We start from the raw sequence: 125,243 nt of genomic DNA on the forward strand, positions 1-125,243 counted from the left end.
CCAAACCACCACAATCAGTGATGTTTTTGCAATTCAGGAGCAGTGTGTGATGGATAAAATACATTTCCTGATTTTTTTTTAAATCTCCCACTTTCCACTTTTATTATGTTGGCATGTGTGGTGGTTATAACTTGTCCCTAAAAGTACAAGCGTATCTGCCACATAACATTACTGGGGAAATAACACTGTGGGTATCAATTGCGACTCTGCAGACTGAAAGTGTGGTAATCTCATTTTGAAGAACACTTACACTTTCTGGAATCAGCATATTGTCATAGGGCATACAGAGTCCTACAAAGAATACAGTCACTAACTGCTGATTTAGTAGCCTACACCAGTGGTTCCCAACCTTTTGACTTCTGTGGACCCCCATTTTTCAGTATTGGAACCTAGGGATCCCCACTGAATCATTATTGGAATCTGGGGACCCCCCAGTGGGTCATCACTGGAAGCCGGGGACCCAGGCCTACACATTGATGATGATTTGAGTTGCAAAACAAAATACAAAAAATACAGAAAGAAGCATTCCATCATATACAGATAACACAGTTTATTTAATATGAAAACAACATTTTTAAAAACATTAAACTTAATAGGGAGGTTGGAGCTTTTATACATTCAATTAAAGCCACACATCGCCCATAGTATATTATGTTATGTCTGAGTCACCTGCACTGCTCCCACAAATCAATTTGAGAATACTAATTTCATTTTTAACTTTCAATTTCAAACTCCTTGACTTTTACAGTACGTTTTTAAATTTTTAAATTCTACATTTAGCCATTTTATTTATAAACGTTTTAATAATCTGTTAATGTTAGTTCATTTTCTAAGTAGTCACCGGCCCCTTGAGGAGGTCTCGCTGACCCCCAGAGGTCCCCAGACCACAGGTTGGGAACCACTGGCCTTCACATTTTCCTTGGACTTACAATAGCATCCGTAGGATGCAACAGAACTTTGAGGGGTTGTTTACCGTGCCTCGCTCCCAAGGTTACTCCGAACTATGGGCCAGATGTAGCAAAGGTTTTTACCCATTCTGTGTCTATGGAAAAAAGTTTTCGTACATATGGCCCTATATCTCTCAAGTGCTTCAACTTAAATATCTTTCTGACACACAATCGCACTTCATTGGCGTTCTCTAGAAATGTCACCAGGCTCACTCACAGGATTGGGGTCCAACAAGTAGTTCATGAAATAGTAAGGGACTGCATGAAGTCTAGACTCACCCACAGGTTTGTTGGCCATACAGTCACGACCCGACATGTTCACCTACTTGCTGTCCTTCTCCCAGAATACTAGGTTCTGTGTCGACAGCGTGTCCTCGCCCTTTGCCGTTGAAAGTGGATGGAGTCCGGACGGTCACACCGTGCCATTCTACCTTAGTACAGCACTGGGGTCGTATTTCCATCCTGAAGAGACACTTTCCACACAGAAAACACTCTGGCCCTCATTCGGACCTTGGCGGGCGGGGGAGGCCGCCCGCCAAAGTCCCGCCGTCAGGTTACCGTTCCGCGGTCGAAAGACCGCGGCGGTAATTCTGACTTTCCCGCTGGGCTGGCGGGCGGCCGCCCGCCAGCCCAGCGGGAAAGAGGCTTCCACGATGAAGCCGGCTCGGAATCGAGCCGGCGGAGTGGAAGCTGTGCGACGGGTGCAGTTGCACCCGTCGCGTATTTCACTGTCTGCGCAGCAGACAGTGAAATACATTTAGGGGCCCTCATACGGGGGCCCCTGCAGTGCCCATGCCAATGGCATGGGCACTGCAGGGGCCCCCAGGGGCCCCGCGACCCCCCCTACCGCCATCCGGGAACTGGATGGCGGTAGGGGGGGGTCGGAATCCCCTCGGCGGCGCAGCTAGCTGCGCCGCCTTGGAGGATTCCAATGGGCGGCGGTACACTGGCGGGAGCCCGCCAGTGTTGCCGGTCCGACCGCGGCTTTACCGCCGCGGTCGGAATGCCCATTGGAGCACCGCCGGCCTGTCGGCGGTGCTCCCGCGGTCCTCCAACCCGGCGGTCATGGACCGCCAGGGTTGGAATGACCACCTCTGTGTTGTGTAGAGCCTTGACTTCCTTAGACGCCGTTTTAATCTCCCTCAAACTGTCTCCCACACTCAACTCAACTCAACTGGCTGTTCACTCCAGAGATAAATGAGCCAGGCAGACATGCATTGCTAATAGTGCGGTATATTTTTTCGATGTTGTTCTACATTTAAAATAAATATGCAAAGTTAATTCACATTAATATCTGACATCATTTTTTATTATTTTTTACAGTTCAATAACATTTTTAAATGTTCACTGTACTTTACCATCGGGAGATGTGTCTAGCAAACAATCTTCCATGCAATTTAGTCATGCATTTGGTGCTGTGTGTCATGCTGATTATCAGTTATCATGCAGATTGTAAGCATTCTGTCATTCCAATTGGCCATGGCTTTGGCACAGTTTATCATAATGATTATCACATAGTTGTGCAATTTGTAAACAATCTGATATTCTCATCTGTCATACTTGTGGTACCGTTTATTGTACTGATTATAACATTCTTGTATGCACACATCGCTACCACAATATCAGAGTCTACAAGGTTGTTACTGTTCTTTCAGGACAAGAGCATGGGAATTTTTAGAGGCTGTCATTAATGTCAAACCTTTATTAAATCTCAACACAACCCATGATTTTGACAAATACCTTTAATGGGGCCCCCTATATAACAACCAAAAGGATATCTGTCAACATTGCTTGTAAGGGGTCAGTCTTGCAGACCCCACACCAAGACACAGCAAATATGGATTTGGTGGAGGGGTACCAGGTGGAAAGGATGACAGTCACCAGTTCAGACAGCAAATCAAATACAGTCTGTTGTTGCATGCAAGTAGGTGGAAATTGTGCAGAATCGGGTGGAGGACCATGCACTTTTTCTAAGACCCAACATCCTCATGAAGTGGCAGCCTGATCAGAGGGCAGATTCTCATGCCCAGATGTTCCCAGGCCCAATCAAGAGCCACTAGGATAGCCTGGGCTGTTCGTTTTTAATCTTATTCAGAATTTGAGCATGAAAGGCAGGGGCGAGAAGAAATACAACAGTCCTGTGCTCCACTTAAGCCAGAAAACATCTTCTGCTGAATGTTCTTATGGAAACTCAATGCACAAATTTCTTAACACTATGGGGGTTATTACAACTTTGGAGGAGGTGTTAATCTGTCCCAAAAGTGACGGTAAAGTGACGGATATACCACCAGCCGTATTACGAGTTCCATAGGATATAATGGACTCGTAATACGGCTGGTGGTATATCTGTCACTTTACTATCACTTTTGGGACGGATTAACACCTCCTCCAAAGTTGTAATAAGCTCCTATGTGTTCTCGACGACAGAAGAAAGATCTAACTAGGGATCTCCCCACTGTTGGATGATCCCTTGTGCCACATTGGGATGTAGACAATACTGAAGCTTAGCCAGACACCTGCACAATTCATCCATTGTGGCATTCTTGGACATTGATAGGTGGTTCGCAATTAGGAAAGTGCGCTGGCATGACTACTACCTCCACAGGCCCAGAGTCTCCCGACATAAGACTTAACATTACACTGCACCCTGCTTGTTAAAGAATGACTTGATGGGTGCGCTATATTTGAGAACCTGTATCAGCATCCCTTTGATGGATGGATGGCAGGAAGGGTTTCAGAGCCAGACAAATTACCTTCTACTCCAGCAGATTGATGTGGACTCACTCTTCGACAGAAACCAGAGTTCCTTGATCCTCCCTCATATTACCTCCGCAGCCCAGCTGGGACACGTCCATCCCCACATCTCCTCTGTGAGGCGAAGGGATAAAGGATGTACCTGGGCCAACTGCCTTCAAGCAGCCACCACTGAAAATCTTGAGCTGTGTTCTCAGACACCCGTATGGCATCTGACAGATTTTCTTCATGCTGGACTGAGTGGAACTTCAGATTCCACTGCCGAGCAAGCATGTGCCACCTGGCATATATAAAAAGGTAGATGGAAGAGGCAAAGAACCCTCCGGGCTGCTCTGACCATAATTTGATCCAGGACTGAGCCTGAAACACTGGGATCACAGACTGAAAGTCCTGGATTTATCGCAGTGAAGGGAAAGCTCTGAACTCCACTGCATGCAGGATTGCACCAGTGAATGGAAGCCACAGTGAAGGAGGCAGGTGGGACTTTAGCTTTTTAGTAGTGATCCCCAACAATGTCAAAGGTTCATTGTTGTCCGAATGTGGTCCATGAGTGACAATGGAAAGCTACCTTCAACAGCCAGTATGCAACATCTCGGAATACTGGTATCCCTTACCTCTGAAGATGGGCAGCAACCACGGCCATCACTTTCTTGAAAACCCGAGGGGTGCTGGCGAGACGGAGGGGAAGCATACTAAGCTGAAAATGCTCCTGGCCTACCATGAACCTCAGATTACAGTACTGTAGGATGGATCAGTGAAAATATGTGTCCTGCAGGTCCAAGGACAACATCCAGTCACCAGTGTCCAGAACATATAGGATCTGAGCCAGCATCAGCAGTTTGAATGTGTCCTTTCACAGGAAGGCATCTAGAGACCAAGGGCCAGATGCAGCAAAGGTCTTCACCCATTCTGTGTCTATGGGAAAAAGTGTTCGTACATATGGCCCCAAATGTTTAAGATATGTCTCAGGCTCTCCTTCCTTTTTGTGGAGGACGAAATAGTGAGAATGACAACCACCTCCTCTTTCCGATTCCAGCACCATCTTCATGGCACCTGTAGTTAGCAACAAGTACACCTCCTGTAACAAGAGAGAGAGGTGCTCGTCTAAAATTAATTCTGGAGGGAGGCAGGAAAAGGCAGGGCAGTGCCATTTTGAACAATCTGTAAGACCCATCTGTCGGATGTTATGGATTGCCAACCTGGCTGGAAGTGTTGGATCCTGCCTCTGTTTCATGGCTGTTGTAGCAGGGAAAGAGAAATTAGAAGACTGATGACCATGCTGGCCGGCACAATGCCTACTATACTTGTATCCACAGTCTCAAAAGGACTGGAGTGTCTCTGCTGTATCACTGATTGGGAATGATATCTCTGACTATTCGTCAGCCCTCTAGAATGACCTCTAAACTTTGGGAAATGATGCAGAAACTGTTTGGCATAGATCAACGGCTCCAGGAGTGCACTAAAGCACGCTAACTTAGAGTCTGTATTTTCATTGAAAAGTTGGGACCAATCAAAAGGCATATATATGAGGGAAGCCTGTACATTGCCTGAGAATCCTGTGGAACACCTCCATGCATGTCGATGAACAACAACTCTGGTCTCCCCAAACAATCCATAGTATCCAGACCTGCATGGATAACTTACTCAGTCATGTTGGTTAGAATGGATCATCTGGCCAAAGAGGTTGTAAGGTCTTTCTGAACTGCATGCAAGATCTCGCTGCCGTGTCCCACTTAGAATGTGTGCTACAGACCAGCAAACAAGCAGCATCTATTCATAGCAATGCTAGTCTGCTGAAAGAAAACATATGCTTTGGTAAAAGGATCAGTCCTCTGGGATTGTCTACCTGGAGGAGTTCCATTAAATGACTTAATGCTCACCTAATCGGCCAAGGCTGGAACAATAAGACTCTCTTAAGTCAGGTGCTTGGTGTGAAACACCAGGTGCTGGTCTCTGGTCTGTGAAGTCTGACCACAAGCCTATTCACCGGGGGGCAAGAAAAAGACTTCCAGCAAGCAGACATCACAGTTTCAGTGAGGGTATTGATAAAAGGAAGCAGGGACTCAGAAGTCTCTGGTCTAGACTGCAAAATCTCTGTTATAACTTTTGTTTTGGTCTCAAGTGCGGGTAGCTGAAATTCTAGTGCCTCTGCTGCCCTACGGGCCACCAGTGCAAATCAGGCATGGTCTTCCCCTGGTGGCCCTAGCATCAAACCAAGCTCTGCCTCAGGTGAGGTGTCAAACCCACTGGCAATCTGTAAATCAATAGATAAGGCTTCATCAGAATAGTGAGGTGGAAGCAAGCCATCACCATCTTCATCGTCAACATCTTTAGGTGCCCTTCTGGCATAGGGTCAGAGTCAGAACCGAAGTGATAATGAAGCCTATGTTGAAATACACAACATGGTTCGAGTCTGACCTTTTGTAATGTTGTAACCATCATTGTCCCTGGTGGGAATGATAGAGTTTCCAATCGGCAGAACCATGGGTCCAAGTGGAAGATGGACTCATTGGAATACTTCTTCTAGAATGAGCACTGCACGGCTGCTCATCTCTTGTGGTTTACTTGACTGTCCCTTCTTGTCTATGTTCTTTGTTTCATTGTACAGGTCCTTGCCACCTCAAACTGTGTGTGTAGTTTCTCATTCCAACCACCTGATCTGTTCCCTTCTGGTTATTTTGGGGGAAAGTTGCGTGGTGATTTCTTTTCTAAAGCTGGGTTAGAGTTTGTTCAATATTTTGCCACTTTGGTATGTGGCTTTGCCATAAAGAATGTACTTAGACTGGAGTATTCTACAAGCAGTCAGTTACTGCTGGCTACGGAGAAGTGATATTTGTAGTGGTGTCAACCTATAACTTGACAACACCAGCTGTAATGCTAAGGGGCATAAACCCTGTTTCACTAACCCGCATGGGCAGTGGCACTCATTCACTGAACACACAATAGCTTCTATCTCAACGCTATTATACTCATACTTGGCAAGCTTCCCTTACAAACCTCCTTGATATGCTATGAACCATAATCATTACAAATGACAGCAGAGTTTCATATCTTACGTAAACTGAACTAAGTTTTATTAAATGCATTCTGCTATCTATTCTGAAATATTTTTAAACTAATGTCTCAAACTCAGGTCCTCATAATGCACTTGAATGAAGAAAAACTCACACCATTTTGGGGATTTTTTTTCAACCAGCATATTACAATACCAATGAGGAAACAAATCCCAGAGCATTCCTTTTGGACATGCCCACTGTGTTACCTGAGCAAAAGGAAGGAGATCTGCTGCAGCGTTTGCAATGCATGTGGAATTTCAGGATGTAGGCAGGGCTGAAATTCCCTGGGCAGTTCAAAAAGCATATGGAGGCAAAACTTAAGGAGCATGCCCCCTGACATTAGAGCACCCACATTCCATTATGAGGATTGGGAGCCCTCACTCAAAAAGGAAGCATGACAACTGGCTACCAACCTCACCAGCTCTCCGCTGCCCTGCCAATAGTGCCAGTCTAAAACTCGGCAGAGACTCTGTCAAACACTAATGCAATGACTTCCTGATGATTCAGTGGGCAAACGGGGCAGAACCGGTTAATCCTACCAGAATACACTATGTACTGCGCACCATGAAGTGCGGTGTAACGTAGCTCGCAGGTACATAACAAATCACCTTATTGACTAAATATATTAAGACGTTGTGCTCATTTTTTCTAGTTTTGACTACCTGTACAGAAGGATGAGGCCTGTTATTGGTCAGTGCTGAGGTAAGTCTCTCACTTGTGTGGTTTACTTGAAGTTTTGTGCCCTGGATTCCCTTATCTGCTTCACTAGGTTGAGAGAGACCAATCTCAACATAAAGAGAGAAAGATGTCTGTTACCAAGTATGCTGTAGGTTGCTTGCTTAGCGTTATCTAACTCCATAAATGTGTGAAATGAACAGTGCTTGGATGGTTAGCCAAGGTCCATGGAAGCCAAGCAATCTGCTGTTTGACTTCAATGAGGAGGCAGCTTTGAAAGGAAAGAGGTTGAACTTGCTGGACAAGAGGCTATTTTGATGTGACAAAATGCAGGGAAGTGTAGAAAATTAAATAAATTAGCTTGAAGGCACTGTCTTAGAAAAGAAAGATAAAAATGCAATCTTAAATAAGATGCAAGTGACTGAACAATAGTACTGCAACCAAGCCACAGGTTAGTAAATGAATGCTTAGAAGCTACTCATGTCATTTGAGTCATATTCAGCCACTGAGAGCGTTTTAAGCACCATTGATTTATAGTCTGGGATTTGCAGTTTCACCATTTCCCACACAGCTAAAAACAAAGTGCAAATTGATGAACTAGCCACGCCTCACAATTGACATCTTGGGATTCTAAAATATTCCACCACAACACAAAGAGTAAACTGTCCAATGTAAACAATGCAAAGCAGACCATTTTACAAAACCACTGACGTCTTAAATTAAATGTATTGCATTGAACAGGGAGGACCTGGCCTGGCAGTTCGGGTGGACTGTTCTTATGGGGGACAGGGTCAAGATTGATTTGCATATGGCTGGGTCCAAACTAGAGTGGCATGGTAACCCTAGATCTGTGACTAGGGGGTGAGTGTTTGAAAAGTTTCAGAACTTCGTTTACCAACCTTTTGTGTTGCTAAAGTTGCCCTAAGTGGAAAGATTATGCCCAGAGGTGGGTCCGTGCTCGCTGCGCCACTGGATTCAAGCTAGCCTGGCTGGTGAAGGGTGATACCCTGAAACCGGTCCCAGGATGCTTGTTTCCGGTCCAGAGAGGACCTGGCCTGGCAGTTCGGGCTGGACTGTTCCCATGGGGAACAGGGTCAAGACTGATTTGAAAATGGCTGGGTCCAAATTGGGGTGGCATGGTGGGCAAAAGAACGATGGATTTAACCCAGATCTGTGATTGGGGGCTGAGTGTTTGAAAAGTTTCAGCACTTTGGGGGCAGGTGGTGACCACTGATATGTTGTTTTGGGTACAGGTTCTTATATTCATCATCAGGCACTGAACAGGAGCAAGGGAGAGAGGCTGAAAAGAAACAACAAATGGGAAAGACCAGGAAACAGTGACAGGAGACCAGCAAGTGTGATACAGAGGGACAATTGTAGGTTGGTGGAAGTACAAGGCATGGACTGTAGTCACAACTAGAAAGCCTTGGTATTCGGCAAGCCTGGGGTTCAACAATGTTTGTAGTAGGCTTCCTAGGAAAACTATGGGCAGCCGCAGTTTTGTATTAACAAAGCAGTACTTTGCACCACAGCTGAACTGTGCCCTACGCTGTCCTATAGTCAGACTCAAAACAAACTCATCTCCCATTCAGCAAAAGCAACCTCAAAGCCTCATCAAAAATACAACTGTAGTGCTCAGCGGGTCACAGTGCTTCCCTCGCTCACAGGCTACCCTGACCCTGACCATGCAGCGCTACCCCAGGAACCCTTTACACCTCTTTGCCCGCAGAAATAAAAATAAATCTACAGTTCTGCAAGTAGTGTAGATACTGGGACTTACTCAAACCGGAAATACGTTTTTCACATCTCTGTTCACCCCAGTGAGGGTGACTTCATTGTAAATCACTACCACCACTAATTTTTTGATTCTTTCATCCACTGCAAAGCAGAGATGCTTACAGGCAGTGGTAGTGGCATGAGGGGTTTACATCTGTAGGTGGACACTGGCTTCTCCACTACATCTTTCTCTGTTGCTGGGTGGTGGGTGCTGCCACTTTTGAGCCGGTTGTGATCCCTGGCTCTGTCCACGGCCACCCTTGGAAGAGAGGAGTGGGGTTAGGGCAGTATCTGTTACCTGTAGGCGGCCCTGGTTGATCTGGGATACCCTGATAATGTTCCTGGATGTGGGTTTTCAGTGGACGGGTGTTGCCCCTTATTAAGTAAAAGATGGAGGGGCAAGTGACCCTGCAGTACCCCTGGTACAACCTTTGCAACTCTTGCTAGAAAAGTTCATGAAAGCACCCGCTGGGTTCCACAAACCACTCACCAAGGGCGCTATGCTCCAATACTGGCTTCTGTTTTACAAACTTTTGTTTTCAAGTTTATGGTTTAAACCGATGAACCAGGACTCCAAAACCCATAATCCAATAGGCCGCGAAAAGAAAACCCCAAACTTGAGTACAATCTCCTTTCAGGCAATAACTTTACTGGCACCCTTAATCGAAAGATGAGTGATGTCACTTCTGATGCGTGATGTCACTTCTGCCCCCCACACACAATCTGAAGAATAAACGTCCAAGTGTCTTTGGGGGTTATTTGCTTGGCGTGAGGTATTCTGCTGGGTGTAGTTTCTTTCTATCATTCTGTGGCATTTCATTTTGCTGGTGTTGGTTTTAAAGCTGTCTGCGACAAAGGTGGCCACTTTCACCGGATAAAAATATTGGTTATGTGCTTACATTTTAAGATTCTGCAAAGCCCAGACGTGATACTTAAATATAACTTTACATATTATCGTCTGCAATCTATTTTAACAAGGCTTTTCTGATTTGCTTTACTTTAATTAGCAGCCAGGGCTCATTAAGACAGTTCCAAAACAGATCTTAAAGTGCTTTCTTCCTAAATGTACTATGTACTGTCATGGGGTAAAATACAAGGATTATGTAATATTCGTAACGTTGGTACAGGCTGGGACTCGAAACAAGACGGCCAGGTGGCAACACTATCTGCATTCCTTCGTGCGACTTCTTTGGCGCGATTGTGGAATTGCCCCTCTCGCCTCTAGCCCTTCGGCGCACCCTCCGCCCTCCCTCGGATAAACCAGGATCCGCGGAGTTTTACACTCAGAACTGCTCGAGCCTCGCGCCACCCGGGATCCCGCCGCAGCATGGGTAAGGGTAAGGGAGCGCCCGCTGACGAGGGCAGGACGCTCCTCGGCCATCTCTCGGGGTGCCCAGTTTTGCAAACTGTTGGTTTTACAACCGACCAGTCGGAGTTTGATGTTACTCATCTTCGCGAAATGATTCTTGTAAACATCCCTAGTGCACAAAAAGCTTGCACAGGGAGGTTGTATGCTTTATGTTATGGTTTTCTCTATAGAGCCGTGCAAGCCTCCCCCGGTGACGTCGCAGACCTAGCTCCAACGTTTCGGAGACAAAATAGCCCTCTGTTGCTAATGTTATCTGGCCGAAAACCGAAGAAGAAAGGCTGGTAGCGGTTGATGCAAACGGTTCCAGGCCCTGTCGGGGGGTTGCTTGCTTCAGTTGGCGATTGGTTTAAATCGAAACCCAAATAATCCGTTTCCCCGCCACTCTCGCCTTCCGAGGGTTTGCATTCAGGGCGGTGAATGGAAGCCGGGGCGCGCTGCGGTGCAGTTGCACCGGGTAGATCCGGGGCGCGGGGAGAGGCCTGTGCCCTGCCCGGGGCTCCCAAAGGTCCCCATCGAGATGAGTGTGCAGAGGTCGGGGGCATCAGCCCGGTTCTGAAGAGGAGTGTGTCTGTTGTGGGAGAGAAGGGGCAGGCAAGGAAGGGGTGCACAGAGTAAGGGGTACTGGACGATTTTCCAGTCTTTGATTCCATCCTGTGCATTTATTGGTAGTATATATATATATATTTTTTTTGTAATTTGTTTTATTTCTGTTTTATTCAGTATTCATGATTGTACCTCGAGTTTTAGCACCGGATTGTATGCTCCTAAGGGAAGTGTGCCCTCATCTTCTTCTGCCAGGGAGGGCTGGGAGGTGGGGCGCTGTGAGCCCCCCGCTTCAGCAGCTGCAGCGGGAGAGGGGTCCTATGTGAGCCTCTTCTGTCAGTAAGTGGCAGACAAAAGCTCATCAACGCCGGAATACAGCACAAGGAACAAGCTAGCACGAGCAAGGAGAAACGACAGCCTGGGAAACAGAACAGGGAACGAAACAAGGAATTTTGGAAGGAAAAGTGAAAAGAAGGAAGAATGGATGAATGAGGATTGATGAATGAGTGTGTGGATGAATGAGTGACTGATAGGCGGATGGGCAGGTGAAAGGATAGCAAAGTAAAGGGATGGGTTCATGGACAGGAGAGTGAATGGATAGGTAGATAGACAGGAAAGGATCTCAGAGCAGAGGGGTGGATGGATATCATAGGGACAGGTGAAAGGAGTCAGAGGAAAGGCGTTCGTGGATGAAAGCGCCTGGATACCTGGATGGGCAGTCCAAAGGATGGCGGAGTAAAGTGATGGAAAGATGAGTGGATGAAAAGATGAGTGAACAGATGGCAGGGTGGATGGAAATCTTCTGGGAGTGCTGTGAGGGGTGCACGGAGCTCCTGTATGGAGTGCTTTGAGGGTGCACGGAGCTCCTGTATGGAGTGCTTTGAGGGTGCACTGAGTTCATGGCGGGAGGAGTGATGGCTGCGGTGATCTGCTACTGTGTGGAGCATGAGATGGTGCTGTGAGCTCCTGCAGGGAGCATTCTCAGGATGCAGCACAGTCCCTGTAGGGGGCGCTATGAGGATGCAGTGACTTCCTGCAGGGTAGAGAGTGAGGATGCACCAAGAGGCAGAAACAAAACACAACTCTGGTCATCATGCGTGACACCAAACCTTTACCCACAGACACCCACCGAGGAGCGCGCTATCTTTCGGCAAATGCGCTTCAGCAGCGGTACGAAGCGATAAACAGATGCAACTGCAGTACAATGTAACAGCAACTAATCAATGGCAACAGCTGTAGTTACTTCACTCTTTCTCTGGTCCTGACTACATCAACAACTGGTTTCCAGCTTTACGCATGCTTATTCCGTGCCAGTGCGCCTCGAAGTGAGGCGGCACTTGAAGCTAGTAGACTTGTAGAGAGAGAAATAGAAGTGCAGAAGTGTGTTTGTGTGTTTTATTTTACTTTTGCATCTTTGCTATAACGCACCTTGTGGTGATTCTTCTTTGACTACTGCCACCTGCTGCACACCACCCGGAGAAGCGAGATGGCAGAGAATTTAGGAAACTATGGAAGTTTGTGTGACGCTGCTGGTGCCGGCTTACTGCTTGCGACTGCTGATGAGATGATGGAGGCTGGAGATACAGGTGTTTAAGTACCATGGGATTTGCGGAGTTAAGCCCTTGCTGTTTACATTTTAGTATAACTAGCAGGATATGAGATAGAATACTGGCAGTATCAATTCATTTTTCACCCTTCTGATGTCGTTACACTAAATGACAATAGCAAACAAACAATCTAAGATACCTAAAACATGCCTATATCAAGGTGGAACACTGATAGAAAAGTGTCCATTGCTTTTCAGGTCAAAAAGGTATGATTGCAAGTAAAATAAAGTGGTGGAACAATAATGCCGCAACAAATGCCATTGTGTGCCAGAAAATGTACGTTTTTATGCCGCAAAATTTGCCATCCTTGTCTCTCTGAAGACTGCAACATGGTGTACATACAGGCACGTACTGTCCGTGTACGTCCACAAGCAAGAAGGGAGGAGCGCGCGCGCTCTATTCGGGCTCCCATCTGCCTCCAGAGTTCCTGATACCTAAAGATACCTTTGTGAGCAAAGTCAGAAGCGGAGACTAGAAAGGATCCAGACGGGGAGATGGGCAGATAAATGGTCTTATTTGACACATTATCATTATTTAGCTATTCTCCCGTATGTGATGCAAGTTTAATGCAATAGAGAAGACCCAGCAGGTCCATCGAAGGAGCATGCATTGCAGACGATAGTAAATGGGAAGACAAGGTGGGGATTACAGGAGCAATTGGTGTATATAATACATAGATTGAACATAATACCATTGCGAAACCAGACATTATAGCTATGCACAAAAGCTAGGAAATAAAATTAAATAAACCAGTGCTCTGAGGTTGCTGAAATGCAACATGCTGCTCTATACAAAACCCAAAATAAATAAACTTTAAAAAAAATAGAAGTAAGCTAAGCGGGACATCTGTGCTGCAGTGTCCTTAACTAGGCATCCTAACACCCCAGTGAGCTGCCAGTTGCTGCATCTGTAAAGATGCTCTTGACTCATGATAAGCTACTGTTTAGTCCAGCGGTTACCAACCTGTGGTCCGCGGACCCCCTGGGGTCTGTGACACATTCCCAGGGGGTCCGCAAGCCTGGCCCGGGAGAAAGGCACTTCTCCAGCTGGGTCCTCTAACAGTAACACATGCGTGTTTTTATTTGTGCAGCAATGTAAAAGCCCTCAAAGTTCAGTGTACAACCAGAAGCTTTCCAAAGAACATAAAAGCGTCAAGATAACTCTGGTGATTAATGTACCTGCTGGAGCAAGATGGGAGTTTTGTCTAGTGGCAGTTCTGACTCATCTAAGGTAGCGCAGATGGTTAATATGCCTGCTGCAAAGAACAGTATTTTATGTGCATAGCACAGTGAGTTACTGCTTTTGTTACAGAGATTCTTTTGTTACTATGCAGTTTATAAATTACAATCATAACATAGCAGAGAGAGCTATGAACTGCCATCAAACCGCTGCATGCAAATTGCATGGCACAAATTAGAAAGTTTGTTTTTTCCAGTCTCTCATTATCCTTATGCTGCTAAAAAAAAGGGTTTGCTTTCGTAGAAATACATTCTTATTATTAAAGTCAACGCTAACCACTGTTATGTTCTGAAACCTGAGTTTGTGCTTTTCCAGAGCAAGCCCTCTTAGAAAATGCCTACCAGTGTTGATGACATGTAAATCCTGCACCTTGTAGTCCCCTGTAAAGGGCACCAACACCCTACAGTGGTATGAGAGGTGCGTTATAACAAATGAATTACATGTAACAGAAAGGCTATGGCGATGTGAGAGGCTCTTGTGGTTTTACTTCCATTCCCCACCACATTTATGTGAAAAAAGCTTTCTCAGATCTTATATACCTAAAAAATAAAAACAGAAATCGCCCGGGAGATGTAGAATCTGACCTGAGGGTTCAGCCTTCCTAAACAAAACCAAAAATTGAAAGCTTAGGTGCCAAGATGCAGCACCAACCTTCCCATTAAAATGAATAGATTTTTGCATATTTTTTCAATATAAAATAATTATATCATTATCAATTCGAGTATTTGTTTGGTCGTTTATGTATTTTGTGTGAATTACTGTTTTAATGTTTGAAATTTAAATTGTACAAGTTGCTTGGGGGTCCCCGGCTTTCAGTGGGGGTCCTCAGGAGTCAAATGTTGGGAACTACTGGTTTAGTCCATCCAGTTCCTGGGTCCCCCCCCTCATGTTTTAAAAACTATTATTGCATGACAAAATCTGCCCTAAGCGATTACAAGGGGGGTTTTCTTGGCATGGCGCGCTGCGTTACAGCATACCCGTTGGAGCGCTATTAACACCCTTCAGACCCCGTTGTGACGGGGATATGGCTGAGTGCAACGGCGGCGTTGGAGGGGTTTGCGGAGTCGGACTTGTTGGGCATTTCACTAGTAGGAGATGTGTGGAAGGGTGACGCACTGAAAACATTTCAGGAACTGCAGGCAGACTTTCAACTATCCCGAACGCAATTCTTCAGATACCTTTAACTTCGGCATGCCTTGGGAACGCACCTGTCGGCTGCAAGCCCTCTTCTGGAGTTCAGCCCACTCGAGGCCAAGTTACTCATGGGGAATATAGGAGGACAGGGAGTTTCCCAGGTCTATAAAATGTTAGTTAATAATGCACCGGGAGGCTTGGACTTGACAAGGGCAAAGTGGGAATCATAGGTGGGGGCCTTTGAAGAAAGAGAATGGATGGAGACGCTGATGGCGCCTAGGGTGCTGGCAGTGTCAGCAAGACTTTGCACAGAGCAATTTTACAATTTGCACAGAGCATATCTAATGCCTGCCAGGCTCTGCCGGGCTGGTCTTCGCCCCACTGCCCAGTGTCCCCATATGCAGGGGAACCAGCGGACTTTTTCCACATGGTGTGGTCATGTCCAGTAATGCAAGCTTACTGGGGTAAGGTAATCCATGAACTAAGTGTGGTGTTGGAGCTGCAGATGTCTGCCAAATTATTCTTGTTGGGGGTGATGGAGGGCATGGGGGGTCCTGGGCAAATTGTGCCCTCGTTGGTATGGCCCTGCTGGTCGCCAAAAGAGACATTGCCGCGGCCTGGAGCTCGCCCACCGGTCCGTCCCTCCAAAAATGGAGAAGGGGGGGGGGGGGGGGGTAGACTGGTGAGCAAATCAAGAAAAACTGGTGTATGAATCAAGGGGTTGTCCCTGGAACCATGAGAGGGTATGGGGTAGGTGGCTGGGGTTGTTGCCATAAGTAAGTGCTGGGGTTTCGACCCTTAATGTTGAGTCATGAAATGAAGTGATGTATGTCCCCTGAAATGCTTTAAATGCTTTATTGTCAATTGTCAACGATGCTTGGAGTTGGATCTTACCGTACTGTCTGTGCCAATTGTTCGGTGATTTTCATCTTAAAAATAATAACATTTGTTTATAAAAAAAAAAATCGGCCCTAAATTCTAGGAAAACATTAAAATCGGGTCATAACGTTGAGAAAACAATATACTTGTACAGAAATATACTGCACTGCTTTATTCATTAACTTTAGAAAACAAAACCAAAGTTAGGGACAAGTGAATAAATAAGGAAGTAATGGGTCACGCGGGGCTGTGACCCAGGACATAAGGCTAAGGTGTAATAAAAATAAGTGAGGGTGTTTGGTGCTGAAGCTTACACGAAACAAAAAAATACAGCAGTTGAGCCAACTCTGCTTTCTACTAGTGAAGATAAAATACGAAAACAATATTGCATAAGAACTACATTTGTAATGCACTCTTTTGTTGAAAGCAAATTAAAGCCTTTCCAAAATGAATGACTCTGTTATTAATCCCGTTATTAGTCCTCAGAGATTAATAACAGAGTATGAATGGTTTTGAAATAACATGGAGTCAAGCTGACTAATGCGTCCTCCAATGATCCCGCAGTACCCAATTTCTATACAGCCACATGGTGTGCTGCTCCTCTGAACAACAAATGACAACAATGTAAATTCATGCACTCATAAAGGCTCGCCCAGTAATTTCAAGTTTCATTTTTATTCTTGTTCACGGAACACCCACGGGCGTCCGCAGACATTTGTTTCAGGGAGAGGTGGTCCGCTGCGTGCTGGACTGTTTTTGGCAGGGGCCGCGGCTGTACTAGTGCAGGCAGCGTAACACTACAGCAGCCGTAATGTTATGCTACACTGTGCGCCTGCACACCAGGCTGTACCTAAATCCAGGGGGAGGGGGGAAAGCGCCACCACCCCCAGCGGATGCCCATGCTCAGACCGTTACAATAAGATCAGATAAAATGGCAATGAGCCCCATATGTGCTGAAGCTAAAACAAATTAGTTGCCCCAATGCCAGCACAATTCCATTGCCATCATCTGAAGAGGTTAATTGCTTTGTTGTGTGCGCCATAACCTCACCTGCGGTTGGCCTAAGACTTGCACCGCTCAATGCATATTATGTACCTGTCCACCAAGCAAGCTTGCACTGTACTTTGCCTTTGAAACCACCAGCATGATCTCTTCTGGTAAAGTAGCTCAATGGGTTGATGTCATGACTGCTATCTTAGCCTTTCACCTTTTGTAGTGCACTTCAATGTCTGCCAGAGAGTTTGTCATAAGAAACAGCTGTTGCTTAACACAGCACAAAGAAACTGCAGAGATCCACCTTGAAAGGATGGGGCTACATGTATTGGCTTCAGAATGCCTTTGGAAAGGATCATAATCTGCACATTTTTGTGGCAAAGCAGAAGTGTCCCCTCCTTGCTCCATAAGATCCCATTTGCATTAAAGGTACATGATGCAGCAGCAATGAGGCAGTGAGACAACCTGGGCCGGCTGGTGTGGGGAGATGCTGAAGACCCGCTGACTCAATGTCAGTGTAAGGCGTGATGGATGAATGAACCTGCACTGGCTTGGAATAACATGTTTAAGAGAATGAATACAGCCATTTAGATTTGATGGCTAAACTATTGCAGACACATTGGTTAGGGAACAGATTAACAGGTGGATTGTAACATGGAGGTCACAGATTAGTGTTTTTATGTAAAAGAGTGCAGTGGGTCCATAAACACGTCTTATATAAGTACCAAAAATATTGGTTTGTGTTGTGTGTTTTATTTATTTTTATATTGGGTGTTTTTTAAAATACCGACAGATACATTTGAAATAGAAAACACGGATCGACCGTCAATGCTCCAATCCACACAGGGCTTCAGCATGTCAAAACAACACCCTTTGGCAATTTGGGAAGTGAAATGTTCAGTGCAGCCTATTTGACTGATGGGCAGCTTATTTCCAGCTTTGCATTTTTTGATCTGCAAATGCTTCGACCCAGGGCATCACTCAGACCAAAGGAGTTACTGGTCCGAAGTGAAGGAGGTATTCACATGTGTATCCTCCTTTATGATTTCCTTTTTGTTTTTTAAGGCTCTGTTTCTCGGCGTGGTACATTAATAGGCAGGGAATGCAACATTTGGTGCATAATCTGTGCAGTTTTTAGGGGACTTGTAGGATGAATGCAGTTTTTTGTTTTTTTTTAATCTCCAATCCCACTTGTAGACGCAGATTTCCAGAGACCGTGTAGCATGTGCCATCTGCCGGTTCAATCGCAACCCAGTACACAGAGCTCATAGAAAAACAAAGAAGCACTGGCAAAGCCAATAGGTCTACCTAGTATATTGAGTCATGACTAAAATATTTTTTAAAAGTCTACTGAAATGGAACAAACAAACAAGGATTGCCTTCTATATACAAAACATCTATTAGATAAAAACGCAATGTCATGATTTTGTGTACTTTTGAGATGTAGAATAATCAATTATAAATTGCAGAGCAAGAGTTCCATATGAAGAACAGTGGTACATGAAACAGACAAATATTATGAGGCGAGGGAGGCATATTCTCAGGGCAGAGGCAAGCACACTCGGAGTATATTTTAAAGAAATGACAACAATAGGTATAAGCCAGAGGAGATGCCTAGCAAGGGCTAGAACAGAAAGACCTGCACCTTCTGATGGCTGTACGATCCAGGTAGTGGGCATCAGTGAGCCGCATCTTGGGCCGAGTAGCCTATGTTGGACAAGCCACATACACGTCATGCCAACCCTTCTCCCATACAATGTGCTGATGCAGATTAACCCCCCCCCTTCAGCCCCAGGTTTGTTCTGAACTCTGCTCTAGAGGGCTAAGCTTGGCTGTGCCTCAATACCTTTTTTCCCCGACCAATTGGGATTACCAAGAAGCAATTCGGTTTATGGTGTCCATTACAAGAGAAAATCAATTTTTCGTCCACCTTGATGAGGTCTGGACATAAAAACAAATCTGCGGGTGTGCAAATGCCGTGTTCCAAATGGTGGGAACCTGAGTGCGATTCCTAAACCCTTTGTCTAGAAAACCCACTGTACCTCCCACTTGAGAAACGCGAGCCTGGTGCAGAACTTGGATGCTTTATCCGATGACTCATGTGGACATGTTTCAACACAGAGGAAAATGGAAATGAAAGAAGAGGCATAATCAGCAGAAACCTCTTCACCTTTTGATTAGCATTAGGATGTCACTGAACCATGACGGGAGGAATTAAACTGCATCTGGGTTATGGAATTGTACAGAACTGGCAGCCGCAACCCTGTGCCAATCAAAATGTAATAGGATATATTTGCTGTTGAGCTTAAGTCGCACCTCTTCTAGATTTCGTGCTGTGCAGAACCACTCTTATTATCCTACCCATTTTATACTAGTTGAACAGGTCTCGCAACTTTTCAAAACTCCCAGTTCTATAGTGGGCGTGAAAGTGACCTCAAGTGCACTAAAGGTTTTGTGCAAGCTGTCAGCCCAGTCATTTGTCTGGTTGAACAGTGTGGACTGGTTACATGGCCTTGGAAAATTAGCATGCGTTCAAATAGGAAATTAGATTATTCTCATTACATCCCCCTCTGTTGGTTTGCAGAAGGAAAATTACCTAATTATTTATTCTTTCATGGATTAATACGAACTGGCAAAGCCAATAGGTCTTGCCTATGCAAGAACTATTGCCTTTGCCAATGTGTTTTAGCCATGTTGTTCACCAGCATGGCTGCTGTTTAGCATGGCTAAAGTTAGTGGCGTAGAGGAGAGTTGTGCGCAGTGTCGTAGAGTGGAATGGCAAAGAGTGGAGTAGAGTTTTGTGGAGTGGCTGAGAAGTGTATTGGAGTAGCATTAGTGTGGAGTCATATAGAGTGGTGTAAAATGGACTGGTTTAGAGAGCATTGGTGTAGAGTGTTGCAGGGTATAGTGGGGTAGTGTGCAGTTGCATTGAGTGCAGTGGCATTGAATTCAGCGACACACAATACAGTGTCCTAGAGTGCAGCAGCATAAATTAGAGTGCAATGATGTAGAGTTGAGTGATGCAAAGGGCAGTGGTGTAGAGTAGCGTGGCACAGAGCGCAGTGGCGTAGAGTACAGAGTAGAGTTGAGTGGCATAGAAAGTAGTGGCGTAGAGTGGTATAGAGTAGCCTAGTGCAGAGTCGAGTATAGTGCAGTAGAATGATGTAGGGTGTTATGACAGAGTGGAGCAGCGTAGAGCTGAATGGAGTAATGCAGAGTAGAGTGTAAGAGTGCAGTGATGTAGAGTGGAGTAGCGCGGTGTAGGGTACAGTAATGCAGAGTAGAGTGCAGTGACGTAGAGTGCATTAGCGTAGAGTGCAGTGGTTAAGAGAAGAGTGGCGTACTTTGAGCCCATAACGAGCCAAGCTTTCATGTGGCTTTTGACTTCTCCCTTGTCCTGCCCAGGATGTAGTGTTACAGCCAATGCTGCTGACTTTAGAATTGGCAAACCAGGTTCGATTCTCAGCATCAGCCCAACGTCTTGTGATTCTCGACAAATCACTTAATCTCCTTGTGCCTAAAAAAAAAAATCGAATGTGACCTTGCATAAGGTAACTGGTGTTTATGTAAAGCTCTTCAACATCTTGGGTCAAGTTCATGCTATATTAAAGCTGCAGAAAGAGGTTAAAACAAAACGTTAACATAAAAAGGAGAGACAAATAGGTACCCATTAAGTGGCTGATTTCCACACAATATGACCAGAAAACCTGGATAAATTGCGGCTTTCCTGCTTAAATTATTTAGGCTAATATTTTATTTCATCAAAACTACTTTTTCTTCATATTTGGTATGAAAGCACTTTCAAATACACGAGTTCAGAATACCAGCAGTAGACAAACCTATTGTGTCAATAGAGCATGATATTGGTCTATAATAATCTGGGCCTCCTACATGGTTCACATGACAACTGACTTGACTCTTGGTTCACAAATGGAACTGAAGCCAGTGATGGTATGGGGCCAGAAAAGGTTCTGAGTTTATGTTTAAATACTATCTTTTTTGCTAAGTACTTCAGAATGGTCTAATGTGACAAATTAATGTCAAAGCGTCCATGTGTTAAAGATATACATTTTGAATTTTGTTTGAGACTTTATCACATTTTACATGCTTTGTTGTATGATTTTCATGATAAACATGTTCGGGGCTCCAGCCTGTGCACAAGCTCTAAGGACCTAGCCAGACCCTTGGCTTGGCTCTGGCTTGGTTCTCCCTGTTAATGAGTTGGATCCCCCCACCTCTACATAAAGTCCTTATAGCAACTTTACAGGCTCTGACATTATGGTCAATGCATAACTGGAAAAAATCAACCTAACCAGCGTATCATACAACTGAAAAATATAAGTCACCAGTAGAACTCATATAGTGCAAGGCAAGGTTAACAATTAAAAAAAGAAATAAATCTTTTTTACTCCCACTTTAAAATGCTGCTATCGGCAAATCTCTCTCCAGTAGCTACGTAATAATACAACCTTGCAGGTGATTAAATGAACTGTACTTCTAAAGGCGTTCTCTCCTTCCATGTAGCTTCTGGTCCTTGGCCACTGCTGTGAACAACCAATCACGGCTCACCATGAGGTAAAGGGGCGGGGCGGCGCAGCACGTGGCGGGCGGGGGGAGACACACACAAAATCAATTGGGACAACATTACATAAAAAAAAAAACATAACTTACTGCGAGCCGCTGCGCCGCTCCGCTGGCTTCACTTGCAGGCACAGGCTTCCAGCCTGCCCTGCGGCCAATCCTAAAGCTGCTCTCATGTTGCTGGCAGCATGAAAGCAGCAATGGGAGTGGCTGGAGCTCCCTGGATTTGTGCTCCGAGGCAGAATGGGAGCCTCTGCCTGCTCTCTCCAACCTGGCAACACAATGCCGGGTAAAAGAGAGCTCAGTGCGCATGTGTGTTTGTCCGGCCCAAGACGGCCAGCCAAACACATGTGCATTGAGGGGAGTGCCCCTCCATCCCTATCATGCCCCATGGCCCCCCCCTTTTAACAATAAAATGATAATAAACATAGTTTATTATCGTTTTTATTGTTAAAGGTTTGCAGCTGCAGCCGTTGGGGGGCGACATTCCTCCGCCATAGCAGAAGAGCCACTATGTGAACAGCTATCAGTTGACACACTTTTTGGTCTGCTCAAAGCATCTTTTCCTTCCGTCAAAAGCTAGTCTTGCCTCCGCACGACAGCCTCTCCTGTGCCAAAGGTTCAGCCAACAATGGTTCAGCCTGTGTGGCCTTCTGTATTACGTCACTATCGCAAGAGCTCCCAGGAAAGAGTGCCTTCAGGGAAGCAAAATGTGGCGTGTGTGGGTCTAGTCAGGCCAGCTGTATGCACCTGTTTACACAATGGTGTACAAATAAAGGACATCTGAACGACAGGAAAAAAAAACCTTGCTGCACAGTGCATTTACTGAACATCCAGTTAAATTATGGGGCATGTTTATGCTTTTTAAATATGACGTTTGTAAAGATTTAGTTTTACCCAGTCGTTTAGATTGGGAATATATAGAAGTACTGGTACTCATTATACAGAGTACCTGTTTGGTCCTGAGAAGTGATGGTTCTGTCCTGTTAAATGCATTGCAGTAGTACAGAAAAGTGCAGGCACTCTCACTTTCAAATTCAAGAAGTGCAGGTACTCCGAACCGGACAATATCTGCCCATTTAAAGCACTGGTTTTACCCACTACTTTATTGTACATAAAAGACTGCATTAATTTCGAGGTCCCATGGCAAATCCGGCACTTTGCAACAGTATAACCATGTTCCTGTCAACGTACCCTCATTTTGCCAGTCTCACTCGTTCATCAGAAGGAATAAAATGCCTCTGTGACATTTAATGACTTTGCACGCTTTTCGAACTCATAGCACCCTCTAAAAACTGTTCCTTCTGCACTAGACTTGCTAGGATCACCCTTTTTAACGTCTGACGTCACGCTTCTTTTAAGGTAGGATATTGACAGCCGTGTACTTATTTGAGAGTCATGCTACTTTAATATCATACTTAAGATTATATGTGGGTTTAGCCACTTTGCTTTTTGTGTGAAAGAAATTATGGCCTTCATTATGACCCTGGCGGTCTTCAGACCACAAGGGCCGTGATGGTGGTCGGACCATCACCAATGTGGCGGTCCGGCAGCCACATTACAACTGTGGCGGTAGCACCACAGTCGGACCGCCAGCACTGCCACTTCTCCTCCACTGGAGGTGCTGGCGGTCCTGATGCATGTAAAGGCTGGCGGAGACAGTGTGCAAGGGCCTCCGTGGGGGGCCCTTGCACTGCCCACGCACTTGGCATGGGCAGTGCAGGTGCCCCCATGGCCAGCCCTGTTGCGCTTTTCACTGTCTGCAGAAAAGTTTGATGGGTGCAGGTGCACGCTACAAACTGCAACAATTTTGCCGGCTCACTTATGAGCCGGCGTCAATGTTGTGGGCTGTTTCCCGCTGACCCAGTGGGAGACTCTTAATAGGGGCATTGGGAAGGGGAACACACTGGCGGTAACCTGACTGCTGGAGTTTGGTGGGCAGCCTTTTCAGCCCGCAACACTCATAATTAGAGGCTGTCTGTGTATGTGTGTGTGTATGTGTGTGTGTGTGTGTGTGTGTATGTGTGTGTGTATATGTGTGTATGTATGTATGTATATATATATATATATATATATATATATATATATATATATATATATATCAAAACAAATCCCTTTCAGGGTTAGAGTGACGCATAAATTATGCAAAAAAGAGAATAGAGAACTCTGGGTAGTTCCCAAGTTTAGGTGGAGAGCAGCTCTAGTAAGGAGCACCCTGCAACACCAGCGACACTCTAGATTTGCTCACCTCAAATGTCTGTTTATCTAGCAAAGTATTTAAGCATTGGATCAGCACAGTGTTATCGCCGAGCTAGATAGTGACAAAGTCTTTTGCCATTTATACAGCAAAGTCTTTAAGCGTAGGTTTGACACAGTATCAACCTTGCCGAGCTGTAAAATGACAAAAGCCATTTACCACTCCAGGCACAGTATTACAGCTTTGGACTGATAAAATACCATCCAAGCCAACCTGAAATGAGTAAAAGCAACCCCTGACACGTGTTTCGCTCTCATTAGAGCTCATCAGAGAGGTTTAGCTTTGTCCAGACACAAGGGAGCACCCAGTATAAATCAAAACAAATCCCTTTCAGGGTTAGAGTGACGCATAAATTATGCAAAAAAGAGAATAGAGAACTCTGGGTAGTTCCCAAGTTTAGGTGGAGAGCAGCTCTAGTAAGGAGCACCCTGCAACACCAGCAACACTCTAGATTTGCTCACCTCAAATGTCTGTTTATCTAAAATACTTTGCTAGATAAACAGACATTTGAGGTGAGAAAATCTAGTGTCGCTGGTGTTGCAGGGTGCTCCTTACTAGAGCTGCTCTCCACCTAAACTTGGGAACTACCCAGAGTTCTCTATTCTCTTTTTTGCATAATTTATGCGTCACTCTAACCCTGAAAGGGATTTGTTTTGATTTATACTGGGTGCTCCCTTGTGTCTGGACAAAGCTAAACCTCTCTGATGAGCTCTAATGAGAGCGAAACACGTGTCAGGGGTTGCTTTTACTCATTTCAGGTTGGCTTGGATGGTATTTTATCAGTCCAAAGCTGTAATACTGTGCCTGGAGTGGTAAATGGCTTTTGTCATTTTACAGCTCGGCAAGGTTGATACTGTGTCAAACCTACGCTTAAAGACTTTGCTGTATAAATGGCAAAAGACTTTGTCACTATCTAGCTCGGCGTGGATAGCACTGTGCTGATCCAATGCTTAAATACTTTGCTAGATAAACAGACATTTGAGGTGAGCAAATCTAGAGTGTTGCTGGTGTTGCAGGGTGCTCCTTACTAGAGCTGCTCTCCACCTAAACTTGGGAACTACCCAGAGTTCTCTATTCTCTTTTTTGCATATATATATATATATATGACCCTCTTAAACTCCTAGCTTCACCCATATTTTTGAAGGAAGCAGTCGACAGGTATGCTATGGTAATATGTAGCATATTATATACCGTAAATCTGATTATATGAATAAATGTATTTGTTTTGACAAATGTTTAACCAAACTTAGAGTGCAAGGGTTTAAATTTGTTCAGCAAGGTAAAATTACACTTGTGAGATATTGAGGAGAGTTGCTACACACATCCTGCGAGGCTCTAAAAATGTTTTTCTTTTGTCACTTTTGCTATACTTTGGTAATAAGATCAAATTTGACATTTGCAGTGTAGTAGTTAGAGTGGGAATGCGTGTTTATTAGCACAGTTGCTTCAAATACAGAAAGGTTTGTTATTGGGCCGCTTTATTTTCACTTCCATGGCATAAATGATATATATACGGATGTGCAGAGTGTGATATTCTATTTTTGCCATTGTTGAGTGTGGGGAGGTGCCATGCCTCGCAAGAGGTGAAACCTCAAGTGAATCCATGATGTCCCTCCATCAATAATGGTAATGAATAACATATTATATTCTGTACATCTGCATATGGTTTATGCCAATGCATTTTTTCATGCATATTTGTTTAAGCAAAAGGTATTTAACAAGAAGCAGGGCGTAAAGGGTTACATTTGTGTAACACAGCAAGATAAAATCATACAGATGAGCTATCACGACTATTAGGAAAGTTGTTTCTTTATGTAAAATAATTGTTACATGCAGCATGTAAGGCATAAAAAGTGAATTTCTCTTGTTTAAATTTTAACTTGGTGCTGTAATAAGGTGTGAATGCATATTAATTAGCACAGTTGCTCCAAATAATGTGTTGAGCCACATTTGTTTCCACTATACTGGTAATATATACATTTAAGAAGGAAGAACTAGTATATAATATTTCCAATATACACATACATCCATAAGGGAGAGGGAGAGGAAAGGGTACATGAGGAGGAGAAGTGGAGAGGGAAGAGAGGGAAGACGTTTGACAATTCCACAAGATTATTAAAGAGGCAACACCGTGTAGAGAAAAAAAGTTTCCTTTTCCTAGTCCCCCATCTATTGCTAGCAATCACCAACAATAGGCATTTCAGAACATTCCTTTGTTTTATAATGCCTACTTGGCTTCTGAGACCTGTTGTGGCATCAGTCACTGGATGGCCCCTTCAGTGTCATTTTGATGCTTATCCAAGAGGGGTCTAGACCTTTCAGGAGGTCGACTAGTTCTGTAAGACTTGGGTCTCTTAATCGTTCATCCTTAGTTTTCTCTAAGGACAGATCTTCCCCAACTCGCGGTGTCTCATAATTGGGATTAGAACCTAAATTGTCAATTTCTTGGCTCCATAACTCTCTAATGTATTGTTGGGATCTGATCAGACCTTCCTACATGTAAGAATCTTTACAGAACCCTATTCCTTTGTAAGCATTCACAAAGCTTTAGGTGTAGAACACCTTCAAAAGCTGACTCCAGCCCTCTTACATAGGGTTTACTCCTGTGTAATATTACGCTGTTATGGGAACAAATGGTCTTACACCTACTATACTTATTGTGAATGCTTAGCGCTCACAAATTGCACGTTTCCACATCACGTTGATTGTCCAAATTAGGGGAGGTATGCCAGCAGCATAAAAAATGAACACTTAATAGAATATCCAACACTGTTCATACGATTGTAGTTAATATAACACACACATAGAATTGAACTGTATCTTGGTGCATAACAAATTGTATTGTTGCTCGACTCCTTGGTGCTTTTGTAAGCAATACCCTTGTAATAAAATGCAAAGTCTGGAAACTCAAAAATTAGACTTGCAAAGTGCAGGCAGATCTTTGATTGCAGCATATTTATCTGCTGAAACACAAATTTGATTAAAGAGATACAACATGGAATGTTGCAATAGAATTCAAATAGCTTTTGCCCTATTTTGTAAATGGGAATTATCCTAATGAACAAATTGGAGCACTTAGACCTTCTTTGTCAAATTGTTAATGATCTCTTTGTGGCACCCACTATGTTTGTCTATGGGAACGTATGCAAAAACATTGTTCATCCATTACAATGCCATTAAAACACTAAAACTGATGTAGCATTAACCAGTGTTATAGAGTGTGCTAGATTTTCATAGTAGCATGACAGGTTGTGCTGCTGGGAATCTGATGAAAAAGTTAAACTTTGCTTTTATTTTCTTCCCTCATCAGCCAAGTGTGCAACATGTGGTCCTGGTTACAAGACTCCCCTGGATGCCATGAAAGGTAGTGAGATGATTTATTATTTGTACTTTGAATTATGCCTTTTCAGCACATCATTAAATTCCTCACATTCAATACTGTGAACATAGTGTGTACACAAATGAAAAATCAAAAATTGCCTATGAACCCCAAACTGTGGAATGTCCTGATCCCCAACTCTGAGTTCAACCTAACTTTATCTGAATTGGGAAACTTCTTAAACAAATCTCTTCAATAAGTCATTTGAAGAATCCACCTCTATATGGTACTGAATATAAGTAAACAGTCTGCACCCATTCCTGCTAGACTTAACAACCCAGTGTCGACTGTATATTGTTTACTATACTCTGATTTACTAGCACTTTACAAAACACCTAAATAAATTGAAACCTGGTGAAATTCATTTTCTGGTTAAGTAAAGGACATTATGATTCTAATTATGTGAGCTAGGCAATTTAAAATGAAAGTAAAATGTTGCTCTGTAATTTGCCTAACAACAGTTTTTGCTTTGCATCGCGTTTGCACAAACCATTTGCTTTGCAAAAATAACAAAAATGGACAAAAATGTTACAAAAACATAACCAATGTTCTACAAAGCAAACCCCCTAATTGCACAGGGAAATTGATTGCTTCATAACCAAGCATTTTCTTAGAAAAAAAATCAACCAATTTTTGAAAAAACAATAACTGGATTCTTTGAAAAATATTCTTATTGTTACAAAGACAAATCTCTTTGTTGAACACAGAAATCAATCGGCTGACAACCACAATGATCCTTGAAAAAGATAATGACCCATGGAATTGTATCCATTTGCTAGAGAAAAATTAATCTTTTGAGATTCTCAAATTCCTATGTAGTTGAAAACCTCTCCTAATTTGCAAGAGGGTGAATCAGTCTGTGGCCTTTAGCACATTCAATATGATTATAAATGCTTACAGAGATTGCCCAGTTGAAGACTTTTTGTTAATCTTTTCATGGATGATTCCACATGTTCCTTTAGCCTCTCAAACATCTATTCTCCTAAATCATTCACACACTTTTGAAAGTACAGCAATTAATTTTTCAAAATTCAACTGCAAATGTTTGTTTGCTAGATGATTAATGTTAGATATGTAGTGAAGAGTTTTGTTTTTAATTTGTATTTGTAATTTTTTCTCATCTGTAATTTTCCATTCTTAAAATCAAAGGCATGTGAATATTTGAGAAGAATTACAAATGGAGGTAGGCTACCGTGATGTTGCCAGTGTGTGGGATGGAGGCAAATCATATCAATCATTAGTACAAAGAAAAAATAGGCATTTTTTGGAAATGCAGAGTATCATCACAGTACAATCAAACATGGGCCACAAAACAAGATGAGTTTTGCTTCTTCAGTGAGAAAGTTTCTTGCTCTGCAGAACTGTACTGAGTAAACTATTTTTGTTTTCATTTTATTGACTAATTTCTTTTATAGTGTATAATGTTTGTTATGAATGTTCACATGTTCTGAGCTAGGATACATATTTTTTTATAGAAGCACAAATAAATAGCAGTCCTCAAACTTGTGCCACTTGTATTGATTGCCGACTTCTTCTGTGCTATATTCTGACATTGAAGTTCAAGAGCAAATAGTGCAGATCATACAAGGTGGGGATTATGTGCTTTGAAGAAAACTAATTCCTCCATCCATTCAGCTAAGTTCTGTGCTAGCTGGGAAATCCTCATCACACCAAAGGTGAGCTTTCTTTTGAACTCTCATTTGAATTAACAGTTTCACTGCCTGTTTGTGCTTGAACATGCCTGGCACTTATTTTTTTTCTTTCTAAGCAGTGGTTTGGTACAAAACTCTAAGTTAGCCCTTACGGTCCTTTTGAACCTTAAGGTCAACGATCAATGGATATTTTTCCTACAATTTCTTTCTTTTGTAGCAGTGCCCATTATCATACTTTATGGCTCCGAACTGTTTCTTTGTTTGGCAGAACACCGATTAGCATGCCCTGTTTTTCCACCTAAGTTTATTTTTGTACCAATAGTTTTTTGATGGTGTATTTGCTATTTGTTCTCATTAGCTCCCCAGGAGGACCTGATCTATGTGACTTGCATCTATCGCAACACTGGCACCAACAAGCCAGACTATCTGTCCACAGTGGATGTGGACCCCAAATCTCCAACCTTCAGCCAGGTACGGGGCAACTTAACCAGGCCTTTCTCCGCAGCTTCCATGAAACAGTTGGTATATGGTTACCTAGCCACTTAATGAAGATTAAAACAAAACTCTACTGGTTGTTGATGGAATATTTTTAAACCTCTTAGAAGAGTTTTACATTTCTCTTGAAAAGGAGGAAATGTTTAAAAGGACAGCTTGAAATAGATTACGATATCAGCTATTACTTTTTCCCCGAGGGCTAGTAAATGGTTAATACCTAGAGATATCAAACTTGTTTCTCTTACTATCTGTAGCAGCACATCAATGGTTGTAATAATAGTGAATGTGTGTTACTGCAGATATTTGCCAAAATATTTCCAAAGTTATAATTTTCTGAAAGTTTTACTTCTCTAGCAAGGCCGTGCTTTTTTTCACTTGAAAATTATATTGACTTTTACATGATGTTTCAAATGTTTTAATTCAACATGTTGTTAGCATTCTTAATATTTGAAATAGTGCACCAATATTCGACAAATAATAAAATAGGCAAAATAAAAACATTTCACATTACGCTGTTTGGAGAGAATGCTACACATACATTCTGTTGAGTTAGAAAGGTTTTGCTAGTGGATTAAGATAAAAGCAAGTTAAATACTAGGCATCATCACAAAATTGAAGGTTTCTTTTGTTATAATTCTCTTTAGAGCAAGTACTTCTGCACATCTCCATTTATAAACCTTCTCAATTATGGTTTCCTCTAAAATCGATTGGCTGCTCCCATCTCCTCTGCAGGTGATGGGTATTTACTCTTCTGCATGTGAGAGGAATTAATTATATGGAAATTGTGAAATTTACTGTACGGGCCTAGACTTGGCCTTTCTGAGACATTTGTATGTTGAAAAATCTTTTGATTACCTGCACTTTGTTTCAGTAGGGTACTTTCATGCATTTCTAAGATGTAGTTCAGTATCACCCCTTTTGTCCCATAGATCATTCACCGCTTGCCAATGCCTAACATGCTCGATGAGCTCCACCATTTGGGCTGGAATGCGTGCAGTAGTTGCTATGGTGACCCCACCAAAAAGCGTGACCGCCTGGTTTTGCTCAGCCTGATCTCGTCACGAATTTACATCGTGGATGTGGGGACGGATCAGCGGGCTCCCAGACTGCACAAGGTATGCATGCTCCACCGGGATAAAAGTAGGCTTGGTTTGTGGAAGTGGGGACAGGAGAATGCATCAGAAAAAGATGGGTAATGTGTAGTGCCATGGGTGTACTGGGGAGCAAGATGTGATCAGAAGGGAAGGGTAAGAGGTAACATGGAATAGATGGAAGGAGGAGACAGAACATAAATTCTGTTGCAAGGGTAAAACGTTGATCTGTGTGTAGGTGTTACAGCAAGCAGGGAAATAGGTAGACTGGGTGGACCAAGTGTCCTTGTCTGAAAATAGGCAGACTAAAGTAGTTTGGAGGGCCCTTTCCTCATAGAAATGGCTGACTTGAAAGGCAAAGGGCTTTTTCTGATGAACATGTATTGGAGAATACTTGGACTGCTCTGCAATGGAGAGGCACTGCTATAGGCTGCTGGGGCCTTGAGGCAGTGAGGGGGCGACTTCTGACGGAAGCTTCCAGTATTTGGGTTTGTAGCACCTGCAGAGCCGTGCTGTTCAGCTACCGATGACGATCCTATCGTTGCTAGAGTCCTCTTAGCAATTATAAGGCATTCCTGGAGGAATTTTGCACCACTGGAGTCATTTAAGGGTGGATGGGGCACTGCTGAAGGGAAGCACCGTACCAAAGTTCTACAGTATTGTGGGGGGCCTGGACCTACTGGAGTCTTACATGATTAAGAGGGCACTGCTGTAGGAAGCTGACCCTACTGGAGTCCTTTAACACTAAGATAGCAGTGCTGAAGGAAGCTCACCCAGCCGCAGTTCCGTGGGATTAAGGGTACACTGCTGGAGGGAGCTTACCCTGTTGCAGTTTTATAATGTTTAGAGTGCGCAGCTGAATGAAGCTCTCCGTTCTAGAGTCCTAAAGGATTAAGCAGGCACTGCTGCAGAAAGCAACAAATTCTGGAGTGCTTCAGGAGTAGGAGGGCATAGGTGAAGGGAGTTCACAATGCTGGAGTCATTTCAACTCAAAACGATGCAGAATTGGGAAATACAACCTACACCAGAGTCGCTGTGCAATGAACATAATCTCGTTCCAAGGTGACTAATATGTTGGCAAATGTGAATAGCAAACCTAACAAAGATGCAGAAGCTTAAAATAGTAGAATTAAAGGAAGTTAGTAAATGGGACAAATATTGTACACAGCTGTTGAATATAGACACAAGATTTCAACACCCTTATGAATGTAGGATGATGTGGCATGTGTTGGATCCTGCTCATACATATACATTTTTGGATTGAGAAATACGGGGCCATATCTCCAGGTCAGTGCTAAATACCAGAGAGCATCAAAAAACTGTGGAGGAAAAATAGTTCTGTACTTCAGACTTCAACTAAATAGTTTTCAGAAGTATTCAAAACTTGTGTAACTGACAACAGAGTGCTGTCAGGAATCAGGAAAGCTGGACCTTCGGCACTCGTTTTTGTGCTTTAGATGGAGTGAGGAGCAGCTTGCCACTCGAGCAGAGGGATCTTGCTGGAATCTAAGCAGAGTTAGATCATGAGAATGTCGGGAGCTACACAGGAGGCAATGAAGTGACTCTGGGCTAAATTGATGGTATAAACCTTCTGCTCCAACATTCCAATGTTTGTATTTCTGTTACTCCCTTGTTAATTTAGAACACTCTGCCCTCAGTGAGCGGAATGTTCTAATAGTCTTATAGCTCTTCTACCTCAGGCTATACCAGTGGTTAAAGCCTATCTCCCTTGTTATAGGCCCTGCCTGTGGCTCACGCAAAAAACTCAGGTTCAGGGCCTTTAACAACTGGTATAGTCCTCAGCAGCGGGCTATAAGAATCTAATATATTTTTCTGAAATTCTGTAGCAGAGTCAAAGGTAGATTTGTGCATTAACACAAACTTAACTTGACCAGTAGTTTGCTCTTGATGCAGTGACTGTTTGTGTCTTTGTCCCGCCCCGGAGCATTTCAGCTCCAGTGTTTTGGTTGGATATGTTACATCATTCCACTGTACCCTTACAGGGACTTTTTTTATTTACTTTTGTGCACTGTACAACAGTGCATGTGTTTACTTGCTCACATCTACTTATCCCCTCTTTTTTCCTCTTTATCTCCCTCGCTGTGTCTTCACAGCCCCCCCCCCTATGTTTATCTCCCCTCTCCCAAATATATATTTATATATACAGTATTTTTTGTACAAGGGTCAAGCAGCTACAAAGTGCAGCAAGGCCGCTTGCTTTCTTTTTCATGCTTAATGTGCACTTCTTTTTTTAAGTGTCTGCCATGCACCAAAACGTGCATCACGCATGTGTCACGACAAATGTATGTGCCTGTGTCAGTGCATGTGCACATGTCATGAACCATGTCATGAACCATGTGCATGTTTGGTGGTGGTCTTGCACTGGGCACTTTAACAGAAACCCCATTCCAAGATTGCCCTGCACCCACATATATCTTGGCAAGTGCCACCCTGATTGGCAACAAGCATTGGTAAAGCCACAAGCTTGGGCTTCGAGAGCCAAGACCTATTGACTTTGCCAGCGCTTATTAAAAACCGGTTATTCATGATAGGGGCTTTTTCCTGGTTGGAAACAGTATTCCACAAAACTGTCCAGAAAGAACGAATGTTTCGTATACTTTTGCAGTTGCCTCAAAATTGTTTAACTCCAGAAAATATTGCATCAGAAATGACTTTATGCAATCTCTGCCAATAGATAGTCGAACCTATTGATGTCTACTTCAAGAGCAACCTGGCAAATCTTCATTCTCTACACTGTCTGGGCAGCGGCGAGGTCATGATCAGCTCCGTGGGAGATCCATCCGGCAATGCCAAAGGTACCGATCAACTACCCTCCTAGCATCCCGACTCCCAATGGAGACCCAACACACACTAGCTGCAGGCCACAGGCCACAGCCTCTTGTTCTGTCTTATTCAAGGTTTTTTGGCCAGCGTGAGGCAGAACATCCTGTTATCCCATACTGCAATCAGAAGCTTGAACCTTTGATCATTTGATCACCAACCACTACCAAAAAATAGGTACTTTTTATTATGTGACTTTTTTTGAAGTAGGAATTCCCTGTGGCATCTCGGTGTGTGGACAGTGCAGTTAAATGGACAAATGGGACGTTGCCCTGAGCGCCTTCCTCTATTAGGAACCGTACTTGTAATTTTGAGCACAACTGCTCCATACTTAATTGGGCAGTACGGTGACTTCTCAGCAAGGCAGCTGTATTTTTAATTGGGCATTACAGTGACTTCTCGGTGGGGCAGCTATATTTTTAATTGGGCAGTACAGTGGCTTCTCTGTAAGGTATCTATATTTTTAACTGTGCAGAACAGTGCCATCTCAGCAAAGCAGCTATATTTTAAATTGGGCAGTACAGTGGCTTCTCAGCAAGGCACCTGTATTTTTAATTGGGCAGTACAGTGACGTCTTGGTGAGGCAGCTATATTTTTAATTGGGCAGTAAAGTGACTTCTCTGTGTGACAGCTATATGTTTAATTGGGCAGTACAGTGACTTCTCGGTGAGGCAGCTATATTTCTAATTGGGCAGCACAGTGGCTTCTCATCAAGGCCGCTGTATGTTTAATTGGGCAGTACAGTGGCTTCTCAGCAAGGCACCTATATTTTTAATTGGGCAGTACAGTGGCTTCTCTGTAAGGCAGCTATAATTTTAATTGGGCAGTACAGTGACTTTTCGGCGAGGCAGCTATATTTTTAATTGGGCAGGACGGGCTTCTCAGCAAGGCACCTATATTTTTAATTGGGCAGGACAGTGACTTCTCAGCAAGGCAGCTATATTTTTAATTGGGCAGTACAGTGGCTTCTCTGCAAGGCTGTTTTAATGCAACATTACGGTGGCTTCCCAGAAGCACTTATGCATTTTTAATAGGGAAGTGCAGGTTATCTCAAGAAGACTGGTACATTTTTAACAGGCTCTCTAGTAACTTTTCAGCAAGATTTATATATTTTAAATTGGACCACACATTACCTTCTCAGAACAGCTGTTTTGTTTTTAATGGTGGAGTACGGTGACTCTGATGTCTGCTGTTTTAATAGTGATTTCCTAGCTAGGCTGCTGTATTTTTAATAGGGAAATAAGATGACATCTCAAAACATTTACTATATTTGCACTGGAGCAGTACAGTGACCTCAGTACAATGCTGCTATATTTGCAATGCTGTGGCAGTGCAATGCTCAGTTTGCCACGGATGCAAGCACATGCATCTGATATTTGTCGATGTTAGCAAAAAGAGTGGCAAACTCAAACGTTCAAAACATTACAGCTTTCTGAAAATGTTTTGGTCATTTTCCTTGTCCTGGTTCTCTTGATACTGTTTTGTTTGTTGCAACAGACCACAGCTTGCTCCCAATCAGAATTGCCAAAAAAGACCAATCACTTAAAAAAGAAAGCAGGACAGACAGAAATGAATTGATGTATAAAACTCTGACATTAGCCATATACTGAAACAAATAAAGCAACACATGCTTCAGTGAAGCCTAATTTAGAGGATATTTTGGCAAGAGTGTGACACGTATTTCTTGCATCCTTGTTGCAGAGTTTGCCACTTTCTTATGTCTGTAGGTTCTACCAATGTGGCATCAAACATGCAGCGAAATCTTTGAAATTAAATTTGATCTTGCACCAAGGTACACAAACATTACTCAGTCAGAACTGGTGGCCCTGTCTGTCTGTCCACTACAGGTGGGTTTGTCTTGCTGGATGGAGAGACCTTTGAGGTAAAGGGAGCCTGGGAGAAGGAAGGCCAAGCTGCACCCTTCGGCTATGATTTCTGGTACCAGCCCCGCCACAATGTAATGATCAGCACCGAATGGGGGACTCCCAAACTCATGTTCGACATCTTTAAATGGGATGATGTGCCGGCAGGTAAGAGACATTCATTCTGAAGCCTATAGAAAATAGAAAAGAGGGGAGGGGGAGTAGAGTGCACTAAGTGCGCATATGTGTTTGGACGGCTGTCTTAGGAGAAACTGCACAGACCCCGGGGCAGTGTCTGAGCAGCAGGCCAAGCAGCTCAAACCAACCCTGATGCTGTTTTCATGCTAGGATTAGAATGAGGGCAGCGTCAGGATTGCCGGGGAGCCTGTGCTGGTGTCCCAGTGAATGCTGGGACACCATCAGGAGCAGAGGACCGAAGTGGCAGGAGGCGGCTGGGACAGCGGAACGGTATATTTTTTTTAAATTTTTTTTTTGTATCCCCCCCGATTGTACTAGTAAAGTGAATCATACTGGAAGGTTCATAGAGAACATGTTTGATGCAAGGTTCTTCTCCATTGCAAATATTTTCTGCCCGACAGTGTCCCATGAAACTTTTCTCTGGTCGATACCCACATTTACATTTTTTTAATCTCTTTATTGTTTTTTAATTTGAAGTACAAATTAATAAAAATAGTGTGCGCATAGACAACAGTACAAGCGGGAGACATTGTAACCACATGTCTTCATGTTGGCAAGAACAATTAGTCATTCGCCTAGGTGGAAATGCTGAAGCACATAGCATGCTCTTTCTACAACACGGAAGTTGCACCCACCCTCATGCTAAGTTTCACTTGGTCGAAGAAGGGTGTAACCAGATATTGCACTCCTCCTACATGCATTGTTTTCTTTAGGGCCTACACCATTAGGCTTAGAGAATAACTTACACTTGGGCATTACCAACTCTCACTTCAGTGCCAATAATGTCACGGGTGTGAGCACGAGGCTGCGGCACTAAGAAAGGTATCATCATTAAGAATCCGCATTACTCAGCAATAAGAGTGGTTACATAGCAAAACCCTGTAATAATACCGGATTGTGTAGCCTGATGATTCCCGGCGATGTTGCTGCTCTCACATTGCAAGCTCAGTAGTAAGTGGAACCCTTAGAACACATTACTAAATCAATCATTGCAGTGACTTCCCCTGGCTTACTAGCACTGGACTGCAATTAAACTTTGATCATAAAATAAACAGCATGCACCGTGCTTTTCATACAGCATTTCGTTAAATACAAATTAATTTTCAAAGGTTTTTTTATTTAGCAGATTTTCAGTCAGTACCTAGAGACTCCTAGTGAATGCATGTAGCACCTAATTAATGTTCATTTATAAATAATAAAAACATATTTTTCTACTCCTAGCTCATCGCTTACTGTGCTTATTGTGCCACTGCAGAATAATCTTTGGATGGTAAAATTGCTCTCTTAACTCCTGAATGAAGTTTCATTCTGATGTTTTTAGTTTACAGATTCGTTTTTTGGATTCGCACTCTATCCCTGTGTGTCTCTTTCTTTATTTCCCTTGATGTTGAGGGAACAGAGTTCCCTGTTGACTCAACAACACATGTTTTTTGTTCGGGAGGCGGGAGGGTGGAGGGGACAAAGAACAGACTAAACAGATAAGGCATCCTCTCTTTTATATACAGGTTATTGGTGAAAGTACAAACCATGTCCAGAGAGCTCAATTCAACTAATAACAAGATGCTCTTTTGGAAGAAAGAAAACCTTAACCAAAGACTAGAGTTTGTCAATCTTGTACGCAAGTTGCTTATTAAGAAGCCATCATTCCAAGATTATACTTTTCAGTTGTTGGAGTGTGGTAGGATTAATAAACCTTTGTCTTCACTCCCAATTTGACATGCAGCTGTTAGTATTAGCTAGTATTACCATAGTTATATGTATTATTTTGTCATGATTCAAAGTGTGCAAGGCTGAGTTGTTTCTGAAAGGATTTAAACTATTAGGCAGGTCACTCCAAGACCTCTGCTAAAAACAAACCTTCTGAGCATGGTACCGGGACTTGAGCGTATGATCTGCAGATTACAAGTAGATCTATGTAGCAGGCGCTCTATTTCCTAGCTTTCCAATAGGAACAGGAACCTGTGATTTGCAGAATGTTCTAGATTGTAAAGTAGACCCATAAAATTGGTGACTTGAGCTATCTTTGATTGGAACATCAAACCCCCAGATTTCACACTCCTCTCAGGTGCCACCTGATTTACTCTGACTACCTCTTACCTATGGCATGTGTGAGGCCTTTATCCAAACCTGGCTTTTTAGCCATCAGCATATTGCATTCCGAGACTTGTAGTCGTACCTTTACATTGTACAGCATGCAAAGTGAAGTTGAAAAGTCAGGACAAACTGAATGTCACGCATTTCATTGGGCCACTGGTTAACTATGGAAAGTATTAACAGCATGCATGTACGCCCACCTATCTATCTCAGTGGTGTAGGAGAGTGCACCCTACTTATGACATACTCACACAGTTATCCGCAGCAGGCACTTTAATTTGGCTTTGAAGTTTCTGTGAGTTTGTTGTTACCTCCAAGGAGATCTTCATGGTCGACAAAGGTTGAGATTTGTATTGCGCAGTTTTTACTGGGCTCAAGTGCAAGCTCTTTAGCGGTGTGTGGATCTCATGTCTCCTAGCAAGTCCTAGTCTGAGGTTGACCGATCTTGCCAATGACAGGACTGGACCACAAAAGAGTGAGCTCTTTCAATAAAAGAATGTAAGAAGGGGCCCCTAAATTTTTCCATAAGTACAGTCATTAGGGGGTTCCTGTGGAAAACTGTGAAAAGGTAACAAATGAATGAATGTTGGAGAACACTGCAGCGAAACTAAGAAGAGATATTCATTGCAGGTCTTTATGGACACAGTATTAATGTGTGGGACTGGAACAAGCACACCCGCATTCAGACCCTTGACCTGGGCGAAGATGGGTATATTCCAATGGAAATCCGATTTCTTCATAACCCCAGTGCAGCAGAGGGGTTTGTTGGGTGCTCCTATGGCAGCTCAGTCTTTCGCTTCTACAAGACCCAGGTAGGCTCTTCGGTAACTAATCTTTCTTCTCTCCAATATTAGAGGGACTGTAAAAGCTAATTGGCACAGTGAAGTCGATATTCTTACTGGACTGGCAGAATGTGGGGTATTTAAAATTTTGCAATATATAAGGTTCTGCAAAGTGGGTGATGTTAAAGGATTGACGCAGTACAGAGCTAGTCACTTCTAGGTCTGGGTGATGTCAAGGGTTTGGCTCAGGGATACAGCATCCCTCACCTCCTTTCCTGGATGGGCTTACTGGATGATACAAGGAAGCAGACACTGTTACCTTTTGATCTAGATGGTTATAAGGGATTAGAAATTAATATGCAGGCTGTGACCTCTGTGGCTGGATGGTCCCATTGGCACGGGGATGCATAGAACCCTTTACTTCTGGTACTGGATAAGGGTGGGGTATTAGCCCAAGAATGTATGGCCCATCCCTCTAATGTCTTGTTTCAGATTATGGTAATGTTCATCTATAGGGTGGTTCCTTTACTTGACATAGGTATGCAAAGTCTCTTGGCACCACTGTGGATGTGCTGCAGTGATGTGCGCTTGGATACAGAGCATCACCCACTGTACAGAGAACATCTGATCGTTCAGAAATGTGCATGAAATTTAGATTTTCCTAGTCATTTATGAAGGAAAGCCTTAATTTTAATAAAGTCACAGAGTGAAGTATTAGGCTTATATTTTGGTTCTCTAGTCTTGTTTTAATGACTAGCAGCAGTCGAGAAAAGAGTAAAACTTCAAATCCCTTAGAACATGGAAACAGCAGGCCAATGAGAAGAAAACCGCACTAACACAGTATAATGATCAGGAAGGAGGGATGCCCTAATATATAAGACACCAGCCAAGGTAAAATAATACAAATAAGAAACCATTAACTGTTTTAACTGCAGAAGACATGCAAAAGAACCAATAATTTCACAGGACGAAATAATATTTTTCCCATACTATAAATGCAGTAGCAGATCACTGAATGTAAATAACTCTTAGTGCAAGGAGGCACTAATTGTACGGATTTGCAATCTAACACCCTGAACTTCAAAATCCGAAACATGGACATATCTACCAGCTTTCTCAAGGGTGAAAGTGGGGGTAGGATGCAACCAGGCCCATCTCGCTTTTCTGCAGAATATTTATTTTTCTAGTGTTGCAGTGACACTTCTTCCTTTCGAACAATACTTGGTCCTGTCTCAGGAGCTTCAGCATAGCCTGAGCTGCTCTCAGTGGTGGTCATGTTCATGTACACCTAACATCAGAATTTTGTTTAACTTGGCACTGTTAAAGTTGATCACCGGGGCTAAGTCATTCTTTGTTTGATTGACAAAACTTCAGATGATGCATGCATTCTCTGTTGCCTTTTCAGATTTTAACTGATTTCCTTTAAACTCCTCTTTTGTATCATATTTAAGTTAGTGCAAACTTCCCCTGAAACAAGAACTTACACCAATCTTAAGCCATGTACCTAGATGTAAATCAATAAACATTCAAATAATTTAGGAAATTAAAAAAAGGTATACAACCTAAAGAATGTATTTAGTAACAGTCTTCTTTACTTATTAGAAGAGTGAAATATTCCATAGATGTTATATGGTTTTACAATTCATGGAGTAATAATTAAATCCAGTCCGTATAAAGCTTGATTAACAATTACAAGAGGCTGTTCGGGAAGCCCCAAGCAGTTAACCTTCCTCACATATGTGCACAATTCACACTAGCAAAAGTGCATATTTATCATTTTTAGAGCATGAGAGTTATCTATTGTAATGCAGTGGCTTCTAAAGCCTCCCTGATAAATTATAATCCATTCATTCACATAAGCTCAAGTTTACAAATGGTGCAATAAAACCTTTGAGAAGGTTTTACCCGCTGCATCCAAAAATGAAATTAGGTTGATACATAGCTGCTGCCTGGATTCTAAGGCCATATTTATAGATCAGTATAATTTAATCCCCCTTTCAGTGAGTGGGTATTGAATAAGTATTAATACATGTCCTATATAATTTGAAATAATGAAATAAATCCTTGCCCAGTAGAGTGGTCTAGTGTGTAACCGGTTACTGGAATGTTATCCATGCACTGTGCATTGGAAGACATACAGAAGTGAAACAAAAACGAATAGATCCATCTAAATGTATTGAAACTGGATATTACTAACTGATTCATTAATACAATCCATATTTGGCAGCTAACAGTCTTAAAAAGTGATCACGCCACTATTCTGCGCTTGCAGGAATGTTTTTTTTTATAAATACTTTAGCCCCTTTTAAGGGGTGCAACAGTCTAAAATGTCTTCAAACTATTAGAACGCTGTGCATTTAATTTACAGGCCTCCTTATGCTCCCTGGTGCGTCTTCTTTTTTATATTAAATTCATATATCTTTGGGAGAAATTGGGAATTTCTACAATGCCTTTGTCTATTTGCCTATTTTCATCTATTGTAATGTCTCAGGACTTCACTTGTTTCCACTCTCAAGCCATTCAAATGAGCCTTCAAGTGAAGGGAAAATGCTTTCAGATCCTGACAAATAGCTAGCTAGTTCAACTTCTGCCTTGTAGTTTCATGTTTAATAAATGCTGTTTGTGTACCAAACTCTAGTCACAAATCAAGTAGATTTAAATTGCTTGAAAATTAATGAAGTCCAATTGAAATATATTGGGCATTTGATCGCTTATATTTGTTTCCAAAATAAATTGTACAAATAATTGAATAGGAAGCATAATCAATAATAGACTTTTTGTCACACTTTGTCTAAGATGGTCAGCCAGACATTTTCTACATAATTTACCAATTTAAACTGCTAAGTGTACTGTGATTATCCATTTCATTGAAATCATCCAAAGTGTGTGAGTGGGAGGTTAAAATCTGTGACCCCTGTACTTCTCATATCTCATCCAGAGAAGCAGCATAGAACTGTTCTGATAGATGGATTAAACAATCTGTGCATTAAAGTCTCCCACTAGGCATAGTAAACACTGCAGATAATTACAATGAAACTTAAAAATACTTTTCATTGCTTGTGGTGATACTTTATCATTAATTGTCTCATGTGGGATCAATGCATTATTAATAAGATCTAATAGCAGTTGGTTCTTATTCATTACCTTTACCTCTAAACTTTGTGCAGTTCAAAGGTCAATTCAGGACATTTCCATTCAATCATCTCCTATTCTTGCTAGAATTACCAAAAGGCTTCGTGCATGACCTTTTACGTTTTTTAATGACAACATGATAATCCCTAAATTCAGACTATTGGGTTTCCATGGTTTCGCAAAGGCACAGAATGTGCCTATCTTTAAAATAATGGAAAGTATCCCCCAATCAAATGGACTCGAGATCAGCTATGCTCCATCTCCCAACTTTTATTTGTTCCTCGTTAGGGATTTTGAGAGGTTGACCATGCTTTTGGGAGGGAAATATGTAACCCAATTTATAGTGTCCATATCCATTGTGGGCGGCATCACGTGTTAATGTAGATTGGGAAATTGTATATCATATCTGGAATATAAAGTATGTACGACATTTGACCTTTAAAACAATATATTTTATTTCAGCAAAAACAGATATTTCCTGTACTACTAAACACTCTTTAGTGCCACATAACATTAAAGCGGTGCAGTGTCCAGTGTTTCATAGAATTGGCAATTCTCTTGGATAAGGAAGAGAGAACATTTGACAAACAAGTGATTTATCCACTATAACTTTGACTACCTTTTATACCATATCTAAATAAATCGAGACCTTTTTGTTGGATCTGTTGCTAGCAAAGAGCGATTAGGTGGTCCCTTTGTTAAAGGAACAGGGAGATTTTCCCATCAGCTCTCCTGTCATACAAAAGATATTCAATTTTCCTGACTGGCAAATGGTAGGGCTTTCCTCATGACTTCTATATGGCATATAACAAGGATATGCTATCCTTGTACTGATACATTATGATTCTTTCCATGTTGTGTCAGTGGTAGCTCTGCCAATAGGTAACTACTGAAATCACAGTACAAGTTACTGAGTAATAAGTTACTTTAGATCAGTTGCAGTCTTGTGTATCCTATCCAGAGATGGGTAATGAGAAACCAGTGTAGCTAACTACATTGACAAAAACTTGTTTTCATTATCACTGGACTTGACACAGGTGGGATTCCTGTAGCTGGGCAATGAGGCATCTGACAGGGAAAGGCCAGTTATCTTCTCAAGTATGCTAACCAATGAAGCTGGTTTATCATTCTAAGGACCTTTGTCCTAACATTTAAAGCTCTTCATCATCTGTTTCTCCACCTGGCCTAGGCACATGCTGACTTGTTTGTTTCATTTCTACCCTCTAAACAGAAAGGTGACTGGGCAACTGAAAGAGTGATCAAAATTATCAACAAGAAGGTGGAAGGATGGGCACTGCCTGAAATGCCAGGTAGGCACTCCTTGAAGCAGGCATGTACCAAGCAGAACCTTAAAATATTTGTTTTTATTTAATCCTTTCAGGGAACCATAGGAGGCAAGGATATTTTGGGATGATATTGAGCCCCTCCCTTGAAGATCATAGGGGCTTTTAATTTATATTGGAAAAAACACTTTGGCCAGACATACTCGCTGTCATTTAAAAGTTTAAAATTCGACATGAAGATTTATAACAAGTGTACAGATGAAGGCGCTGCCATCAGCCCACCTTAGCCCGATATATAGAGCAGGGACAAATGCAATTGGCTGGTTCCTGGTGCGTGCTCCCATAAGGGTGGATATGGCTGCTAGCCAAGATGAGTGGGGCTTTTAGTTGCCAATGAGAAGGAACCTGGCCAGATGCAGTGGACATGGCTTGGGGTAGTGCAACCTCTTATACAGTGGTCCTGCTAAGAATCTAAACAAAAGAATACCAGCGTTCTGGAAACTGCAGATAACTCGAAGAACTTTAAAAGCTATAGTTCTCACCGCATTTTCCTCTGAAAATGTTCACTTTCAAACTTTAGTTGGTCATCACTTTAAATGATGTTCAGGTATTAATTTTTTAGGAGATTGGTGTTTAAATGTCTTCTATTTGCTTATTTCAATTAGAATTTCAAACAATTCTCAAATGTGCTTCATCAAGTAGCTGATTTGTTGTTAGGAATGTGGGTTGTAGATGTGGCAGTAGGACTGGGAAAATATCGGTCTTTTAGAATCTGCATGTTAAATCAACAAGAATTTAACTTCATTTATTTGAATTGCAACTTATATTGTAATTCATATTTTAAATGTTTACTAGACAACTGTCCCCATTAAATTTATTGTTTAAATAAATATAAATTGCATGATCTGCGGTTGCTGCCACCTGAGCTCTTTGACCACTGTAGAATTTGGGAGTTCTTGTTTATCATTGTTTCTATTATGTTTATTTTATTATTGTTAACTTCCATAATTTGTAAAATGCTCACTCCACAGCAAGGCTGTTTCAGGGCACAAGTTGTGCAGTCTTACAAAACAAATCAGGGCATACCTATAAAAGCGCTTAGAAGGGCCCATCCAGGAGATTTTGATCAATTCTTATTGACAGCATATGAGGGATACATAATTTTTACAAGCACAAAGTTGACAAAACATGCCTTGAGCAAAACAAGGGGTGGTTAATGGGTGGTGATGACATTGTAGCAATGGAGATGTCTTTGTGGTAGTTTGATTGAAACTGCACAGTGTTTGATCACTACCATATACCCTTAACACACTTTCCTGTGGTTCCGGGTGGACTGAACTCACCCATTCTTCTACAGTTACATTACATCTTCCAATACCTTTTGCGAACGAAGAATAGTGTGTTGCCCTTCCCTTCTCTCTCCTGGGTAGGAAGGCGTAAGGATGCTTCAACTCAATTCTCTGGAGAGAGTGGATGGCTGGAGTTAGTGTCCCCTTGGTAGAGCTAGAATAAGGTGGCGCGGTGTGTGAGGATGACTTGAATTTTTCTCACCTCAGTGGGGAAGAGGAGGATAGCTTGAGCTAGTTTTTGGGGGAGTTAAGGAGGGGGTTCACTTTGGCCTGCAGTTTTCGCCTAGGTGATGGAGAGTAGGAATGCTTGAACTACTAGTGTCACCCAAATAGGGATGAGTAGGGCAGCTTGCAATATTCTTGTCTGAGTGGAGAGAATAGGATGTCTTGTGCGCTTCTCTCTTGCATGAGTAGAGTACGATAACTTGCCCTAGTTTCTCACTGATGGAACAGAGTAGTAGGATGTATTGTATTAGATTCCCCAGAATGAGCAAACTTAGGATGGCTTTAACCATTCTTTCCAGCATGCGGGAGTGGGGTGATTAGGATGACTTTGACTAGCTCTTTTGGGTAGGTAGAGAAGGATAATGTGCCCTAGCCTCTCATTGATGGAAGAGAGTAGGTGACATGAATTATGCTCCCCAGAGTGGGCAGAGTATGAGAGGGCCTCCACTATCCTTTCTCGGATTGAGAGTGTAGGATTGCTTGAATATGTTCCGCATGGGTCGGATGAATGTAGTTGAATTTCCACTAGTATCTTCCAAGTTTGGGAATTTGTTCCTGAAATCCATAAAACATGGTTAGTGGCCACTGTTTATGTATTGACAAAATTGCTCCCGCTCTGTTTGCGAGAGCACATTTGGAATAATGACCCTCACCAAGCTATTAGGAACTTCTTCACTTGGCAGTGGCAGGTGGTCCTGTGCCATGCAGACAGAGGTGGGGCCCTTTGACACACCAGCGGTCGCCAGCCAAACTATAAATTACACAAACTGTGAGGTGATCGCACTGCCTAGGAAGAATTCATCCTCAGGCACCTTTAGTACTTCCCCGCTCCCCACATTACTTCCAAAGTGTTAATCTGTGTGGCAGGTGGTTTGTGAAACTGTACTGTAATTTGGGGGTACCAGTGCTTTAAAGCATGGTGGTTTTTGCAGTTGATTACTTACATATAATAAATACAGTTAGTGTGATTCTCCAAGAAGCCCATACCATGGACTGGGGTGTTCCTTATCATTTGGGGTTCTCAGTGTTGTTTTTGCATTTTTAGGCCTCATCACCAGTATTGTGATCTCAATGGACGACCGCTTCCTGTTCCTCAGCAACTGGCTGCATGGGGATGTGCGTCAGTATGATATAAGCAACACCAGCAAGCCTAAGCTGGTGGGACAGGTGAGCACCCCTCTTGTTCCACTGCTGGTACTAACTTCCAGGTCAGTTGTTTCAGACTGGGTTGGTCTGGAGACAAGTCAACTGGGGGGGTTACTTGAGACTTTGAAAAACTTTAGGGTTGTGGGGAGAGATAGCCACATGAGCGTTTAACCTACCTCCGATGGTGGGGTACGGCCACAGTCACGTAAGGCACACGCAAGCATCTGAAAGGCTTGTATGGCTGACAAAGAGGCAGCTACATGTCAGGACATTATCCTGCTCTGAATGTTTAAAAGATTAGGACATAATCAGTTTGTGTCCTTGTGCCTATTTTAGAGGAAATTCAACTCACAACAAACCAATCAGGTGCTGCCAATCCTCAGCAGATGTGGTATTGGGTGTAGTTGGTTGTCACTCATCCATCTTATTTACATCCCTGGCGTATCCTAGAACCTGGTAATTGCTACCCACTCTCTCCTACATAAGAATCCAAGCTACATAATGAGTTATGCTCCCCTCATGTTCTTTCTTTCACAAACAGTAAATAATCTTGTTATCAACCATGATACAACTTAATGCCCCACATCAGCGTGGCCGTGAAAACATCCTGCTTCTACCTCAGAACGCTAGCCACATCTTGACACTTCCCCTCGTCGCATCCAGGAGGCCATTGCATGAGTGTTTACTCCATCAAACATTTTAATTCTCTGGACTGGTGCAGCCGCATAAAAACGTGAACACATTTATTTAGAACTTAGCTTATTTGGAACTTTTTTTTCTGAGGAAGGCTTCCTATAATCCTTGCGAACAGACTAGTTACTACCGAAGCCATCGAAAATCTCCTCATCTGGACTATCACGTGAATATCTGAAACGTACCCTTTTATTTTGGAGAGTAAAAAGATCACCAACATTCATCGAGTTTCAAGGTCGTTTTAAGCTCCAATTCTGATACTTTGAGAGAGCAAAACAACACGTCCTAAAGGTAGGAAAAAGTAGGAAGCTTGGCAATCTCCAGGTCTCTCACTGAGTGTGATCTGCTGGACGTTTAACTTGTGTAATAAAAGTTTGCACATATCTAGCATGTGTCTGCACTTGTCATAGGGAGCATCGATTTTTCCAAGAGAAGGCGTGACGTGACAAAACGACTAGAATCTCTTCTCTGCAGACCGAGTGCATGCCTAGTAAAAATAAAACACAGCAGTCACTTGAAGTTCTGGTTTCCACTCCCACCACTGTTCCCCTTAGACAAAACGCTGCTTGAAGGCAAGTGCCCAAAGATGATGCACAATAACTGAAATATACACAGTTATGATCTTGCGATGAAGCGAAGGCGGATTGAATGAAGTACAATAATTAAAGGGGACAGAGTTCATTGCAGCCCTGGTAGTTCAGTCATGCAACATCAGTTACACTTGCAGTTAGTCTCTCCCTCTCTCTTTCTCTCTCACTCTCCCTCTCCAGTTTGAGCCTCTGTTGTGGGTAACATTTGCCCTGTTCCAAGATGGCAATGCAACAGTTGCACAAAACAGGGAAAGTGGACTTGTTTGCACTAATGTGCAAAGCAGCATCATGTGGGGCAGCAGAAGCTAGTTTTCCACTAATGGGACTAAAACACCAAAGCAAGCAAGCGGTCTAGTATAAGCCTCAGTTTTTAAAATATCCATCTCACTTTCCAGACTACATTAGCAAGCAGTACATCAGTAATGAAAGCCTGTGGAAAGACCTAGTTTTTAAAGGATGCAGAAAAATAGCCCAGTGGACTACCTTTTAGGTGGCATCCCACAAAGACGGCTTCCCACTATTTTTTTAAAATTATTATGTAAAAAATGCGTTCTGGTACTTTGTTTGCAAGATCACACTTGGCAATTTACTATTTATTTATTTTTAGTAAACAAGGACCGAAACAGGGTGTGCTACAGCTGTCACCACTGAGGTTTCAAACACTGGCTTGTTCTTAAATAACCGGTTTCAGTGGTTGTGCAATGTCATTAACACAGATAACATATCTTACCTTGCACGTTTCTCACGAATATGAAAACGTGTTATGTAGATCTGATGGTAATGCAACTAATAACAATTTATATTCCATGCTCAGCAAATTTAAATGACTCCTCATGCTTAAATAATGTTTACTTGTTACAGAGTCATCTCGGTTTCATCATATTTATCAGGTCTAACCAGATCAAGCAGATATTAAAAAAATATAACAATTTATATCTTTACATAACAAGGTGAAATGAATTAAGCTATGCATAAACCTCCACATGGCAGCATTTGAAACAAAATTGGAACTAACCAATAGCTTTTAGCTGTGGTTCTCATGTAAAACACGACTCAATAGCCCTGGCAGTGCATTCTGATCAATGCGTTCCATCTTTTGCAAATCTGCAGTTTATAAAGTGAAGCAAAGCTTGATAACTACTCATTTTTTTCATTTTGTCATTTTCTTAGCTTGATAACTATTCATTGCTTCCAGTCTTTCAATTTCTTAGCCCCACACAAAGGTGAACCCTCTGTTTTAGGAGCTGAACAGAGATACGAGCAACCTGCAGAGATCTTTGTGTGCACAGCATTTTTCAGGGCATATTACAATGGCATGATAACTCTGGGGGTTAATGTACTTGAAAGATCTGGGATTTGTCTAGTCACAGTTTTGACTCATTGTATAATAGCATAGATGTTAAATGTCCCTGATGCAAAGTGGTAAAGTGTTAAACTTTGTCAAAGCATAGGATTGTGGGCTGGAAAGATACCCATGCAGTATAAACCTAAGCCTGAAATCACAAAACTCCCTTGCACTACGGTGCAAGGGTGTGTGCATTAGCATAAGACGGCCTAAGGTTTGCCAGCAGTAGGAGAGCAAGAGCACAGTATCTTGGTAGATATTGTGCTGTTGTGATCTCTCCTTTTCATGCAACGCATCACATCACATCAACTTTGGTTACTGTGTATCATAAAAATGTAGGTAGTTTGCCCATTCATTTCTCTAGACCAAGCACTCTTCCCGTATAATGCCTACCAGTGTGGATGACATGTGACTCCTTGCATTCCTCATTGTCTTAAGTAACATTTCCTATGCATTGATTTGCACACGTGTGACTCACTGTCTCTCTATAAAATGTTTTTGTGTCAAGTGCTTTGAGTAGCGCTATAAAATAAATTAATGGACGAGAAGAGCTAAGGAGAGATTAGGGGCACCGTTGGCGGGTGGTAGTGAGACAGTCCGTGAAGGAGGTCATTTCGGTGGCACCAACAAAGATTGTCATACCAGGCGCCACCAGCGCTAAAGCCATCTCTGAGTCATCTCTCTCTGATACACAGCCATTGGCCCTGGAACCTTAGCATTTGGCCCTGGCAACCTCCGTTTTGGCAGCTCTCAAAACAGGACTGGCTCTCACTAACAGCCTTAAATGATGTTTAAAAATCAATGCATTTAATTGATGAACAGTATGTAAAGTACCCCCATATGAGGCAATATTGGATGATTCTCATTTATACGAATAGATGAGTTTTGTACATCTAACAAGGAATTGATGCACCCTTGAAAATTCATAAGCCAGGTACTAAATGAATGATTCTTTCTGAAATTTTTAAAATATGTGGTAGGGAAAACCAGGCCACAACATTTATCTGATGTTCACGTTCTCATTTGACTATAACTGTTTAAAACGTTTTTGTTAAATGTATATAGAACATAAATACTGGCAAAATGAGTGAGGTCTGCATGCATACGATAACTAAATAATTTGTGGTGAATGAAGGTGTTTTTGTTTTGAACCTATATCTGCGGGAGCACTGAATGCACTAGTGCTAATCTTGGATGGCTCTTGTAGCATGATGGACCATAGCTGCTTATGCAGAGGAGTCATTGTGAGATGTACAGAGAAGGTATAGTTCTTTTACATGGTCTAATTGGGAGTTTGTGCATTGCAGGTCTGGATGGGAGCCGGCATTGCAAAAGGAGGACCAGTCACTGTGGTGCACGACGAGGATCTTAAGTGCCAACCAGAGCCACTCATACTGAAAGTGAGCGACAACAATTTACCTTATTGATTTTTGTCTGCTTCTAAACAGTTTTACTCTTAATTCTTCCCAATGACTTCCTCCTGATTGAGGCAACCAACACCCTCCACATCTAATAAACACATTGATATAACTGAAGGAATGGGTCTACTGATAAGTGGAATTACGACGCTTTGGGTGTAAGATTTATTACCACTAAGTGATCGTGGAAAATAACAATATATCCAAAGAGGTGGAAGCTCAAGGTCTTGCAAAAGTATGGCTAGAAATATCTTGCAAACCTCATGGAAAGTTGCTAGTAATACTGTACAAGCTCTATTGAGCATTTCATTATTTTCATGGCTTTGACATGGTATCCACGACCTTAGATCATTTTAACAAGATCGGCCATCTTGGAATAATTTATTCCTCTTAATCAGAATAAATTAAAGGCTCCAAATGTTCTAAAAAATGGTTTACTTAGTCTGGAGTACTGAGGAAATGTCATCTCACTCTAAGGGAAGTGAAGTTTCTCCAATGGGATGGAAGTCACCAGAGCTTATAGGGACCATCTGAAGTTAAACAAGAAAGTACTTTATTTTGTCAAGTCTTTTTACCTTGGTCTATTCTAAGTTAGAAAAACTCTATTAAACATGTCTTCTCTATTTTAAAGTAATGGTGTTTCCTCACCTTTCCCATTTTCCACAGGCTTCACGACAATGTTATGATAAATTAGCTATGTTTTGTACTACCAAGATTATCAAGATTTACTCTGGTTTCAGGAACTCGATTTACTTTTTGAGTGTTAATTTATCTCCATTGGATCATTTGGTGGTTTGGTCAACATTTGCCATGAGCAGTTAGGAAGATGTGGGATTTACATGATTCATTTAAAATTGTTTTTTCCAGATGACCATGCCTTGTTTCCTTTCTACAAGCATGCTCTCCATTTCTACTATCACCAGTTATGAACATAATCACTTACGTTCGACAGGTTTCATTCCTGCAGAACGCAAATGCAGCATTGATAAATGTTTGTTACAAATAAAAGTGATTCTAGATCCAGAGATGATAGGAAATTATAGTCTATTTACTCTTCTACCTGCCCTGAGTACAATGGTGGAGTGTGTTTTAGCCAAGCAATTGTCTGTGTGGAGGAATCAAATTGTCCGGGTCCATGTCGTCTGACTTTCCTTCCAGGTAGAGGTACTGAAACAGCACTTGCAGTTGGCTTGACTTAATTAAACTTAATTGTTGACCAGGGAAACCCGGCTGCGCTTATATTGCTGAATTTGTCCACACGGTTTGATACCATGGACCATGACATCTTATTGCACAGTCTTTAGGAGGTAGTATTTAATGGCCTTATTCTAGCTTGGTTTGATTCTTTTTCTAAAGAGCCCGCTCTTCCTCTCATTCTTTCACATGCACAGGTTGTTGGTTGTGGTTCTCATAGGGTTTCTCTTCATAGCCCAGGTTACAGCTTATTAGATCATTTGGCTGTTCTGACATCTCATACACTGATCACATCCATTTGATTGATCATCTTGGCCAGTTAACACATGATAATAATGCCAATGTGAAGAGTTGTCTTTCTGCTGTCAAAATTGGATGGAGCACAACTTCCTCCAGTTGAACACCAGAAAAACTGAGATGTTACTGTTTGGCGATATCAAGAGATGGTTTAACTCCTTTTGACCTAGCATTTTAGGGCACCCTTTTCCCCCTACAAACAAGGTTAAATCTCTGAGCACAGTTTGAGATTCTCATTTATCTTTGGAAGCCTAGATTTAAAACAGTTTCATTTGCATGTTCTTCTAAATGGGAATGTTTAAAAAACATATTATCTTTATTCTTCGCACACTATCATGAGCAGGCTGTATCTGCACACATACATTCCAGAGTGGATTTTTGCAACATTCCTTATCTTGGGCTTCCTACTACATCTCTGATGCATCTACATAGTACTCTGGTTCTTAACCTTTGGGTTAGGGAAATTTGAACGTGTTTTGCAGGCCCATTTTTCAGTACATTAGCTCCTTGTTAAAATAAATGTTGTCTTTAAAAATGTGTCTCATGCAAAAGTTTTTTGTGGCATAGAGAAATATGCACTTGCACTATGCTCTAACAATTATAAGCTATTGTGGGGCCTTTGCTGTCGTGCACAGTTAAGGTTTATCATACAATGAGTCAAGAAACTAGAGCAGGTGGGGGTCCTCTCTCCGTTCTTGGTCTAAAGTATTGTTAAGATCTTCAAGAGGGATTAAAGCAATCTCAGACCGTGCTCTGCTAGACCGAACAGTCTGTTAATTTGCTAACCTACTCTCAATACCATTCTTTTGTTGTCACAGGGCCAAGATGTCTTGTTGGTGAAAGTTGTGTTTAATACATTATCTTAATTCATACAATATTTCACAACCCCCTCTAAATTTCCACTAGTATTTATGCAGGTATGTGGTACTTCTATAGCGCAAACCTAGCCAAAAGGCAGTAGAGCGCTGTACAGTGTCAAAGACCAGCATGAAATCAATGAGTGATGGAAGAGGTAGCAGGTTTGTGGACATTTAATATATTGCGATGTGTTGTATTCAGGGGTGCATCTACAACTCTTTTCTAAACTGAAGCAGCATTGGACCACTCCTGATGGATGCAGGGGTGTTGTTGGAGATCCTGGGTGTATTGATGGAAAAGGTCTGCTGCCTTGAATTTTCATTTTAAACATCTTAGTCTTCAGTCTGATGTTGTCCTGGCTGGGGGTATGCCAAAAAGCATTGGAGACGGTGAGCTTGTCTGCAAGATAAGCAGGGGTGTCTGTTGTGATGGCTTTGTAATTGATGCAGCTAGTTGTGAATATGGTGCAAGCTAGAAAGGAGGGACAATGGAGTTCCATCAGGATGGGGGGTGACATGATCATATTACTTCCAACACTGGATGAGACATGCTGCAGCTTGGAGGATAACCTTTAGGGGTGTCAGTGTGGTGGAGTGTGCAGATGCAAGAGTACAGTGGCTAGAAGAAGTTGCTTTATGGGAGAAGCAGTTTCATTTTTTTTTTTTTAGTACAGAGAACTGATACCAGGCAGTCGTTGTGTTTTTTGGTAAAGCATTCCTTGAGTGTGAGCTTGGTGTCCAGCATGAATGTGAGTGATGCAGCATTCAGTGAACGTTCCAGATTGAAGCTGACTAGGTTCATGTTATTGAGCTACGTTTGTTCTGTTTCTTGTTCTTGGCAAATACCAGAAATTCAGTTTTAGTTGGGTTAAGCTTCAAGTAGGCGCTGGACATTCAGCTCAGGATGATGCACAGGCAGTGTTGGAGGCACTGAGTACATGACGCAGAGGAGACTTTCAAGTAGTGTTGTGTATCGTCACCATATTGGTGAATCTTTATGCTGTTGTCGGCTTCCTGTGGAGGTCAAAGATGACATGACTATGTGGAACCCTGGTTGACTCTTCAGATGATGGGGATCTCTTGCGACCCAAAGGTGCCTGTCTGAACAAAATGAGGCTGGAGGAAAATCCAATTCAGAGCTCCAGGGTGCTTATGATGGTGGGATGCTCAGCGTGTCGAAGGCAGCTAAGAGCTCCAGCAATATTAGGAGGCAGGTACTGAATTTTCTATGATGTGGGAGTTAGTGCTTTGCTTGCTGAAGCGTGATCTGAAGAAACACTGATGGCCTTGTAGGGGAGAGTTAGCATTCATTTAATCTTAAGTGTTGAACATAAACTGATTTTTCACTGATCTTGAGATTGAATGGTAGGTAAATGATGGGCCAGTAGTTAGTGAGATTTCTTTAGGAGTAAGAGCTTCTGGGAAGATTCCTTGAGTGAGCGAGGCATTGACAGTGGCAAGTAGGGGGTGAGAGAGCAACCCCATAGAGAGCTTTGATGAAGGAAAGGGTATGCACTCACCTTCATAAGGAGCGGCTTTGGGAGAGTTGATTATGTTAGTGAGATCTTCAAGAGATACGACTTTAAAGGATGACCATTGCTGGATTCTACAGGAAGGGTTGTCTATAAGAGAAGAAGCAGGCTTTGTGTTGTTGATGTGCTATGTGTGCTTCTGTATTTTCTAACTAAAGAGGAGGTTGATTGCATTCCATTTTTTGGATGGTCCAATAGGTGGTTTATGCAGTACTTAATTGTTTTGAAAAGCATTATGCTTATATTGGCAGCTTAATTGATGTGTTGGTACAGTACTTTGTTTTGGCTAATGTGATGAGCTAGCTGCATGTTGGGTAAAGGGACTTTGGTATCTTGAGGTCATCTGGAGTTTTTCTTCGGATTAATTTTTTTGTCACCATGGACTTTAGAACACTAAGCTGCTGAAGACCTTGACTTGCACTTGAGTTTATTAATTCTGGCAGGAATGTGTTTCATTATGGGTAGAGGACTAGATGCGTATATTAGGGATGAAAGAATGGTGTCTCCCATGAGTTAGCGATTTCACTAAGATTGCAACCTATCCTGCGAGCACAACTTCTGGCCCTCCCGATCTATGAATTTTGTTTAGAATGGGCCGGTCCACTGAGGAGCATGTCTTGTAGATTCGGCGATTACAAAAGAGAGTACATGGTACTTCTGGAGCTTTTATCTGCATGTTACACTTTATTAAAAGCGATGTTTAGGGCAAATGGTGTTATACCTGCAAGGCCGCATTGTAATTTTTTATGACAACCTCTGTTCCCAGGTACTTGGCTTGTGTTGGCAAATTTGTTAACAAGATCTTTATTTCAATCTCAGAGCGAAGGACCCAATTGTGCCGACTACTCCCATTGTTGTAGCACTGTTTTAAAGCGAATTACTTGTTTTTAGAAAGTAATGTTTTAATGCTCAGACATTCTTACGTTGAGCTTTTAACTATCGTTATTTTATGGCTTATTGTGTGCACTTGTATCACTTTTAATGAATTGACACAAATAAACGTATTCCGCTAAGATTGCAACCAATCCAGGTTTGAACCAAAGCTCCTAGGTGTGTATTGAATTGTTTAGGTGAGTTGAAAGAGATGCCTGATATTCCTTTCAAGATGAGTCTCTCCATGACCAAACTTCTGTCACTGACCTTCCTTCTAAAATTCCCTATAGATGTTCAAAATACGTAACGGCTCTTCTATCACTTACCTACGAGGTAATGAGATACCCTGCATAATAACCAGCCCTCAACTACTGCTAAAATATTCAGCCACAATTTTTCCATTCAGTTGATTCTATAGCCTCTGTCTCATACACGGCACACACTAATCCTATAAGGCACTCTCTAATCCAAATAAATCCAATAGAGAAATTTGGAGGGAGTCCCCTTCCTTGAACACCTGTTCAGCGTCCAAACAAAATGCTTCCCACAGACTTGAATAGGGTCCCCTGCTCAGAAAACCTTCCTCGCCCTCCCAAAATATTTCCATCAGGATTCTTGCTTAGCTCTTGGGCCAGTAAGCATTGCATGTGTCATTGAATATCTAATCTGATTGTTTGTAACAGAAAATAAAATACTATAAAATTGGCTATTGCGCATCTTTGGTGGCACCACATGACAGGATGCTGCCCGTATGGCGACTCCTTTTAGTCAAATGTTCCAGGTTGCTATTGGTATAATCAGAATACTACTTATCCTACTCCAACAGCTTGTTGTGCTCTTAGTTGTTATATTATGTTTATTGGTATAGTGCACTAATAACCTGTGAGTTTTCCAGGCACTTTGCAGGTGGGAAAGCTTCTGTCTCGCTGGTGAGTTTATTCGAAGAGCCAGGTGTTCAGCTTCTTGCTGAGTTTGAGAACAGAAGAAGAGGCACTGATGTGGTGTGGGAGGTCGTTCCATGCTTTGGGGGAGATATAAGAGAAAGCGTGACTTCCGGCTTTGGTTTTGTGGATGCAGGGTACACGTGCCAGTGAGAGTCTGGTTGAGCATTGGAGCCTGGGAGGTAGGTGCAAGTGTAGGCAGCTGTTGAGGAAGGCTAAGTCTGTGCTGCATAGTGCTTAGTGAATATATGAGAAGTTTGATTTGGGGAGCCAGTGAAGTTCTCTGAGGTGTGGTGTGATGTGTGGGTTGAAGATAAGTGTTGCTGCTGCGTTTTGGTTGATTTGGAGTCTGTTCAAGAGCTTCGCTTCGTGGTGATTCCAGTGTAGGTAGAGTGTGTTGCCATGGTCAATTTTGCTGGTATCTTAGGCATTTTTAACCATTTTCCTAGTGTTTACTGATAGTGTCTTGAAGATCTTTCGCAGCATCCTCAGAGTGTAGAAGCAGGTGAAGGTTACCACATTTACCCGGGTTGTCAAGTTGAGCTTGTCATCCAGGATGATTGCTAAATTTCTGGTGTGGGTTATGTGGGGCAGAGGTCTGATGGTCAGCAGATAGAGTCCCAAGCAGAGATTTTTCATCCGAAGATCACCACTTCAGCTTTGTCTGTGTTGAGTTTGAGGTAGTTGGATCTCATCCAGGTGGCTACTGAGGTCATGGAGGTGGTGAAATTGTTTTTTGTTGTTGGGATCTTGTCTAACAGAGAGGGAGTATTATTTGGATGCCTCCTGCTTAGGAAAGTATGTTAATGCCATGTGATATGATGAGTTCAGCCAGAGGAATCATGTAAAAGTTGGATTATTTGTGTCATTTCTGCTGTTTAGTTATGCCAGTTGCACAACTCAACCATTCATGCAGTGTTGCCCAGAAATACATTTGCTGAATCTCAGCAGTTCCCAGTTTGTCAAATATGGCTGTACTTTTGGTCTTGTACTGCCATGCTGTACTCAAACACCACTATGGTGCCACTCAGTGATGCCTCTGTTCAATTATGTCCATGATTCTCTTTAATTAATTACATGGATCAGCTTTCTTATACCCTAGTTTCTTAATTGTGCACGGGGTTCTGCAGAAATATGTAATTGACACTTTTTAATTTGGTCTTCGAGCTCCTTTGGAATATTATGGCTTTGATTTTCCAGAATTGTGCTATGTTTATGTTCAATTGTGCCTGAGGTCTGCTCTGTCATATCTGTGTTTCGCTCAGTAATGCGGTCAATTTCTTTCCATAACACCCTAGTTCTGCTCATTAGTGGTTCTACTCAGCGATGTACTTTTCATGACTAATTATGCTCTGTGTCTGTCCATGTATGCCCTGACTGTAATTAATCATGGTTTGTGGGCTTAGTGCTAGTATAAATTCCATCGCAAACTCGGATTTATGGAAACAGCCAGAAACTCTAATCCGACACCTGGCATGTATAAATAGATGAGGTATTGAGTCTGTTTAGGGGAGGCACAGTGGGTAAGATTTAAGGTCATTTATTGCATTGCTGCTAAAGAGCTCTATCCCCCTCTCTGTTTGGAATTGTGGACTCCTGGAGGCTGCACTGGCTATTCCACTCTATTAATGGGGTTATGACCAAACCCACATAACCTTCACGAGATGGAAGCCATTGCCCAGAACTCATCCCATAATGTATTGAAACAGATGAGCTTTTCATTTTAGTACCCCAGAAGACCTCAGACCCAACAACCAGCTGGTGCCTTGTTGGATCAGTCTGCCTAGATAGGTGAATGGTTCTGTTTAAGGCCTATTTATTTTTATTGCCACCGGACTGTTTCCTGTTGTTTAGTGATGATTTACCCAAGTTTTACCCTGTCATTGAATGCGTGCATATTTAATTCTTTTCAGGGTAAGAAGATCCAGGGGGGGCCACAGATGATCCAGCTCAGCTTTGATGGAAAGAGGCTGTATTGTACCACTTCTCTTTACAGTGCCTGGGACAAGCAGTTCTACCCAGACTTGGTCAAGTAAGAAATGCCACTTCTATTGTACTCTAGTATTGCTCACTGTTCTCAGTAAACTTTCTCTAAAATAGTAAATTGCAGAAGATAGGGTCTGAAATATGAAAATAATTATCAGTCACACACAAACCAAGGGTAGTGCAAAATGCTTTAAAGGTATGCAAAAACCATGCACATTGCTAGAAGCTACACTTCTCAAGTGTCCTAGTTCTGGTACAATTATGAGTGACTTCTAAAGGTGTGTTTTTGGAAGGAGACATAAGTCTAGGTAGTATGTTTTAACTTTTTAGTTTCATCAATTGTGGATTTTGTATACCCATTCTGTTGTCATATGCAGCGAGCTGCTTGTTATAGACTATTTGACGGTCTTCTTGGTGACTGCTACAGGCTTCGCTGACACTCATTACTTATAGGCCTTGAGAGTCAGCTTGATTTGTGAATAACTCTTGTTATCTCACTCTAGGATTCTAATAGCTCCAACATCTAAACTACCTACTGTGTTTTTTTGTGGCTTGCTACCAATATTACATATACTGAACAGTGTGTAAGGTCAGCCACCCAGAATGCAGAACTCAAGTAAGCTAGAAGGAGATTGAAAATCTTTGAAAATTTACTTTTACGGTTCATTCTCCACTCATCTTAGACTTATGGACAAAGAGACAATTCCCAAATACATTTTAAGTACACAAAATAGTAATCCTGCAGTACATACTTCAAAATATCTTTGCAACTTGGCCCAGTGTTTAGATGTCCCCTAACCCACTGGTTGGAAGCAGTCACAAGGCAGCAGGAGAGCTAAATGAATACATAAAATAAGAAAATGTTCAGCATGGCTAAAAGGTAGTGGCGTAAAGGAGAGTGGCATGGAGTACAGTGTCATACAGTGGAGAAAAGTGGAGGGTTATGAAGTGGCATGGATTGGTGTAGCCTTGTGTGAAGTGGAGTGACCTAGTGTGGTGGAGGGAGTAGAGTGTCGTAGAGTGGAGTGGCATTGAGTGTTTTTGAGTGGCATTGAGGATGTTGAGTGCAGTAGAGTGTTGTAGAGTGGCAGAGAGCAGAGTAGAATGCTGTTAAGTGGAGTGCCATACAGTGTAGTAGTGTAGTATAGTGGAATGGCATAGAGTGGAGCAGAATGGAGTGTCGTAGAATGGAGTGGCATAGAGTGGAGTGCAGTACTGTGCCGTAGAATGGAGTGTGGTAAAGTGGCATAGAGGGAGTTGCCTAGAAAGCTGTAAAGTTGAGTAGTGTTGTGGAGTAGGGTGTCATAGAGTAGAGTTTAATGAAGTAGAACATCACAGTGGAGTATTGTGGAGTGACCTAGAGAGAAGAGGGAGACAGTGCAGTGGCATAGACTGGACTGGTGCAGAGTGCAGTGGCACAGAACAGATTGTGTCCGAGTGGAGTGAAGTGGCATAGAGCGGTGCAAGGAAGAGTGGATTGGGGTAGGGTGCAGTGGCATAGAGTGCATTAGTGTAGAGTGGTACTGAGTAGAGTACAGAGGCATACAGTGCTGTGCTGCAGAGTAGAGTAGCATAGAGTGGAGTGTAATAGAGTGGAGTGGTGTAGAGCAGAATGGGCTGGACTGGAGTAGTGCAGAGTGCAGTGATGCAGAGTAGATTGGCATATAGTGGATTGGTATAGAATTGAGTGGTGCAGAGTAGAGTGGAGTGGCCTAGACTGGAGTAGTGTAGAGTGCGGTGGTGCATAGTAGAGTAGAGTGGTGTAGTGTAAAGTAGAGAGGCCTAGCTTGAAGTGGCGTGGAGTGGTGCAGAATAGAGTTTCGTGATAAAGGGTGGAGTAGCATAGTGTGCAGTGAAGTGGAGTGGAGTGGAGTATGCATGGTGTGGTAGCGCTCTACCTTTACATACAACCCATCTTCAATTAAAATGACCATTACATTTGCACAGACATACATTTTTACTTATAAAAAAATACATGGCACAAACGATAATGTGTGGGAATGTCATCACCCAGTGTATTCATTTTTTTTATCATACTAAAATGTTTGTTTCCACCACTTTTCAGAATTACCAAAAAATGTGCTTCATTTGTGGTTCCCTAATTCTGTTATATTCTGAAATATCAGCACATTTCAGTTACAAACATTTTAATTTTGTTTTCTTCTGGAAAAAATTACATTGTACAGCCTTCTGTCCAGCACACCCCGGTAGCCAGCATGATTGTCACATACATGCTCTCACTTTAAAGTCAGTAAAAGAAAGCTCCCTTGGAAGACAGAGCCTGGTATTTGACCCCTGCATTTGAATGCACAGCAAATGTGACAACATAAGAACAAGATTTAAGGGCCTGTTTACAGAAATCGAGCACAGGTGGAAGGATACCGTAAATGGGTTATGGGCCCCGGAAGGGACAAACTCAAGCTGAATGTCCTCAAACAAGTAAAGCCAGCAAATAGAAAGCAAGCAAATGTGAATTTCAAACCACAAAAGCAATGGTAAACAATGGGCAGAATGCATTCCCAGGGAAGCTTCCTGAATGTCCCCAAGATGTTGTTAGCAAACCAGGCAGCCTTTCTGTCTGGTAGACTTTAAACTAAAATGTGGACTCACTTAATAAGACATATTACAATGTACACAGGGTAACCCAATAGTAACCCGAAGGACCTGGGATGATCATAATACAAAACTACAGTGCTCGATCCAAAAATTATTTATCGTCAATAGTGTACAATTAATGATCCATACACAATAAGAATTATATTCTAAACATGCAGCATGACATGACAAAAACAATCAAGAAAACACGTAAATTACTCCATATAAGAAAATATTAACTTTTCATTTTTCCTTACATAACTTAGAAAACATCCTACCATTTCAAAAAAGAAAAGAGGACAGAAAAAATTGTGCAAAAGTAAAGTGCTCATGAATAGAAAATGTAGGATTAAACAACCAATCCACAATATATCTACAAAAACTTCAGTTTAATAAGCCTGTTGGTTGACTATTTATACAGTTAAGTCTAACTAATTTCTTCTGGGTCATGTTCCCATAGACTCTATTGTCCTCAACTTGACTTAATAAAGCAATCAACAGAAATTATAAAAAATTAAATCAAGCTCTTGTGCAGAGTTTAACGCGATCTAAAAGATCAGTCGAAATGACTGAAGCTGTACTGTTCAAACACGCCAATCTTTTTTTACCTAGATAGTACCAAAAAGGTTAATGATCAGAAAAAAAGAATACTTCGTACAACAGCAAGGGTGATGGTGAAAAGGCCATACACTACTCCTATACCACCTACCGGCATTTTCAGACTTCTCTCGCTACTGGTGGAAAAGTTTATTTAAAACCCCTCATCAACTCTGTAAAACTGATAGGGCTATTCTTCCACAATATCTGAGTACCTGTGTACATAACACACTGCATTCAGGACCATGCTTCATCCTCTTAAGTAAAGCTAAACTTCCCAAACTTCAGAAACTCCTTTGTGTATGAGACAGCCCTTACCAAACCAGATTCAGAATCTGGAATAGGCTAACACTAAAAATCATGGCAGGAGAGTATAACTTGCACATCTGAAAAATTAGCCAACTTGCCTTTTATTCAGAATTGTCACTGGATCGTCCTATAATTCAAGTGTGTCCATGATATGTTCAAGAGACTTGAATCCAGGCCAGGTTTGCAGAATAACCACTGACTAAATTATTCAGTTCAATTCAGCAGTGTTGTATTTAATGTTCCTTTGATTTTGGTGAATATCCCAAAAATATGGATTAGATCTTGTCGTTCCGGGCATATGATGTATTCTATTCTTTCTGTAATGTATTCAAGTGGCCATTTGTTTGCTGTTTGGCTGCTACTGTAAGTTTTAGCACTCTGTCGGTACATACAGTTACATGACACCAGCTTAGCCTTTGCTGTGGCAATATAAATATTCTCACTAACTTTGACAGTCATTGCCATCATTTCAGTAGAAACAAATTTCTTGGCCTAAACATTAAAGTGACTCAAGCGCCTATTTATGTGGAATATGCATCCTCCTTAGGAATAATATTCTTTGTAAAAATCCTCAAACATGTATCATGTTACACAGGTACAATTCCCTCCATTGCTTTCTGTTCAACATTTAAAAAAGTTTTCACTATAAGCACAGGGCCAGACCAATTGGCTTTTTTAGTGTTTGTTCTCATAGGTAAGGTTTGCGTTGTTCTATTTCACAGTACATCCCATGAACAAATGCATGTAATTGTTTGTTTCTGCAAATTCTTTTTTTTCTGTGTGCAAGGTGGAAAGGGTTATCATGTATAGAGGCAAGATCTGCCGGTGTGTAAAGATGAATTTTAACTTTTTTCTGCTCTCATTTTCAGGGAAGGAGCAGCAATGCTTCAGATTGACGTGGACACTGTGAAGGGTGGCCTGTCCATCAACAAAGATTTTCTCATCGATTTTGGGAAGGAGCCAGATGGGCCCTGCCTTGCCCATGATATGCGCCTGTCTGGAGGGGACTGCTCTTCTGACATCTGGATATAGTGGGCAGAAGGCTTGGGGGCAGATGGGTCAATGGTGCTGGTGGTAGATAGTCATGCATGATCATGATGTCCTTTTTTACATCTCGCCTACAGACAACTGTTAGCTGTCTGTGATCAAAAGGCCTCTCTTCATTCAGTAGACACTGCAATGATTAAAACACCCTATAGCATGCTGTGAACGGGGCCCTCCACCACCACAAGCCTGTTTTGAGCATAGGATCCCAACTCTGAGAGGAAAAAGAAACATGTAACATGGCATGGATGGGTTGACGTCTGATTAATTTTGTATTCTGGAGGGGTTATTGAAATTATAGAGTATCCCTGAAGAAGGGCCCCTGCCTCCCAAACTATACATATGTTTTCTTTTTTGCTAAATATGTCCTTGTGGTTTTCAATTTTTAGAGAGCTTGGTGTCTTGTCTGTTACTTGGAGGTAATGTCCACTTTTTAATCCATAAGTACACTTCATGTGATCACCCAGCACTCTGGACATAGTGGCCAGATTATAATGTGGCAGCTGGAGTAGCACAGTCATCTTGCCTGCATTTTAGTGATAGTCCACCATTTCACTCTTCCAGGTTTTGCCCATCTTTCCAGAAAGCCTTAACCAAGCTATACATTACTTTGTGCATAACGCTTACTGCAAACTGAAAAATCATTTGGCTCTGCAATAGCAAGCATTAACCAAACATAGTGGTACTTATTTTGGCAGCCTCTAAATGAGGAAAGCCTTAGTTTGCACTCTTATGGTTCAAGCCTGTGAAGTGCAGATTTCGTAGAAAGCTGTGCTGTAATAGTTATGCCCACTGACCTTTTTCTCCCACTTGTGGTTCTTTGCTTTCATTTCTTTTACTTTGTTTTACCCACTTACCCTACTGAAGTCTGGAGAAAATGTGACCCTACGTAAATGATTATCTGCCATACAAAAATCAAAAAAATTTAAATTCATTAGGTCTCACCTTCACATCCTTCCTACCATAGGTAGACTTGCCGAGAAATACTTTAATAGTAGGACCATCACCATATTGGCAACCTTTTTGTCAGTGATTTTGTTAACAATGTTCTTTAAAGTGATACAAGCAAGAACATTTTTGATAATGGAATAAAGTTTTTTTGTTCCTGTGTCTGTAAATGTGTGCTTCTTTCTCAGTGTTTGTCTTTATATAAATGTGTCATGCCATGCAGATAGACTCACAAATGAGAATATGAGAACAAAAGTTTTACAATACAGTTGAATGCAAAAAGTGCCTGCATTACTATAGCATACTCAGAGATGTCAAGTTGCCCCATATTAGATGAAAGTATTCCATTCAGTTCATCATAACTTTAGCAATTGGCACCATGTCACCCGAGATCCTCCAATATTTGCCTGAATTATCAAAGTCTAGTCTTAGACATGCCTCAATCTTGGTTCTTATTACAGCAATATCCCTTTTTCAAAGGGATTCACACACACATTTGCTATGCTCTGACAAATTTATAAAGTAATTTGCCAAAGGTATCTTTGGGTTTTTACCTACTTTGAGACATCTTCCAATTCCATGGTAAGTAAACACTTCCCTCTCATAACTGATGAAAAGACAGTTTGAGCTGAACTTTAAGGCAGGAATAAAGTGTGTATCTTGCAAGGTCGCAATTTTGCTAAAATGAACCCCAGCAACGGGAGTCGAGGTGGTAGAGGCCTTCACAATAAATGAACTGTTTCTCCAGTTTCACAAAAACCAAGTCACGCGATGAATGAAGCCACAATTTATTCCAATGATTCCTACAGACTTACACCTAAACGAGTCTGGGATACTGAAAACGTTTTTCCGATGCAGCTGAAAGAGTGTTGCACACTAGGTGTCATTCTGCATCAATCGATCGAAGGAATTCTCATAAATCTTACGAGTTGTTAGTTCAGTTTGGGAATCCCTTGAAATGACAGCTGTTGGGTTGCAGCACTGATTACGTTCAATCATTCAGAAGCTGCCTGCACCGTCCGCAAGGAGTATCTCCATTGCCACAGCTCTGTTCAACAAGATGCCTTTGGCCACTGTGCCACTGGCAGACATGCAGGACAGCAACCTGACAAACCAACAAAACTTACCCAACACCACTGCCGTGATGCAACAGCACAGAGGTGCAGCAGTGGGACAGGTGGTCCTTTGTCATCTTTTTCTGTTCAGGTGAGCACAGTTTTATTTTCGCTGTAATGATGGTACATTGCTTTCATGTACTCCTTGTTACTCTGATTCAAGCATGTGAATCTATAATGGATAGAGGCTCACTCGCCATTGCAAACCTTGGCAGTACTGATACTAAATCTAAGCCATTGTGGGCCCCCGAAGGTGAGTCACCACATTGGTTGAAGTTTGGTTCTTTTTCAATGAGGTGAGTAGGCTACTTAAGTGACATTATTCACAGCCTTTGTTTCTGTTTAACATTATACTGCTATGGCAATGTCATGGTGGGAAACCCAGCTTGATGACAGGGATGATACCAGCATGTGTGTCCATACAAGTTACCAAGGTTGGAGAACTATTGATACAGGTAAGTAAGTGTTTTTGTATCAAATATCTTAGTTTTGGCACATAGGTGGTGTAAGAAGAAGGTACAAGTTGTCAAAAATGCTTTCTATTTTGGAAAAATGGATCTATTCAATTAAATTTAAAATGTGTTCACTTTCTGAATCTAGCATGGCTTACAACTGCTTCATTTGTTTTTATAACTGCGTCAAAAATCAGGATCCAAGACCTCCTTCTGTGCCCAACCACAACTGTATTAATCTAATCTAAATATAGTTTTGTTTTCTCTCAGATCCCCACATAATTGACATATTTGATGTCTCACAACACCAAAAATAATTACTAGAAAAGACCTGAATGGTATAACCTCTACATGTTCTTCACCACCCATCCCGAGTGGATCTGATTACCTCCCTGGTCTGGCAGAATATCAAAGTTACAGCATATGACAGGTCCTCAAAAAAAGATGAAATGTCAATTATTGGAGACATTTCAAGAAAAGAAAAAAAATGCCTATGATAAAACCCAACTTTGTATCTGTTTATTTTCTAAAACCTGTTCCGTTGAACACAGCGGCCCTTCCTCTGATAACGCACTGAGCAGATAGGAACTTGGTGCGCTCAATGGTGTCTACAGGCCCTCAAAGCAGATACCTCTAGACTCGCCTCTTAAGACTGGTGCCCTGGGCCATGCCAAAAGCAGGCCTTCCTTTGAACCTCTTTAGTAGTCGTAGCAGCATTCAACCACTCTAAACGCATGGTAAGCTTGTGTAAAGTTGGTTGCAAAATGAGGACAGATTAAATTGGTGTGCAAGCACAGACGGCTGTGGAGCATCTCACGCAGCTCTAAGTACAGCAGCAGAACAAAGGAGCATTCATCACTTCTTGGAAAGTACTTTCAAATGCCAAGGCTGTCTAATCTTGGTTTCAACTTGTGTCTCTGTTTCATTACACTACACTTTATTCCAATCCTGCAGGTTCTTTGCCATCCCTGCGTTCTCTCTTTGCCAGGATTATCCTCTCTTTTTCTTCATCCCCTTTCTTCCTTCTCTGCCTTTCTCCCTTTTACTCTTGATCAAAGTCTGAAATTGAAAATCAAGTCCCTTTCCTCAAATAATTGCAAGTGTCCATCAACTGCAACCACTAGGACAAATTATCGTGTTTGGTGTGAGAAGGCCACCATCGTTTTATATTCACTAAAGTTTTAATGCGAAGGATACAAGGTAATTTCCATTATGAATCAATAGTAATGGGAAGTGATTAGGTGCCCAAGAGCCACATCTGTATTGTTACATTTCAAGGCACCATTATAATTCCACCCACAATTCTCCTTGTTGCAATCCCACCTACTACAGAGGGCTGGGAATGACTAGTAACATACAGCAGGTCAAGTAACCTTACTGGCCCTCTGCGGTGAATAGGCTCACCGTGTCCCTACTGACCATAACCCAGCAGAGGGGTAAGTCAAGACTGGGTAAGCCTTCACAATCCTGTTCAGGTGCAGGTGTCTTCATTCATTGCTAGGATAGTACACAGTTTCTATTGTTCCTGAGCTGCTGGGCTTGTGTCTTTTGGGGTTAATATTGGTGGTAGAACTAGGTTGCTAGCGCACAGGGCCTACAGGAACATGCTGCCCAACTCCTTGGAGTCACAGGCGATGCACGTACCTAGAAGAAGGAATAAGGAGGTGACACAGCACGCTCAGGTTGCAAAAGTTACTGTTGGTATTAGAGCAGGTGGTGGGAGTGAGCTGCTGGGGCAAGGGGTTGTTTGGTTTAAGGCGGGAGACACGATTGAGCTGTTTTGGCCCATGGTTGTTGCGGTTAGTGGTTGTGGGCAAGTCTGAGTTGCATGGGTAGTAGGATATGAATTAGTATGTTTAGTAAAATAAGTCTGCTATGACATGGCAATGTTGGTCATTTCAGAATCCATTATCCATGACGTATCATGCAAGTTCATAGGTATCCTGTCATTATCCAGGATGTCCAACTCATGCTTCCTCCTCCATGCAGCTTGTATTTTGACCCTCCTCCTCAAGTGTTGTAACACTCACAGATTTCGGTCAAAAAACATTGATAGGTTACCAACTCCTCAAAGTTAGGGGGTGGTGGTGGTAACCCATTTACAAAGGGAACTGGCCGGCTCCTCGTCTCTAAATTGAGACCTGTTGCAAGGTGAGATGTTCCTTATTTTACCATATGGTCAAGATCTGGAACTCCTTGCTAGATGTTTTGACACGGCCACCTGATTACTCTACTTTCAGAAAGTCTATACAAACTTGGCAGTTACAACTGTAGTTCAAATGTTACATCTATCTGATAATTAGGTTAGTGCCAGGACAGCCCTTTCATGGGGTAACTACTGTCTTTCTTTTTTTTTTTAAATGTTTTTTATTGAGTCAAATACAAGAACATTAACTTAACATTGCCAGGACAGAGATATGCAGTTGTGAATATATATGCATAAGGAATATTGTTCTTATAAATGCATATTAAACATGTACATGAATTATGCATATACAGCAATATAGTAAATATAGTAACTACTGTCTTTAAAATGTTATTCATTCATTCACAGGCCCCTTCTTTTCCCTCTCTTCCCTTCTTGCCCCACCTAGTGAAGAAGAAAACAAATACTCTCCCTCTACTATATATGCCGTACCCTTAGTTTTTGCCTTTTTATTTTGTCTGTACCTCAAGAATGATCCTCACATCGTGGCTGCCCATTTACTTATGTCAGTTTTCCTTAGTCAGACAGGACTTCTTATTTTTCCAGAGACCCACGGCTCCATTAATCATTGCGAGTAAATCTACTATTTGACCAGGTATACAAAGAATGTGTATTATGCAAGTTCTTAATAATTTTAAGACTGGCACTTTCTTGTAAGTAAGCCTGAGCTACAACAGCCTGGAAATGAGGAATCAGTTGTCATAGTTTCCATCAATGCAGCCCCCTATACTGGAAGAAGTGTGAGTGGAAAAAAAGTGTGGAGACCTTCATTAGCCGTAATGGCTGGTGGAGTCATTTGCTATAACAGCTGGCAAAAAATTAAGTTACCAATGTAAATCGAATCTCTCTGGGATGAGTATCTTTCTGTGCAGCTTTAGATTTGAAAAAAAAGGAATTGATGTGTTTTTTGGGGAATACCCTCTGAATAAACTGCACTACGAAACTCTGTAGGTCATCCCTTTCTGCACACTCCTCAATCCCCAGAATTTTCAAATTATTCTGGAGTTGGCAAGTCTCCATCTCTTCCAATTTCAGCCTTGCATCACTCAGCTTCCTCTCCTGGAGTGCCAAATGTTCTGACACCATCAGTGATCCCTCTGCCAATTTTCTCTTCCACTCCTCCACTGCTCTAATCCAGTTCCCAATCATGTTCAATTGAAATTTTCCATACATTTTCCATACTGCAGTTTGGGTATTAAGATTTGCTTTATACTGAACAGCAGAGTCCATCCAATATTCTTTGAGGTGAGAACTAAGCAGTGTGTGTGTGTGTGTGTGTGTGTATATATATATATTAAAAAAAACGGTGCAACGTTTTTTAACACCAAATGGCTGCACAATATCCAGGAGATCGTGAAAAGTAGATAACGAAACAATTAAAAATAAGTTTTTATGAAAATTGTCGACTCTTTTTATTGAAGAAAAAATTCCTAAAGGCAAATCTAAATATGAGAAGCTCAAAAAATCAATCAAAAAATATAATAGTAAGAGAAATAATGCCAAAAAACAACAAAAACATGCTGTCCCGGACAAATGTCAACGCGTTTCAGCAAACACCTTCAACTGGACATTAGCTGACATTTTTGCAAACACCTATTTAAATCTTATAGTCCTTCTTTGGTTTCAGCGACATCAATACGATGTTAGAAATCACGGCGGCCATATTGTAACGTGGTTATCTTCATTCCAAACTACTAAATAACATATAATCAAATCAGGATCATATTTATATTTTTTTTATATATATATATATATATATATATATATATATATATATATATATATATATATATATACATATATATATATATATATGTATATATATATATATATATATATATGTATATATATATATATATATATATATATAGTGCCAGAAAGGGTTCAGCAGCAAACCTTAATGCTAATTCTGTGGTGGGTAAATTACCCACTAAATGCTGAGGTATCATACCTGAATTACTTTCTGGAAGTATGGCGGTATTATCACGTGGTGCAAAACAATGTGCTGAATCACCCCACAACAAATTACCATGTTATGACTGACCATGGTTTATCTGGCTCATGGGTGTTGGGGCGAAGGGAGGATCGTTTTTGTACAAATGTCAAAGAGGCATACTGGTATCCATACTATGGGTATCCATAGCAAAGGCAGTACTGGAATATGTAGCAGGTTCTTGAGATTCCATTACAGCGCCCCAAGTTAGTCCAATATCAACCTGTGCATGTAAGTTGTCTAGGTGTTCAGTTTCCAAAATGTCAGACACATCTGAGGCATCACACAACAACAAAAAATGCCTTTTCTGAATCTGAGGTTTTGGTGGAATAAGAGGTACTGGAGAGCTGTCAGTGTCATTAAAAGGGAGAAAACGGTCAACGATTTTGCTCCCGTGGCCACCTCGACGGTTATTTGAATTGACAGCAGTAACAGAGATTGCCTCCCTGATGCAAGGCAAAGAAGGCAGAGGGTTAGCACATAGGTGAGGTGTATCTTGCGGTTTAAGTGTGCCTAGCTCCCAATGAGATATTTCAGCTTTGATAGCTGGATAGAACTGAGCTAAGGATTGGGGTCGCAGGAGGAGGTGAATAGTCTTGCAGAGCTGTCATTGTTACAAACACAGTTTATATCATTTTGGTTAGTCATAGCAAGTTCACAAATATTCAGCGCTTCCGTTTTACAAACAAGAGAAAGAGATCTTCAAAGCCAAGGGTCTTGCTGGCAGAAGCATTATCTTACCTTCCCACTCCAGGAGACGCCACACAAAAGAGGAAGAAGGAAGGGAAGAAGAGGGGAAGGTAAATAACGAAAAAAGAGAGAAAACTGTGAAGGAACTTGGTAGGAGGGGAGTAAAACACAAGTTGAAAAAAGAAAAGGGTACAAAAAAAAATTGTAAAGGAGAGTACTTGACTGTGTATGTTAGCCTCTCAAAGGATCAGACCCTTTTTTGGGTGAGAGCCTTAAGGTGTGAGAGGATGGGCAAGGTGTTTCCCATGGGTGGGGGGGGGGGGGTAGATTCTGCACAGGAGGTTTTAAGCAGTAACTGGATTAGTGTGGGTCAAGGAAGAGTGGGAGGAGGGGAAGTAGCAGGAACAAAAAAAAAGAGATGTACTCCACTTAAGACACCTTTTAATTCATAATTATGGCAGGAGCTCATACACGCTCAAGTAATGCTCTGTTATCAAGTGACATCAAGGTGTTTTCCTGGAATGTTAATGGCCTGCAAGTCACTCAAAAGTTCTGCCTGGTACAGAAGGAATTATCCTGGCTTGGTCCAGAAATCGTATGTTTTCAAGAGACTCATTGGAATAAGGGAGATTTGGGTTTACAGCTTTAGGGTTATAAACCTATTGCCACCACCAGATTACAATCTCCCATCGGGGTGTTGTGTTGTTGGTGAAAGACCACCTGTGATCGTCTCAAAGAAATAAGCGTAATCCCAAAGGCCAGTGGCTTATATAGACTGATCAAGGGCTCCTTCAAAGTCACTGTTTGTAATTTATAGGCCCCCCCAATGTAGATGATCCAACTATGTATTAAGAACATCTAATGGAACACCCTACTTGGAGCAGGCCTTTGAGCGTCTGCAGTAATATTCATCTTTCTCTTGAACATTTGACAGACTCAAATGACCCTGCGGTGGTCTCATGTATGTAGCAATTTACAGTCATATTGCTGCAGGCTAAGATTTCTCTTGGCCTTGTGCATACGTAGCGCTCCCTCTGGACGTAATCCAGATATACTTATTACTCTGCCTGTCATGCGGTGAGGTCTAGGCTAGATGTGCTTCTAGCGTCTAAAAGTCTTTTGCCATAACATTCTATCCGGTTAACTCCCTGGGTTATCTCAGATCATATCCCTGTAGTGTTGATAATTCGCAGCTAGATTACTCAATTAGCCCCATGGTCATCACCAATGTACCTTTGACCGAGGCATTTTAGCCAATGATTGTTATTGGATGTATTTGACTGAAATTATTACTAAGTATATTAAGAACTTGCATTCAGTATCTATAGAGATGATTTGGGATTTTCTGAAAGCGATAAACAGGGGGTCCCCTCTGCTACACCATTAAGCATGATAAAGTGGGTAGGCAACAACACAAGGTCATATATGAGGAACTGCTGCAGATGGAAACTGATGTTGCAGAGGGTTTATGGTGGTCATTTAAATAGGGGAGCACCAAAAGCATCTTATGAATAGGTTGAAACTTTTTAAAACACAAAGTAAAAATGAATTGTGCATTCCCAGAGTTTATCACAACCAGATTAACACTTTAAAAAAAAAAGTGAACGCATGGGAACGATTTATCTTTGAAAATCAAAGAGCCGGCAGCCAAAAACAGTATCCCTAAGAGGATTCATATAGTGTTATCAGTCAAGAGAAGGAGCAAATCTAGTCTACTTTTCAAGAGTATTAATCAAAATTATATACACAAGATAGTCAACCTTCAGCCACTGCAATAAATATAATGAGGCTGGTAAATTACCTAAAATCTCTGATATGCAACGTAAGACTCTAGAAACACCTCTGACTGAGGAAGAGCTGGTCAATGCTGCCAAGAAGCTTCCTGCTGAGAAATCCTTGGGTCCGGATTTGATACCGGTAGAATTCTATAAAACGTATCTTAACTGTCGGGGTCCCCTAATGTTAACTTTGTACAACACAATGAGCACAGGAAAAGTTGATACACTTCCCTCTAGGAAAGAAACTAACATTGCTGTATTTCTTAAAAAGGCAAAATCTTGCTCCGTTGTAGCTCATATCTGCCTCTATTGTTAATAAATACTGTCTCTAAGATCTATGCCAAAATATTGGCAGACTGGATCTCCCGTTGGATTGAGCATTGGATTGACTTATGCAATATGGCTTTGTCCCTAAAAGGAACCGAACTCATCACATTAATATGGCCATTTCTATACTTGAAATTGCCATTGTTCAGGAGGTGGAGGCTAGCATGATACTTCCTGATGCCAAGAAGATGTTTGACCGGATCTCTTGGTCATTCCTCTGGCAGATTTTGAATCATTGTGGATTTGGTCCTCATTCTTAACAGGATTGAAATCCTGTATAAGAATATCATGGCAAGAATCATGATTTCGGCGTCAAGTTAGAGAGTTTTGTAATTCAAAGAGGTACTTGTCAAGGGTATTCTCTTTCTCCTTAGCTTTTCCCTTTCTCTCGAACCCTATGTGAGTCATCAGGATCACCCACAAGAAATCCCCCACTTATCAATGGTCAATCTTGCAAACTAGCTGTTTATAAAGATGATAAATCAATTTTCTTGCCTCATCCTCCGACTGCGTTAACAGCAATAGAGGCGGCAACAACTAAATTTGGAGGCGTTTCAGTGTATTTTCTTAATTTTAGCAAGCAACACGGCCAGAGTGACTCTTGATATGTGGCGATGACTACCTATCTGGGTGTCAAAATTTCATAAACTATGCAGATACTTTTCATCCTAATTTTGATTTACTTAAGGTATCCAGGGGCAATGCAATATTATCAAAATGACAACCTTCCCTAAATTTTTATTTTTGTTTCGGGCACTACCTGTTTTCATACCTAACCTATTTTTCCAGATCACTCCACTCTATTCTACTCCACTGTACGCCACAGCACTCTATGCCGCTCCACTCTACGTCACTCCACTCTTCTCTACGACATTTCACTCTAGGCCACTCTACTTTACACCACTCTACTCTACACCACTCTACTCCACACTCAGCGCCACTCTGCCACTCCACTCTACTCTACAGCACTCTCTGCCATTGTATGGGACTCTATCACTATCACTCTATTCTACACCATTCCACTCAATGCTGCACCACTCCACTTTACTGCACTCCACAGCACTCCATTCTACCTACTCCACACCACATCACTCTATGGTATGCCACTCTACGCCACTCTACTCCACAATACACTATTCCACTCCATTTTATGCCACTTCGCTCTGTTCCAATCCACTCTATGCCATTTCACTCCGCTCCACACTCCACTTCACCCTCACGCCACCCTGCTCCAGGCCACTCTACGTCACACCACTCTACTGTATACCACTCCACTCTGTTACCCCAATGTTTGCCACTACTCTACGCTATTCCACTCTATGCCACTCTACTCCTCTATGCCACTCCACTCTACACCACTCCTCTCTTCCTCACTCCACTCTACTCTATGTAACTCCACTCTCCTCTCCTCTACGCTACTCAACTCTATGCCACTCTACTGTACACCATTTTATGCCACACCACTAACTTTTAGGCATGCTGAATAGCAGCCTTATTGTTGTACAAAATGGCTAAACATTTGCAAATCCAACAACTCTTTCTTAGACGAGACCTATTGGCTTTGCCAATGTTTGTTTTAGATTTTTGTTGTTTTGATCGCTTTTGTGACAGTGGTCATGTGGATTTTGTATAGGTTTCACATTAAAAGAAAGTGTACTAGATTACACTAACTTCTCCATGATTTTACGAGGAGGAGACTTTCTGGGGTACTCCCACCTGCTTTGTTGTAGAACACCCGGATTGTTATCGCGGTGTTCTAGCACAGTGTTATCTCATGCAGTTATATGGTGTGTTTCTGTTAAGTGCACTGCCTTTGTAATGTTCACGTATCCACCCTTGCTCTGCTTTCTAAACCTGACTGTACCTACGTTAAATCTCCAGTCTGGGATTGCTGAACCTAGACTTCCTTAAGTTATCAATTGCCTAAGTGTGATGTTCTTCACTGTGAGTAAACTTTTTTTCTGCTATGGTGTATTTCACTCAGAAATTCTGTAACGTTTGATTTTGCTGATGACTCTATTATTGTCATTTCTCCTCTAGGCCTCCACCCTTCACGTAACCCCACCCTTTGCTCTCCCTCAGATCTGCCTTCTTACTTGTGCCCCTCCTTCTTTACCTACTTCCCACCTCTTTTGAGAGATCAGTAATCTGTCCTCCAGGAGGAAGATTCAGAATCGCTGGGTGTTCCTCAGTGCATGGCAAGCCAAAGAAGGGAAACTTGTTCCTAGGAAGCTACAGTAGAGCGCTTGGTCCTGACCGGCTGTGTCCACCCACTGCACCAAAATGGGTAAGAGGATGACACGGCTCCCAGCACCCCTTCTCTGTGGGCGTGTGGGATGCACATTTTAATACTCTTAAAATCTATTCTACACAATGCATTCCAACAGGGATATTTTTTTTATTATTGTATGTACATGGGTTTCCTGTAGTGTCCACAGTGTGGTGCTGATGTTTGCTTTCCAGGGCTTGCCACGGGAATCAGTTACAGCATTTGCAGGGGCATCAGCTTGAAAGTCCCTCATAACATGGCAAATAATAAATATTTCACTGTAAATTGTTCTTAATGGGATATCTCTTAGAAAGCGAGGGTTTTTGAAGGCACAATGTGAGCGCAAAAATAAGCTCTAGCTAAGGTAGACTTAAAACCCTTGCCTAAATAGGCAGCATAACTGAACTGCATCCTTCATGGACAATGGTGTACAGACAATAAATTGTATCCTGAGTGCAACAGCGTTTTTGTTTCATGCACAAGGAGAGATGCATGGAGCTCTGCTCCACTTCCTCAATGTCTCCTTGAGGCACCTCTCCCCATCACCTTTAAGCCTACCCCATCTTGAAATAAATCTGTCATTCTTTTAATCAGGAAAGATCAAATGCTGAATAGACGTACCAGTAGGGAAGACTGGGTAAGGTGGATGGGCCAGTTGGCTTGAAAAGGACGAGTGGACCAGTAAAAATCGTCAATTTTTTTCAGCTATCCCAATTCATATTTCTCCCCAGGGAAAATAGATCCTTCATCCTGAGTGGGCTGGTGCTATTGCAAAGGAAGCACAGGAACCAGACAGAAGTGAGCATTGTGTGTGGGCCAGGCTGGGAAATGTGTGGAGAATTTCCACAACATGAACCGGTAGTTTAGCATCCCAGAAGACTTTCCTGCAAATGTGGTAGCATCTTGATTGTGATTCCAAAAACCTTTGTGCATAAAAGCAACCTATTTACACACTTCGGCAACGCGCGTCTGGACCAGTATTTTGAGCCTCCATGCAATGTGTCAGATAAGCATGCTTCTGACCAGGAACAAGGTAAGTCATTAGAAAGAGCAATGGTATCGACAGCCATGATAACTATATTGGTAATGGTGTGGTGATGCTTGAAACATTTTCGGGTGGAAAGCAACTGCAGCAAACATACAAGCTTAGATTACTATTTTGGAAACCTGGCAGGAAGAATAAATTACAGTTGGGTTATAAAATTCCATAGTACTGGGACGAGCAAAGCCATGCCAAGAACGTATGTAATGGGATATAATTGCTGCTAGCGTAGCTACTCCTTCATTCCTATTTTATGCTCTGTGAAGCATTTGCATCTGGGTCATCAGTTACTAGCTAAACCGGTCTTACAAACATTTAACACACAAAACTTGATGGGAGAAATGCTTGCAATAAGTCTAACCACTGGCAATCGCTTGGGTGGCATTCCAAACCATTGTTCATTTGCCCACCATGCCACCCCAATTTGGGCCTAGTCATACGCAAACCAGTCTTGACACTGCTCATATGGTTACGGTGCATCCTGAACTGCCAGGCTAGGTCCTCCCCGAACGAGAACACAACCAACTCAAGATGGGTGTCGCCCTGATTGGGGATCTTCAGTCTGATGTAGCTTAGTTCCATCAGCACAGTGAGCACAGGGCCCATGTCTGGGCATACCCTTGCCACTTAAGGCTTTCACAAAAACACATAAAAATGTTCCCATGCACCAAAATCCCACACTGAGGTGTTGAGTTATAGTGAATGCCTATCTGACTTTTCAGGGAATAAAGTGGCATATTTGATGCTTACAACTCAAAAATCCACATGCCCCAGTAAACACCTTATTTTTAATCCATAATAAATTTCAGCAGGTTTTACTTGACCCAACTCTATGCCACTACTCTATGCCAATCCACTCTAGGCCACTCTACTCCTCTCTGCCACTCCACTGTACGCCACCTCCAATCTAGCTCACTCCACTCTACTCTATGCAACTCCACTGTACTCAGCTCTGTCACTACTCAAATCTATGCCACTCTATCTACATCATTGTACCCTACACCACTGAGTAGGGACCACAACATAATGTGCCTCTTACTCTCAGGCCCATTGGAGGATTCCTTGTCACAACCCAGTCACCCTTCTTCCAGGGGTTTGCATCTCACAGTTCCTTTATCAAACCATAATTCGTATTTGCTCTGGTATTTCTACCTTCTTCTAGCAATTTACCACTCACTGGTTTTCGTTTTCCTCCTTCCATTAATGAAACAGATTAGTGACAGTTTGGTTGTAACCATTATTCCTCGCAGACAAAAAACATAACCTCCCACAGACGCGGGAGGGGGTGGTCCTATAAGCACATATAATTTTCTTCAACATGTTTCTAAAATTCTCCCTCACGCTGACAGCCATCTTCACACCACTCTTTTACATTCTGTTCATTCTTTCCACAAGACTAGTCATCTGGAGTGAATATAACAAAGTTATGTGGTGCACTGTGTTCATACTCCTAAGAAATGCATACATATCCTCAGGAACAAACAGTGCACCATTATGTTTGATTAGAGTTTGTTGTACACCATCTCGGTAGAATTCATCCTTCAGGAATGTAACCACCATTCTAGTATTCAAAACATGTACACTTATGAGGCATCCCCACTCAGACGTGGGGTCAAGGATTAAGAATGTACATGTCTTCCACTGGCAAACACTCAGCCAGTCCCAAAATACCTAGTTCTTATGTAGTGCAGATCTGAAAAGGCGATTTCCAGACAGCTACTCGTATCTAGCTGCACACTGTTGCAACATTTAACCAGATCTTCTGTCAGTCTCCCAATGGTTGCACAGCAGTTAATTTATCTGACTGACAAGCTGCTGCACGTCACACTCAGAATCTATGACACATTTGTTTTCTAGTTCCCCTAAATGGAATAACCTTCGTCCTTCGCCGAATTCCAATGTCCCCAATATTCAAATTGTCCTCTCCCTTATTTCTCAATTTTAGATGGGTCTGGACACCATCCTACTAAGTACCATTCTAATTGTCTGCAGTTTTTCAACCATCTGGCAATGCGAAACCACTTTTGTTTGATTTATGGGTTCTTCACAAAATCACTTTAGAGATGCCTCGGGACAGGCCACACTGTTACACTCTTTATCAACTGTAAGGTGTGACAGTCAATTCATCAACTTGTTTGCAATACTGCAAATATTCTATCAGGGAATTAAAATTCCTTGTGTCAGCTAACCATTTCAAAATCTTTGGCGTTGCACTTTCAGAATCCTTGCAGGAAAACACTTGAACAAGGACTTCATAATAAGATCATATCTTAGACTAGATGCCCTATAAAAGAATTTGAAATGCAACGTTGCCCAATAGCACGCCACCGCCTTTCTCTCAATTACAGAGTCATTTTGTTCTGCAGCATTCACTAGCAAAAGCTTTTGCAGCAAAAGCTTTGACCGTCTCGCTCCATCAGTACTCTGCTTCTAATTCCATAAGGCTCAGAAAAGTTGTCAACCATGTCTTTGTGAAATCAAAATAGTCCTGCAGATTTCCTTTGCTGATTTCAGCTTTAATCACTTTGATTTTTTTTAGACTGTTCATTCTACAAAAGACACAACTCTTCCCTCGTACTTTTCTACAGATGGTATACCATTCTTGCGAAATACTTTAAGAATTTTAATATCCTGCCAACACCAAAACATGCAGGCATCATCTTTCTGTTTAGGCTTAGGAGTCTTTCCAATTGCTTTCACTACACTCGGCCTGTGCACAATTCACTCACCAGACAGCACATGACCTAAGGAATTCAGTGAACTAATTTTAAATTACCACTACTCTTTGTTTAGAGTTAGCCCACTTGTTTCAAACCTTCATGATGCCACCTGCAAGGTAATATCCTAATCATCAACAGCTGTACTGTAAACCAACATGTCATCTGAAGAAAATAATTATTTGGATACATTTTAATATGTTTTTATTACCCTCTGGAATAAGATGTTTTCCCCAAAAAAGGCAACATGAGGTGGGACTGAATCTAAAGCCTACAGAAGGAGTAGTGAAAGACACCAGAACAGTGCACTCCAGTGCAGTTTTACATTGTGGGAAGCAGAGGAAAGATCCATACCAATGAACAGTGACTTCACTGTACTTGGCTAATTCTTCTAAAATGGCAGAAGGTGCTGCCTGTCCTGCCCAGGTGCTTTATTTAGATCTCTGAGATCAATGGCCGCATGGACTACGTTGTTCCTGGTGCTTAATTTTAGCAACTCACGGGAACTCATTTTTGGGGGCCAACACTTTTTTTTCCAATCAGACTTCAACCCAGAGCAGTGGAGTTAAAAAACAAAACACAAGGGGAATGATGAAAAAAAGGACAAAGGGAGAAAGCAGTAACCTGCAGGAGTGACATGAAGGGGCAAGAGTGACTGGTACTGGATTAAGGGGACATGAGGTGGACTCCGGACTATGCAGCCTAGGTATTTAGCACCACAATCTTTGAAAGTGCCAACTGCATTTCTTTAAAGCTAAACATTGGGCCCTGGCACTTATTCTTTGACAAAGTAAGCACTAGGTGTCTCCCACCACTGACGCCAACCCTTCAGAAGACTGAATTGCAATATTTCATCAGCATTTAACTTCTTGTCTAGTAATTTTTATATAAGAACTCCCTCTGGTGAAGGTCTTACCAAGAGGTTGAGTCCGCCCTGGTGGCATTGTCCTACCACGGTGGGGAGAGATGGTCAATGAGGAAGCATGACATAAAAAGTGTGTGAGACGACCTCTTCCATTAAGGAAATTTCCACCTCGGATAACCTAGTGTTCCCTAAAGGCACCGGTACTCAACATCGAGTCCTGCTAATCAGAATAGACAAATTGTCCCTCTCTTGGTTCCACTCCACCACACCATTTGTGATTGTTGATTTCTTTAGGGAGGACGTGTGGTGTTGTGATTTTTCTCTGTCTCGCTCCACCGTTGTGTTATAGACATAAATACTTTCATAGTTGTGGTTCTTCCCGCAAAAGGTGCCTATGGATATGGCCATTTCAGTAAGTGCCTAGAGCCAGCCCTGTTTGCAGATGATACAGAGTAACTGTGGAGGCTGTTGATGCTAAGTCAAGGTGCAGTGCATGTACTTAATTTGGCGGAGTGAGGGTGGATTCTGAAAAAGCATGGTTGGTGGATGTGTGCTGGGCCCACAATAACCTTAATGTATTTCCACATCTCTTCTTCATAATGGAAGTGACCCTCAAAGATTCTATGTCCCTAACACACATACCAACAATCACACACATGCATTGACACAGACACACTTAGACACACATGCACCAACACTCACACCTCTCTCTCTCGCTCTCCCAGACATAAGGGGGTTATCCAAGTAATAAGTCCGAGCTGCAGCTGAGGGCCTATAACAAGGATTTGGTCTTTAATGACTAGTATAGCCCAGGAAGGAAAGGCAAGTGGAGCATTCCACCTACTAAAGGCAGAATGTTCTATAATAAAAAGGGAGAAACAGGACAAACACTGCAATGATGGAGCAGAAGGTCTTTACCAGCAATAATTGGCTTTGTACCACTCCATTGTCTTCAGTGGAGCTCCCAGCATCTCAGTGTCATAAGAGGCCCTCTACCAACATTCCAATGAGCTGCTGAATGTTAAGGACGATGTTGGTCGAACACAATAATGTAGAACACAAATTAAACATTAGGAGGGAACCAGGAAATTCTCCTTTCGATTTATAAGGGGTAACTAAGAAACGTATTTTGCTAGCAACATAGATAAAAAGCCGTGGGATGTATCAAAAAGACCAAGGGCCTGATTTTGACTTTGGCATATGCCTGAATACAAGTGCATTAGATCCAATTCCTCTTGTAACAAGATAAACGGATAGTCATCACTTTGTCACGATACGCCGTCCACCAAACTCTAAATCAGGTCCTAAAAATTTAGCAGAAATCGGTACACAGAAAGATAGTTGCATCGATTACATTTCAATTCAGGGCACCTATGAAAATGTGTTCATATGCTGTAGTATCAAGATAGTGGTGATGATTTAGTGTTCTATTTCTGCTCAAGAAATTGTGTTTTCTGTGCTCCAAGTGATAAAACCACAATGTGATCAATAGTCTACCTAAGCTGATAACAGTGTAGCCCATTTGCAAAGGCTGGGCTGAAAAGTCAGGAAGTTGGCTCCTTACAATTACTGCTTCTTTGGAGCAAATGGCCAACTTTTGTGGAATTCTCAAATAATTTCAGCAATAGTCAATAAAATATATTGAAAATTCATAAGCATAAAATTCTTCATGCAGAATTCTGATGAGGCATGCAATTCTACATATGTTAACTGAATGCAAGTGTGCATTTGGCTTTTTGTTATTTTCCCTAAACACTGAAAATATTTTCCACATTGGATAGATCCCCTTCCCTACACCATCAATGAAATATGGTACCGTTCCCTCCCCATTCTCTCCTGGAAACCAAGCACTCTTCATCTTCAGATGTATTCGTGTTGATTCCTACAGTGGGGAACTACCTACAGATTCTTGTGAACACACAAAAGCCTGCACATTTGTGGCCATTTGGGAAGATTTACTGGAAATCCACCCAGGAATTATCATAAACCTGCCTCTGAACCCGATCTTGCAATTTCCAACTTCTTGATTGCCGTTTGTGAATGGAAATTATTGCCTTTACTGATGGAGTATTGCATATTTGCATGGAAAGATTTTCTACCAGTCAGGCAGATTACTCAAATATCTGTTGGAAATATAAACTAGTTCGCAACACCTTAATGATATGTACAGTTGCCATATGTTTCCGATTTTTAGCGATTCTTCTACTTAGTTTTATTCCAAGTCATGTACTTGCCGAAGGAAACAACTTAATCACTGTCCCTGATTGATACATATCAAACACTTCTCACTTAACAACACCAAGCATTAGAGCAACATTGTCTAATGATACTGACAAACGTTGTGCACGTTGGTATTAGTAAGTCTTACATCTACACCTGTAAGCCTACAACTTCGCCTGGGTATAGTTTGAATTAATAACATTTCCCATGAGTACGCCTAGAACAGATGTCTCCAACCTTTTGGGTAATAAGGGGCCAGATGTCTCAAAAGGTTTTACCCATTCTGTGTCTATCGGAAAATGAGTTCATACATACGGCCTAAGAGCTACTTAAGTTTAATGAAAATCATCCTGTGCTCCTAATATTATTAGTGGAGTATTAACGTCCATGTCAGACAAGATTACATTAGAAGCCACCACATGCAAGATTACCAGCAGTGATCACCTCAGTTAATCAGGTAGGGTTGATAGCAATGTAATATTTTGAAAAAAGGCTGTATCAATTTGGAATACCCCTGCAGAGGTAATGCATGACTGCTGTAGCTGCAATGATCTGGGCAGTGTGGTAATAATTTCATCAGACTGGACACAAAGCTATCTATGAGCCACAAGTTAAGTATGGCACTCCAGAAGAAAGAAACAGATTAACTGGTGTTTGTAACCTCTGATGAAATGTCAAAAAAATGCACTGCTGCCTCTTCTAGTGCAGTTGAAGACCAAGGACGAGAGTTACTAATTTTTCATGCATTGCAGCACACCAGCGAAACTGACTTCACTGCGCTGCATACATAAGGGCAGAGCCAGATCAGGGCCTCGCTGCACTTGTCCTCCCCTCTGCTGGTGCTCAAACAGGCTGCTTTGTACAATGCACATCCTTGTACCATGGTGCAGAGGTTAGTGTACACAGTCTAGCATAGGATTTGCAATTGAATCATACCTTCGCATACAAATTCCTATGCCTAGATAAAAACCCACAAGGAACCAATACACTGGATGTTCACTGTGCACTGGAACAAACATGCAATCTGAGGGTTGTTTGGGAAATAAACACATTTCTTCCTATTAGTACCTGCAGCAAAGGGTGTTAGATTTTGGCACAAAGCCCAATCCATCTGTCTTAGTAGACTGTGCTTTGCTTAAAAAACTATACGCATTTGCACTGGTCAGCCGCCATAATGCCATGTAACGCCCCTTGATGCAAAGCGATGCATTAGTTAATACTCTTCAAGACTCTGGGTCGATGTCAATGCTTAATTTGTAAAATAATATGTGCAAGGCCCCAAGCTATTCCCCTGGAGGCCACTTCAGCTTGCACCACCTACGCTTTGATCATGTGCTTTATTAAAAATATGCTGATCGTGCCACCATGTGGGGGAGTATCATAAGTGCGCCCCAGTGTTGTGAAATAAGTGCAGGTGCCAGCACAGGCAAACACCGGCACAAACTAAGCACTGAAGATCTGTTTCGCTTTGCTCCGGCACAAAGCTTACGTAAATCTGGGCCGCAGCGTCTTGCATGCAAAGTCTATGATATGTGCTCACCAGGAGACCACTTCGAGCAGTTGCAGAAATTTTCGCTAATCCAGCACCCAAGGTTGTCTGCCATTACCTCTCCCGCTGTTAACCATCTAAGCCACACAAGCCTTATTGAGGAAAAACCTTTAACAACTAAAGCACCAGGGGAATTTACGCCCGCTGTTTTTTTACCTTGAAGCTGAATTCCATAAACTCCAAAAAGGACTGAAATCATACCTCTTCCAAGTGCGCCCTCCGGACACCTATTAATTGGCCACAATGTGACATCTAGTTTCTCAAACTTATCCCCCTGCCCCCTTTCCGCCCTGAGTATCCCTGCTAGCTCCCTACAACTACTCCAACTACGCAATCAAAACAACAAACATAACTAGACGATAAATACAGACGACCTGATCTCCTACTGTCAAGTAATCGCATCTATTGTGACCCTAAATATTGTTTTTTTTTTCTTCCAAATGCATGCAGTGATAGGGACTGGGTTGCAAGGATGTGAAATAACTTGACCCTTATGTGGTCAAATGCAGAAGCCAGTATTAGTATCAAAGTGGTCAACACTGTGGCCACTAGAAAACATCTCCTCATGAAGTGATCAGAGACTCACCATGTTGACCTCTTTCTAGTCTGAATTCGCATGCCTACCACCCAGAGCAGACTCCTAAAGTAGTTCAAGCTTTTAAAGTGATGTACGTTCATTTATGAAATGTGTTGCTGAAGTTAAAGATTGGTCTTTTTGTTTCTTTTTGTCTCCTCAGAAGCCAGCTGCAGTGCATGTGGTCCCGGTTACAAGACTCCACTGGATGCAATGAAAGGTAGTGAAATAATTTATTATTTATAATTTGTGAACAAAGAGTAACATTTTCTACTTTCAAAATCATACAATTATATATAGAAATGTTCAAAACTGTAACTCGAATGCATTAATTTCCCATGTCCAACTAATTTATGTAAAAAGTGTTGTTTTCTTGGAAGATGATTACAATGACTGGGAAATCTGAAGTCGCGCTCTGTGAACTGTATGAGTTTTGGCCTATAATTCACATTTACATTTTTTAAATATATTTGCTGTGAGAAAATGTAAGGGAATGTTTTACTAACCTATTTGTCACACAAAATCGATTAGTTGCAAAAAATTGATTAGTTAAAATGGAGTCTCGATTCTGAAATATAATTGTGTAGTAAACAATAGTTTTCCAGTTAAAGTAATCAATTATTTGATTTTACAAAAAAACGAATTATTTTAACACCTCATTTGTACCAACAAAAAATAATGAATTCATCTACTAAAAATAAATCCATTTGTTACAAAGTTGAATAATTGTGGTACAAAAATATGCCAGCTTGTTAAAAAGTATTTGACACACAAATGAATCAATCCTTGGAGAGAAACATATCAACTGCTTAAAAACAGTTCTCCAGATAACCAAATCGATTTTTGAACAAAAGTTTAACCACTCAACTACAAATATATATCACTTTGTGGAGTAAAACACTAGATTCTCAATTCCAATAAAAATCGAGTGGAAAAACTCCTTTAATTTTGAGTGTGCTAAATCTGGCATCATTTTTAGATTTTGCACTCTTGATTCAAGAACCAAAAATATGTTGGACAGTGATTACTTTTATCAAATGAACGTATAAATCCTTCCTGGGTAAACATGAGATCACCTTTACCATTGATAAGGGACTCAATATTATATCCGTTTTATATCCGGATTTGGGATCAAATGAGTTTACACATGAATAAGGATTCCATGTTCTTCAGAATTTGCCACAGCAGCAAGTTGTATGTGCGCAGGTCTCATCAAGTCAGACATGTCAAGATTTCGTAGGTAGAAAATAAACTTTCTAAATGTACAAACTTCGAAAGAGGATACTACATTAGATATTACTGTGGTATCCCCCGTGCTGAGGTTCACTAATTAAAATGGTGAGGTAAACTGCACTTGCAAAATACCGCACCTTGCATATATCAGAATATCAGTAAATACTGGGTGTGGTATTACTACACTCAATTGCGAAAGTTAAATCAGGCCCTAAGTATGCTTTTCAATATATTTTAGAAACCATTCTCACAAAGGTACAAAGCACAGGCCTCAGTTTCATATTTCCAATGTATTTGTTTCCTAGTGGAAAAACAATTATACTGAGTAGATTTTAAAAAAATGTACATTTGTTTAAGGTTAGAAACAAAGATGTGGACCCTAAGAATAAATTGGATCTTTAGTCATATGCATTAAGTGACATGATTTGAATTTATATTATTTGTAGAAGTGTTAAATTCAAAGACAACTAACCTTTTGAGTCAAATTACTCCTTTACACCATTTTACACAACAAGTTATATATTATATTACATATTACCTAATGCATCTGTGTATTGGAAATGTATAACGCATAGAGTGAGATCACGGCACTGGCATGCTCAAGTTATTTAATCTCTTGCTACAGCACCGAATGTGTTGTTAAAACCTCCTAGTAGCACTACATGAAAGGGAAAGACCTCATGGTCAATAACCTAAAACTTGTATGATCAATTAACAGCTATTGGTAACTGTATTGAGTGCATGGGTGGACAAAGAAGCTGAGTCCCTCTTTGGAGTGGGAGTTGGCAATGGCGCCTTAGCGTGAGTCAAAACCTCCTCAAATAAGTTGGTTTTCAATACTCTTTTTCAGTGATGCTAAGCAAAGCAATGACCTCGAACGTACGTCTCTGACCTCTGGTGTTTTTTTCTCTTTTGGTCAGTTACTTTCTCCCTTGTTTGTGGTGGGTGATCAATCTTTTATTGTTAATGTTCCAATCAGGAATGCCATAATAACAATAGGTCTGTGATAATTGTTTTTTTGCTCTCTAGCTCCCCAGGAGGACCTGATCTATGTGTCCTGCATCTACAACAGCACAGGCATCAACAAGCCCGATTATCTGTCCACAGTGGATGTGGATCCCAAATCTCCAACCTACAGCGAGGTACGGTGCTAATGTATCAGGGGCTTTCACACAACTGTTAAGAACTAGTCCTCAAAAAGTGCACGTTCAGCTGGACATGAAAGACATCAATGACTTATCTGCCTGTCCAATGGGGATATGACCATAGATTTCTCTGGCTATCGACAAAGGGGTATTAAATCTTTTTAAAAAGACATTACATTTTCCATCTAATTATGTAATTGTTGTGTACAACTATTTCAAACAGATAAAGCTGTTTAGAATTTAAACACTGGTCCTGAGTGAATAAGGTGTTAATAAGTGACATATAAAGTTATTACTTATGGTCCCTCAGCCTATCAGTAGGTGAGGAAAGATATTTGTGGAAACTCAAAAATTGCAGAAGGTTTACTGAAGCAATAGGAAAGAAATGATCTGAAATCAGGATTTTATTTCATAAAAATATTACTTCTTGTTCAAAAGAGGGGTTTTAACATCAGTAGAAAGTGATAAACATGTCAATTAACAACGCCAAACTTTAACATTGTTTCAATTATTAAAATATCTCTTTTGTATTATTTCCAGCAGTCGTCAAACTTGGTTATTGTATCCATTTTAAAGGAGGGAATTTACAAAAATTAATAATATATTCTTTATATTTTTTGAGGTTGGAATTGTTAGCTAAATTGCTCTGCTTGTTAACAATATTTATCCTCCCAGAACGAAATCCCACTCATTATGTAGTTTGCTTTTTATACACATGTATGGTTGCTTTAGAAATGTCTTGCCAGTGGAGTAAGGCACAAAGAAGTGAAAACACAGGAAAGCCATGAATTGCATATTTTTAATAAGCAAGAATTTTGTTTGTAAAAAATGAAATTCTGCACATCTTAAATGTTAACCCTTTGTGGCGGTTTTGTCGTTCAAGACCAAGTTGCTTGCTTTAATAATTTTCTGCCAACCTACTCTGCTGAAAGTCTAGGTACTGTCTTGTAGGGAAATTGTGATTTCCCTGTGTTCTGTTGTTTACAAGCTGCTAGGAGATTTTCAGAAAGTTTGAGCAATCAGAAATGTCTTGAGACTTCCTCTAGTCCAGTTGGTCTCTGCCACAGCATTGGGATGGGATTCTTTAATGCATGCTTAAGGCACCATGACAAGCTCTTTAAATTCAGTGGCTTATCTTTAACCCACAGATCATCCACCGCCTGCCAATGCCCAACATGAATGATGAGCTCCACCATCTTGGTTGGAATGCCTGCAGCAGTTGCTATACTGACCCCACCAAAAAGCGGGACCGCCTGGTTTTGCTTGGCTTGATCTCTTCACGGATTTACATTGTCGATGTGGGCACCGATCCACGGGCTCCCAAATTGCACAAGGTGTGTATGCTCCTCCTGGCAAATGTAATCTTTTTTATTGCAGTAGGTCAGGTCATATCGCTCTCTGATGTGGTGGAGGGCTCTACAGCTACCCTCTAATGGAAGATTAGTGATTGCAGTCATTAAACATGCAAGCTGATAGGCTGAAAGAGAGAGAGTTGAATGCAAGAGGATTGGATGGTATACCAATCCATAGATTGTAGCCCCTTATTGAACAGGACAACACATAATCACCCACAGTGGTATATGGCATATAACTACCTGCAATGGTACACATCTAGATCTAGGGCAACAAATGAGAATCAAATGGCATAGGCTTGCAACCACAGAAATGGTACACAAACCAAAAAAACATGTAATATCACATACCTACCCAAAGTGGAATGCACTGTGCGATGAGCTATAAAACCTCAAGCCTTAATGTAAACAACAGAATAAACAGAGAAGTAGACATACCCACTTAAAGTTGTCTGAAGTCTGCAACCATCTTTTAATGGAACACACATTTAGTAAAGCAAGACAGCAATTCGAAAGGCATACAAACCCATCAAAAGGGGCCTGCCTTGTACAAACCTTCGATAATGAAACACACCTTAAAAAAACAACTGCACTTTACACACTCCACGTTACATTAGTCACCCCACAGGTGTTAATGAAATCCTGAGTCCAGTGAATAAGACAGAAACATATGTATACATAGCCATCCAGGCAGCAGGACAACCAACAACCTCCCTCCTAGCCAAAGACCAGACTGAATTCAACATTAGTCCTTCGATGAAGATTGAATACCATACTCAATAAAACAAATAGCCAAGCTTTGTGGAGGTTCACCCAAAGTGGTGCATAAGGCTACAGTCCAAAACCCTGTAGCATACGCACATCTGTGTGCAATACCAATACTCAAAAAGAGCATGCAACAATACAGGCCTGTGAGACAAAACAGGTTTTACAATGTTTCCTTTTCTTCTTTTGACTCCTTCAATGTCCTCAACATCAAAAGAAAGGTAATACAAACTGTCCCAAGCAGCATACAAAAGTACTGCTTGCAGTCCGCGTATATGTTAGCGCCATGATAACATAAAGATGGACTATTTGCTGTGTTTCGTCCAGCATAGTTCCCTGAGCAAAGTCCTACTTCTGTGTCTACTTGTTCCAATATGGCCGCACACTCCTTCCTCTATACCAGTGGTTCCCAACCTGTGGTCAGGGGAACCCTGGGGGTCCACGAATCATCCTCTGGGGTCCACGACTGCTTAGAAAATGAAATAATATTAACAGATTACTAAAGTAAATTGGCTAGGTGTCCAACTGAAAATTTTAAAATGCACTGTAAATGCAAAGGAATTCAAATTGGAAGTTAAAAATGTAATTAGTATCCTCGGATTGATTTGTGGGAGACGTGCAGGTGCAACACACAGAATATAGTATGGATGATGTCTGGATTCAATTGGATTTAGAAAAGCTCGAACCTTCATATTAAAACTAATTTTTTAAAATTTATATTTGTCAGCCAGTTAAATAAAATGTGTTATTTGTGTATGTTTTTGATGAATGATTGCTTCTGTAGTTTTTTTGTGTATTGTTTTGCATTTCAAATCATAGAGTTTAGGCCAGGTTCCCTGGATTCCAGTAATAACTCAGTGGGGGGGGTCCCCGGATTCCAATAATGATTTAGTGGGGGTCCCCAGGTTCCAGTACTGATAAAGTGGGGAAGTCAAAAGGTTGGGATTCCTTGTTCTATATCCATTGCCAGGATTACATCCATCATCCAAAAGTATTCTGAACTGTCACATTGCTCCTTTTATTTTACTGATTTCTTTATTATTTTTCAAAGAGCAGAACACAAATATATACCAATAAATTATAAATTTGCGTTACATTCATAATAAATTCATATGAAAGGAAAATCAGAATTATAACAGCCCATTGAGAAGAACATACTTTAGAAGGCTTTAATAGCAAAAGCTGTTAACTAGCTGTAGCTGTTAAACCTAGGGTACGTCTGCAGTATTATGAAGGCAACATATTGACAATATATTTCCATTTTTAGGAAAATTGGGAGGGGAAGTGGAAGATATGAACAAAAAGCGTGTGGGGGGGTAAAACAACTTACATTGTTGAGCAACTTCAAGGTAACACATTACACAAGCCCAGATATAAAAAAAAAAAAGGTAATGCAGTTTGGGCAGTGACTTACAGAAAATGGGGTGTGAGTCTGGGAGTGTGCAAGTAGGTACTGGAGAATTTCGAGAAAAATATAAAAGTAAAGAACTGTAGAATGAATGATCAAAGAAGGTTGGTAAAGATCAGGTGATCAGTCGGAAACTAGATAGTCTTCTACTAAAATTTCACGGGGAACCATTCTTCTTTCTGGTGATTTACCTAGAAGGATTTCTAGGTTGAACCAGGTGTGATTAGGGCAGACGTGATCCCTGGAAGGTATGCAGCTTTCTTCTCAAGCTAGTGCATGACGCATAGGGCATCCCGCTGGTTCATGTCAGAAGGTGGGTCAGTTTCCTTCCATTCAATTGTTATGGTCTGCCAGCTTAACGTCCAAAAGTTTTGTTTGCTATTAGATAGGGGTCCTACTGCCACGAAAGATAGTGAAGTATCTACTCCATGCTATGGGGGTTTAATGGGCAAGATGTTGATTATAATGTTGATTTCTAACCAAAACACAGCTAGAGGGGAGCATGTGTTCTAAAGGCAGACCACTGTTAATAGACCTCCAGCATCTAATATTGATTAGGTGCACTGGTTTATGGTCTTTTCTAGGATGCCATAAGATACAATGTGTTAAGAATTAAATGGTTTGAGTCAGAGATGCCTAGGTGGGGCATCAAAGATACCAGAAGGTATTAGGCCTCTTTGGTCTTCCTAATTTTTTATCCCTCAGGGCTCCTACTCTTTTCTAGGTAGCCCAAGGAAACAAAAAATATAGTGAGCTCTAATGGAATATTGATTTAATAATTTTATGCACCACCTAATTTGAAGATTTGTTAAAAACTACTCTAAGTAGACTTTATTAATCTTAATACATGAGGGTCTATGTTCACTCTTTGCTGCACCAACAATCCCTTTAACACTAGATTTAGTAAAATGTTGATGGTCTTGTTACAAACAGAATGCTCAAAAGGGGGAAATAAGGGCACAGTGGGGATTTTATTACTAATTTCATTGCATAGAAAGGAACATTGCCACCACAAGCTTGAGCAAGATTAACTGAGTGATAAATTCAACAGACAGTGGCCAATGGGAGAAAGGATTAGGCTTAAACCCTGGACTCAATCAGAAATGACTGTCTCCAATTCTAATCCATAGGCAGTTGAACCTACTGAAGTCTACACCAAGAGCAACCAGGCGTATCTTCATTCCCTACACTGTCTGGGCAGCGGTGAGGTCATGATCAGCTCCGCCGGAGATCCATCTGGCAAACCCAAAGGTACAAACCAACCTGCTCTTAAGGCATTAAGACTGTCAGCACAGAGAGGGTATTTGCTGGGCCACTCATTTCACAAAACGCTGCCTTCTTTCCTTTCAAAGGCTGTGACCAGTACCCTGTGTTGGGCAGTACTTCCTGTCACTCCCAAGCAGAAGTCAGAGCTTGACCTTGGATCACCAACCCACATCAAAAGATTGAGACACTGTTCATTTGGTGTTACTTGAAGGAGAAATTGCCTATGTTCGTCCAAAGTGTTAACAGTTCAATTAGAAGGCCATCTAGGACAATATTCTGACTGTTTTCCTTATTACGCTTTAGAAACAGTGATGGCAATTTTTAGCATCAAACACACAAAAGGTGGTGGGAGGAAAGCTTGCAGTAGGAAGAGTCCAGCCCTGAACCGGAACACAAGCAGGGAGGACCTAGCCTGGCAGTTCAGTCATGACTGTTCCAATTGGAGCAGGGTGAAGACTAATCAGCATATGTCTGGGTCCAAACTGAGGTTGCATGGTGGGTAAAAGAAACAATGGGTTGGAATGCTACCCCTAGTTATTGCTAGCGGTTAGATTTATTGAAAATCTTCCTCCTTTCACCTTTTGTGTTTGAGGCATGTCTTAGCATGGCTGCATTATTTTTAAAGGGGTAATACAGCTGCATCTCACCAAGCTGCAGTATTTTTAAAGGGACAGTAGAGTGGCTTCAGAGCAAGGCTGCTAAATGTGTAATTTGATGGTATTGGCACACTGCCTCAGAGGAACTTCTATGTGCTTAAGGGATAGTACTTCTCCACAGTACTCATATGCTTCAAACAGGACAAACCCAGACATGATCATTGGGTATGATGCACTCCTAACAGAAATGTGGCCACACTTATCAGCAGGAGATCTGTACCACTGAGGGGACTGGATCAGCCTACAGGTCTGAGCACAAACACATTTCTTATAACAATGCAACCGCTCCTTATCCTTGATGTCACATTACCATTGTGACAACTCCAGCACTTCCCAACAGGCCCCTGTACAGAGGGGGGTGCAGTTTTTGTACTGTGCTGGGCAGATGCTCCTCAAGGGACGCCAAGGTCCATCCAAGGTCCTGAACTTCAAAATGGGGGTGACATAAGGACAACAGTGAAGATTGGCTGCAGGACAAATCTAATAGTGGTTGGGGAATAAATATTCGCTACACATCGCACACAGCTGGGGAGGGAAGTGACTGAGACTTAATTTCTCCAGAGGTGTTGGTGGAGCTTGCGGGCGCTCTTCTCTCTCAATTGTAACATGAACTTAACTACTGAATTTAGAGCATACTTTGTACTTACATTTGCTAAAAAATAAAAAAAAGCCACGGCTTCAGAAAGGGCACTCCACTAGACCAAATTGTTTGTGTTCCAAACTAGCCTGAAAAGTGTTTGGGATTTAATCTAAAAAAAAAATGAAACTGAAGCAAAATTGGGCGTTTTTTAGATTCCAAAACGTATATGGTACCTTCTTCCACTTTTCCAATTACAGTTTCGATCATTTTTACTTTCTACACGTTTTATTTAAATTGTCAGTCTTATTACAGAACTGACTGTCTACTTGAAAGGGGCACTGTGGAAAAATTAGATTAAACAGAACTTACATTCACAGGCCCTAGAAAGAGGAGGGAATCCGATCTCAACAAGCCTTATAGAAGCACTTCCGCTATAGGTCACAGAGCTGCAAGTATAAACAAACAGTTATATCATAAAAAGATATTCAATATAGATGATGAAAAGCATCCCCAGTCGTGAAATAAGAAGGGACATCATGAAATAAAAAAATTGGCATTTCGTAACATGAATTGCAATTACTTTGTCATCAAGCGTTCGGTTTTCAATTTATGAAAATATTCGCTCTTTGCTACCAAATCGACAATGTCCTCAAATGTCCCAAAGCAGCGTGATATTTTCAGAAAAGACTGGTTTGCCCTCAGATTCTTGCTTTGTAATTTTTAAATGTTATTTTATTTTAGAAAATACAGTACAAGTTTGACACACAATTACCAGCGTTTCATATGTGGACAGATCTTGTTTCACTTGCATATGTATCACCAAAATGTTAAAGCAATGTAGCTTATAGATGGAGTGTTTCCACCACCCTTCTGCCAGGGATGGGCATTGTCATGTCATTTCCATCCATATTATGTCTAGAATTACCACCACTATGCTTAGAAAGCATTATTCCAGGCGTGTGTATGCCAAGTCACAGATGTGCAAAATATTGCAAGAATGTTAACAATTTTGCAAGGGCTGACATTAAACAGCTTCTGTGAGTCCCCTACATATCCTAAGCATTACCACCATTATACCAGGGCCTGTACCTTTAATGGTGCAGTCGCAGTACACGTCATAAGCCTTTTGAGCCTTTGATTGGGCAAAAGAGACAGTTCTCAGCAGGACTGCTAGCAATCCTTTTATTGGACAGGGCAGCATTTCTCAGTGTTTGCTACACTCTTGAGTGGGCTGCGAGGACACCTCTAAGCATGGCTGCTAAACCTTCACTTAATCAGTGCTGGTGCTTCTCGCGAGGAGAGATTCAGAAGATCTGGAACGTGTCACTATTGGTTTTTATGTTTTTTTACAGAAACTCATAATAACCTGGCTTAAGGGATCCAACTCTAGAGGCAAACTCTGTGTATTTCATTGTTTTGAAGGCCAGGGCATCTTGTTTAATGTCACTGTACAAAGGCAGGGGGTGTTTAATGAAATTTTAATGAATGCATTGCTATAACAGCATTTTCTTAGTTTCCACTATGTCCTAACAGCACGTGCAGGACAACTAGCAGAAAGAGATGCCATGCCAATTAATGGCAAATCTAGACCCCATCTTTGATAGGTCGATCTCATCATGCAAATGTGGCTAGGTCAATTGATTTAAGGTGTCAAGTTTTAAATATTACAGTTTTCATAAAAGTTTAATAGTGAACCTGAACAGGCAAGTGGACAAACTCATTTTAAGTTGTTCACAGATGGAAGGCAATGGTTAATACCTATTGGCAAATGCCAAAGTGATATGAATTTAGAAAAAAAAGCATGCTGGGTAGAGAGTAATGAAATGGAAAGGTGTTAATGATGCAAATAGCTCACAAATATGGTTTGTACTAAAACTAATAAGACATGCTAATGTCCAAATCAGTGAATCGTAAGTTGACGAATAATTCTGAACTCTGCAAATGTGGCACCAGAATGTGGTGAGATGTTTTCTCAAATATGGCCCTGCACTCAGGTAAACAGAATTCCCAACCAGAACACATGGCCACTGCTGGCCCTCTTTACTTGTTCTCCACAGGTGGGTTTGTGTTACTAGACGGAGAGACCTTTGAGGTAAAGGGCGCCTGGGAGAAGGAAGGCCATGCTGCGCCCTTCGGCTATGATTTCTGGTATCAGCCACGCCACAACGCCATGATCAGCTCTGAATGGGGGACTCCCAAAAACATGTTTGCTGGCTACAAGCAAGATGATGTAAATAAGGGTAAGAGGCATCTCTCCCTTGAGCCTATAGAAAATATGTGTTGTATGTTGACCAAGCTTACAGTGTAGACCGCGACCTGATTTATCCATCACTACCATAACAACAGGCTTCATTACTCACAACTGTGGTGCTCATTTCATCAACAGATGGACAAAATGTTGAGGTGGTCCACCTACGCCTCATATCTCCGAACTACGAAGTACACACAGATCCTTTCAAAGGGTGATCAACCCTTTGAGCTAAGTAGATTATGTACAGTTCAAATAACTTTTGTGTTTCAAGGGTTTTCTTTAACAGTGGAAAGGTTTCCTACAGTAGAATAAAATGTCCCATTATAAACACTAATTTGATTGGTTACATAAAACAAGATGCCATTTTGACTCATCGCTTCAAGGAGGGATAATTGATGGAATGCAAATCTATTTTAGGGACATTCTACAGAGCTGCTGTTACAGGCAAGTAACTTGTTCCTTCCTGGGTCGTTGTTGCAGATATTCAAGAGAGTTTCACATCAAACTAAACATGCACTTAAACATGATTGGCTTATGAGGGAGCTGGGTGAGTTTCTGACTAGCAGGTGCCTCCTAAAGACTGGTGGGGCAAGAGTAGAGTCAGACACCCCCTCTGTCCCACTGCATTATGCTCTCTTTTTCTTTCACTCTTGCTGTCTCTCACCTCTCTCCCACTCTATCTTCCAGCTCTCACATCCTCATCGGTGTGCATCGCTGTAAATTGTAGGCATTTAAGAATAATCAGCTCCAGGTGTTTTTATGTTAGGACAGTGTATCGGACTCACACTTTTCGCTGGAGATGGTTTGTGTAATTAATTGTGCCCCTGGTTGAGAAAGGCCTTTGGTATTGCCGGGTCGCAAGGTCCTCACCCTATAGGCTTCATTGCAGATGATCCATCCAATAGGAAAACATGGGTGTGCTCATGTTCACATTTGGTGTCTTCTTTATACTCTGTCATCTAGAGTGTAAAGAAAAAGCCTGGGGCTTGCCATGGTTGTTTGGTGGAATTCCCTCACTAGAAGGTTAGAAAACATGTAATAAAATGGAGCAAATTACAACACAGTCTCACAAACAAAACATAATTAACAGGCTGTCCAAGAAATGTGAATGTGCAGGTTGGCAATACCACATGCCATTCGTTTTCAGAGCAATTGCTCTTTAGTGCTATTGACAGTAAACTGGGGAAACAGCAAGGTGCATTCCCATTGTTTGACTCTAAGAGTGTGGTCATTTGCACTGCATCATGCCCTCATGCCCATAGGTGTAAGCATGGTGCACTTATCCTTTTCAATGCAAATCAATGCTGCGCCAACAAATCTCTAGCCTAAACTAAATGCTCTTTTCAGAAAGAAAACCGGGTGCATAGGCCAGTCAATTTCCCAAAATGTATTAGCAAACTGCATTTGTGATTTGCCAGTTTCATTGACCCATCTGCTCTGTTTTCTGAATTCCCCAGTGGCTCTTCTTGGTTTGTCTTGAATACAGACACACCCTAAGAATAGTCATGTTTACGCATATATCAGAATATTTCACTTAATTAACTAAAAAAAAAAGTTCCTCTCGTAAACTCAAAACTGTACAGCTGTAAGAAAAACTAATACATTATGATCAGATTTTCAAGGTTGGCTGATAAAGTGGATATATATTTTTACAATGATATTTAAATGTTTCATCATTTTTGAATTCTTGAAAGACACCTTCATATGTTGCACAATTGGTTCAGTAATTTGCTTAGCCCTGGATGTGAGAGCACCTTTCCTATACTACATGCTTTCTATCTCATTGTCACTGCCAACCCGTTTTTAGAACCTGCCAGACTACACCTGAGCCATCTAGCTAGATTGTTATAAAGAGATGCTGCCAGAGGGGGAGGGGTGTTCCTGACACATGTTTTGCTTTTGTTATAGCGCATCAGAATATCATATCTTTGACCGGACACAATGGAGCACGCATTGCTCCAAGCGTGTCTTAAAAAACTTAGAGGGCCACACACATTATGTACAACACCAGCAGGGAATTATGGACGGTTCCCAGTCTATAGGAGATGAGCTGCTCCTCTATATGGAACTTATCTACAACACAATTAACACTCTAAATCTGCTGGACTTAAATTTGTAATGTTTTAGCCGACTTCCACACCAATCAAGAAAAATATCAAATCCTTTTGACATTTTTTTGCAACAAGTTAGCAAGCGCTAACCATGCTGATCTAAGTGAGAGGGACTGTAATTCTAGGCACACTATTACAGCTTTGGATTGATAAAATACCATTCAAGCGAACCTGGGATGAGTAAAAACATCTTCTGGCCCCGGTGTTTTTGCTCTTGTTTGCCCTCATCCAAACAGCATAGCCCTCTCCAGACAAGGGAAACCGCAAAGAACGAGAATGAGGAAAACACACCATTCCCTTTCTACCACAGAATAAATAAGCAAGAACAACAAATAAGCATTGGCAAAGTCAATAGGTCCTGCCTATGTGAAATTTATTGGTTTTGCTAAAGTTTTGCTGCAAATGGCTGAAAGTAATGTAAAAATGCTGTATGACACAGCCGTCGTTGTCCGCGTTATACCGCTTTTTTTATTTCCAGTTATATACTGCACTAAAGCTAACACTGCTTTAAAATATGAGTTAAAAAATATTGACAAAGGGAGTAGATCTCGCATAGGCGAGACCTATTGGCTTTGCCAGTGCTTGGTATAGGATGCAATTTGGTAAATTATAAGTATTTATATAGTGTATACAACTGCTGAAGTGCTAATGTTATAGAATGGAGAACACTCTTGCCTAGGTGTTACTGTGTCCAGATTGAGAAGCATTTTAGGACCATACAAAACTGTGAAAATGTGCCATATAAATGTGCTGAATGTAACATAAATTAAAAGTAGACCCAAAAGTCTAATAGATTACAGCATTTATTACAGTGATGCTTTAGACTATGTGTTACTTTGGGTGCAATGGTTACAAAGAATCAAAAACGCACTCCTGATTGCTTGTTTAGTAGTAACACATAGCAATAATCATTGTTCAGTGGGTTACCTAAAGCTTTTGGCCCCTGTGCCCCTGCCCCTGCTGCACCATTCAAATCATGGCCCTCTAGTACCTGCAAGGTAACTGCGCTTGTGACTGCTACTTTACTGGTAATATATAGCAATAAACCGTGCACAGTGAATTTCCTAGAGCTTTTGGCCCTGGTGCCACTGCGCCTGCTGCACCATCCAAATTGTGGGCCCTATTGCCTGCAAGGTAACATGAGGTAATTGTTTATATCCAGTAATGTATGGATTTCAAAAAGGCACAGTTGCAGACAGAATACATAATTATTTTGTAGGTAAACCCAGAAAAGCAATTTGTTACCACAGATGTCATAAATAAATATGCTGGTAAAAACCAACCTTTTGAAATGGCTATGTCTAAAATAAAATTTAAAAAGGGCACAAGCAGGCTTCATTGATAAAGGCAGCATGCCTCTTTCCTATAAAGGCTGTCACTTTGAAGTCAGCAGAAAGCAAAACAAAATAACCAAGCTCCCAAGAAAACACAGCTTGACATTTGGCCTCAGTGTTTGAATGCTCAGCAAACATGACAGATGAAAACAAGATTTAAAGGCCTGTTGGCAGAAGAGGAGTTTGTGGAAATCTCATCAGGTGGGACAAACTGACGCTGGACAGCCTAAAGCAAATAAAGCCAGCAAATGGAAAGCAAGAAAACATGAGTTACAAATTACAAAGCTAATGGCAAGCGACTGGCAGAATGCATCCCCAGGTCAACTTTCTGAAACCTCACAAGATGTCCTTCACTAACCAGACAGCTGTGTTGGCTGGCAGACTGCGACTAAATAAAGTACTCTGCTGAAATGCTATAATACTGAGCAGTAATGAAGGACTATCACACCACCAAAGTGCTTCGGCAGTTACCGGAAACTGCCAGAGGATCTGGGTACCACGTTTTGGGATCGGCAAGTGTGGTTATGCTCTCTGTGTGAGCAATGCACCTCTTTGGGTGGTGAGCTGTCCAAAAAAGTAGGAAACTGGCTGGGGATCTTGATGTGGTCTGGTTAGCTGAGCTAAGCAGTACTGAGTTCCTGTAATGGGACAGCTGATCCAAACACTGCCCACTTCATTGCAACTTCAAATACAGTGCCATGCTCATGAGGAGAGGATTCCATTTGATACCTACCAGCACCATGCAGTTACAGAAAAATGTGGTATAAATAGCATTACCTGCACACTATAAAAGGACCATCATGGTGCTTTACTAATCCTCCCAGACATAATCTATGAGACCCCTCAAATAAATAAGACTCCACTTTTTTAAAGGTCCCAGATTCAAAATAAGGTAACCATCAAACTCGGTAAAACCTGCAAATCAGTTAAGCTTTGGAAAACCCCAGACCAGCATGCTGAGTAAGGGTTGAAACACCTGTTGGCTGCTAATCCATCATTACAAGACTGAACAAAGACTGTTCTTACATAAGATCACATGTCCATATCTTGGACTGAAAAGCATTTTTTACAAGGAATAACTATATTCTAAATCTTACACTGTGTAATTTGAGTTTCTAGAATAGATTATTATAATTGTAGCTATTATAGTTGTCACTAACCCTATGGAGGTTGCATTCCTCTTATCCATTCTTTAAATTTACTGGGAGTTACCCAGAAGTGTTACAAATATACACCTAAGCTATTAAGTGGGAACGCAGGACTTTGGAGCCCTAAACACTTGCACCTCCTGACTGCTAGGAGAGATGTCTTTTAAGTAAAGCCCAGTTGGGAGGTGGTGCACACAATCAATGCATTGCTGGATGATGTCCACAATTGGAGGCACCACTGTAAGAAACTCCTTCTTTCATAATACTGTTGATAGGGTGTGCACAGTGTCAAGCCATTGATTAAAGGTTGAATACACTATAGCATACGTCTGAGAACAAGCACTGCCTGCTTATGCCTGGTTGTGGAGACATTCACACTGAAAGGGCATAGCTGGGGCATGATGTGGGCAATGATGTCCTGATTAACAAAGGCATTTTCAGGCAAAGATGCCTTTATTTATGCTTGTCAAGAATTCACAAAAATATTAGTTTTACTACTGAGAATAATTGTAGAGATATACACCTTAGTAAATCTCACACAAGGGTAAGGGTTGGCAGGCAGGAGGAACAAGGCGTGGGTACCCTGTAAGTTTGTAGGCATTCACAAACTAAAATATGATGCATTCCCACCTTAGAAATGGTCGGAGATTTACTCCAGACATTTCCAGGATGAGGTGGAGAATGGATCATGAATTAGAAAAAAAAACTTTGAAAGTCTTTTTTGAGTGCAGTCTTGGAAGTCAGCGTGTACACTTGCCTTTGTGAATTAGGCTGTTGTGAGGTCATTTTAGCATTTACAATGGAACATTATTTAGCTCTGGGCCTGTGCCCTCTCACATAGTTACATTTCAATTTTATTCCTTTTATTAATTTTGGGAACCTTCATTTTAGTGGAGATGTTTTTATTATTTTTATCAGTTGCCCTTACATGCAGAATTTGTTATTAGTTTATTTGCACAACATTTTCATCCTGTGCTCAACCCAAGGCTTCACACGATAGTATTCCGAGTAGTGCCGGTCCAAAGAGTACATTGTCTACTCAACACAGAGAAATACGTATTGTCACGTCAGGGCAGTTCTTAGAATAACAGATGTTTTATTATAAAACACCACACAGCCCAACCAAATTTCAGGGGACATTCCAGCGAGTAAGCCATCTTATGCTGCATGTTGTCGTCGCAGTTCAGTTGAAACTCAGTTTTTTCTCTTCATCCACGTGCGAGGACTCCCAGCAGACCAACAGCCCTTTTCTCAGCCTAAAGCACAAGTATGGGGATTGGGTTGGCTTTCGGGGACTAGATGGGCAGATTAGGGCTAACACTGCTCTTGTTCTCATGCAGAATATTAGTAGTGCAGATGGGGATTTTAGAATCATTATTGTGACAGTATGGTAGGACTTTTCCTCTCTTTAACTTTTCTTGTCACCACAATAATGTAGTTGTGTTTCATTATCCTAATAATCGCCATTCATGCATTTCTATATAGAATGCAGTTGCTTCAATAAAATGTATTTAACCACATCCTGCTTCTGATTGTCTTTGCATATATGAGACGTGTATAACTGAGAGTAAGGGGTAAGATCTGTTCCACCAGTATTTCCCTGAGGAGTCTCAAAGTGTCATGCGATAGGCTACAAATCACCCATACTCTCAGGCTAGCCGAAAGAGTTACGCCGACAGTTATCACACAGTGTGAGATCAGACTCAGTCCCCCTCACCGATAGTGCTGCTGCCCAAAATACAGCAGTCTCGCTCTTACAGCAAGAGTCCTATGACAGGGCCCTGAGTTGGGAAACAGCAGCTTCTTTTTTGATATGTGAACCACACAGCAAACCCTTGACTCCTTTGTGGATCTAAATATCATCACAAATATGTAGGTGGCTTGGTTACATAAAGTGTTAAAAGCTTTGAAGTCATAAATACTTTTGGCATAAGTAAGTCATTTTCTAAAGGGAAGTGAAGCAACAGTGCCCTAAATGGGCCGTTCATACCCAGTTTTCCTTTCCACAATGTTTTGATCTTTATAGTTTTGAGAATCTGATCCACTCCTCTGACAAAGGAGGTAGTTGGTAAGCAGTGCACAATTAGGTTTTAAAGAGGCAGTTTGACTCCTCTCAGCATGGGACCTCTGATGCCTACCATTTGTTGAACTCTCTCATTCTTGTTCATTTTGACCTCTGCAAATGTTTAATCTGTACCAGTGTCTGCAGATGGTGAACACGGGCATCCATTTTGGGGACCAGGACTTTATTTTATCATCAGTAGACCTAGGCTATGAGATTTTCTATGCATCTTCATTTCCGTGGAGATATTTGCAAAGGAATGGAGATTTTGATTTGGTGCTCTGGTTTATTGGACCCAGGTCAAGCTTTTTGGGTGCAAATCTTTTCTCTTAGTAATCCCTAGGATTTGTCTTTGTATGTAAATTTTAGGTCTGCTCACTGATTGTGTTAGTCCTTTACTGGTAAGACCTTTTGTTAAGAGAAAAAGACTTTGATTAAGCTAAATGTTTCCCAGAAACCAATGAGTTGAAGAATTCATCAGCATGGGTGTTTAAAGAATATGGGATGGCAGTAATTAATGAAGGGATGTTGGAAAACACTGGAGTGATTCTAACCATATATATATATATATCATATGCAGGTATGTATGGGCACAGCATTCATGTTTGGGACTGGAACAAGCATACCCGGATTCAGACTCTCGACCTGGGTGAAGATGGATCCATCCCTATGGAAGTGAAATTCCTTCATAACCCTGAAGCAACTGAAGGGTTCGTTGGGTGCTCCAGGGGCAGCTCAGTTTTCCGCTTCTACAAGACCCAGGTATGGCATACGGTTATTAGTCTTTCTCCCATGTCTTTAGTACAGTAGGAGTTAAGAGGACCGGTGCAGGATTACCAAGCTTTTCATCTCTGGATTTAACAGAGAAGCAGATGTTTTTAATGGAATGGCAGAAAAATATGAACACTCACAAAGGTATCCTACAAATTAAATCAACACAGAACAGCAAAACTTTCAATAGATGAAGGATGCCTGAATGGAAACAACAATTGCTTTTCTTGTTGTTAGACCCTCACCCATTCTACTAGTGGCATGCTTCATCATTCCTTTCTCATTGTCAGATTACGGATATTTCCTCATTGTCTAACCGTAGTTTAACTTTGTTTTTTATATAGCTCAGGGGAAGAGTGCACAAACCACATTCAGGTGAAGGACTATAGAAACTATCACCACCTAAACCTTGATGGACTTACTATATAGGTAAAAAAGAATCAGAGCATATCTCCTTTGGAATTAAATAGCGATAAGGGGTGGGTAAAATTATACAGAGCCTTTTACCTCCTTGGCAGGATGGACACTGGAGGATTGGTACAGAGATGCACAAAACCAATCACCTTTAGTAGTGGAAGAGACTGCAGATGTGGCCCAAATAGACAGAGCCTATTAGCTCTAGCAATATAAAGGTGACTCAGTGCCTTGTACCTCTAGCCTCAAGAGCCAGATGGGTCCTCATATTGTTACAGGTTTAGTGTATGTTGGCACCAATGTTTAGTGCACTCAGGCGATTGACCACAGGATACATTTCCTCTCACCTTTAGAGCTGGATGGTCGACAGGTGATTAATTAAAAAACTACCACCTCTAGAAAGGATGCGCCCAGAGGATAGGCACATGGTCACAAGGCATATCATCTGTGTGGAGGTCAGCATCTGAACAGTTGCAAGCTCCTAATGCCACATTAGCAGATATTCTTGGAAGCAAACAGCAACATTATTTCCAAAAACATAAAGCAATTACCCCATAGAGTGAAAAGAAATAAAAGGGAAGAAGTCTTAATTTGTTACTATTAACTTTCTTAAGAATAATCACTGCTTCACACACAACAATAACAACATGTGATATGGTGCGTTCCCAGAATGCTGGTTTGAAATCAGCAGTATTGTCTGTAACCTCTCAGAGATATGAGATGCCTGAAATGTCTAAAAATAAACAAATCAGAATCCATTAACTGAATTTATTGCTAAAGACATTGTAAAAGACCATTAATGACACAGAACTAATCTGTTCCCACAGAAAACATGCATGTTTTTTCCAATATATTACAGAGCAAACAATTGAATGTAGACAACCTTCTAGGTGCAAGTAGGCAAGGCATTAACTTGATAAGCCTTCAATGTGGTTTATTGAACTTGCACAGACACGAAAATCCATTCTTCCACCCTCTCCGGGGGCACTGTATACAGTCCCCCGGCTCTTAACATTGCTTGAGGAATCTCAACTTTTCCAGAACTTTTTCAATGCCACCACTTCTTACAGTACTTCACCCAATGTAAGGCACTTCACCATCTCCTGAGCCTCATCCACCCTTTTCCAAGTTTAGGAGCGCCTAGCATTAGCATTTTATTTAATCTTGCACCTTTGTCCAGGTTATCACCAGTGCACAGCTGGACTTTGTTTGACAAAACAACAGATGATTCAAGAAATCCCTGTAGCTTTTTCAGATCATAACTTATTTGCTCTAAAGGCCTCTCTTTGGCATTCCTAACTTGAGAAGTCTTGCATTGAATAGCAGCATTTTACTTAACTGCATGCCAAGCGTTCCTTACTATCTGTCTCTATGGGTTTGTCAGGGTTGCAACATGCTTGTATTGACCCTTCTCAATTTATGCACTTATTTGTTCAGTTACTTTCAGGGTTTCTAATAGGGACGTAAATAGCAGCTAGTCTAAACAAATGCCTAAACAATTAACATGTAACACACACACACACACAGAGGTGTGACCACATTTTTGGCAGGTGTTTTGAAATATTTACAGGCTTGGAGCCACTGAATTGACCAAAGGCTTCTCTCTGGTCTCTTTACCTGAATTCACAGACCAGACAGTGGAACGTTGAATTTAATGGTGTCACAGACACACCATAAATTTGATGAACATTCACAACACACTTTAACTATCTTCTGAATCATTAGCACAACCCTTAGTTTGATCATGTGGCACCCAGGTTAATATATTGTTTTCATGTACTCTGGGTTATATATTGTTGGGATTATAGGAACTGGTCAACACATTTTCTTTTAATAGAGGAGGGTGGTTATCTGTCTCTATATCATAACCAAAAAACACGGACATCTTCATATGGGTAATAGTGAATCAGTCTAGATGTCTACATTGATAATAGTTTACTTCTATAATTGCTGGGCAAGGCACAGGTGAGATTATGGGAAGCAGGCAATAAAGTGTCTTGGCCCAAAGGAACTCAATTATCATTTTGTGTATCAAAAGTGATGGATTAGATGATAACTCATGATGGGTACCATTGAACTAATCTAGGTCCTACTGAGTAACAATGAACTAATCTAACTATCTACACTGACTGCCAGATTTTTCTTTCAGCGTTGCCTAAGCCAGGTCTAGGTTTCTCAATGTTGAAACATTTGTCCTGTCATTCAGTGTTCATCATCTCACTGGGACCATGATGATTTGTTTTGTCTCATTCTTCTCCTCAAACAGAAGGGAGACTGGGCCGCCGAGAGGGTAATCAAAGTTCCCAACAAGAAGGTGGAAGGATGGGCGATGCCGGAAATGCCAAGTGGGTATTGATCTTCCTTATTAAAACAGGCTGTAAAGAGCGACAGAAGCTAAACGTTGTTTTGGGATTGATGTTGCTACCAAATGAAAACCACTAGACCTTTCAATTTACATTCTAAAAGGCATTTCAGCTACATATTAAAACAATTGTCTTCTGGAAGGTATAAATTTCCATGAGAAGCAACAGAGCAAATGCACAGTAAGCAAGTCTGTACTTGCCCACTGGGACCCCATCGCAGCCATATGTGGCTGTTTGTTCCTTGTATGGTTTGTTTCTGGGTACAGCAACTGATAGCCAGCATAGGGTGTTCTTCTATCTAGATGGAGTAAGTTGTTAGCTTGCAGTGGTGGATGCAGCTAGGGCTGGAGCAACTTCTTACGTTGCCTCATTTAGAGGATAGTACTAATGGGACATCCACCAAAAAAGGAGGATGCCACCTCTACTCTTCTCTTTGTTTTTCCACATTATTGAGAGTGCAGCCGAAGGTAGATATTTAGATAGAGGAACTGCTGTCAGCTCCACCTGTAAGGAAACTCTTCAGAGCCAGCTCAACATTGGTGGAAATTGTATCAGAAGAGTGTCCCTGACACCAATTCCACTTGTGTTCTTGTAGAGGACAGCAAGGTAAACCAGGAAAAATACTTAAAATGGCTACTATGCATTGGGATGAACTCACAGCGCAGTACAGTCATTAGTTATGTATTGCTGAAAATTGATTCCCTCTTTAAAGATCTGTCTTTAGGAATATCATAAGTGATTGATGACACAGGTTATTTTCTTCCTGAAGGAACTCCGTCTATGTATGCAGAAGGCGCTCTATTCTTTCCTGTGGGTGTAACAAAGAATTACATGGACTGGTCACCCTTTGATGAAGAGAAGTGGGGCTTAATCTAGTCCCTCTTGTTTGTTGGAGGGTAATATGGGCCTTTGAGTCTTCCTTAGCTGGGGAAAATATTATGGTTTCAATTAGTATCTCCTGTGTATGGAAGAAGTGGTTGGCTTTTCCCAGGTCTGCTTGTTGTGGACGTTGGTACCATGGGGCTTCAGAGTACAAGGCTAATGCCTATACTTGTAGGAAATAATTGATGTGAATAAAATCTTCCAGCATGCTTTCCAGGCATACGTCCATTTATCATCAATGAGCAAAGTCCTTACGGATATCCTAAGTATGCCTGTAAAGAGATACCTCATAAGTATTGTCCCGTCATAGTAAGTTAAGGGATGAAGGTGGTCAGAATATATATAGTACTTACTTTTCCGTCATTCAAGCACAAATGGAACAGGTACATAAAGGAGAGGCTCCTAGTTTCTGTTTGGTCACACTGCGGTATGGTTCTGACATCTGTTTACGTGCACCTCGATTGTCGTGGAGATCCGATGTTTAAAGTTATGACAGAAGTGACGTATGTTAACGTGGACACCTCTCCGTGTAGAAGTATGGCGGCCATTTTATTACATTTTAATTAAACTACAGGATACATTCTTGATCAAAAATGTTGTGATCAAAATGTTTCCATCAAAAGACACTTAAACAATTTTCTTTCATATTGCTCAGCTAAGGCAGAAAGACTGACACTGAGAGACAAATTAACAGTAAGAAGCTTAGAGGACACAGAGAAACAATGTGAGAAACTTGGGGCGCATTGATTGACTGTAAGCGGTTGTATGTCACAAAAGTGAGGTCAATAATATGTCTACATCTGTATCAACTATCACTGTAACCTCAGGCTAAGCATATAGTGAGAAGTATAGGTTTAATATTCAGACTCTACATTTATTTAACAATTTCAAGGTAGTCAATATTGAGGACTCAATATGTTGATGCTCTATAGTTAAACCTCAATATTGTGACTTACCAACCTCTGACGACTTGGGGCTGATGGGCTTACAGTCCAGGGAGTGAGGGGCACATGGATGCTGAACAACACGTGGAACATAGACATTGTAAGAAGCTTCTGCCACGTCGACAATGTGAGGGTTCTGGTGCACATGGATAGACAGAATGAGGTGATCACACTTTCTTGGAGTGGTTTAGTCTCAGGCATCTTCAACTCTTTATCGGACTACACTGTGTCCACAGTGCTAGTCACCTCACAAGAATATGCACTTTACAGCATGCTGAAGTATAATAAACTGACCAAATTCTACCATGTGCTATGACACATAAACTGTAGCATGGTATGTACCTTATTATTTGGGGGTCTCAGTGCTGTTTTTCCTTCATTAGGCCTCATCACCAGCATTGTGATCTCTATGGATGATCAATACTTGTTCTTCAGCAACTGGCTGCATGGGGATGTGCGTCAATATGATATATCCAACACCAGCAAGCCCAAGCTGGTGGGACAGGTGAGCATTCCCTGGTGTGTCATTGTTGATTATTAACTTTATTTAAAGTTCCTTGTTTTTCAAATGGCCATTAATTGTGTATTCATGTATTCTTCAATAATTATCATGGGACCAAATCATTCCATGTACTAATTGCTATTGAGTTATGCGGTGAAGCTCCTGTCACAACCTTTGTAGACTTATCAGGTCTTCAACAGCTTCAAATCATATTCATCATTTTTAATAAAACTGTTCTTTTGTAATATTGTTGTGAGTATATATTGTCATTGTTATTATATAAATCTTCCAATATTAAATCCTTTTGTTCATATTATTTTGGCCCAGTAAATACAATAATTACACATAATGCCAAAATTGATTCTCTCAATGCATTTCAGGTGCACATTTCCTATTGATCAAGAGATTGGATCTGTTTAGTCTCTTCAGTTGATCTGAATACAGCAGTGGACAGCGTTCATCCTAGAATCTTACATCCAATTCTTAAATCATCAAAAATCAAAACGAGGCAAATTCTTAGTAAACATTCCACAAAATATGAAAAAAGCCTCTTTTTGAGACAAAACCCATTCTGAATCATTTACTGACCACTTTTTCACTCCTTTGAAAATGTCTGTTGTGAAAATGAGCTCATGCTTATCATACTCCCTTTCTGCTTAATTGTTAAACGCACTGCAACAAATTCATTTTCGTAAGTCACATGAGTAACACTGTCCAAGCATGCTTGAACCTCAATATTGTATTGGGTTGCCAAGTCTGGTGCTCATGGTTTGAAGCTGTTGCTCCAAAGCATTTTGTTATCGCCACTTTACCCTTTTTTTATATTTTCACATAGCATTGTCATTCCACATACACGTTTAAATTCTCTGCAAGTGGATTTTCACATGAAAATTGGAGCTGTTGTGCCCTTTTGTTGTGAGAATACAGAAAATCAGCAGAATGTATCAATTTTCAAAGTCGTGATGAAAAAGGGCCATAAGATAAATCACAAGAAACCATCAAACCCACCTTCAGCTTTAATTAGCCCAAACAAATAAATACTGCTAGATTGTTCAAAATCCTACACCTTGGCCTAAACATATAAAGACCACTAAAGTATGCAAAGTTGTGGTTGCCTAGATATTTTACTTGAGACTTCATAACAAAACACCTGCGCACCTCTGTATTGTCTAGTGTGCATTCGCCTTGATGGTGATATTGTCCATGAAAAGACATAACAAAACTACTTGTATTTCGTTTTCCCAAATATGTGTATGCTACAAAAACACAATATTCTCTTGAAGCCTACATTGTGGAGTATAAATGTAAAGGATTAATTTGTACAAAACAGGTTCAGTGTGTCACACAAACACTGATGTGTGGCTTTTTTGCACCAATAGTACTTTTATTAGGGGTACACAAAATATGAAATAACGTGTAAATTCTTGACACATTATTTTACAAGTGCTGTAGTTCCTCTTTAGTGGTGGTGAAGACAGAATTGAATAAAAACTAAAAAAATAGGTAATTGTCAGCAAAATATATATCTTACCCAGGAGGTCACAACAACTACCAGTATGACTCCACATGTGAATACTGTTTTAGAGTCTGCATGGAAAAGTCCCCCCTGAATCACCATTCAAGTGGTGTCACTGTAAGATAGTTACATCAGGTAACCTCATTTTGGCAACCATTATATTAAAAACCCAAGCTGCGTTACTTTGTCCATGCCCCCACCATTTCTTAGTGATATTAGTAGGCAGGACATGTTCCTTATTAATCTGAAATGATTTGGTGCTAGATATATTGGTGTGATACAGATAATAGAGCTATCAGCCTTTTACATGACATGTTCAGCAACATGAAATCACTTGTTCCATAAATAATGATTTGCTCACAAATCACAGTTTCAATGTCTTCATCGTCATGCTTAAGCAGATCATTCAACTTTTAAAAATGTATATAGTTTTAGACAAGTAATGACAAATAACAGCTGAAGATTCAGGGTAACATAATACATTTATCGATTTTAAACGTATGTTTCAGTAAAATTGTTTTTAGATGTCTTCTTATGAGATCTTCTGATATCTTCTAAGATGTATTTTCTTCTGAGATAAGGTCTTAATTTTGGACTAATAACTCCACATCTACACTAGCTGCCAGCACGATGACTCGGCGTGGTGAATATGTGTTGCTGACACCCGCAGTCACCTGCAAGTCATGAATTTGAATTCCAGCAACAACGACTCAGCCTTCTGAGCTTGGTACTTTGAACGCCATTAAAGTGGGTGATAGTAACATCTGTAATTTAGATTGCTTTAAATGGAAAACATGGCATACAAAGTGCCAGAAATAAATTGTTCATCAAAAATCAGACAGCGGGCACACTTGATCCAAATAAAATAAAGAAAGCTGCGCACTATCCTATGCCAAAATTATTAAACTCAATCTAGAAATTGCAGCGAAAGATAGGTAAGCAGAATTCATTGGATTTGTTGCATAAGCATGTTCCAGAATTGACTGCTGTATGAAATGTGTTCCATATTTATTGTTGTTTTTGTTTTTTTACGCTGAAACATATCCATTCTTTGGCTATGAGCTTGATGTATTTGTCAGCCGACATGGTTCGCCCCAGTTGCATGAGCCAACAATCTTCCCAAGGCATTATCAGTAGTCACAGTAGCACTGAATGAGGCGGTTCATAAATGTGTCATAAATGATTTATTGTGTGTTTTTGTGACTACATTGACATATGCTGAATAAAGATATTTTGGAATTGGAGTGAGAAGTAGCAGTCTCACTGAAATATGTGAATAAGCACCTTACTCATGTTGAAAATAAGTTTTTATCTTTGTCAAGTCTGTGTTATAACAACAAATTGGGGTTGATTCAAATCTGGCCCATGTAGCCAGGCAGAAAAGGGTTGCTACCCACAATGAATTAGACCTATGCTACTAATTTAAAAACGAGGTAAAGTTGGATCAACTTCTCAGGTATTCAAATCTGTGGCTTGCTAGATAGGCATTTCCATCTTTTGGAACGCTCAAACTACTAAAGCTAATTATGAGGGCTTATTCAGCATCGTGGACTACATGAACTGGTACAGAAGCCAACTTGGAAGGTAGAGCAAAGATATGACCCAGGTTTATCATGTGTTGCAGGTGTGGATTGGTGCCGGCATTGCCAAAGGTGGACCAGTAACCGTGGTGCACGATGAGGAACTTAAGTGCCAGCCAGAGCCTCTCATCTTGAAGGTATGCAGTAACAATTCACCTAAGTGATCTCTCCTCATTATCGGGCATTTTACTCTCCTCCTTAACAGCAGTTCCCTAATGTGGACTTCCAGCATATGTCAACCTCTGAAACTATAAACATGGCTGCCAAACTGAAGCTGATCTTCTACGATCACTTATTTATGGCCTAAAGATGAGATACCTAGCAAAAGCTTGGTCCCTGAACTTCAACTAAAATATGTATTCCCCATTTGATAATGGTAATTGGTTCTGTGGTTTATGTCTACCTTTATACCTCCTCATCAACTCCAAATATGGCCAAACAGTCCACAGACTGAATGACAACCATTAAACCTCTGTGTGGAGACATGTTGCAGTGGTATTTATAGCCCAACATATAAGGTTAAGCGGAAAGGCCAATGCTTCTACAACAACCTCGTGAAAGAAACATCTAAGTGTTTACACCTCTTGACCCTCCAGTGGAAGATATTGTCACAAGCATTATTCTCATCATAAAGGGATTGATTATTCCACTCTCTCCTTAAATAATGTTTTGCTTTGAAATAACATTCTAAATGCGACTGCCCAATTTAGAAAGACTACAAAAGCCTTTGTAATTTTCTGATTAAACACAGTTGCCTTACATTGCCATTAACAGCTCTAGGTGCTCTGTTGAGGCCTGCAGTATATTTTTATCTAGAGAAATCTTTGAGTCAAAAGTATCACCTGCTTCAAAGAGACCCACAGCATGTTTGGGGGGCCCTATCCCACCCTTTCATGGACTCTGCTCATCCTTAGGGTAAATTTTAGTAACTAAAGATCAGACTGCCATAGATAGTTTTAGTGCCTCTTGGTACCCTGGTGTCCAGCCCAGTTGTAATGAGGCCTGTGGGGTACACTGTTGTTTCTCCTCCCAAAGAGGGAGCGGGAGAAGTTTAGCTACCTGTGCAGTATTACAGGAGATTGTCATTGTATTCATAAACAGAGGATGAGTGGGTGATGAGTAGTGAATGTGATGTCCTGTATCCAACACTTTATACAATTCCTGCCTTCAATTGTATTATGGGCAGTCCAAGAAATGGATATCCTTCCCAAATGTTCAGAACGCCACAGACACTTAGTACTGATCCAGCATCCTTCTTTATTGTGGATAAACATATATAACTAGATCTTGCGAACAAGTATAGAATATCTTTTGGTGGGATGAGGCCCACCTAGACCTTGCAGAGTCAGTCTTGGCCATTCCCATAGTAATCTCACATTCATGTACACAATCACACTTGCATACAAACACACACTCTCTCAACACATATGTACATGTGACTATTGCGACTCACTCTCCCATCTGCATTCCTGTAGGCTTACCGAGCCATAACCCCACTCTAACCATCTTGCTTATGATATAATGCTCTTGTAATAAGGTAGACATTGAATTGGTGACAGAGTATTTGTCTACCAGATGCTCCTAATGTCTTGTCTTTTGAAACAGGCAGTACTTGGGAGCACAGCAATTCTATGCTAAAAAGCTGCAGCTGGTTCAGAATGCGACTTTAGCCTGTGGCATGCCTTAGCAAACTAGATGAAAATGCAATCCTGCTTCATGACTCATGCGTGTTACCAGTGAAGCAGCTCATTCCATTCATATCTTTAGGTATTGTCCCTAAGATCTTACAGAAAATCTGCCCTTATTCTCTCCATCTTTTCTTGATTGTATGAATATGTTCTACTCTTTGTTTATCTCTCTAGAGCTATCTGACATCAAGCATATGGTCCATTGCAGAACACCATACTAACAAAGGCCACAAAAGCCTTGCCAGAGTAATGAACCTGACCTACATTGATGCTACCTTGACTACAAATATGTCTAGATTCTCTGCTAGCACCTACAGCAGACTTGTGCCTACAGAAATCTTTATTAGATGTAAGAGGAACCACAGCATGTTGAATCTGAAGAAAGCTCAGTCTAACAGCACCAGGGTCGGATTAAGTGTTTGACATGCACAAATATAATTACTTCGATTTATGCACTTGAATTACCTTGACTTCTACTGACCCTTACTTGGGCTATGGTCATTACAGAGACTATGGCCATCAGTTCAGCGTCCTTCTGCATAAGCCAGGTAGATTGAGTATTGAACTTCCAATCCTTTCAATTCTAGTACTGGAGCTATGTCAAGGTCGATGTAATGTCCCTGGGCGAACGAAAAGTGAGTAGAAGTGCTGGGAGATAAAGTAACTGTCACACAAAGTAATGTTCAGTAGAAGTCATGGTATTCCTACTAATAGGGGTGGACTGTTAAACACAAATGCTAGAGTCCTGAAACGCCAATGGACAATTTCAGGTTAAGTAAGTAAGAAGCAGAGAATGATGATAGGTCAAAGACACCTCCATAGGCCAGAGGGGCAGCTGCAAAATTCATTCATTTCTTTAATCTAAAGGCTTCCCTTTTCTTCTATTTTAAAGCCACTCAGAGATAGCTGACATGTTAAGATAATGTTAGAAACTTAGGGCTCAGGGTGGGGTTATTCAAATTATTTAACCCCTGTTAGTTAGCCTTCCTGTATGGAATTAACCATTTGTGTGGAATTTTCTGCTCATCAAGGACTATTCAGCAGTACCAAATGGAAAAGCAGTTTATATTATTTGATAGATTTTCTTAAATTAGGTCATGGGTATAAACCTTCGATGATATGGTTCGGAGTATTACATCTTTCAAAGCATACAGCCAAAGCCATCGGTTTTTACAGGCCAATCTTGAATAATGTCTATTAAGTACCCTAGAACTTCAGAGTTTATCATAGTACTTAAAAATCATTATCCTCTGCAGCAACAACATTTTCATAATAGTCCATTGGAAAGGTCTGTAATCAGTTTGATCTCTGGGTGCACATGGGACTAGCGTTTATGTCATAGAAAATGTAGTGCCCATATGATGCAATGTAGCACTGTAAAAAGGTTTGTACAAATTGTGTCAGACAATATAATCCAAATGTAATGTTCTATGATTGCCCTGCATATCCCCTGTACTAGTGAACATCCCATCAGAATTTTTGTTCCAGAAAATAAAATATCAAATTTCTTACTGTTATGTGCTTCTGTGACGGGTTTATGAGAAGGTGTTGGCCGTGTATGTCGATGGATGCTGCTAAAACGTTGCAGCCTGCTTTAAGCACTATTAATTTACCACACAATTATGGCAGCTGAGCAGCTTCGTTATGCTAATTGTGTTGCTCAGTTAGAAAGATTGTTGAGGGTCAAACATGGCCACTGTGTAGCTCAGTTACTCAATTCTGCCGATGTGGTGCCTAGTGTGTTGCGCAGTTGTACCCATTGTGCTGTTCACTTATGTCAATTATGCCAGTGGTGCTGCTCAATTACGCATGCTGTCAGACTGGCCGCGCTTCCCACTCATGCTTGTGGTGCTTTTCAGCTACTTCTGGTGGGCTCTTCTATGCCACCTGATGCTTTTCTCACACCACGTTCCGCACACATATCACTACGGTTCTGCACAATTAGTCCTCCTCATGTTCACAATTATACTTATGCTCATTTATGTCCACGAGTGAAAAAGAGGATGGATGGAGGGATGAGTGAAAGGGAGAATGACTGGATGAATGAAAGGATGAATGGATGATGAGAGAAACAGTAAAAGATGAATGAATGAAAGGATGGATAGATGAGTGAAAGGGCAAATGGATGAATCAATCAATGGATGGATGGAGTAAAAGGCGGATGGATGGATGAGTAAAAGGATGGATAGATTGATCTAAGAATGAGTGAAAGGATGGTTGTAAGGATGGCTTAGTGAAAAAAATGAATGGATGATCGAAAGTTTGGATGGATGAATGACTTAAAGGATGGTTGGATGAATGGATAAAAGGGGATGGATAAGTGAAAAGTATGGATGACTGAGTGAAAGGATAGATATGTTTGGATATGTTTGAAGATAGATGGATAGGTTTGAATATGGCTAGGTGGACGGATGAACATGTTGGTGACAGACAGAATGTTGGATGAAAGACTGAATGGATGACAGAATGTGGAGGTGAAATGGGGGATGTCGGTGGGTGGATGGCAGGATGAACAGATAAATGGATAGATGCTTGGATGGAAGAGACATACATGCAAGCTCATCTGTAGAGGGTCACTATGCCTTGCTTCGCTTGCTTGGTGTGATAAGAGTTGGGGGATCATTTAATTTTGGGCTCTCCCTTGCCAGGATCTTGGGGTCTACATCGATCTGTTACTCTGTTGAATCGCTTCGATCTCGGGGGCAGGGGGTTGCAGTCCGGTTCTAGACTGTTAGCATAGATGCAACCATAGGCAGGTAGGTGAGGAGGAGGGGTGCAAGAGGTCGTGTTGGTAGCTGATACAAGTGGAAGGAAATGGAAGCCATTCTGCATAGCGGGGCGACAGAGCGGTCTCTCTCATGAGGCGCCATAGCCTCCACAGTGAATATTCTTGCCTCCTCCAAGACTGCATCCCAAGCAGAGGCAGTGGGCTAGCTTGTACTCTTGTCATTTAATTAATTACGAATTATTTTCATATTTCAGGGTAAGAAGATTCAGGGGGGACCTCAGATGATCCAGCTCAGCTTTGATGGAAAGAGGTTGTACTGTACCACCTCCTTGCTCAGCTTCTGGGACAAGCAGTTCTACCCAGAGATGGTGAAGTAAGAGACGCCGCCTCTATTGTACTCTAGGATCGTAACTCGAAACATGGAATTGCAAGAGAGAGAGAGAGAATGTTAAAAAAAAATCTGTAATATCCATAGAAAAACTATAAGTAGTCTATCACATATCTCGAAACTTTTGTTTCCCCTCAAATTGGTATTGAGAAACATATTATGAGGGCCTGTGTGCCCATAGGTTTCCACTGTCCACGCAAGACCAGACCTATTGGCTTTGTCGGTACTTGTTTTCATAGTGGAAGTTTGTGTTGTCTTGTTTCACGTGGAAATATGGCCCTGGATGAACACCTAGAAGTGCTTTGTTTCTGCAAACTCTTGTTTTAATGTGTGAATGGTGGAATGAATAGGCCTGCAGATGGAAAGTCCTATTAGAAGAAAGACTCAGTAATGTGTTAAAAAATGTTTTCAATTTTTCTGCTCTTCTCTTTTTCAGAGAAGGGGCAGCGATGCTTCAGATCGACGTGGACACTGAGAAGGGCGGTCTGACCATCAACAAAGATTTTCTCATCGATTTCGGGAAGGAGCCTTCTGGGCCATCCCTCGCCCATGATATGCGCCTCTCTGGAGGGGACTGCTCGTCTGACATCTGGATATAGTTGGCAGACGCCTTGGTGGGCTCGAGGGTCATGGGTGTTAAGGGTTGCTGGCTTCACGTTATTAACGAGTTATTTTTTTTCAAAAAATCTGTTAGGACCTTTTATACCTCCCAAAACGGTTTTCCTCACTTCCACATACTCTGCTTTTCCTGGCATGTGCATAATATGTCACCCTAAATAAAAATAAAAATGAATAGTTTTTCAAAAAGTCCGCATCACCATCAGGGTTTAGAGTCTCTCTCTCTCTTTGTGTCAGGCCATCTTTTCCGTCACAACTGAAGGATTATGCATCTATTGTGGACTGTTTTACCCCCATAACCAACATCTGTACCTAGGTAATCTTGGGACTTTCTTTCAGTTTATGGTAAAATCACCCAGTGCCTTCAATCGGCCATCCATATTACCTCATTAATACTAGCCCATCTTCGCATTTTAACGACCAAATTGCCAAAGGTAGTCAAAAACGGTTATTTTTTTTCTTTAGGAGGCATTGTTCACCTTGGCAATAAATATTAGTTACTTCTCTTGGCCAGTAAACCACTTCAGGTGCATTAAGGGATATCCATTGTTTTTCTTACACATTTCATGTCTAGCGAGTAACATAATGCAGAATAGCATTTTGTCTTCTAGATATCTTCAGACATATCTCCACACCTCCTTGAGTCAATATCAATCATACGTAATGTTGGTCTTACCATAATTAGTTGCTCAAAAATGTTTGAAAGTTTTCATTACTTGTTCCCAGAAAGTTGTCAGTGCAGGACAACTTACAAGCATGTGTAGACCTCCACAAGGTTTCTGGCGCCGTGTGTTTTTCTCACTGTCTCACCACTTCCAGTTTCCTCTACTGCTCTCATTTGGGGACATCACTCATCAGAGGAGGAAGAAGGGGATACCAGCTTTCAGGTGTGCTTTAAATGAATGTTTTTCTTCTCCCCCGGGGATGATACAGAGGTGACCCGCTGGCTTGCCTGCAGAGGACGCAATGATTCAGTGTGCTGTGTAAAGGCTATCAGGGCAAATACAATGTCAGCCGCAGCATTACAAAAGACACTTTCAATCTGGTGGACCACAGGCAAAGGTGCCCACTCTGGTGAACCTGCCCTAAAATGGCTTCTCTAACAGGAGGGCACAGAGCTGCTAGTGAGTGGAGGTGGTGCCCAGATATCCCCAAACCAACAGGCCACAGCTCAAGAGTGCCAGGAGTTTATTATTTAGCACCTTAGCTCAATGTATGGGGTGTTTTTGCTCACCGAGTCCCGGGAAGCAAGGTGGGTTTATGGGCTCAATCCTACTAGACAAATGAGGCTTCCTACCTTAAGTTCTTCAGCAGATGAAGGGGCCCTTCAGCCCACCAGGTTAGGTTCCAATGAAGGCAGCTTGTGGTGATACGTGCTTTGCATTTTTCCTATTTTGGAGCACCCTTTGGCAGTCATTTATTCATCCTAGATACATGCTTATTACTTCATTAATTGTTTACATTTTATAGTGTGATGGTTTGATATAGGGTAATAGTACATAAGAGGCTCGTTTTGTATTCAACGGCGTAATTAATAAAGTAGAGTAAATGTCAGCAAGTGTGCAGGAGAAAGTCACAAGTTACTTTTTCACACCTTATCTCCTAAACCACAGGGCCTATTTGTCTCATTATAACACCAAGGAATTGCACATAATTTAGAATGACAGGCATTTTATCGGAGAGAGACGCTTCAGCATCTTAGTCGAGCATCACATCATTAAGAGCCTGCAAGAAGGCCTATCACTGCCACGGGCTGGTCGAACTGGTCACTTTCATAAGCAAATCGCATCAAAACAAAGGCAGAGACTGACCTTACTCACTGCACGCCGAGAAACATTACAATACGAGTGAGAGGTATGTTTGTATAAAGGGCACCTAAGAAACTTGTTTTTATGGCATTTTTGGTGCTAAAGTAGGTAACAGCTAGAGCCTAGAAAGGAAAGTGAGGTATTCCAACACAGACTGAATCCATCAATGATGTGGCTTAATGATCACCATCTGATATGCCGCCATTTATGTCATATTTACAAGTATTGCATTTTTGCTTTTCACCGCTATTTTTATTTCTGCAGTACTGCTCATTTATATAATGTGCACTGGAACAGTTGTTTAGTATTTAATAAAAACCTTTTGAAAATTATATAATGTGGACTTCTTGTATGTGTCCATCTTTTGGAGAAGTGGGTTAAGAACTCAATAAATATAATACTGGCAGTCTCTAGCAGTAATGATGGTTATCCAGTATGCTTTGCCTCCAAGCAAGTCATGACAGAGGCATGGGCCAGCCTGTCGGTCTTTCCTGCCCCTGTTGGTAAGTTAGTTCAAACCTGGGCTCGCCAGGGGTGTGGGTGGGGAGGGGCGCTACAAAAGTCTATCTGGGCAGTATTTACAAGGTGACCTGTAAACATATATTACCGGGATAAGGACTGGCCTAAGCGAGGCACTTACAAATTAAATAACCAAGGGGGTCATTCTGACCCCGGCGGGCGGTGGTCGCCGCCCGCCTGGCGGGAACCACCATTTGGCCGCTCCGCGGTCAAAAGACCGCTGCAGCCATTCCAACCTTCCCGCTGGGCCGGCGGGCGCTAACATTGGTAGCGCCCGCCGGCCCAGCGGGAAGGGGGCCTGCAACACTGAAGCCGGCTCTGAATGGAGCCGGTGGTGTTGCAGGTGTGCGACGGGTGCAGTTGCACCCGTCGCGCTTTTCACTGTCTGCTAAGCAGACAGTGAAAAGCTTCTGGCGGCCCTGTTAGGTGCCCCCTGGGGCCCGTAGACACCCGTTACCGCCAGCCTCTTCCTGGCGGTGACAACCGCCAGAAACAGGCTGGCGGTAAGGGGGTCAGAATCCCCATGGCGGCGCTGCTTGCAGCGCCGCCATGGCGGATTCGCCCAGCCGGGGGAAAACCGACGGGAAACCGCCGGCCCCGGTTTTCTGACTGCGGCTTTACCGCCGCGGTCAGAATGGGCAAGGAAGAACCGCCAGCCTGTTGGCGGTGCTTCCGTCATTCGCGGCCCTGGCGGTCTTTGACCGCCAGGGTCGGAATGACCCCCTAAGTCTATTACAGGCATAGAAAGGAGACACCACATTGGGCTCATTAGAGTCTTAAGAAAAATAATCTGGTTCCATCATTCAGAGCCACAAGAAAGGGCAAGAGAGCATATTTTATGTTTTAATATTCAAATGTCGGACCAGTATAAGTCTTACTTTTGTAACACTGAATCTCGATGATGGGCTGAATGTTGGGTCTGGCCTATTAACACCTTTTGCCAGCCTCATGTTATAAAAGAAATACAAAATGAAAAAAATATTCACAACTATCTATACATAGGGAGGCTTTGGGGTGGCCCTTTTCATTTGTCTCTTCAACTGTCGTTCCCATGTTGCCTGTGCCCACTGCAGCATACAGCAGGCGGTAATGGGTCAGCCCACTTTAGGTATTAGCTCTGTTGCACATGAGTGATGGCATTTTCACATTAACATATGCACTTAAAAAAGAAGTGCACCTCACTGACAGAGTTTCTTCACCAACACTTTACTTTGCTATCGCTATTGTTCTTGTCATTCTTTTTTTATGTTTAGTCATTCTTAAGTGCATACACTCCACCTTCAGGATACAATAAACCATTTGTACTTTTTCCTTTTTGACATTAAAATCATATTTTCCTATTGCAGATTTTAAAACTAAATCAAGTTTCTCTACCTGTTCTAAGCATGTCTTTCTGCTAGGAAGCACTCTTACTACTACTATTCAAATTATGTTTGGTTACTTTTTTTAAATACCGATTTTTTTTTATTACAAGCATTTCCTGGTCACGTTTACATAGTAGCATGTTTCTTTTTTTTGTGGCGTATGCTTGCAATAAAAATGTTGAAAAAAGACGTATTGTATTGACCAATGCATGTTCTTACAAGTTTTACACCTTTGCTTTTACTTGAAAAGTGGCTTTGGCAATGCAATAGGCGGTAGCTTTTGTTATGGAAACTCCTCCGATGCACACCTCAGTGGGAATTAAATCACCACCAGGCACTGTTTCCAGAAGATAATGGAACACTAGCATTCCATGCCAAACCCAAAGTATTAGCTGCCTTGTTTGAAAATGTTAATTACAGTTTTTTTTAATATATTAAAGTTGGCACTGACTTTCAGGTGTGCCAAGCCCGGGGCTGTTAGGCTACATTCTCTTCTATCACACCTTCTGTCGGCCCTCTGACGACTTCTCTTCTCTGCCAAGACAGAAAGACAGTAGGATAATCTCAGAGAAAAGACTGAAGCAGAATATCTTGATACAGCCTGAAAGATCTTTAAAGACCAGCATTCTGAGCACTTGAATGCGCACAGAAGATTAGACCATGAGCTCTTGAGAAGACCATGATAAGTACCCTCAGATAAGGTTAGAGCCTGAGTACCAGAGCTGGTGAATCTCTTGAGCTCTGGAGAACATCAGGACGTGTACATATAAGCAAGCAGAGCGGTTTAGGTCTTGGAAGGTCAAAGTGTGAGCTCTGATAACAATCTAAGCATAAATTCTGAAAAAGAACAGGGTCTACTCCCATAGGAAACTGGAGGTTAAGCCTTGGGGATGAAAAGAACTTAGCTGTGGAGAAAAACAGGACTATAACCGATGGAGAAGGCAGGAGTTTGAGATCTGGAGAAGACTGGAGCTTCAGCTTTTATGAAGTTCAAGAGATAAAACCATAGATAAGCAACTGAGCACATTGGGATAATCCAGAGATTTCATAGAGAAGATTAGAGTCTGAAATCTGCATCAGATCAGTGTCTATCTCTGGGGAAGATTAGAGCTTGAGCTCGGGAAGTTGTCAGGAGTTGAACCCCCGGAGAAGATTAGACGTTTAGCTCTGGAGAAGATCAGGAGACTCACCTCCAGAATAAATCAAGGTCCCAAGTGAGTGCAATAGATTAGATTGTTGCATAAAGAGTGCAGTGGTGCAGTGTAGAGTGGCACAGAGTGCAATGGTGTAGAGTATAGTGGCATAGAGTGGAGTGCTGCGTAGTGCAGCTGGGTGTAGTGGAGTGATGCAGAGTGGATTGCAGTGGCATAGAGTGAAGTATGTATGGTGTGGTAGCACGCTGCCATTACAGACAACACATTTTGTAATTGAAATGACCCTTTCATTTGCACAGACTTACAGTTTCACTAATAAAACTAAACAGTGCACAAACAACGTCTGGAAATGGCATCACATAGTGTACTGATTTATTTTGATCACATTAAACTATTTGTTTCCAACACACTTCGGAATTAACAAAAAAAATGTTGCTTAATTTGTGCTTTTCCTAATTCTAATATATTCTCAAATATTAGTTCATTTAAATCTTGTTGTGTGCTAGAAACGAAACCCTCTTCTAACCTGAGTATCTACCAAGTGTAATATAAATCCTCTCACTTTAAAGTCAAAGAAAGAAAAGTAAACACCAAGCTCCCTCAGAAGACAAAGCCTAATATTTCATCTCTATCTTTGAATGCACAGTAAATGTGACAAGATGAGAACAAGATTTGCAGGCTTGTTTACAGAAAGAAGCACCAGGGAAGATTACAAGGAGAGACAGTGTGAAAGGCTTTACTTCTTGGGAGGGATGAACTCGCCCTACACAGCCTAAACAAATAAAGCAAGCAAATGGGAAGCTAGAAAATGTGAGTTACAAACCACAAAGTCAATAGTAAGCAATGGGCAGAAAGCATTCCCAGAGAAGCTTTCTGAATGTCCCCTAGATGTCTTTAGCAAACCAGACAGATGTGCTGGCTAGTAGGCTTTGACGTAAAAAGTTAGTATTATTTGACTGGTGGTACAGGCCCTTAATTTCTAAAACTCATTTCTTCACACCTATTACAAATGACAAATTTATTAACCTACCTAGTATCATCCAAAGGAACACACTGAGCGTTTTGGTAATCAAACGTTATTAATAATGTCAGAATAATTAATTTTCCTTGCGTAAGCACAGCCAAAAACTAAATACTAACAGTCTGGCATCCCCTTTACTTTGCACTAATGTCGTTCGAGATTTTCAGGCGATAGTATGAAAACTGCTTGAAAGAACTCATTGAGATTTGATTTCCCAGCAGCCCGTGTTACCTGCTTGGCTGCCTTTCCTCCGTCCCTGGAATTCTGGTGACATCTGATATCTGAGATGGAGATTCTGCAGGTTGGTTCACGTTCATTGAAGGCGAGGATTTTGCTGTACTTTGCCAAATTTAGGGGGCTGGTCCTTTTAATTATATCTTCCATTGCTCTGCAGAGGTGGAGAACTTGCACAGACAAAACCAAAATACAGGTGTAAAACTATAAATGTCAGGGGGAAAGTATCTTAAATTTCAATAGGTGTACGTTTGTGTTTTAGTGAAAAGTTATTGTGTTGAGCACACTTTATTTGTGTGAAAATACTAATGCGTAATGTAGATTTTTTTTTTAAGAGAAGTATTCTTATAGGCGGTGTGTTACTTGTTGCTGCATAACATCAGAGTAACAGAAAATCAGATTGGGTGAAATCAGCCTCTTTTTAGGTATTATCTATGTAGATCTGAGGAACCTCAACCATCCCCCAACTAAACACCCAAAAATGGAGTCTTCAGGGTGACCTGAGTAATGGTCACAAGCCAATATACGTGACTTTCTTATTTCTTGTTTGCATACCCTTCTTGGTGAAGCATCTGCCTACCTTGCTTGTGGGTGTCTTCAACTCTAGGGTCTCAGAGTTTTCCCTCCTGTCCCAGGAACTACCCTGGCTGGTGAATTAGTTCTATTCTCCATAGGTGAAGCCTGATGAGGCTCCAGAGAGCTATAAGTCCCTTTACAGGAGGCTGGGATGACTACTGGCCTCTCTTTGCCCTTAGCCTTGCAGAAGAAACTGGAGAATGGGTGGAGTTCTTGAGCCCCCAATCCTAACCTTCCAAGGGCAAGTGGGAAAACTTCATGGCATGCAAAGGATCACAGTATTTTTAATACACAGCTTTGTTGGCATCTCTAGAAACTAAATAATAATAAAGGTTAAGACAGGACATGGCTATTAGGACATGAGGGTGTACAATTATATGATTATGGAAGGAAAGTCCAATCCAAATAGTCAAAAAGGTTATAAGACTATATAATTATACAACATAGGTGCGTCCATGGTTACATCACTTGCAGCAAGTCCAAAAAGTGTGTCTCCAACCACAAGGAAAACTGTAAGATAATGTCTTAGGAGTTATCCAAACATATGCTACAGTTCAAGCCCTGTATGAGGTCAGCGTGCACTCCACACTGTGTGATGTTTCTGTTGGCACTTCCTTGCCCATTAAACCGGTCGCTCCAAGACCATGGAGTGATACAAAGCCTCTAGCCTAGCACTTCTGGTAAGGGAAGTTTACTGCAAGCCATTTGTTGTGATGTCTCCAAGGGCATGTCGAGGCAGTGCGTCAGGGCAAGCACATTGTAGTTTTGTCAGATATTTGTGCCTGTAGATCTGTTTGGCATGTCTCCATTTCGACCAGCTTGTATCTGTTTGGTATGTAAAAGTCTTCTGCTCTGGATACTAAGGGCCTGATCATGATCTTGGCAGACGGGGTTACTCCATCAAAAATGTGACGGATATCCCATCCGCCATATTACGATATCCCGTCCGCCATATTACGATCCCATTATATCCTTTTGAGATCGTAATATGTCACATTTGTGATGGAGTATTCTATCCACCAACATCGCAATCAGGCCCTAATATTTTAGGGAGCCCATCGGACAGATTATGCTGAAAGGCATGGAGGCAAGACTTTGTTATTGTTCGATGCTTGCATCACTAAAGTTATCTGTAAGGATAGGTCTGAATATGTACTCCTTATGTTCAATGGCTGTATCAACTACAGCACATATTTTCTATGCCTGCCGCCTGCAAAAAAAAACAAAAAAACACTGTATGGTATTTATGTGGAAGTTTAGAGTGTGGTGTATGCATTATGGTCGGTTGATATTGAAGAACCCTGTTTATTTTCCAAGTTGTATCTTATTCAAGCTGAATGTCAGAACTAATATGCACCAGAGTTGGCTGCATCCTTATGGTGTTCAGCGCTTTAAAATGGGTAGGCTAGCCTTAGTGGCACCTTCTGGCCAAGTGCAGCAACAAGACACTGATCCCACATCCCTTCCTGGGGACCTTTACTAGACGAACCAAGAACTGTCTACTGAGGAGGAGGGACTATAAAACAGATTGAAATTGATCCAAGCACCAGTCTTTGCTACAGTGGTTTTATTTCTATTGTGTTGTATCTCATGCCATTTGTGCTCTATGATGTTCTTGCTGGGTCTTATAGAGATTATCTTTGGGTGAGTGCCCATTTTTCGAGTGGTGGAAGGGGGATGTGTTGTCTTTTATTTTTCTTCTGTTTCAGAGTAACATTGCCATCAGAATGCCAACAGACATGGTTAAAGCTGTAGAGTAATTACTGTTGGGTGGAGAATCTGCCTTCATGTTGGTGGCGTTGGCTTTTTCGGATGAAAACATCATAGTCCTTAAAAGATCTGCTTCAGACAGATTGTAGGAAGCTGTCTCTTTATGTGGTATGTCAATAACTAGATATACTGTATAAAGAGTCCAGGGGTTCCCCAGTTAGTGGACAGGGGCTTACTATGCAATGGCAAAGTGCTCTATTTGGAGGCAGTGTGGTCAAGCTGCCTTAGGCATAACATAGAGGCGTGTAAGACAACCACAAATACACACAATGGTCAATAATGAGACACATGACTCAACAAGCATTGACATAGCCAATATGTCTCGCATTTGGGACCTTATAAGTGTTTAGCCATGCAGCACATTATCCTGGGTGCTGTGCTGCCTGGTATTAAGAGCTATACAACACAGTGGGTCATTCAGTCTGATTCAGGAATACGTTTGCCTTAGGAAACATTTATAGACACATTCCAGGGACTTTTAATTCACAGACAAAAAAACACATTCCTTGATGCAAGTGAGCAGCACTATAACATTCTATGTGCGACTGCAAGGTACTGTCAAGTAACATATCATAAAATCATGTACCTTCCATCTTCTGCGTCACTTTGGATCACTGAAGCTAGAGAAAGGCCTTATGCTGCCAAAGCGCCAACATGACGCACACAGAAGAGTTACTCTATTGTCAGCTTATCGGCCAAGACAGTTTTATAGCATCTGCCGTTTATGGTTAAATTGGTAACACAAACAAAATCCTGCTTTGAAGATAGGGCTTTGTGTTTGACATAAGAATAGCAACAATGTGTGTAATATGCAGTTTGGTGAACAAAGCTAAAAACAACGCTTCCCCTTGAATAAAATGTGCGTATAATGTAAGCAAAGCAGGCAGAAGGCAAAGTGAATTCGGAAAGCAGCAAACTTTTATTCCCCACTCAAAAAAAATGTGAAAACAAGCAAAGTTTTACTGCTTTGCGAAGGTACAGTTCTATAGCAGCAGCCGTGCGTTGGAAAAATTGTAACAGAGACAAAAATCAGTTGTGAAAATGTTGCAGTGTGTATTTAAGATGCAATCAAAAATGTGTGTGAAATTATGTTAGGTGAACAAAGCTAAATAAAAAAAATTAAGTCCCCTAAAGAAATTGTGCATGTACTGAAAGGAAGCAGATGTTAAAGTTATTCCTTAACGTCATGCATGCATTTAAAATGGCTTCCCTGCCCACTTATTATGGCACACTTGCAGATGTCCCTTCACATGTAATATAATGCACTGTGCCAGCCCCTCCTAGTCCGCGCTCTAGGTATCTTGACATGCATTTTTTAGCATCCTCATTCAGTGTATGTCGGACACACTTTACACCATCAGAGACAGAACACTTGCATTCACCTTGTATGTGCTTTTCTCTTTTGGCAACTTTCTCCTTTGTGTAACAATACCTCACATCAATACTCATGCTTTACATTAACCTTTCAGAACGCTTTGGGGACTTATCACGGCTTCCCCATATGTATTTTCACTACTATGACCTCCATGTATGTACTCTATTACATAATTAGGTATGTTGTCTTTTTCTGATAGCCTGGCTTTGTTTTTTTGTCCTGATGTTACCTTGCACTGGCTCATTCTAATTTTTCACTTTATCTTCATTCCCCCTTTGCCTTCCACAGATTCAGTTACAACCAACCAGGACGTACTCTTAAAGTGGAACCCTGTCCACAAGCCCAACCCTGGGATGTTTGCCAGTAAATGGTAGACTACGTTTTTTTGCTTTGGCAGCACACTTGCACATATAGGTACTTTCTACCAATTTGCTTTCTTTTGAGAAGTGCTAAACAAGTTCATTTTCTGTCTGTTCACTTCTTTCACGATGCACCACGTGGTGCTAGCCTCAATTTTCTCTGTTACCCTTAGGCTATTCTTGATATTTGGTGATTACAATAGAGTCCAAATTTCACTGACTTCTCTTGCAATCTTGTTTCGGTGTTCTTTCTCTTGACTTGAGATCTGCATGAAAACGAATGACCTCATGCATTTTACCTTTTAATGTTTGATGACATTCCTCGTCTACTATCCATTGTATGCTGTTTTCTATGGTGATTGTTCAACACATGGATTGAAATAATTGTGGGTTGCCTCACTGTCATGTAGTATCCCACGCATGGCACACATGGGTGCTGGTTCTTCACTTGTTGCAAAGTATTTAGAATGAAATATTTATATGATGTTTTGTAGATTTGCAGCCTTGAAAAAGTTGTCATAGACGAAACATGTTTTTGGCTGCTTTCTGCGTCTGTTCATGGACTTTTGAACTGGATCTTTTTATTAAATTGATTCATGCTTTGAAGCATAAAGACTCCGTGTGCTCCAGATGCATTTAGAATATCTTGTCTATGTGTGAGTTTCTCACATACATGTGGTAGCGTAGTGGCTGCACCTGTGGAGCACCTTGTACATAAATTTCTTTATACTTACCCTACTGGGAGGAGAAGTGAGCTACTGTTTTCACCACTGATACCATAACTCCTTCTTTTCATATTCCAGTAGGTAGCATTAAAGTTGCATGTTCCTCTTCGCAAACCATGAGGACAGGATGCAATTGCTATGGTTGTCATCTCCCACATGCTGGTGACTGACCTAACCGCATGAATTACTGCAGTACAAGCAGTAAGAGGGACCATTTTCAAAAACTATGCAAATCAACAGATGATTAAGGCTTGCTTGTCTTCTACAGACTTAACAAA

General features: G+C 41.5%; 2 protein-coding genes across 2 annotated transcripts; both read left to right on the forward strand.

Moving 5' to 3' along the window:
• The first annotated feature begins 10,409 nt into the window (after positions 1–10,409).
• On the forward strand, positions 10,410–62,720 carry LOC138268570 (methanethiol oxidase-like). The gene is made up of 12 exons (XM_069218346.1): positions 10,410–10,539; positions 27,121–27,174; positions 29,200–29,312; positions 30,266–30,451; positions 33,123–33,243; positions 35,116–35,298; positions 38,053–38,234; positions 42,568–42,646; positions 45,239–45,360; positions 49,275–49,367; positions 56,993–57,111; positions 61,436–62,720. Exons 1-12 carry the CDS (start codon positions 10,536–10,538, stop codon positions 61,596–61,598), a joined length of 1,419 nt encoding a protein of 472 aa, XP_069074447.1. The 5' UTR covers positions 10,410–10,535; the 3' UTR covers positions 61,599–62,720.
• A 10,566-nt stretch (positions 62,721–73,286) lies between these two features.
• LOC138268572 (methanethiol oxidase-like) lies at positions 73,287–116,197 on the forward strand. The gene is made up of 12 exons (XM_069218348.1): positions 73,287–73,406; positions 82,519–82,575; positions 84,618–84,730; positions 85,882–86,067; positions 89,389–89,509; positions 92,818–93,000; positions 100,247–100,428; positions 103,118–103,196; positions 105,424–105,545; positions 108,683–108,775; positions 113,309–113,427; positions 113,879–116,197. The coding sequence occupies exons 1-12, from the start codon at positions 73,403–73,405 to the stop codon at positions 114,039–114,041; spliced, it is 1,422 nt and encodes a 473-aa protein (XP_069074449.1). The 5' UTR covers positions 73,287–73,402; the 3' UTR covers positions 114,042–116,197.
• Positions 116,198–125,243: the final 9,046 nt, after the last annotated feature.

Source organism: Pleurodeles waltl, chromosome 12 (genome assembly GCF_031143425.1).
Source record: "Pleurodeles waltl isolate 20211129_DDA chromosome 12, aPleWal1.hap1.20221129, whole genome shotgun sequence".
Taxonomy (NCBI): domain Eukaryota; kingdom Metazoa; phylum Chordata; class Amphibia; order Caudata; family Salamandridae; genus Pleurodeles; species Pleurodeles waltl.

Excerpts from the sequence above, each read along its gene's own strand:
- LOC138268570 (XM_069218346.1), top strand. Across the intron at positions 30,452-33,122 it reads GGGCTCCCAGACTGCACAAG|ATAGTCGAACCTATTGATGT; the intron begins GTATGCATGCTC and ends CTCTGCCAATAG. Across the intron at positions 35,299-38,052 it reads ATGGGATGATGTGCCGGCAG|GTCTTTATGGACACAGTATT; the intron begins GTAAGAGACATT and ends TATTCATTGCAG.
- LOC138268572 (XM_069218348.1), top strand. Across the intron at positions 84,731-85,881 it reads AATCTCCAACCTACAGCGAG|ATCATCCACCGCCTGCCAAT; the intron begins GTACGGTGCTAA and ends TTTAACCCACAG. Across the intron at positions 108,776-113,308 it reads CAGAGCCTCTCATCTTGAAG|GGTAAGAAGATTCAGGGGGG; the intron begins GTATGCAGTAAC and ends TTCATATTTCAG.